The sequence below is a fragment of the Mobula hypostoma genome, chromosome 14 (genome assembly GCF_963921235.1).
Source record: "Mobula hypostoma chromosome 14, sMobHyp1.1, whole genome shotgun sequence".
NCBI classification, from domain to species: Eukaryota; Metazoa; Chordata; class Chondrichthyes; order Myliobatiformes; family Myliobatidae; genus Mobula; species Mobula hypostoma.
The window spans coordinates 56,425,690-56,569,868 of NC_086110.1; the positions used below are offsets into that span (position 1 = coordinate 56,425,690).

General features: G+C 40.4%; 1 protein-coding gene across 4 annotated transcripts; it reads right to left on the reverse strand.

Moving 5' to 3' along the window:
- Positions 1-19,490: 19,490 nt before the first annotated feature.
- LOC134356309 (palmitoyltransferase ZDHHC7-like) lies at positions 19,491-98,084 on the reverse strand. Of its 4 annotated transcripts, none has more exons than XM_063067175.1 (9): positions 97,934-98,084; positions 59,168-59,312; positions 55,234-55,300; positions 47,429-47,750; positions 42,068-42,192; positions 34,058-34,154; positions 27,034-27,115; positions 22,514-22,644; positions 19,491-20,945 (listed from the first exon to the last, which is right to left on the reverse strand). In XM_063067175.1, exons 4-9 carry the CDS (start codon positions 47,732-47,734, stop codon positions 20,769-20,771), a joined length of 918 nt encoding a protein of 305 aa, XP_062923245.1. In that variant the 5' UTR covers positions 47,735-47,750; positions 55,234-55,300; positions 59,168-59,312; positions 97,934-98,084; the 3' UTR covers positions 19,491-20,768. The 4 variants fall into 4 exon arrangements, with proteins under 4 accessions (XP_062923245.1, XP_062923243.1, XP_062923244.1 ...); XM_063067173.1 differs by having other exon boundaries at positions 59,168-59,666; positions 97,934-98,070; XM_063067174.1 differs by having other exon boundaries at positions 59,168-59,563; positions 97,934-98,069.
- Between the last annotated feature and the right edge of the window lie 46,095 nt (positions 98,085-144,179).

The window sequence follows — 144,179 nt, forward strand, 5'->3', positions numbered from 1 at the left end:
GGGTCCACAGACCCCTTACTTAATGGGATTGGTCCATAGCATAAAAAAAGCTTGGGAACCCCTGGGCTAGAGGATAAAATCTCAGTAATTATTTATTTAGTGGATAGTTAACAAGCAAGAGGGCTACTTCTGTATTGCTCCTGGGGAAAGGAATCCATTCCTTAATAACTTTGTGGTAATTATGTCACAATTTTTCTAAAATCAATATTAATAGCACCAAAAGGAAGGCAGAGAATATCTTTTATTAACCAAAACATACCTCCATGCTAGACTGAATGTGAAATCTTGATTGGGTTTTGGACTTCCACTGACTTTGTGCTTGATGTCCTTCTATTTTATCAGCTAAAAACCTGGCAGATTAGTGTCATGTTTTCTCTCCGTAATTCTCCTTTTAAGTTATAGTCGACAATATTCTGCCTCTTCAAATATTACTGTGAAAACAAAATTATAAATTATTCCAGTGGTTGCAAGGGATGGTTTATTTGAGATAAGGTCTTTATCTAGATCGTTACTTACATCTAAATATTCTCATCTACGACACATCAGAAGAAGCATGACATCCTTAGGGTGTTTACATTTGTACTCTTTATAGAAAGCTCCAACCACCAAAACACTGTGAACGTTACTTTAGGATTCACATAGATCAAAGCTTAGATTTAAGTATTGATTTTTAAAACACTCACATATTTAAATCTAATTCGGAACTTTGAATCTTGAACTACCCCTTGATGTGTTAATGAATCTTCAGTTGATATCAACTGACATGTTTGGCTAAAAAAGATCTGTATATTGAAGGCTTTTTTAAAATTTCAAAATCAATGTGATTCTTGTGAAAACAGCCATGAATAATGATTACCTACACTAAAAAAGCTTTCTTTACAAATCCTGTCATCTCAGACTTCAAACTTTGAGAAGCCTGTATTTAAGATTCAATCATGGCATAATCCAAATAACTGTAATTAGAAGCTGCATGTGCTTTTGTAATTATAGCTTAAACAATACATTTAAATAGCTAAACCATCAAAACATAAATTAGAAGTTACAAGTCATCAGCATCACATGAAACTGGGAACAGCTGCACCATTAGTTTTGGCTGATGGTGAGTAAAATGGCCATGGAGTAGGGCGAAGGGGAAAACAAAGTGTCAACAACTGAGGAGGGTTCTATAGTTGAAATGCAATTGCAATGTCTGTAGTTTATCAGCCACAACCTTTAACATGAATTGTGTGGCATTATCAATAAAAATCAAAGTGGAAAATGCATTTTCAATATTTCTGATAAGCCTCGTTCAGGATATAGAACACACTTTTTTTTAAACCAACTCATTAAACAATATTGAGCCATGCCATCCCCCTCTCCCTCTTGAGTCAAGGATGTCTCCTCATGGGTACAGATTCAAGGGGATGGATGAGGGGCCAGTGGTTGTACACATTGGTACCAATGACACAAGTACAAAAAAGAGACTTATGGAGAAGAGGAGTTCGGTGGGTAATAAAATGGACGAGTTCACGGCGCTAGCCAGGCATCAGAGAACATTTCGGGAGTGCAGTGTTATATGTTTCACTGGAACGGGGCTGCACAAGGACATACCCGATCAAAACTTCTCCATGGACGGCTTCCAGACCGTTCGGGCTGACCGGAAATGCACTGAGAGTGGTAAGCGTAAAGGAGTCGGGTGCTTACTGTTCTGGTTAACAACAGATGGTGCAATCCTGGTCATATTACGATCGAGGAACGTGTTTGTAGACCGGATATTGAACTTTTTACTGCTGGACTTTGGCCATATTCCACTGAGATACTACACTGGGCAGCACGGGAGGTCGTTCCTGCCTTTGGCCATCGAACTTTCAGCTCCTCCCATGGAGGGTCAGACACCCTGAGCCAATAGACTGGTCCTGGACTTATTTTCCATCTGGCACAGTTTGCATTTTGTTGTTTGATTGTTTGTGGTTTTTGTATTGCTGTATTTATGCTCTATTCTTGGTTGGTGTGGCTGTAACGAAACCCAATTTCCCTCGGGATCAATAAAGTATATCTATCTATCTATCTATAAAAGGAATGAGGTCATGCAGAATGAATACAAGGGATTAGGCACAAGGTTAAGAAAACGGGCTCTCAAGGGTTTAAACTCTGGATTACTCCTGGTGCCATCTTAGCAGTGAGGGTAAGAACCAAAGGATAGGGCTGGTGAATACATGATGAACAACTGGTGCAGCAGAGAGATTCAGGTAATTGAATTATTGGTGATTCTTCTGAGGGATGGCTTGCACTTGAATGAAGAGGGATCAATATCCTGGTGGAGAGATTTGCCAGAGCTATTCAGGAGGGTTTAAACTAGTCTGGTAGAGGGTGGAACCCAAAGTAATTGAATGACATATGAGAACATTGAGGTAGGTGCAGAAGTTAGAGCAAGTAAGTTTAGTAGGCAGACAGGCAGTGGCAGGGCAGAGAATGAGAAAGATCTGATAGACTAAACTGTATTTACTTTAATGCAAGGATTCTGAAAAACAAGGCAGATGATCTGGGGGCATGAGATTGGGATATTATAACTTTACAGAAACACGGTTGAGGAATGAGCAGGACTGGTAGCTCAATGTTCTGACTTACAGATGCTTTAGGTGTGATAGAGGTGGAGGCGAAAGCAAAAGGGGGAAGCTGTGCTAGTGGAATAGAGAGAATGGCACAAAGGTACTTAGAGAGGATATTCCTGGGGGACCTGCGTTCACTGGCAACTATTATGTGTATTCCCGGGGGACCGTTCAGTGAGGCAATAAGGGATAAAACTTAGAAATAAGAAGGAGATGATCACATTGATGGGATTGTACTATAGGGCCTCTCCTCCTATAATCTGCAGGAACTGGAGGAGCAAATATGTAGGGAAATGACAATTAGCTGTTAAGAATAATAGGTTATTTATAGTATGTGATTTTAACTTCCTTAATTTTCACTGTGACTACTATAGAGCTAAGGGTTTAAATGGGATGGAATTAAAGTATGCTCAAGAATTTTTTCTCAAACAATATGAAGATGGCACTCCTGGAGGGGGCGTGAGGAACATCAATACACGGTTTCCTCTTGGAACATGAAACAGGGCAAGTATCTGAAATCTCAATGGGGGAGTACTTTGAGACCAGTGACCAGAACTTTTATAGTTTTAAAACTAGTTAAGCAAAAAGATAGCAAGGGTCCACAGGTTAAAGTCCTAAACTGGGAAGAGGCTAATTTTGATGGCATTATACCCAAACTTGCAAAGGGTGATTCAGAAAATCTGCTAGCAGGTAAAGGGATGTCTTAGAAATGGAAGACATTTAATAGTGAGGAAGAGAGAGCTCAGGGCCAATGTGTTCTTTTTAACATGAAGGACAAGGCTGGCAGTATTAGGGAACTCTGGTTGTCAAAGGATATTAATACTCTGGTTAGGAAAAAGGAGACATATGTCAGGCGGCGAGGATCAAGCAAATCCTTTAAGTACAAGGTATGCTGCAATACACTAATAATGTAAATTAAGGTGGCAAAAAGACAGGAAATAGTTCTGCAGATAATAATAATTATAGTAATTATAATTTAAAGAATATTATGAACAAAGGAGGAACTTGGGAGAAAATAGGTCCCCTCAAAGATAATGTGTCCACCTATTTGTGAAGCCACAGGAAATGGATGAGGTCTTAAATGAGTATTTGTAACCTGCTTACTGTGGAAAAAATCATGGAAGCTAGGGCAATCAGAAGAGAATAGTGATGATTTAAAATATATTCACTTTATAAAAGAGAAGGTGCTGGCAGACTTAAGTCACATAAAGTTAGATAAGTCCCTGTGATCTGACCAAGAGTATCCTTGGATGTTGTGCGAAACAAAAGGAAAAGAACTGCTCAGGCCTTGGCAGAGATATTTGTACCATTGTGAGCCATAGATGAATGTTGTCTCTTTATTTAAGGGGGCTTCAAAGACAAGCCAAGGACTTACAGGCTGATGAGCCTAATATCATTGATGAGAAAATTATTGGAGGGACATTCCTACGTTTGGTAAGGCAAGGACTGATTAGGGACAGGTCAAGGGGAAACAGTGACTCATACATTTTCGGGGAAGAATCAGCAGTGAGGATTGACATGGGCTGAGAAGTAGAAGGCACAGGTTTAAGATGAGAGGCCAAAAAAACTAAAAGGGTCTTGATGGGCAAGTTTTACCACAAGGTGGGTCGTGAGTATATGGCAAGAAATGCCAGATGAAGTTGTGGAGCAGGGTACAATTTCAACCTTTAAAAGCACTTAGATAGGTACATGGATAGATAAGGTTTAGATAGAAGTGGGGGTAAACAGGCAAATGCAAACATCTCAAGTCTGCGTGGACAAGTTCAGTTATATGAATCTATGTATTAATGTGAATAATGACTCTTCACTTACAGGACTGCATAGATTGTTAAAATCCAAATCTGGCATGGAAATATCTTTTATCCTTTCTAAGTACAAGATGTGAAATCTTAACTCCATTACTGGTAGTCATGGAGCCACAGCACAACCTGGCATTGACAATCCATTTAGTGATAACATTGATATGACTGTAGCAGAGTACTTCCTAATGGAAATGGATTAAATTGTGGTCGACGTTGAATAAATGGAGCTTTACTCTGCTTTGAACTTGGCTTTACCTACCCATGTCTGATCTTGCTGCACTTCCTGCTCCTCTGCCAGAGCCTTATGAGTATGCCTCTTTCTCCATAACGTTTTAACAGTACAACCAAAATATATTTCAGAAAATAGAGCGACATAATCAACATACAATGGACCAGAGCTTGCCAACAGTGAAAACTTGCCTATATGTTCTTCTGCCATAGCAGTAACTACAGACTTATCACTTAATTTAATTACACAGAAATTAGACCCAACTATGAAATAGTTGAAAAAAAGACCTGAAAGGAGGGAAAGTCATGGCAATAAGCTTTCCTGGTTGTGAAAGTTGTCAAGGATTTTGACTTCTTATAAATGCCTTTGATATTCAGCAACATTAGAAAAAATAATTACATAATTATAAGATATTAAATGAAATTGCTTAAACACTTAGAAAACCAAAAACCTTAAACAAACTCTATTGAAGATATTACCTTGCACTTGCCCTTTCTCCCTCTGGCCATTCTTCTCCATTCAAATACATAGGCTTGCTGTTCCTGGTTGAAATTCAGCAGGTATCTTTTTCCTTTTAACTACTCAGGAACTCCAGCATGTTCATGCATTGTTGCACCACTCAGTGTTGTCTCCACCACCAGAAAGCTGCAGGGAAGTTGTTAATGGAGCTTCGCCTGCAAGCAGGGATTCCTGAACTTCTGAACATTAGTGTGGTTGTTCAGCAGTCTCTACAAGTTTTCAGATGGTTGAGTACTTTTCTCTGAAGTGTGGAAGCAGAATGGAAAAATAAAAGCAATTTGAGGTGAGGCTGGTTACACGTACCAATTAGAACCATGTATAATTACTATGGTTATATTAGCTAAGAGCTTAAAGGAACATCCAGAAGTTGCTGCCCAAGTCCTGCTTGGAAAAACTGTTTGCTGTCTTTCCAATTAAGTGTACCGAACAGCAAAAATTATGCTTTCGCAGCAGACATAATGTAAGTGCAGCACCGGAAATACATGCACCCTTCTAATCGAAAAATTGCATAATTACTACTCATCAACCTTTAGTGTTAAAAAAATAAAAAATAAATGCGGAGTCTCATTCCTTTCATAGTGCTGGTGGATCATTTGAAAGTGTTAAAAATTAAAATAAAAATTAATGCCCTTTGTCCTCTGTGTTGTAATTTTGATTTAGCTTCTCTTTCTGTCTCTGATTTTGCTGTGCATTCAGAGTTCCTTCTCATACTCTTAATTTCACAATAATTTAATTTTGTTGGTTCAGCAGATGAAGTTGCTTGATCTATTCTTTCAGGATATGAAAGCCCCATTTCCCTGCCTGCCCCATCATCACTTACCACACAAAGAAAAACTAGGAACAACAAATTAAGGAGCAAACCAAGTATAATCAACAGCAGACTCTGTTAAAGCAGTATCTGACAAATAATATCTTACTATTTCTACAACTCAAATAGGGTTTACCAGCTTTATTTAAAACAATAATTTATAGCCAAGCTTCCCTTGAAGAATGATCTCCATAATGGATAACAGAATGACTTAACTAGAATCTACCGATCCACGTACAGGGATCTACAATAACTGACAATATGTTTCCCAGTGGTAAGAGATAAAGGAAATTTGTTCGAAATAAAGTAATGAGTGGTCTTCTCAGGGTGAATATTCTTCATTCCTTTTCCTTAACCTGTTTTACTAAGGGTAGTTATTGCATATAATTCTCCCTGGCAGAGAGGGTACAAGTGAGGTTCGATTATGATACCCAGATTGTGTGACACAAGAAGAAAAAGTCAACAGCTTCAGTAACTAAGATTAAGTTCAGTAACAACAGATGAACCACAATATTAGAATTACTGCTTTGAAAGTATGATTAAAAAGTTAGCTGAAGCACAGCAAGTAGACAGTAGTGGTTAATGTGCAAAGTGCTGGAGAATTTCAGGTTAATGTATGTTATCCCCATTTTAACAGTATCCATATATTATTGATGAGGACTTTATCATACAGAAATCTAGTTGACCATGTAACAGAGAATGTCCATAACCATGCAGAGATGTCAGATTAAATTCCATCCAGATATAAAAACAAATTTTGAATCACAAATGCTTATGTCAGACATGTAGATTCAGATTCAAACCATTAGAAATTGATAACCTTTCAAAACACATACACAAGAGTATCTAGGTCATATAAATAGGATAAAGTTGTAGGACATTGCCTCAAGATTCAGGGGAGAAGATTTAGGATGGAGATGAGAAGAAACTGTTTTTCCCAGAGTGGTGAATCTGTGGAATTCTCTGCCCAGGGAAGCAGTTGAGGCTTCCTCACTAAATATATTTAAGAAACAGTTAAATAGGTTTTTACATAGTAAGGGAATTAAGGGTTATGGGGAAAAGGCAGGTAGATGGAGCTGAGTTTATGGACAGATCAGCCATGATCTTATTGAATGGTGGGGTAGGCTCAATGGGCCGGATGGCCTACTCCTGCTCCTATTTCGTATGTTCTTATGAAAGCTATTTTAATTATAATGGAGATTATGAAATCTGCCAATGGAATACAAAAGTTACAAGCCTTGGTGAGATAAAATTAATTTTAAAAAATTATTTTTGTGCAGATGACCAGAAGGTATACATTTAGAACACAGAAAACCTGCAGCACAATACAGGCCCTTTGGCCCACAATGCTGTGCCAAACATGTAACTTACTTTCGAAATTATCTAGGGCTACTCATAGGCCCCTATTTTTCTAAGCTCCATGTACCTATCCAGAAGTCTCTTAAAAGACCTTATTGTATCTGCGTCGACCACTGTTTCCAGCAGCCCATTCCATGCATTCACCACATTCTGCATAAAAAACTTACCTAACATCTCCTCTGTACCTTCTTCCAAGCACCTTAAAACTGTGTCCTCTCATGTTAACCATTTCAGCCTTGAGAAAAAGCCTCTGACTATCCACATGATCAATGTCTCTCATCATCTTATACACCTCTATCAGGTCACCTCTCATCATCCACCGCCCCAAGGACAACAGGCCAAGTTCATTCATCCTATTCTCATAAGGCTTGCTCCTCAATCCAGGCAACATCCTTGTAAATTTCCTCTGCACCCTTTCTATAGTTTCCACATCCTTCCTGTAGTGAGGCGACCAGAACTGAGCACAGAATTAGAATCAGAAGCAGGTTTATTATCACCGGCATGTTACGTGAAATTTGTTAACTTAGCAGCAGCAGTTCAATGCAATACATAATCTAGCAGACAGAAAAAAAAATAATGATAATAAATAAAATAAAACATAGTAATAAATAAACAAGGAAATCAATTACATATATTGAATGGATTAAAAAAATGCAAAAACAGAAATACTGTATATTTAAAAAAAGTGAGGTAGTGTCCAAAGCATCGATGTCCATTTAGGAATCGGATGGCAGAGGGGAAGAAGCTGTTCCTGAATCACTGAGTGTGTGCCTTCAGGCTTCTGTACCTCCGACCTAATGGTAACAGTGAGAAAAGGGCATGCCCTGGGTGCTGGAGGTCCTTAGTAATGGACGCTGCCTTTCTGAGACACTGCTCCTTAAAGATGTCCTGGGTACTTTGTAGGCTAGTACCCAAGATGGAGCTGACTATATTTACAACCCCCTGCAGCTTCTTTCTGTCCTGTGCAGTAGCCCCCCCCACCCCACCATGCCAGACAGCGATGCAGCCTGTCAGAATGCTCTCCACAGTACAGCTATAGAAGCTTCTGAGTGTATTTGTTGACATGCCAAATCTCTTCAAACTCCGAATAAAGTATAGCCGCTGTCTGGCCTTCTTTATAACTACATCGATATGTTGGGACCAGGTTAGATCCTCAGAGATCTTGACACCCAGGAACTTGAAGCTGCTCACTCTCTCCACTTCTGATCCCTCTATGAGGATTGGTATGTGTTCCTTCATCTAACCCTTCCTGATGTCCACAATCCCCAGCTCTTTCGTCTTACTGGCATTGAGTGCCAGGTTATAGCTGCGACACCACTCCACTAGTTGGCATATCTCATTCCTGTACGCCCTTTCTTCACTACCTATGATTCTACCAACAATGGTTGTATCGTCAGCAAATTTATAGATGGTATTTGAGCCATGCCTAGCCACACAATCATGTGTATACAGAGGGTACAGCAGTGGGCTAAGCACACACCCCTGAGGTGCACCAGTGTTGATAGTCAGCGAGGAGGATATATTATCAGCAACCTGCACAGACTGTGATCTTCCGGTTAGGAAGTTGAAGATCCAATTGCAGAAGGAGGTACAGAGGCTCAGGTTCTGCAATTTCTCAATCAGGATTGTGGGAATGATGGTATTAAATGTTGAGCTATAGTCAATGAACAGCATCCTGACATAGGTGTTTGTGTTGTCTAGGTGGTCTAAAGCTGTGTGGAGAGCCATTGAGATTGCATTTGCAGTTAACCTATTGTGGCGATAGGCAAATTGCAATGGGTGCAGGTCCTTGCTGAGGCAGGAGTTCAGTCTAGTCATAACCAATCTCTTAAAGCATTTCATCACTGTCGATGTGAGTGCTACTGGGTGATAGTCATTAAGACAGTCCACATTATTCTTCTTAGGCCTTTTTGAAGCAAGTGGGAACTTCTACCCGTAGCAGTGAGAGGTTGAAAATGTACTCTAAGTGGGGTCTGACCAGGGTCCTATATAGCCGTAACATTACCTCTCGGCTCGTAAACTCAATCCCATGGCTGATAAAGGCCAATGCACTGTATGCCTTCTCAACCACACAGTCAACCTGTGCAACAGCTTTGAGTGTCCTATGGGCTCGGACCCCAGATCCCTCTGATCTTCCACACTGCCATGAGTCTTACCATTAATACTATATTCTGCCATCATATTTGACCTACCAAAATGAACCATCTCACACTTATCAGGGTTGAACTTCAACTGCCACTTCTCAGCCCAGTTTTGCATCCTATCGATGTCCTGCTGTAACCTCTGACAGCCCTCCACACTATCCACAACATCGCCAACCACTGTGTCATCAGCAAATTTACTAACCCATCCCTCCACTTCTTCATCCAGGTCATTTATCAAAGTCACAAAGAGAAGGGATTCCTGAGGCACACCACTGGTGACCGACCTCCATGCGGAATCATCTACAACCACTCTTTGCCTTCTGTGAGCAAGCACAAAGATCCCTTGGATCCCATGCCTCCTTACTTTCTCAATAAGCCTTGCACAGGGTATCTTATCAAATGCCTTGCTGAAATCTATATACACTACATCTACTGCTCTACCTTCATCAAAGTGTTTAGTCACATCCTCAAAAAATTCAATCAGGCTTGTAAGGCACCACCTGCCTTTGACAAAGCCATGCTGACTATTCCTAATCATATTATGCCTCTCCAGATGTTCATAAATCCTGTGTCTCAGGATCTTCTCCATCAACTTACCAACCACTGAAGTAAGACTCACTGGTCTATAATTTCATGGGCTATCTCTACTCCCTTTCTTGAATAAGGGAACAACATCTTCAACCCTTCAATCCTCCTGAACCTCACCCATCCCCATTGATGATGCAAAGATCATTGCCAGAGGCTCAACAATCTCCTTCCTCACCTCCCACAGTAGCCTGGGGTACTTCTCATCTGGTCCTAGAGACTTATCCAACTTGATGCTTTCCGAAAGCTCCAGCACATCCTCATTCTTAATCTCTGAATGCTCAAGCTTTTCAATCCACTGTGTCAACCCTACAATTGCTAAAATCCTTTTCTGTAGTGAATACTGAAGCAAAGTACTCATTAAGTACCTCTGCTATCTCCTCCAGTTCCATACACACTTTTCCACTGTCACACTTAATTGGTCCTATTCTTTCACGTCTTATCCTCTTGCTCTTCACGTACTTGTAAGAGTGCCTTGGGGTTTTCCTTAATCCTGTCCACTAAGGCCTTCTCATGGCCCCTTCTGGCTCCCCTAATTTCTTTCTTAAGCTCTTTCCTGCTAGCCTTATAATCATCTAGATCTCAATCATTAACTAGTTTTTTTGAACCTTTTGTAAATTCTTCCTTTCTTCTTTACTAGATTTACAACAGCCTTTGTACACTACAGTTTCTGTATCCTACCATCCTTTTCCTCTCTCATTGGAATGTGCCTATGCAGAACACCACGCAAATATCCCCTGAACACTTGCCACATTTTTGCCGTACATTTCCCTGAGAATATCTGTTCTCAATTTATGCTTCCAACTTCCTGCCTGATAGCTTCATATTTCCCCTTACTCCAATTAAGCACTTTCCTAACTTGTCTGTTCCTATCCCTCTCCAATGCTATGGTAAAGGAGATAGAGTTGTGATCACTATCTCCAAAATGCTCTCCCAATGAGAGACCTGACACCTGACCAGGTTCATTTCCCAATACCAGATCAAGTACAGCCTCTCCTCTTGTTGGCTTATCTGCATATTGTGTCAGGAAACCTTCCTGAACACACCTAACAAACTCCACCCCATATAAACCCCTTGCTCTAGGGAGATGCCAATCAATACTTGGGAAATTAAAATCTCCCACCACAACACCCCTGTTATCATTACACCTTTCCAGAATCTGTCTCCCTATCTGCTTCTTGATGTCCCTGTTAAGATTGGGTGGTCTGTAAAAAACACCCAGTAGTGTTATTGACCCCTTCCTGATTCTAACTTCCACCCAGAGACTCAGTAGACAATCCCTCCATGACTTCCTCCTTTTCTGCAGCCGTGACACTATCTCTGATCAACAGTGCTACGCCCCACCTCTTTTGCCTCTCTCCCTGTCCTTTCTGAAACATCTAAAGCCTGGCGCTCTAAGTAATCATTCCTGCCCCTTAGCCATCCAAGTCTCTGTAATGGCCACAACATCATAGCTCCAAATACTGATCCATGCTGTAAACTCATCCGCTTTGTTCATGATGCTTCTTGCATTAAAATAGACCCATCTCAAACCATCGGTCTGAGCGCATCCCCTCTTTATCACTTGCCTATCCCCCCCTCTCGCACTGTCTCCAAGCTTTCTCTATTTGTGAGCCAACAACCCCTTCCTCCATCTCTTCAGTTCAATTCCCACCCCCCAGCAATTCTAGTTTAAACTCCCAACAGCCTTAGCAAACATCCCCGCCAGGATATTGGTTCCCCTTGGATTCAAGTGCAACCTATCCTTTTTGTACAGGTCACGTCTGCCCCAAAAGATGACCCAATGATCCAGAAATCTGAATCCCTGCCCCCGCTCCAATCCCTCAGCCACACATTTATCCTCCACCTCACTCTATTCCTATACTCACTGTCACGTGGCACAGGCAGTAATCCTGAAATTACAACCTTTGTGATCCTGCTTCTCAACTTCCTTCCTAACTCCCTGTAGTCTGTTTTCAGGACCTCCTCCTTTTTCCTACCTACATCGTTGGTACCAATATGCAGGTTTCCCCCACCATCCGAAGGTAGAGTGTTCCTATGAAATGGTTCGTAAGCCAAAATGTCATAAAGCGAAGAAGCAATTACCATTTACTTATATGGGAAAATTTTGTGAGCGTTCGCAGACCCAAAAATAACCTACCAAATCATGCCAAATAACACATAAAACCTAAAATAACAGTAACATATAGTAAAAGCAGGAATGATATGATTAAAACACAGCCTATATAAAGTAGAAATACTTTTCCACAATCATTACTGCACTGTTCTCCGTAGCGAAAATGTAACGCAAGTGCTCCTGGCAGAAAATCTCACACAAGTGCTCTCCGCAGAAACACGGCGCAAGCGCTCTCCAGTAACCTTTAAGCTATGAAGCTGCCAAATCATACCAAATAACACGTAAAAATACACAGCCAATATAAAGTAGAAATAATGTATGTACAGTGTAGTATCACTTACCGGAATTGGTTCAACGCGGAGCACACTGATGATGGTGTGTTGGACTGAGTCGTCACAGGTTGGGTGGTGCAGTGGCCCCCACCCTCCAGGCCGCCGACTGATACATTGCCGCGAGGCATGCAGGAGTCCAGTGGTAGCCGGGAGGCACACAGCACATATTTAAGAAAAAAGCCGAAATAAATATGCTAATTAATTAGGTGCCGCCCGACACATAATTATTGGCTCAGATCAGTGCCGATTGCATCGCCTCTGATCTGGGCTGACATTTATGTGTGGGGCGGCACCTAATTAATTAGAATGTTTATTTCGGCTTTTTTCTTAAAGATGTGCTGTGTGTCTCCTGGCTACTGCTGCATTCTCTGCGAATTGGTACTGTATCTGTCCGCGGCTTGGGTGTTGGGGTGGTGGGACACTGGGGTGTCATCTCGTCATCTGTTTCCATTAGAGCAGGCGGCTCATCTTCTCCTATGACTGCCCGCCCCGATGTCGAAGGTCGAGGTTCGTTGTCTGCTGTGGCTGATGTGGAAGGCTTGCTTGACTGCTGAGCCTCGAGCATTTTTCTATAATACAGTTCTTTGCAAGGACTGAAACCATCCTGCAAATATCCCCTAAACAGATGTACCCTTTCAAAATTAAAGTCATACTTTATCATTGCAGCGAAAATCTCACGCAGTGGCTTCACGTTCATTTCACTACTGCATTCGGTTTCGATTGTTATCCTTTCCTCTTCCAATTGCATTAGCTCTTCATCTATCAGTTCTTGGTCATGGGATGCCAAAACCTCTTCAACATCATTTTCGTCAGCTTCCACAAGTCAAACTCACTTTGTCCTTACTTCGTTCACCACGATCGGAATGCTTAATTATGTCTAGTTTTACGCTAAATGTAACACCCTTACAAGCTCTTTTCTTTTCCAATACCTCAGAACTCATCTTGCAAACGACTGCTCAATGCAACATGTTAAAGCAATGCTGTTCTGAATCTGGGGACAGAGGCTGCTCAGGGCGCGCACTGATTTTTTTCGTAACAGTGAAAACACCTTCTGAAAGTGAAAACGGGGTACTAATGTAGGCCTTTCGTAACAGTGAAGTTTCATAAAGCGAACGTTTGATAAGCGGGGGACACCTTACCACAACCTCTGGCTTTTCACCTTTCAACTTCAAGAGACGTAGAGTCAGTATGGATAGAACTGAGAAATTCTAAGGGTAGAAAGACCCTAATGGGAGTTATCTACAGGCCCCCAAACAGTAGTCTGGATGTAGGGTGTAAGTTGAATCAAGAGTTAAAATTGGCATGTCGCAAAGGTAATGCTACAGTTGTTATGGGGGACTTCAACATGCAGGTAGACTGGAGGAATCAGGTTGGTACTGGACCCCAAGAAAGGGAGTTTGTGGAGTCCCTCCGAGATGGATTCTTAGAACAGCTTGTACTGGAGCCTACCAGGGAGAACGCAATTCTAGATTTAGTGTTGTGCAATGAACCAGATTTGATCAGGGATCTCGAGGTAAAGGAGCCATTTGGAGGTAGTGACCATAATATGATAGGTTTTAATCTACAATTTGAGAGGGAGAAGGGAAACTCGGAGGTGTCAGTATTGCAGTTGAACAAAGGGAACTATGGTGCTATGAGGGAGGAGCTGGCCAAAGTTCAATGGAACAATACCCTAGCAGGGATGACAGTGGAACAGCAATGGCAAATGTTTCTGGGAATAATGCGGAAGGTGCAGGATCAGTTCGTTCCAAAGAGGAAGAAAGATCCTAAAGGGAGTAAGGGGAGGCCAAGGCTGACAAGGGAAGTAATGGACAGTATAAAAATAAAAGAGAAGTATAACATAGCAAAGATGAGTGGGAAGCCAGAGGATTGGGAAACTTTTAAAGAGCAATAGAAGGTAACTAAAAAGGCAATACGCAGAGAAAAAATGAGGTATGAAGGTAAACTAGCCAAGAATATAAAGGAGGATAGTAAAAGCTTCTTTAGGTATGTGAAAAGGAAAAAAAATAGTTAAGACCAAAATTGGGCCCTTGAAGACAGAAGCCGGTGAATTTATTATGGGGAACAAGGAAATGGCAGACGAGTTGAACAGGTACTTTGGATCTGTCTTCACTAGGGAAGACACAAACAATCTTCCAGATGTAATAGTGGCCAAAGGACCTCGGGTAATGGATGAATTGAAGGAAATTTATATTAGGCAGGAAATGGTGTTGGATAGGCTGTTGGGTCTGAAGGCTGATAAGTCCCCGGGATCTGATGGTCTGCGTACCGGGGTACTTAAGGAGGTATTTTAGAAATCGTGGACGCATTGGTAATCATTTTCCAATGTTCTATAGATTCAGGATCAGTTCCTGTGGATTTCAGGGTGGCTAATGTTGTCCCTCTCTTCAAGAAGGGAGGAAGAGAGAAAACAGGAAATTATAGATCGGTTAGCCTGACGTCGGTGGTGGGAAAGATGCTGGAGTCAATTATAAAAGATGAAATTACGACACATCTGGATAGTAGTAACAGGATTGGTCCGAGTCAGCATGGATTTATGAAGGGGAAATCATGCTTGACTAATCTTCTGGAATTTTTTGAGGATGTAACTATGAAAATGGACAAGGGAGAACCAGTGGATGTAGTGTACCTGGACTTTCAGAAAGCCTTTGATAAAGTCCCACATAGGAGATTAGTGGGCAAAATTAGGGCACATGGTATTGGGGGCAGAGTACTGACATGGATTGAAAATTGGCTGGCTGACAGAAAACAAGCAGTAGCGATTAACGGGTGCCTTTCGGAATGGCATGCGGTGACCAGTGAGGTACCGCAGGGTTTAGTGCTGGGACCGCAGCTGTTTACAATATATATTAATGATTTAGATGAGGGAATTAAAAGTAACATGAGCAAATTTGCCGGTGACACAAAGCTGGGTGGCAGTGTGAAATGTGAAGAGGATATTATGAGAATGCAGGGTGACTTGGACAGGCTGGGTCAGTGGGCAGATGCATGGCAGATGCAGTTTAATGTGGATAAATGTGAGGTTATCCACTTTGGTGGTAAGAACAGGAAGGCAGATTATTATCTAAATGGAGTCAAGTTAGGAAAAGGGGAAGTACAATGAGATCTAGGTGTTCTTGTACATCAGTCACTGAAAGCAAGCATGCAAGTACAGCAGGCAGTGAAGAAAGCTAATGGCATGCTGGCCTTCATAACAAGGGGAATTGAGTATAAGAGCAAAGTGGTCCTTCTGCAGCTGTACAGGGCCCTGGTGAGACCACACCTGGAGTACTGTGTGCAGTTTTGGTCTCCAAATTTGAGGAAGGACACTCTTGCTATTGAGCGAGTGCAGCGTAGGTTCACAAGGTTAATTCCCGGGATGGCGGGACTGTCATATGTCGAAAGGTTGGAGCGACTGGGCTTGTATACTCTGGAATTTAGAAGGCTGAGGGGGGATCTTATTGAAACATATAAGATTATTAAGGGATTGGACTCGCTACAGGCGGGAAGCATTTTCCCGCTGATGGGTGAGTCCAGAACCAGAGACCACAGTTTAAGAATTAGGGGTAGGCCATTTAGAACAGAGTTGAGGAAAAACTTTTCCACCCAGAGAGTGGTGGATATATGGAATGCTCTGCCCCAGAAGGCTGTGGAGGACAAGTCTCTGGATGTTTTCAAAAAAGAGATGGATAGAGCTCTTAAAGATAGCGGAATCAAAGGTTATGGGGATAAGGCAGGAACTGGATACTGATAGTGGATGATCAGCCATGATCACAGTGAATGGCGGTGCTGGCTCGAAGGGCCCAATGGCCTTCTCCTGCACCTATTGTCTATAAGATATCGTGGACGCTATCAGAAATATCCCGGACCCTTGCAACTCGGAAACAAACTACCATCCGTGTTTCTTTCCTACGTCCACAGAATCGCCTGTCTGACCCCCTAACTATAGAGTCTCCTATTCCTGCTGCCTTCTTCCTTTTCCTACCCGTCTGAGCCAGTGGGCCAGACCCTGTGTCGGAGGTGCGCCACTGTTGCTTCCTCCAGGTAGGTCGTCCCCACAACAGTACTCAAAGAGCAGTACTTATTGTTAAGGGGGACAGCAACGGGGGGTACTCTCTAGTATCTGACTCTTACCCTTCCTTCTCTTGTTACCCACTTATCTGTCTCTCGAGGCCCTGGGGTGACTACTTGCCCATAGCTCCTCTCTATCACCGCCTCACTTTCCCTGACCAGACGAAGGTCAGCGAGCTGCATCTCCAGTTCCCTAACACGGTCCCTAAGGAGCTGCAGCTCGACACATTTAAAACCATCCAAATTAAAACCAGGGAGAAAGTACAAATGATAAAACAAAAGGCTAATAGCTTGGAATTCTCTCCCCAAACCAGCGTAAGAACACATTTCATAAATGAGAATTGGATAATTACTTGAAAAATGTGAAGGAGGGGATTAGGTAGCCAGCCAGAAGTAGTGTAATGAATTTGAAAAGTGATATAAGGTGAACAAATATTGTTCCTAAAAGCTAGTTGGCCGCCTTGGCAGATAATTACATAAAAAGGCACTCTTGTTCTTTGAGTAATTATTTCCTTAGAAGTTTCTAAACCAGAGCATCATCTACCTGAGAACCATGCCAAAGTTCAGAGTATATTTACAGAATTATCCATATATACTGTATACAACCTTGGCATTAGTTTTCTTAGCCTCATAACAAAGAAACACATTAGATCCCATTTAAAAAAAATCTCAACAAGAGCCGTCAAACACCCAATGTGCGAAAAAATACATCATGCAAACAATAAAAAAAGTAAACAAATAACACACAGAACATTAACCGCAGAGTCCCTTAAAGTGACCGCAACCACAGAGCCAGTTCCGCACTGAGGCAAGTGAAGCCGGTCCAGGAGCGGGCCAGAGCCACAGAATCTGTTCAGTGCTGAAGCCAGTAAACCTCGCGGGGTAGTGCGCTGAGGAGAGTGAGGAACTGCTCCTGAATCTGGCCTTACAAGACCCAAGACGCCTGCACCTCCTGCCCGTCGGTGGGAGCAAGAGGAAGACCTCTCGAGGGCAGACAGGCTGCGCTGAATACCTGTTCGTCTTAGTTCTAGTCCTCGAAAAGTTTAATCTTGCTTGACGCTTTAACTTTCACAAAGAAATGGAGACGTCCAGGAATTCATCTTCCGCCACTAGGCTGCGGTGCAGCGTCCGCCCCCAGCGACAGCTGCCTCGACTGTACCTGCCCTCTCGAGGGTCTAGTACTCCAAATCCCCAAGAGATCGGAAAAGCCCAAGATCACTTGGTTGGTTCGAAAGAACATCCATAATAGGGAATTTACAGGCTGCAGCGATCACAGTTCATAAGTATATCTGCTAGAGTATCTAGTAGTTTTGTGAGCTGCCTGGAGAACTGTTGGTCGCTGGCCTGTGAAATCCTCATTTGTTTGTTTAAAGACCAATAAAGGCGTGAGAGAAAATTTGAATAAGGGAATTTCAAAAACACGTGATACACCACACCGTACTTCAGTCCTGACGAAGGGTCTCGGCGTGAAACGTCGACTGTACCTCTTCCTAGAGATGCTGCCTGGCCTGCTGCGTTCACCAGCAACTTTGATGTGTGTTGCTTGAATTTCCAGCATCTGCAGAATTCCTCTTGTTACCGTACTTCAGAGCCGTCCAAGCATTTCCAAAGCTTAAGTATGATCCACAGCTGTAGTAACCCTCCAGCATTTACCCAAATGTTATCAATCATGTGTAAGACTTGACAATGAAGATCTTCACAATTATTCAACTGCAATTGAGCATATTCTGCTATTCTGCAGTTTTTCATCCAGCTGTGGGATGTTCCCGGAACATAAAACATAAAACATTAAAACTCCTATTGAAGCTTGAAGTAAATTCAGGGGCAACCAGAGGACAGAAATAGGCCCTGTAAGTATTTGCTGTAACAAACAAATGCCTTTTCTTTCTATTTTGTCAATGATTCTCATCTTTAAAAAGTTCATGGTGCTTTTTTATAAAAGCAAATTCCCACTGAATGGATTCCGTTCAGCATATTTGTACCGTTTGAAGTATCAACAATAGTCCCTATAAATTGTAGCCTAATTCAGAATTGGACTCAACCTCCTGAAAATAGTTTTACTTTCCTTTGTTTCTGCTTGGCGACATCCATCTCCAGAATTACACTTCAAAAGGTTACCGAATGGAAAATTGTAAATGTGAATGCATTCAAGGAGCATTAAAAGAGAACTTTCAGGTCGAGTTTCTCAGTAAATAAAGTAAGGATTGACCAATTGAATAGAGACATCGAAAACTGCAGATGTCAGAATCTGGAGCTACAAACAAGGTGGTGGAAAAACTCGGGAAGCATCTGTGGAAGGAAATGAATAACTGATATTTGAGATTGAGACCTTTCATTTAGACTAAAAAGTAGAGGATTGATAAGACAATAAAAGAGGTGAAGGGAATCCGTAGAGTAGACGTCGGCAAAGTGAATCCATTTAACGAAGGTTGATGGACAATTTGGGGTCGGAAGATTGGAAATAGTGAGTTTGGGAGGTGATAGGTGAAGGCAATAAAGGGCTGCAGCTGATGGAATCTGCTCGGAAAGAGAAATGGAACATGGAATCAAATAAGGGAAATGAAATATGCAGGTGGAAACAGTAGAGGAAAGAAAATAGAAGGGAGTAGTTGAATGCATTTTCAAAGCTAGAGTTAGAGTCTACTTAGTAATAATCTGATCACTGAAACAACTTTTTTTCCCTCAATCCATCTTTCTTGGTAGTTTGCATTATTCTGTCTACTTTTGTTGCTTTTATCATTCTTTCTCTCTTCAACAACCCAAACCCACCACCTTCCCACTACAGAGACGATACCAGCCCCGTTTACCTGAAAGCCGACTCTCAGTTTTGTTATGAAGTCCTAACACACATTCCAGAAACAGCGCCAGCATTATGGAATTGGCTATTATACAGTGTAACAGCTCACTAAGACAAATAAGATGACACGCACACTATTACTGATAAAAAGGACCCTTCAACTCTTAAATCATAAGTTACATTCAATTGACATTTAATGCTCAAACTGTCACTACATTCTGTTAGTGTAATGCTTGCACCTTTGTATACTTGTTCAATACATCATATCATATGGGGAGTAGGTTATATACTAGATGCTTTACCTTAGGAGCAGAAATCAAACATTAACATTTACTTTCTATCAGCTGAGTTCTGATAAGTTTCTTTGAGGGTTGAAGGATTTAAGTCAGCTGAAAAATTAATACAGCCTACTAGTTGACAGGATTATACTTTCTGCTGATCTAGACTGCAGAAAGCATATTTCATCCACCTCATCACAATAAGTCGTATCGAAGTTGAACTGTACATGAACACAAGGTTCTGCAACAATGAAATTACTGTAAATCATTGCATCTATGTTGGTTTCAACCAAATTTTACGTTTCAGATAATTAGAAACAATAGATTTTATTCTATTCCATATACTGAGCAATCATTCTACATTAAACTAATGAGATGATTTGTAATGAAGATAGTTCATTTCAATTTCAGAAGCATCAACAATCTTACACTTACAATTCATCTTTGTATTTTAACAAAGAAATAAATAGAAGTGAAAACGTAGTTACGTTCAAGGTAAACTTTTGAGTTGTAACAGTGCACACCCATACCACAGTCAAAGGGAAAAAGCTTTCATGAAATAAAAAAAAACACAAATATACATGAACTGAAAAAATAAAGTTTCCCCTTCTTTAGAGTTCTTTTTATATACATATAAAAATATAAAACAGATAAAGAAATTATTCAATGCCAACTGATGTTTTATCTCATTTAACAGTTTTAAGTATGGAACCTGAAACGTATTTTCATGAATGCTAAATGGATTGAAAATGATTAAATGGACAAATTTTATGTTAAGAACATTCTTAAGCAATATTACTAAAATGACATCAATTTCATTGTGGTTTACACCCAAATATTTTGTGATTATGTCACAAATAGTACATTGATGCAATATTACAAAATGAGCAACTTTGTACAGTAGATTTAGGATGTCTAACTGTCCATTCAAAGCTACAGTTTGATCTTTCCAATCCATTCGTATGATGGCCGATGGAGCTTTCTGTCAGTTCACTAGTTCCAGACTTCATGAGATTTGCTCAGAATTAGGTTACTATGTGCAATGTTAACAGGCAGCAGTTATTTAATCCATAGTACCTTAAAGGCAGACTGTGGAAAAGAATGAAGTCTTGTTGTGCTAATTTTAATATTAGAAAGACTACTTTCTCAGAAAAGTTTTTCTTAAACAGCAAATTCTGGTCCTCCCTTTATCGGTCTAGGAAGGAGTCGCCTTATTCTAATGCCTGAGAAAGGATTAATCCATAGAAACGAAGGTTGTCCTCCAAAAACATTCTTCATTCCTTCCCATCGTAGCTTCCTTTCCCATGTAGGCTTTTCATTTTTTAACCGTTCAATTTCCTGCATGATAAACACAACACCACATTGATTAAATATGATTATATGGTGGGTAAACATTTAAATATTCACTCCTTTTTCACTAGAAGGATGGGGTGGAGGGGGTTGTTGCTGAATTAATCAATTTACCATGAAGAAGAAATTTTGAGAATTTTTATATTTTTCTTAACTAGCCTTGTTGCCATTGACCTCAGAGTCCAGCAAAAGTTTGAATTTGGAAATTTAAAAAACCTGGGTGAATTAACTTATCTTCAGTTTTTAACATTTGTCTTGTTTAATGGGAATAAAGTTCAGCATGATTTTGCACTTAATCAACCTTTTGCAGAATCAGTATCACTTAAGGAGTTTAGTTTGCTCAGCAACAGAGCTAAGTTGAACAGCTTGCTTAATGCTCCAAAGCAAAGCAATGCAAAAACCTGATAGTTTTTGCAATGTTATTTTTCTGTACAATCCAGGTAGAACAGAGGCATGCATGCTGCAGAATCAGTTGCCTGGACTAATTTTCTCTGCATGTAAACCTAGATGTTAATACATAGTCCATTTAGCAGCCTTGTGCATATACTTTCAACTGGAATTTGGTAGGGCCATGGCCATTGAATGGGTGTAACAATTTTTAACCAACTTCCTACTCTGCCTTTCCAGCTTGAGTTTTCTTCTTCTGTGGTTAGAGGTGGTTGTAAAAGTAGGAAGGGAAAGCAGGGTGGGGTTGATGGCAATGTGATGGGGGGGAAAACAACTCAATCCTAGTTTGTGTTGCAAAGAATCATTTTTCCATTCAACTGCATTTTGCTTTAGGCTCTTATCTGACAGCAGAGTATACGAATTTCACATCTCATGCAGAAGACAATCCCTCTGATGAAACTGAACTTATCCTGTATAGTAAGATAGTTCAGTTGCATTCCATGTTTACTCTCTTTGACAGGGTTCTACCCACAACTTGCATGGAATTCAAAATACTAACAACTGAGTTCACCAACGAAACCAACATTAACACCTACTATGATTTTATGTTATAAAAGTTAAGATGTACAAAAGGTCATTTTAATACACTTTACTACTTTAAAAATCAATCTTTGGCAAAGCATGTATGCAAGTGTTTTCAATACAAGAATTTTTGCCAAGTTTAACTTGTTTCAGCACATTATGCAGATGATGGAAGATGGCATGAGTTGCCAGAGGAAGATCTGCAAGGTGGTACAATTACAGCGTTTAAAAGACATCTTGACAGGCACATGGACTCAAAAGGTTCAGATAACATGGGACAAGTGCAGGCCAATGGGTCTAACTCTTGGTCAGCAAAGATGACTTGGACGAAAGTTCTGTTTCTGTGCTGTATAACGCTATGACTCTAAAAGCGAGCAAGATCTTTCCTAGTCTCAGGGGTTTTGTACTTGCATATCAGAAAACTACCAAAATACTTTTAAAATAATGTTCAGACAAACAAAGCAGAGGATAAAAGGCTCTTATTTGGGATTATTTTTGCATAATGCCATTAGAAACAGTGACAAATTCTCCCTCTAGTAACATTCAATGTGGTTTTTTCAACTAAAAATCATAAAAATAAAACTTACTGTTTCATCATTGCATATTGAATGAAGTTGTGTGCCAAACATTACTGAGGTGAACGTGAGAAACAGAAGTCCCTCAAGGCACAAAAATATGATTAAGATTACAGTTACAGGAGGTGAGAAGCCACTGCATTCTGTGGAGAGAAAAATATATTATTAAAATATTTCTAACATATAATAAATTCTGATTTTCTTTCACCCATTTATAATTACCCTTTTACATCCATTTTAATTTAAAATAACTTACCAAGTAATATGCAATGTAAAAAAATATACTCTCACACACACAGAGCCTTTCAAATAATTGTTCTATTGAGTGATAATATCTTTACTGAAACATTGGCACATAAAAAAAGCTAATGGGATGCTCTTTTGCCACACTGATTGGGATTATCAAGCAGCTATTTCATATACCTACTGTATTGTAGTTAATGTGTCAGAATTTAGTGTCAATGGGACAGTGTTGGTAAAGCCATATCAAAACATGAGCAGATTGAAATTGTCTGCATTGTTTTGGGGAATTTTTGGCTGGCAACCAAATTCAGTGAAACTACATGACAAAAAGGTTAGTTTGTGCACATTTCTACAATACTAAATTGAAATCAACCTTTATTAGCTAATGAGAGAAAAACAAACATTTTGGATGATCATGGTAAAAGAAATCTAAAGTTTCCAAAAGTTAGTTCTTATATTTCTTAAATTTTTTTTTTGGTCTGGCAATCTCCATCCAAAGACTTCTTTTCTTTTCTTTTTTTTTAATTTTATTTTTATTTGGATAAGGAATTCACAATTATCATGTACTTTTTTCACACATATAACCTTTTCCATTTTTTTATATGTATAAAACTACAATTATTTATACATTCTTAAGTACACATTGAGATGATATAAAAGGAAAATAAACATTTAAATAGATAATTATGTACTGTGGTAAATCTAACCTATTAGGCTAAGTAATGAAATTAGTTGTTCTTATCAGCATTGATATATTTCCCCTTCCTTGGAATGGAACATGGTAAAACCTATGCCCAGGTGATCTTGCATCACTTTGCAAATTTGATCAGGCAACTTTATGAGTGATGCTCATCCTCACACATGACCTTTGTTGGTCTAACATAAAATCATGACATTCGCTAAGTGACAAATAAGAGAAAATCGGCAGATGCTGGAAATCCAAGCAACACACACAAAATGCTGGAAGAGCTCAGCAGGCCAGGCAGCATCTGTGATAAAGAGTATAGTCGATGTTTTGGGCCGAGATCCTTCGTTAGGATTTAGAGGAAAAAAAGATGAGAGGTCAGAGTTAGAAGGTGGGGGTAAGGGAGGAAGAAACACTAGGTGAAAAGTGGAGGGGGGGGTTTGGAGTGAAATGAAGAGCTGGGAAGTTGATTGGTGAAAGAGATACAGAGCTAGAGAAGGGGGAATCTGATAGGAGAGGAAAGGCCATTGAAAAAAGGGGGGAGGAGCACCAGAGGGAGGTGATGGGCAGGTGAGGAGATAAGGTGAGATAGGGAAATGGAAATGGAGAATGGTGAGGGTGGGGGGCGGAGGCATTACCGGAAATTTGAGAAATTGATGATCAGGTTGAAGGCTGCCCAGATGGAATATAAAGTGTTGCTCCTCCAACCTGAGGGTGGCCTTGTCGTGACAGTAGAGGAGGCCATGGACTGTCATGTTGGAATGGGTAGTGGAATTAATTGGGAAGTGGAGATCCTGCTTTTTCTGGTGGATAGAGCATAGGTGCTTGATGAAGCAGCCTCTCAATCTAAGGTGGCTCTCACCAATATACAAGAGGATACACCGGGAGTACCGAATACGATGACTCCAACAGACTCACAGGTGAAATGTCGGCTCACCTGGAAGTACTGTTTGGGGCCCTGAATGGTGGTGACAGAGGAGGTGTAGGGGCAGGAGTAGCAATTGTTCCACTTGCAAGGGTAAGGGAGATCAGTGGGGAGGGATGAATGGATGAAGGAAATGCATAAGCAGCAGAAAGGCGGAGGGGGGGGAGCGAAAGATGTGCTTGGTGGTGGGATCCCGTTGGAGATGGCAGAAGTTACAGAGAATTATGTGCTGGATATGGAAGCTAGTGGAGTGGTAGGTGAGGACATGAAGAACATATCCCTGGTGGGGTGGTGGGAATGTGGGGTGAGGGCAGACACGAGCCAATTATTACTTCTTTTGGAGTATTGCAGGGAATGAATTAAATTCCCTGAGGAGCAATATTGCTTGCCATGACGGGGACACCTGGTCTTCCCAATGTAATGATGAACTGAAATTTTTCAGGTAAGATCCTTATTTATCTTTCATTCTTGTGGCTTCACCTGATATTTCACAAACCCACATCCTGGCAGCTTCTGAATATGCAACCACCCCACCTGAAGGCCCAGTTACAGAAACATCTAATTCCCTGTCCCTACAATCCACCACCCATCCAAGGTCACAATCTCCCAACCCAATGGGATACCTCAACCTTCCCCCTTCTGGATATCTCAACCTCTAACCAATTCCTACCATTAAGCCTCATTGCTTACCCTGATCTGAGATCTTGGGGCCTCTTAACTAGTCATTGAAACTGAGAGAATACAAAAGGAAAGACTGTAGGGTGAAGTACAGACATAATAGCTTTAGGAGTTAATGGGTTTACAGTGAACGTTAAACTATGCCTAGCTATTTAAAAAATGTTGAGAAAGATTAGAGAAGAGTTGGAAATGGACCATGGAAAGAAATGGAAGTGGAATTGGTAATTCAATGCTCATGGTGAGAGTAGGATATATAACCGAGGTTGAATTGGAAAGAAGAGGTGAGGGGTGAATGAGTAAAACTGATTATGATTTGAACAGAGAATATTCCTCAAATTCCAAAGAGATGATGAACATGGTTATATGCTACATAAATTCTCAAAGCAACACTTGTTAGCTCAAGAAGGCACTCTCTACGACTTTACTGTTTTTCTAGCTGCAACTGCCTTCACTATGGACGCATTCTGTAACTACAGCTCCAACAGAGTAGCTCTCCACTATTCCTTGAACCAAGGTAAAGCTAATTCTAACCCAGCACTTTCTTGCCCTCACTCACAGAACATGTCACCGCAATGAGTAACTCCTCAGACTTCACTTGGTCCAAATGAAAGCTTTGTGAACAGCACCACTGTGAATCACAGGTGTGATTCAGCACTTCTGATCATCTGGCACTTCATCTCAACTCTAATTAATAAAGCTAAATTGTGTGATTCGGAGAGTAAGGAAATCACTACAAAAGACCACATTCCCTACAGTCAAAAACATTAAGCAACTAGTCATGGTTTAAATCGAACAACAGATAATCTAAAAAAAATCTGTCATTTGTGAACAAACATTTGCATAACTATCCTGTGTTAAGTAGGTGGGGGAACTTGAGTGCACAGTTCAGAGCTCATTGGACTTTTGATCAACTTGTTTCTTCCTTTTATGTTTAACTCAGAAAAAGGAGAAAGCTAATGTTTTACTGTTGAATAAACCAAAACTAGTTTCAGTTAATGGGAGTGTGATAAATAAAGCAAATACCTATAAATAAAGTCTGTCATTTAATATTAAGTGTAGAAATGTAGAGTCATAGAGCATGAAAACAGAACCTATTGCCCAACTCGTCGATGCTGAAGGAGATGCCCATCTAAACTAGTCCCAATTTCCCTGTTTGGACCACTATCTCTCTAACCTATCCATGTACCTGGCCAAATGTTTTTTTTAGATGTTACTATTCAACATTAGACCATAAGACATAGATGCTGAATTTGGCCACTGAGTCTGCTCTGCCATTCCATCGTGGCTTATTTATTATCACTCTCAACCCATTCTCCTGCTTTCTCCCTGTAAATTTTGATGCCCTTAATAATCAACAACCTATCAACATCTGCTTTAAATATACCCAATGACTTGGCCTCCACAGCCATCTGTGGCAATGAATTCCAGTTTCACTACCCACTGGCTAAAGAAATTCCAACTCATTTCTGTTCTGAAGACACATGCTTCTGTACCCCCTGGTCCTAGACTCCTCCAGTATAGGAAACATCCTCTCCACATCCACTCTATCTAGGCCTTTCAATACTTGAACATTCTTCTCTCTGAGGGTAGTAAATTACTGGAATTCTCTGTCCCCAAGGACACTTAGATATATGCAAGATTGAGAAACATAAATATTTGGAAGATTGAGGAATTGAAGGCTGTGGGGTAGTGGGACAAGAGTTAAAGCCAGCACAGGCCATATTTAATATCATGGCAGGCTTTTATACTTGGTGGTTTGCTCCTGCTCCTATTTTCTTGCATTCTCTAAAGTTAAGAATGTAAGATGTTGGGTATCAATTGCTACTTAAAGGAATTGTGTACACAAGCACACAAATCTGATATTTGGTGTAGGACAATGCAAAATCTTGCCAATTTGAAGCCCAAATTTTTGGCCACCTAGCATACATCAAATTGCTGCTTTTTAATCACAAGGTTTGTCACTAAACCACTTCAGCCTATTGAACATATGTAGTTACTCACCACTCCACTGTGCTCTGATACAGAAGAAGAACTGGAAGCCACACAGTATCAGTGCATGGACTGAAATCAGTGCTATGTACATCTGCAAGTGGATGAAGAGGGCCATTACTGCACAACATCTGTCACTATCACTTTCATAATCAAGCATGACAATACAGCATCAGACTGATTCAACACATTTCAAGGTCAACATGTATATATACAAAGCTTCTAATTTATGTCACTAGCCAGTTTGGCAATGATGTACATATATACTTTAATGAATAATAAAATGCTGCTTTGAGTGGGTTACATTAGTCTGTGACAATAAATAAAGGATTTTTTAATTATTGCATAATGAAAGACTGTTGACCATGAGAAAATGTTGTGTTTCACAGGTTAAAAATACTGTATATTATTTCAAACTCACTACCAAGATCATAAACTAGTTAACATTTGATTGCTAACATATCTGCTAATCTGCACATTAAAAATGACAACAGGTCACTGATATTAAATTCACTTGCATTATTCCAAAACCTCAAGAAATCTATTGGATGTTTAATCAACAGCGAAGCTTTAAAGTTTGATTTTGAATGGGGATTACGCAATAAATGTGGGATTATTGTACAAATGTTTTTGTTTAAAAAATTAGAATGGAAGAGTAGGAGAGACAAAAAAATTCTCGAAGTATAATTGAAAATGCATATTCTAGTTTCATCAATACTGGCAAAATGCTTCGCCATCAGATTCCTAACAGTCCATGAACACGATCTCACTATTTTGCACTTAGCACTATTTTTTAATATAGTTCTTATTGTAACTTGGTATTTTTTATATATTGTACTGTACTGCTGCCACAGAACACTAAACGTCATGACAATGTGGTTAACTGGATCAGCAAATTTGCAGATGACTCCAAGATTGGGGTTGTAGTGCATAGTGATGAAGGCTATCATGGCTTGCAGAGGGATCGGTATCAGCTGGAAAAATGAGCTGAAAAATTGCAGATGGAACTTGACGGAGACAAGTGCAAGGTGTTGCATTTTGGTAGGACAAATCAGGGTAGATCTTGCACAGTGAACAGTAGGGCACTGAGGAGTGTGGTAGAACAAAGGGATCTGGGAATACAGATCCATAATTCATTGGAAGTGGTGTCACAGGTAGATAGAGCCGTAGGGAAACCATTTGGCACATTGGCCTTCATAAATCAATGCACTGAGTACAGGAATTGGGATGTTATGCTGAAGTTGTACAAGACGTTGGTACAGCCTGTTTGGAGTATTGTGTGCAGTTTTGGTCACCTATCTACAGAAAAAGGTATAAATAAGAATTTAAGAGTACAGAGAAAATTTACAAGGATGTTGCCAGGTTTGAAGGACTTGAGTTACAAGGAAAGATTGAATAGGCTAGGACTTTATTCCTTAGAATGTAGAAGATGGGAGGATATTTGATAGAGGTACGCAAAATTATGAGGGTTATGGATAGGGTAAATGCAAGCAGGCTTTTTCCACTGAGGTTGGGTGGGACTACAACAGAAATCATGGGTAAAGAGTGAAGAGTGAAAAGTTTACAGGGAACATGAGGGGAACTTCTTCGCTCGGGGGTCGTGAGAGTATGGAATGGGCTGACAGCACAAGTGGTACATGTGAGCTTGATTTTAATGCTTAAGCGAAGTTTGGATAGGTACATGGATAGAAGGGGTATGGAGGGCTATGGTCCTGGTGCAGGTCGATGGGAGTAGGCTGGTTAAATGCTTGGCCGAAGGGCCTGTTTCTGTGCTGTGCTTTTCTATGACTTTGTGTCAGTGATAATAAACCTGATTCTGATGACATCTTTAAGCATATTCTCTTAACTGTAACAAATTTATCATTTAATGTTTCTTTTTACTCTCTCAGATCAAATCAATGCTAATTTCTTTATAAATCACTGTAGAATGTATTTCCACTTTTGACTTCAGGCTCCTCTTTCTTGATTTCTCTGTCTCCATCTCTGGAGACAAACCATTTGCTGATATCTTTTATAAACCTACCCATACCCACAGTTACCCTGAACTATACCTCTTTCCACCCTGTCTCCTGTAAAATGCTATCCCTTTTCTCAGTTCCTTCACCTCCGCCACATCTGTTTCCAGCATGCGGCTTTCCTTTCCAGGACACCAGAGATGTTCTCCTTCTTCAAAGAACGGGGTTGCCATTCCTCCAGTATTGATGCTGCCCTCACCCGTATCTCCTCCATTTCCCAGACATCTGCACTCACCCTATCTTCCTGTCACTCTAACAGTGATAGAGCTCCTCTTGTCCTTACCTACTATCTCTTGAGCATCCGCATCCAACACATTATTCTCTGCAACTTACACTATCACCAAAGGCATCTTATCCCTCTCCCTCTCACCTCTTCCCTCTCTGTTTTCCACAGGGATCACTCCCTTCATGGTTCCCTTGTTCATTTGTCCCTCCCCTCTATTCTCCCTCCTGGTACGTTCCTGCAAGTGGCCAAAGTGCTACACCCCATCCATCTCCTCCCTCACCTCTATTCAGGGTGCCAAACAGTCCTTGCAGGTGAGGCAACACTTCACCTGCGAATCTGCTGGGGTTGTCTATTGTGTCTGGTGCTCCTGATGCAGCTTCCTCCACACTGCTGAGACCGGTTATAAATTGGGAGACCATGTCAAGCACTTCCACTCCATCCGGCAAAAGTGGAACTTCCGGGTGGCCAAACATATTAATTCCCATTCCAACATGTCGGTCCATGGCTTTCCCTTGTGCCATGACAAGGCCAGCCTCAGTCTGGAGCAGTAACTCCTTAAATTCTGCCTGGGTAGCCTCCAACCTGAAGGCCTGGATATTGATTTCTCCTTCCGGTAAAAACAGTCCCTCCCCTTCCCCCCTTCTTCTATTCCCCCCTCTGGTTTCTTACTGCTTCTCACCTGCCTATCATATCCGCCAGGTCTCCTCTTTCTTCCCTTTCTCCAATGGTCCACTCTCCTGTCTCGCCCTTCACTTTGCCTACCACCTGGCTTCATCTATCACTGTCCAGCTATCCTCCTTCCCCTATGCCCACCTTTTTATTCTGGCATCTTGTCTCCTTCCCTTCCAGTCCTGAAAGGTCTTGGCCCAAAATGTCAACTGTTTATTCATGTCCTTAGACGTTGCCTGACCTGCTGAGTTCCTCCAGCATTTTGTGTGTGTACTGCTTTGTATTTCTGTCCTTGCCTTCTCTATATCTGGCAAATGATAGAGAAAGGAGGACAGAAATTTACAGAAAGTCACTGCTAACATTCAGAGAATATTAAGCTTTTGCTAGAACAACTGATACGGTGTTGATTATTATATACTTGTGGCTTTAGTTCATGGAGATGAGCAGATTATTTTGGAGCTTAGTAATGAATTTACAATTGTGAAGTCAATTGAAAGAAAGTTTTCACCTGCTCCGTCACATTAAAAAAAAACTAAGAGTATGATAAATAGCAAGTTCCAAAGACATTTCAGGTTTAATGAAGTTACTTACAAAGTTAACACTTGTGAGTAATAGAGGTGAAAAGTTAATAATATCTATTACTGTATTGATTTTCCAATCATAGAAATATATAGTACAAATTTTAAAAAAAGGTTCAATTTTGCCTGTGAGTGAAATCAAGGATGAATTTAATGGAGCAGGAATTTGTCCTTCTGTTCACCAATTCTCCTGCTTGAAGGTAGCTGCCACAATGTACATTGTTCAGTGAACCTTCAGTGACCCCTTCAAACTAACACAAGCCTGGCAGTGTTCCCTTTGGCGATTCCTGTGCAGTGCTGGTCTCTTTACTGTGCATGAGAGATCCTGAAACTCTCCTTGTGTACTGTTAAAAGGCACATTCCCCATAAGGTAATATTCAACTTCTTCAGACACACGACAAGCTTTCCTTTCCATATAAAATTCATATACATACAATAACAGATGCAGAGACACATTGGTGAAATGGAGAACAACTTGCTTATGGATCACAACTTGCTATTTGTTAGATTTACTCTCTTCAGCCATTCCATGCAGTATGAGAACTTGTGTAATGCACTCTCTGTGTCAATGTTGTCAGTGTTAAAGGCGCACTTCTCAAAAACTATTTATTCAGCTTCAAAGGCAAGGTCTGACTCCCATATTCCCGATGTAAAGAAACACAGCAATAAAAATATACCACAATTTAACTTTAAGTCTAGTATCTTAGAAGCTCATATATTCATGAAAATTAAATGCAACTTCAATTATTGAAAGAGCACCACAATGCTTCTTTCAAAAGTATAAAAATGTCAAATATTATATCTCTGTATACTGCCATTATTGTTGTAGATACTGCATCCGTAAAGCAAACAGCATTATGAAGGACCCCACGCACCCCTCATACAAACTTTCCTCCCTCCTGCCATCTGGCAAAAGGCACCGAAGTATTTGGGCTCTCACGACCAGACTATGTAACAGTTTCTTCCGAGACTCCTCAATACCCAGAGTCTGGACTGACAGCAACCTACTGCCCTCTACTGTGCCTATTGTCTTGTTTATTATTTATTGTAATACCTGCACTGTTTTGTGCACTTTATGCAGACCTGGGTAGGTCTGTAGTCTAGTGCACTTTTGTGTTGTTTTACGTAGTTCAGTGTAGTTTTTGTATTGTTTATGTAGCACCATGGTCCTGTAAAACGTTGTCTCGTTTTTACTGTGTACTGTGCCAGCAGTTATGGTTGAAATGACAATAAAAAGTTACTTGACTTGACTCGACACTCTCTTTTTCTCCAGGTCCAACAAATTAGCCCAAGTTCCAAACATACATATTTTGAAATTTTAATAACTTAATATCACAAATTCACAAACATTACTGGAGTTACAAATATATAATGCACAGATTAAATAACTACTCAAAATAGTGACAACATTATCTTTAGGAATATAAGCAATAAATACAATGTCTGCAAGAGACAATCTTATGGAGACATGGGTTGGCTTATTTTAAAATAATTTATACTTTTTGTTAAAACAGCAGATAGCCAAATGTCATTGTAATGTTGTTAGTAATAATTACTAATTTTACATCCCATTAACTGACAGAGGTCACTTCAATCATACAATGTTTTCTTCATTATGAAATACGTCATCTGCAGAACATGAAGAACCAATCATAATGCAAAATGACGCATTACCATGATCTTGCTTTTGATTAGGCCTTTGTTTTACTTTGGAATAATGTATTGCTTCTGCACATTTTTTCACTGTATGGTATAATTTTATGTATACTTGTTAAAAAATGTATTATATGTATTGTCTGTACCTCTGTGGCTGTGATGTTGCTGTAGGTTCTCCATTGTACTCATGCACATGACAATAAACTCAGCTCAACTGCTGGAACTGCCAAAAATGGCTGTTCCTGAGACAAACTGATAGTGACACAGCCTGGGGAAAGGCCGTGACATCTCAGTGACATTTCTGATGCACAAGTCATGTTGCAGTTTCAATTCAGAATGCCTAGTTAAATGTCTAGAATAAGACCAGAAAATGGTCATTATTTTGCTTCACTCTGGACAAAAATAAATAAATAATTGCCTGTGGCTGGATAAAAAGCATTATGCAAATAAATCTCTAGGCAGAGACTTTTCCAGAATTCTAATTTTGAATTTTTGATGAGTACAAATTACTTTGTACAGCAATTCCAACTGCAACTCTTCAAACAATAAGACAAAAAGCCCATTGTGATATTTTATAGAAATTAAAAAAAACAAGTTCATATAGCACAAAAATCCTGTTTAAAATTTTATAAGGATACCTGACTACACTAAAGGTGGATGAGATCGATTAGCATACCAAGATTTTTGTCATATTGCATGTTGATTAATATAAACATTACATTTTTATTATTTATTTGATTCATTTATTTTTTAAATTAATTAAAATAATTAATTATTAAAGTCAAATTCCAAAAGAGGTGGGAAAAGAATTCAACTATAACGCTGAAGATAACTCCTTCTGTTTCAACACTGATTAAATTTAACCAGAGATGCATTTTAAATGACAATATTCCACCTCTATTCCCTAATCAGAAGTGAATAAAGTTTACTGTTTGTTATATCAACATGGCTTTTTGTCACCATTCAAATTGATCTGCTTGCTAAGACTGCTCGAAAACAAAGCAGATTTCACAGGTTCAATGAATAAGCTCCTCTATCTCTCATCAACAACAATGTACTGAAAATGTAAAATCTATAGTATCTATGATGAAGTATGGGAGAATAGGAATCCCTTGCAGCACTTAGTGAGGTTAACACCGTTTAGCGCAAACATAGTTATACACTATCCATAATAATGGAACAGCGGGAGGAGCCGATAGCAGCGCACCACGCGTGCGCAGCTCTCCAGTGAAAATGATATCGTATCCGTTAAATAGGGGCCGTGGACAATTCTGATTTGATGGAGAGGGACGTGAAAGTGCAGAGGAACATTTGGAAAAATTTCTGAAACACTCGTTCGCTGCTGTCGTTACTGCGCGGTCGGGAATCTTTCGGAGGGAAGGCCTCAAAATCCCCTGGCTTTGCCTGCCGTTGGCGACCCAGATGGAGGTCGAATCATTCAGATAGAGATGGCGCTCAGTACTCGGTGTCGGAGAGCTGATCAGAACTCGAAGTTTTCGGATGACTCAGTCGGACCGTGGTCGGGTATGGCAGGGAGAGCTTTTCTTCCTTCTCCCGTCTGCGTGAGATGTGGGACATTTGAGAGACCTTGAACATTTACTGTGCACATGGACTTCTTCAACGAGTTATGGTATTGTTGCACTGTTGTAACTATATGTTATAATTATGTGGTTTTGTTAGTTTTTTTCAGTCTTGGTCTGTCCTGTGTTTTGTAATATCACACCGGAGGAAATATTGTATCATTTCTTAATGCATGCATTACTAAATGACAATAAAAGAGGACTGCGTGTCTTCATAATCTAATCAACAAAAGCTCAAATGCTAAATTCTCAACTCCTTGAGGTATTACTTTTAATTGCTCAAAACTTGTACTAGAGCATGTTTAAACTTACAGTGAAGAGTACAAAGAACTTTTGATTATTCTCTCCAACGCAGTTGTTCACCCAAGGACAATGGTGGTCCATTTTCCGGATGCATCTTTTACAAATACTAATATGGGGAAGAAATAATAAGTCATTACACAGCAAAAATGATCAGCTAAGAAATTTTCAAGCAAGCAGTAATACATAGATCACTACAGCACAGTAGAGGCCATGTTGTGCCAACCTTTTAACCTACTCTAATATCCATACAACCCTTCCCTCCTACATAGCCCTCCATTTTTCTATCATCCTTGTAACTAACTAAAAGTTCCTTAAATGTCTTTAATGCATCTGCTCTACCAATACCCCTGGTGTTCCATGCACTAACCACTCTCTGAGTAAAGAAATTACCTTTGACATCCGCCCCCTACTTTTCCCCCCAGTCAGCTTAAAAATTATGCCCCCCTGATATTAGCCACTTGACTTTGGGAAAGCCTCTGGCATTCCCCTCGATCTATGTCCTTCATCATTTTGTACATCTCCATCAAGTCACCTCTGTGACGAGAATACACATAAAATTAAGATGTTTGCTGGCCTGGGTTAGCATCAGTGACATCAGCAAGTGGTCTGCCACCTGCCCTCAGGGGAAGGAGAGATAAGGAACAATGGAGCAGCGTCTGGAGATGTGTAATGAAGGGACGTGGGAGAAAGAGAGCTGTCTGGAGCGGCTCCCCCTTTGAACCCTGAACTGTTTGAAGTGATGGACAGGCGATACCCCAGCAGGGGGATAAAAAGGGACAGGTTCGCTAAGACAGACACACACGCCACCCGAGGTAACGAGACCCTGGAAGCGGTGCGCCTCTCACGAGTGGGTGAGAAGTACCAGACAACGACCAGGGTGGAAAGGTACGATCAGCGGGAACCCGGTGTGTGTCCGCCCTTGCCTGGGTGCCGGGTTCACTGCAGAGGATCGACCGCATCTGGAGGAGGGGTCACAGTCGGTGACCTCAGGTGACATCACCAAGGACCCGCCCAAAAGCTGTTTGTGAGCCATCTCGCTGGTCTGTGAGCCATCTCGCTGGTCTGTGAGTGAAGCCGTTCTGAATGATCAGTTGTTCCTGTTCTATCTCTCTCTTCCCCCACGTTGTCCATCGCCATGGCAACGATTACTGCGAACTGAACTTTGAGTCACTTTGAAATTTGGTCATTTACCCCTAGACAACGATAGAGCTTGATTGATGCTGTTATCTTAATTCTGTGCACATGTGTGTCTATCATCGCTGAACTGTTGCATTTATTATCCTTTCGATTACTGTGTTGCTTGTTTCTTTAATAAAACTTTCTTAGTTCTAGTACTCCAGACTCCAACTGAGTGATCCATTTCTGCTGGTTTGGCAACCCAGTTACGGGGTACGTAACACCTCTCATCCTCAACCCTGGCTCGTTCAACCTATCCTCATTAAGACGTGGCTTCTAATCCAGGCAGCATCCTGGTAAATCTCTGCACCTTCTCTAAAGCTTCTACAGTTTCGTATGGGACCCCAAATCCCAAGGACTTTCTACACGGGCATAATTGAGAGCATCCTGACTGGCTGCATCATTGCCTGGTATGGGAACCATACTTTCCTCAATTGTAGGACTCTGCAGAGTAGTGTGGACAGCCCAGCGCATCTGTAGATGTGAACTTCCCACTATTCAGGACATTTACAAAGACAGGTATGTAAAGAGGGCCCTAAGGGTTATTGAGGACCCGAGTCACCCCAACCACAAACTGTTCCAGCTGCTACCAACTGGGAAACGGTACCGCAGCATAAAAGCCAGGACCAATAGGCTCTGGGACAGCTTCTTCCACCAGGCCATAAGACTAATTAATTCATGCTGATACAATTCTATTTCTATGTTATATTGACTGTCCTGTTGTACATACTATTTATTATAAATTATTATAAATTGCACATTGCGCATTTAGATGGTGACGTAATGTAAAGATTTTTACTCCTCATGTATATGAAGGATGCAAGTAGTAAAGTCAATTCAATTCATTTATAAGAGGTGACCAGACCAGGGTGGCATGGTAGCACAGTGGTTCGCACAACGCTTTACAATGCAGGTGATCCAGGCTGAATTCCCACCGTTGCCTGTAAGTTCTCCATATGACCACGTTGGTTTCCTCCGGGTGCTCCCACAGTCCAAAAACCTACCGGTTAGTAGGTCATTGTAAATTGTCCCTTGGTTAGGCTGGGATTAAACTGGGGGATTGCTGGGTGGCATAGCTCAAGGGGCCAGTAGGGCCTACATGTGCTGAATCTTAGTCAATAAAAACTGAACACAATATTCCAAGTCTGGTCTAGCCAGTATTTTATAGAGCTGCAACATTACCTCACCACTCTTGAACTCAATTCCTGATTAATGGGGAACTAATACATCTCATAATACTTCCAGATAATTGTTCAAAGGACAGATTACCTCATATTCAGAAATGAAGCTGCTATCAATCAATACAGGGAAAATAATTATTTTTAAATGTTCTCTTCTAATTTTTACTTCTTGTCCAAATGTAATTGTGCTATTACACAGTGGAGCATAAGCCATTAAGCAGATTAACTTCATATTAAGTCGTACAGTATGTGTGTCCACTTCAGCCCTACAGCACTGAATCAGAAGATTGTGTCTAAGGTTAAGGTAATGAAATACAGGCCAATTAGCCTGACATCGGGAGTGGAGAGGTTATTTGAGGGATTTCTGAGGGACAGTATCTACCAGTATTTGGTTAGTCCAATTAGGATTCATAAGGCTCTGTGCATGGAAAGTCAAGCTTGGCAAATATTTTAGTTTTTTTGTTTTAAGAGGTAAGCAAAAGAAGATGAGGGTAAAGCAGAGGATATTGTCTATTTGGACCTCAGCAAGGTCCCACATAGTTGACTGGTCTCAGACAGGGTAGGTCTCATGGAATAAATACAGAACTAATTAGGTATTTTCAAAATTAGCTTGGATGTAGGAAGCATAGGGTGGGGATTAAAGACTGTTTCTCAAAATGGATGCTGATGCTTAGGACCCTTGCTACTTGTTATTTTTATAAATCATCTGGATGCAAATTCACAAGGCTTTATCAGTAAATTTGTTGATAGTGTTGGTAGTGAAGAAGGTTATCGTAAATTACAAGGGGATCTTGTTTAGTTAAGGAATTGAGCCAAAGATTGACAAAAGGATTTCAATAGTTAAATGTGGGGATTTGCATTTTGGAAAGTCAGACCAGTGCAGGACTTAAACAATGAATAGTAGGGTACTGCTAGGGTATTAGTAACGCAGTGGTAGGGAGTGCAATGGAACAGAGTGACTCAGGGAAACCAATGCATAGTTTGCTGAAAACAGGGGCACAGGTAGACAGGGTGGTAAAAAAGGTGTTCAGCATGCTGGCCTTCTTCAGACATTGAGAACAGGAGATGGGACATAATGTTGCAGTTACATACGTTGTTGGTGAGGCTGCACTTGGACTAATGTGTATAGTCTTACTCACTCTATTGTAAGAAAGACAACTGACAATAGACAATAGGTGCAGGAGTACGCCATCTGGCCCTTTGAGCCAGCACCGTCATTCACTGTGATCATGGCTGATCATCCACAATCAGTACCCTCTTCCTGCCTTCTCCCCATATATCTTCACTCTGCTATCTTTAAGAGCTTTATCTAACTCGTTCATGAAAGAATCCAGAGAATTGGCCTCCACTGCCTTCTGAGGCAAAGCATTCCACAGATCCACAACCCTTTTGTGTGAAAAAGTTTTTCCTCAACTACATTCTAAATGATCTACCCCTTATTCTTAAACTGTGGCCTCTGGTTCTGGACTCACCCAACATCGCGAACATGTTTCCTGCCTCTATTTGTTTCAATCAGATCCCCTCTCATTCTTCTAAATTCCAGTGAATCCAATCTTTCAACGTATGACACTCCCGCCATCCCTGGAATTAACCCAGTGAACCTACGCTGCGCTCCCACCATAGTAAGAATGCTCTTCCTCACATTTGGAGACCAAAACTGCACACAATACTCCAGGTGGGGTCTCACCAGGGCCTTGTACAACTGCTAAAGGACCTCTTTGCTTCTATACTCAGCTCCCCTTGTTATGAAGGCCAACATGCCATTAGCTTTCTTCACTGCCTGCTGTACCTGTATGCTTACTTTCAGTGACTGATGAACAAGGACACCCAGATCTCGTTGTACTTCCCCTTTTCCTAACTTGACACAATTCAGATAGTAATCTGTCTTCCTGATTTTGCCACCAAAGTGGATAACTTCACATTTATCCACATTAAACTGCATCTGCCCACTCACCCAACCTGTTCAAGTCACCCTGCATTCTCATAACATCCTCCTCACATTTCACACTGTCACCCAGCTTTGTGTCATCTGCAAATTTGCTAATGTTACTTTTAATCCCGTCATCTAAATCATTAACGTATATTGTAAATAGCTGCGGTCCCAGCACCGAGCCTTGTGGTACCCCACTAGTCACTGCCTGCCATTCTGAAAAGGACTCATTAATCCCTGCTCTTTCCGTCTGCCAACCAATTTTCTATCCATGTCAGTACCCTACCCTCAATACCATGTGCTCTAGTTTTGCCCACTGATCTCCTATGTGGGACCTTATCAAAGGCTTTCTGAAAGTCAAGGTACACTACATCCACTGGCTTTCCCATGTCCATTTTCACAGTTAATCCTCAAAAAATTCCAGAATATTAGTCAAGCATGATTTCCCCTTTGTAAATCCATGCTGATGTAGTTAAATTGGAGAGAGTGAAGAAAAGATTTACCGGGACTTGAGGGCCTGAGTTATGGGGAGAGGTTGGCTAAGCTAGGTTCTTATTCTTTGCAATGTAGGACAATAAGGGACAGCTTTATGGAAATTGCATTAGATAAGCTGGACAATAACAATCTTTACCCCAGGGTAGGGGGAGTCCAAAACTAGGGGATGTCAATTTAGGGCAAGAGGGAAAGATTTAAAAGGGACTTAAAGGGTAACTTTCTCACATAGGGGTTAATAAGTACATGGTGTGAGTTACTGGAAGAAGTGATTGAACCAGGTCAACTGCATCATTTAAGAAGCCCAAGTGGGTGGGCCTTAAAGAGATATAGGCTTAATGCAGGAAATTGTGACTAGGTGGGTGGGGAGTCTGGTCATCATGGGCTTGATGGGCCAAAGGGTCTTTAACTGTGCTGTATTGCTCTAAGGCTCTATTGTAGATTCATGCCCTGTTCTAGAAACTTGAGCACAAAAATTCAGACTGTCACTTTTGTTGAGTATTTAGGAAACTATCGTTTCCAATGGGGACTTTACAACCAAGATCTCATCTGCCACTTCAGGCACAATTCTGAATAGCAGAGGGTCCCTCGATCAACATCACCAAATAAGATTATCCTACTGCTGTTTGTAGGAGCTTGCAAAGTATATTGGCACCATGGTAGCGTAGTGCAATGCCATTACAGCCTGGAGCACCAGAGTTTGGAGCTTAATTCTGGAGTTATCTGTAAGGAGTTAGTATGTCCACTTTATGGAATGCGCCAGGTACTTTGGTTTCCTCCCACAGTCCAAAGATGTACTGATTAGTAGGTAAATTGATCATTGTATTTGTCCAATGATTAAGCTACGGTTAAACTGGGGGATGCTGGGCTGCACAGCTTGAAGGGCCAGAAGGGCCTATTCCACGATGTATCTCAATGAGTAAATAAATAAAACACATATTTTCTCCAGTTACATTACTACATCATAAGATACAGGAAACAGCTGAATATAATTATGTGTTATCCATTGACAACTTAGAAATCTATTTCAAATTGAAACCTCAATTTTTCATAGCCAACTTTATTCACGTAATTGATTATGAACATTTATACCCCATTGGCCTGCCCGTATTGAGAAGAAGAAGACAAATAGCCCTTAACGTGGCAGTGGAGTTATTGAGACACCGTCATGACGGTGTTTCCGTAGCAAGCTATTCTTGTTTTTACGAGGCCAAGTTGCTAGCTGAACACTCAGCCCAACTTGGATTCGAACTCGGGAACTTTCGCTCCAGAGTCCAGCCCTGATATTATTGCGCCACCAAGCGGGACATCCATATTGAAATCATCAAGCAATTGGAGAGTCAAATCGGCACAGCAAACTGAAATGTTACAAGCCACTTATCAGATTTTCAGACATTCAATTGAGATTACTTGCTTACATGCAGCATCAGTTTTATTTGTAGACAATTTCTCTTCTGTAGTGCTTTATTAATCCCATATTAAAATTCAAAAGTAACAGTCACAAAATGTGGTGACATGAGGGAGATGGAAAAATTTAGCTGAGTGGTGCCACAACAACCTCTTACTCAATGTCAGCAAGACCAAGGAGCTTTTTATTGACTTCAGGAGGAGGAAACCAGAGGTCCATGAACCAGTCCTCATTGAGGGATCAAAGATGGAGAGGATCAGCAACTTTAAATTCCTTGGAGTTATCATTTCACAGGATGTGTCCTGGGCCTAGCATGCAAGTGTAATTATGAAGAAAGCATAGCATGACATCTTAAATTTTAACAAACTTCTATAGATGTGTGGTGAAGAGTACATTGGCTGGTTGCCTCACGACCTGGCAGGGAAACACCAAGGCCCTTGAATGAAAAGTCCTACAAAATGTAGTGGATTGAGCCCTGTCAATCAAGCCCTCCACCACTGAGCACATCTACACAAAGTGCTGTCGCAGGAAAGCAGCATCTGTCATCAAGGAGCCCCATCATCAGGCCATGCTCCCTTCTCAGTATTGCCATCAGAAAGAAGATGCAAGATCCTTGAGACCCACATCACCAGGTTCAGGAGGCTATTATCCCTCAACCATCAGGCTCCTGAACCAGAGGGGATGACTTCACTCCCCTTATTAATGAGCTGTTTTCACAACATATAGACTCACTTTTAAGGACTCTTCATCTCATGCTCTCAATATTTATTGCTTATTTATTATTATTTCTCTTTTGTATTTGCACAGTTTGTCTTTTTGCACATTGGTTGTTCATCCATCCTGTTGCCCAGGTGAGGTTTTCATTGATTCTATTGTGTTTCTAGGAGTTACCGTGTATGTTGCAAGAAAACAAATCTCAGAGTTGTATATGGTGGCATATATGTACTTTGATAATAAATATACATTGAATTTTGAAAATGCAGGAGGAATTTAGTTAGCCAGGCAGCATCTATGGAAAGGAACAAACAGTCAACCTTTCAGACCAAGCCCCTACATTAGCAAATAGCAGAAAGGAATGGGATTAAAGACTGCATAAGGTGGTGAGAGGAGGGAAAGGAGTACAAATTGGGAAGGTGATGGTAAAGGGCTAAAGTAGAAAGAATTTGATAGGAGAAGAAACTGGACCAAAGGAGAAAGGGAAGAGGATGGTCACCAGACAGAGGTGACAGGCAGGTGAGGAAAAGAGGTCAGAGGGGAGGCAGAACAGGGAATCCAAAAAGAGAAAAAAGGGGAGGGGAGAAATTACCAGAAATATGAGAAAACAATACTCATGACTTCAGGTTGGAGGCTATAATGTGTTGCTGCTCCAACCTGAGAGTGGCCTCATCGTGGCAGCAGAGGCAGCCATGGACCGACATGTCTAAATGGGAATGGAACATTGAACACCGAGTAGCTATAAAGCTGAATTCCCCAGCAACTGACATCTAGTTCAAACTTCAAAGGTACATGATAATCAATAGATCAATGAAACATATAAATATTATCAATTTGCAGAAATAATTGTCCTGTTCTCCAATGTAAAATAGTTGAGGTTGTAATCAGTGATGCTGCTGTAAATCAACTCTTCTCACAAGCAAGAGTTATACGTTAATTTTGAATGCAATACCAAGAAAACAATTAAAGGTAAATCGTTATAATCAAACAATGGAACCAAATTTAAGTAATTCAAGAATGATTAAGCTTACAGTCAATAGTACTATCATTATGGAATGACCAGGCACAGAGATCACAATTGCTTTGGAAGCTTTAGTAAAAAGATATCATTTCTATACCTGCAATGGTGAGCTCGCTCTGGCTTAATACTGCAACATTTTGGGCACTTATAGATTACTTCCCCTGGCTTCAGCTGCAGACTCTCCATATACTCTTTTGTGGCATTGCCTTTAGGCACAGCACCCTGTGGAAAGAAACCATCAATGAGTCCACACCAGGTAAATAAATGAACAAGTCAGTCATCAATCATATGAAACTCAAACATAAAGCAAGCTAAAAGAATTAGACTTTTTTTCTCCCACCAACAATTATAAAATTAGGTATATAGTCAGGCATCTTACAGCCCCACAATTTTCACAGCATTCTTCATTACCTCTTCTCTCTGTGTCTGTTGTCACTTTCTAATAATTGTCTTAAATTTTTACCTTGCTGTCTGACTCTCCAGTGACTTCATCAAAATTTAAAATTTTATTAAATATTACCTTAACATTCTCAGTTTCATTAAAATACTTCTGCATTTCAAGTTCCCACTCAAAAATACAGTTTTCCTGATGAGAAGTACCCTGGGTATGAAGACCATTCCTTTAGAAGCAGAAAATTAAACATCACTGTAATTTTGGTTAACCCATATCTTGCATGAAATTATTTAATACATCTTTATCCTTTCATACTATGTCTTTACTTGGAAAAAAAAAGTCAATTTATGCTCTTTTCTCCATTTACAGAGCATTTTCATTTTGGACACCTTGATACTCAAACTCATTCACATGCTTCACTGTCTGAGAATTATGAATAATTATTACTTTTATTTAGAGATACAGCTGTAATTTTATATTAGCAGGTATTATTTAAGTGACATGTACCATATGCCCTTTCTAAATTGTGAGAGGTGTTCAGGGATGTAGCTTAATTTTTTTATATATAAACACAATCGTGCCATTTTATCATGTCTGTGAAGCATCTTGCTTCTTAATCCATCAATGTAGATTTCTCAGTGTACTGCAGACCATTACTCCAATGCAGGGATATGCTTGGTTGTAATGTTGAGTCTGCTGGACAAACAGGCAAGTCTGTGGTCAGCCCAGCCAACAGCAAAATATTTGCTTTGCCAATATCAAAGCCAAAGCCAGTGTGAGACAAGACTGAATAAGTATAGAGGTCATATGATCCAGCCTATTACAGTAAAGGCCTGCTTTTGCAACATCACAATTTAACTAGGGCCTCAATGCTACTTTTCTGAGCTTCCCCTAAACACCTTTGAGTGATTTTTTAGCTTTTCAGCTTTTATGATAAATATCTAAATGCATTGTTAAAATCATCCAGATTCATCTCAGCTATGCAATTTTCTGATCATTCCCAATTCTTAAATTAAATAGATTGTTCCTTATTAATATTGCAGCATTTGATTTGCCAGCTTGGTATTCCTTAAATGTGTCAAACTGTTATTTGATGCCTCATTTTGTAAAACTCTCTTAAATATGTAATTTAATTTACAGCACTCTCAGTCATTGTTTTAAATTTTATTTACAAAGCATGTAACTATAAACATTATATACAACTATCAAGCAAATCCTACAGTTAACTAGTACCATATATCAACTCAATAATTCAAGCACAGTCCAGTACATACAATGTCATGTGAAATTTGTTGAGGTTGATGATCAAAATTAATTTATCATAAGATCATGAAGTTAAATGGAAAACAGAAATTGGGAGGAAATTGGCAGAGGAAAATGGTTATTTTCAATAAAGCTGCCACATATTTTGATAATGGATCAAGTTTGCAAATAGGAGGGATGACATTTCCTTTTTTTTGGAACATTCAGTTCTACAGTGGATGCGATCCCACTGGCTCTTGACTTGGCCTTGGATCACCTGGACAATACTAATACTTACATCAGGCTGCTGTTTACTGACTACAGATCAATGGTCAACACAATCATTCCCACAACTCTGATCAAAAAGCTCCAAAACCTGGGCCTCTGTGTGGATCACAAGTAACATCTCTACCTCAATGATATTTAACACTGATATTTCACCTCAAGGATGTGTGCTTAGCTCAATGCTCTACTTTTTCTACACCCATGACTGTGTGGCTAAGCACAGCTCAAATGTCATCTGTAAATTTGCTGATGACACAACTACTGTCAGCAGAATTGAAGATGGTGAAGAGAAGGCATATAGGTAGATAGATCAGCTGGTTGAGTGGTGTCGCAGCAACAACCTTGCACTCAATATCAGTAAGACCAAAGAACTGACTGTGGACTTTAGAAAGTAAGATGAGGGGACACACACCAGTCCTCACTGAGGGATCAGAAGCGGAAAAGGTGAACAATTTCAAATTCCTTGGAGTCAACAGTCTGAGGATCTATTCTGGGCCTAACATATCGATGTAGTTACAAAGATGGCATGACAGCAGCTACATTTCATTAAGAGTTTGAGGAGATTTGGCATGTCACCAAAACACTCAGCTATTACTACAGGCGAACTGTGGAGAGCATTCTGACTGGCTGCATCACTATCTGGTATGGGGGCGGGGGGGGTGGGGGTGGGGGTGAAGGGGACACTGCACAAGATCGAAATAAGCCATGGAAAATTGTAAACTCAGTCAGCTCCATCATGGACACTAGCCTCCACAGCATCCAAGACATCTTCAAGGAGCGATGCCTCAAAAAAGGGAACATCCATCATTAAGGACCCCCATCATCCAGGACATTCCTTCTTCTCATTGCTAGCATTAAGGAGGAGCTACAGGACCCTGAAGGCATACACTTGATGATTTAGGAATAGCTTCTTTCCCTCTGCCATTAGATTTCTGAACGGACGTTGAACTCATGTACAGTATCTCACTACTTTATTTCCTCTCACTTTGCACTATTTAGTATTGCACTGAACTTTATATATAAAAACATCTGTGTTAGATTGTTTTAACAATATGGGACGAGTGTTCTGAATGGCATGAATACAACAGTAAAAATAATATAATTTCCATATCTGAAAAATACAAACTTAACTTGGTTCATTTCCAATGTATGAATTTTTGACACTAACGTTAACATTAATATTTAATAAACTATCAAAGAACTCCTGTGCATAATAATTACTCAGCTCGGCCTTAATACACCTCACCTTGGCATGGAATCTAAATAATTCAATTGAATAATCCCCATTTCACCTTAAAAGTATATAGAGTTCAAATAGAGAAGTGAATAGCTGCAATATATTAATATATGAATCATGTTAACACAACTGCCAAAAAAATAAGATATTTAAAAATTGTTCTTTTTTATTTTGAGTGGGATACAGTATTCAATTACTTAGTAAATTTTAAAAAAATATATAAAATGCTTCCTAAGCACAAGTTTCAGTTTAGTTTTTAAAATGACAACTATTCTGGTGATCAATTTATTCTGGGAGTATGGCCAGGTAAATGTCAAGTATAACAATAATGTAGATATCTCAAGAAGAATGTTTTCTCTAAGCATTCTCTCTGATGTTGCTCCCACTAGGAACACTGGCTCATGGAATTACTCTTGTTCAAAGTAACAGATAGATTTCAGTCAAATTTTAATAGATTAACAGCCAAAAGCATTTGCTTTATTTCATTTTGACTGCAACACACATGATAGAATGTCTCCACTTTCATTCCTCAGAGCTTTATCTGCCTCCTATTTCAAAAAAACTGTAAAGATTCTTAAGAGAAATATACCAAATATTTGTTTTGAAAGAAATATACCAAAGTTGAAAAAACCTTTATTTCGATCAGGGGTTCCCAACCATTCTGATGCCGTGGATCAATACCATTAAGCAAGGGGTCCATGAACCCCAGGTTGGGTACCCTTGATCCAGATGAAAACAGCAGCGACAAAAATACTCTGCATACCTTTAAGCATCATTCATGAATTCCACCAACTAAGCTTCAACACTTGCAAAATATCATAACTATATACACTATACTACATTGCCATGTAATGAGGTGTCTATTCGCCTTTTAATTGGATGAACCAAAAATGTGCTCCAAATATCGATTTATGCTTTGTGGTAGATAACACGCCATAAAATGAGATTTTTTGTTTTGGCTTACAATTATGGACAATGGGAAAATCTTCTGGAAAAAATATTTCAAGTTGTTCATCAAGTTGTCTAACATCAACACCCTTGGTGGATTTAGATGGGGTGAGGGGGTGGGGGAGGGGAAAGTCACCACTGACTTGAATTAACCACGAGCTTAGTTAGTGTTCCTATGGCAGGTCATTCACTTCCTGATGTCCTCAAGCCTTGCCACTATTTACAAGGCCTAAGTTAGAAATGCCAGGGAACATTTTTTACTTTGCATGCAGCTCCAACACTCAAAAGGCCCAATACCACCCGTCAATGGAGCTCAGCACATTCAATATTCATTCTCTCCACTGTTGGCACACAATGGCTGTGGTACGAACTATTTACAAAATACACTGCAGTACCTCAAACTCATGACAACTCAAGGACAGTCTCTTCAGGTGGAGAGCATCACTAGGTTCAGCTTCTCCTCCAATTCGCACACTTGAAAATATATCACCACTTTTTCATTACTGCGAAGTCTAACTCTTGCTACTCCTTATCCAAAAGTACATTAGCAAAAGGACTGCAGTGGTTCAAGGAGGCAGCTAATAACTGCCTTCTGAAGGGCAGTAAAGGACAGGCAATAATGGTGGTCATGGCAGCAATGCCCAGATCCTTCCAAAAAATTAACAAAGCAAGAATCCATGAACTATAAGAGTAAGTGGGGGGGGGGGGCGGGGGAAGCTTCAGTCAATACAAGAAGCTGGTTTCTGCTTTACATTTTTAGCACATTTCTCCTCATGATATCAGCTACTTTCTCCATAGACAGCTTCTTGGATTTTGGTTACTTCCCCTTCTCCCATGAAATAGGCTGAAAGAGCCACTCCAGATGGATGAATGCAGATAGGCGCAGCAGGCTACTGAATGTTGACAGCCACACAAGTTTCAGCCACTGAATTCTGAAAATAAGTGTGTTACATGGTGTATGGGAGAGCAATAAAACAACGAGTAAATCCAGGCCTGCTTCCCTCTTTGATTGACATTAACCTCCTGCTATTGAATGAACTCAGTGCACACCAGACTCAAAACCTCTGGGTCAGCTCCTCAGCTCACTAAGTGATCAGACGTATAAACTTTTTTCCAATTGAACTGTTTAACTTAGACGCCACTGTCAGAGTTATAGAGCATCCGAGCATGGAAACAAGCCCTTCAGCAACTCTAGTCCATGTCAAACTATTATTCTGCTTAGTCATATCGAGTTGCACCTAGACTGTAGCACTCCATAACCCTCCCCTCCATGATCAAAATTTCTCATAAATGTTGAAATCAAACCTGAAGCCGCAAAAAATATATTTAAAACATATTTGATGCGTACTTACTGGATCTGTTAACATTGTTCTCAGATGGGATGAAAGAGCGAGCACTGCCAGACCGTTAAAAACAATGCCATTTATCAGCGAGTACCAGTAGTCTTTGGGAGGCAGCAGCATTACAAAAGTCACCACAAAGTCAGCATATAAAACCAGAAGCCAAGTTATGACAGCGCAAATCATTCCACATCCATCTCGGATAAACCAGATCCGATCCACCGTCTCCACATTGGCAGGTGAGCATTCAAAGTCATCTTCGGAACTCAGCAAAGGATGATGCTCAACATCCCGGAATCGGTGCCCTGTTGACTGCATGATCTGTCAGTCTCATCTATTGAGAAAGAGATGTGTGAAATAAATGCCAGTACTTACTTACTCAATGTCATACCTTAAAACAAAACTTTAAAAGATATGGATAATTTTAAACAGCATTTAGACTGGATAGCTGAACTCTTGTTTAAATCACAACTTCAGGAAAGATATATAACAGCTGCAAGTGACATCAAAATTTTTAAAAATAATATAGTAGGCAGTAGCTTTCTCTATCACCCTTATATGATTTCCTTATCACACTGCACTTTCACTTTAGTCACTAAACCTAACAAACATAAAAATCTGTGGGAAAAATCTGTAGAAAGAGAAACAGACCCAATACTCCAACCCTCGTGCTAGGGCTGAGGAAGCGCCGCAGGAGCTCTAGGTGCCATCTGCGATCTTGAAGTCAGTCACCCCAACGGTGTCTTCATTCACGTCAACTTAAAACAGTCCTGCCAAAGTTCTAGCAGCATGTCAACTTCACAACCAGTGCAGAGAATATATTAGAGCTGGTTTATACCAACGTTTATGAAGCCTACAAGGCTGCCTCCTGCCCTCACCTTGGATTCTCAGACCACATATCCATTTTGCTAATCCCTGCATAGAGAGCACTGGTTAACCGAGTCAAGCTAGTTTATAGGGAGATGAGGACCTGGTCAGAAGGTGCCACTTCAGCACTGAGGGACTACTTTGAAAGCAAGGAATGGAGCATATTCAAGGAAGCTGCTACTTATGATCATCACATCAACATTGATGAAAATGAAGGATTGTTAACTGGCTACATAGGAAAATGCATTGAGGACGTACTGTGGTTAAGCACTATACTACCAGGACAAACCAGAAACCACGGTTGTCTGAAAGGTTCATGCACTACCCAGGGATGGGTATGCTGTGTTCTGATCAAGGGACTGGATGAATCCAAGGCTGGCAAGAGCTGCGCTCCCCCATGCAATCAGAAAGGCAAAGCACAAGTTCACACATAAAATACACAGTCACCTTTGTGACATCACGGGCACGTAGCGCATGTGGCAAAGTAGACAAACCATAACTGATTACAAGTCCACCTTGCACATCAGCGACAGCAATGCCTGCCTTCCTGACAGGCTGATTCAATGCATGATTTGACGCAATGAATGATGTGAAATTGGGGAACACTCCTCTCCCTTGAGGAACAGGAACCCTGTTTGGCCGCAGCTGAAGTGAGGAGGATCCTAGCCAGGGTAAACCCACACAAAGCTGCGGGGCCGGACAACATACCTAGACAGGTGCTGAGGGACTGTATGATCCAGCCAACAGAGCTATTAGCAAACATCTTCAATATCTCTTTAAAACAGTCCACTACCCCTGCAGGCTTCAAGACAGCCACCATCATTCTAGTGCCCAAGAGAGCTACAATAACTGGCCTAAACACTTACCACCTAGTGGCAATGACTTCAACAAACATGAAGTGCGTTGAGCAGCTGGTAATGGATCATATAAAACCCCACCTTCCAGCTACATTGGACCCTTTTCAGTTTACCTACGACTCAAACCGCACCACTGATGATGCCATAGATTTGGCCTTCCACTCTGCCCTGTCCCACCTAGAAAATGATGCCTCATTTGCAGGGATATTGTTCATTGACTTCAGCTCAACATTTAACACAATCATGCTTCAGAGGCTGGTGGGTAACATGTCCTCACTGGGACTCAATACCCCTCTCTGTAGTTGGATCTTGGACTTCTTGACAGAAAGACCTTCGTCAGTCCAATTTGGCAGCAACATCTCAAGTTCTATTATGCTGAGGACTGGTGACCTCCCCTGCCCCCCCCGCCAACCCCCCCATTCAGGGCTGTGTGCTCAGCCCTCTGCTATTCACACTGCTGACTCAGGAAGGCACAGGTCAACCATGCTCCATTACACATCAATGCCTGCCGTAGAGAGAATGAAGAGCACGGAGTTCCTAAGTGTGCATGTAATAGACAATCTAACCTGGACCCACAACACCTCCTTGACTTATCATTAGTCAAGGAGGCACAGCAATATCTACAGTTTCTGAGGAGATTGAGGCGTGCAAGGGTCCCCATCCCCATTCTAATAACTTTCTACAGGTGCACCATTGAAAGTGTCCTGTCTGACTGCATCATTATGCGGTACGGAAGCTGCAAGCCATTGGACGGCAAAACCCTACAGAGGATAGTAAAAACTGCCGAGAGGAAGATCGAGGTCTTCCTTCCCCCTATTTGTAATATTTCCCTGTAAATGTTGTACATGAAGAGCCCGAAGCACTGTTGAGGATCCCTACCACCAGGTACATAATGTGACCCACTCCATCAGGTAGCAGGAACAGAAGCATTAGGACTAGGACTGTCAGACTGGGTAACAGCGTATTCCCTCAGGCTGAGAGACAAATGCTTACCTTGCCACCACTAAGGTCTCATCACCAGGACAGCAAGCTGTTTACTGTACAGAATATTGTTTACCTGTGCTCTACAGACAATGCATTTTGAATTATAATTTATTAACTTATTTATGGCAATCTTTTATGCGTCGTGTGTGATATATATTTTGTGGGTGTACCTTCGTCTATAGGGAAGTCATTTCATTCGGTTGTATATATGTACAGTCAGATGACAAAAAACTCAACATAAACTTCAGGTTAAAAGATACTCTTTTCAAAATTCTTTCCATAGATACTGCCTTCCCTGCTGAGTATTTCTGCTATTTTTTGCTTTAGCTTCAGAGTTCCAATATCTGCAGTTTTCCAACTTTTATTGGTTCAAGTTTAAGGTACTTCTTAATCAATAGCTCACAAATACTTCATTTCCAAAATAGTGATCTTTGAATAATCCAAGATACTTGCGACTTTGGTGGTGGTGGACTGATAAGATTTCTCTGGACAGGATTATTTTTTTTAATGTATACCTCAGCTCGCTTTCAATTTATATTTTACACGAACACAGTAAGGGAAAAGCGGAACTTCCCAGTGGCCAAACAATTTAACACCAATTCCAATTCTGACATGTCAATCCATGGCCACCTCTAGTGCTGAGATAAAACTAACCTCAGGGTTGGTGGGGGGAGGGGAGCGGGTTGAGCAACATATCTTATATTCCGTCTGGTTAGCCTCCAACCTCATGGCATGAATACTGATTTCCCCTCCCAGTATTTTTTCCCCCTTCCCCTCGTCTTCTTTGATTCCCCACTCAGGCCTTTTACATCTTCACACCTGCCTATCACTTCCCTCTGACTCCTCTCCTCCTTCCCTTTCTTTTATGGTCCAGTCTCCTCTCCTATCTAATTCCACCCTCTCCAGCCCTCGACCTTTCCCACTCACCTGTCTCCACCTATCTCCTTCCTTTAACCCCATCATTTTAATCTGGTGTCTTTCCCCTTCTTTTTCAGTTCTAAAGAAGGGTCTTGGCCTGAAACGTAGACTTTATTCATTTCTATAGATGCTGCCCGACCTGCTGAGTTCCTCCAGCATTTTGTGTGTATTGCATTGGATTTCCAGCATCTGTAGACTTTTTAATAAATGTCCCAGTTAACCAGTCAAGTTGAAAGGAAGAGTGGGAAGAGACGTCACAGCAAATGGATGGGCAACGCATTTGACGCAATGGAAAAGGAAAACCCAGCCTTCTAATAATTTCTCAGGTTCACGTCTAGTGAGTATTAAAACTTACTTAAGAATTATATGTCATTAAAGAGCATTGGTGAAAAAAGGGCATGTATACTCTTACACTCTTATCCTCTTTCTAAATTTGTTTCCATTTGTACTAGACTAAAAACCAAAACCCAACTTTTACTTATAGTTTAAGAATATTAAACTATAAAGAAATGGTAAAAATGAGGATTTTCAAGATGGCGGCGCAGTGAAAGGTCTGCTTGCTGAACTCAGCACCACAACACTAATAATTTCACATATAAACCTATCCGTTCCAACTTGTTTTTAAAATGCCCAAGTGTCCGATTTAATGACATGAACTTTTTTTGAGCTGCTTCAACACCATGCCATCGAAAGGTACTAAAAAAGCGGCCAGGATGGACTGCACAGACCGCTGTCCCGGGACTGTGGAGCTTGCTGCTGCTTGCTATGCTAACATGTTGGACCCTGCTTTTCGTCAAGTAGTTCAGGAAGTTACGGAGAACATATCCAAAATGATGGATATTCCCCAGTAGTCCATCGATGCTCTGGAAAGCCACTAAGGCCTATGTAAGGGGATTAATTATCTCCTCCTCTGCTAGTAAGAAGCGACAAGCTGCGGAACAGCAGTGCCTAGTGGAAGCAAGGCTTGCGGCAGCTGAAAAGGATTATATTAATAAGCCTTCTGCAGCCAAGTTACAGAATATCACAGCCTTACGCTGTACACTAAATTCTTTACTTACACAAGCAGCCAAAAGAAAACTGACATTTGCTAAACAACGATTGTTTGAACATGGTGAAAAACCAGGTAGGTATTTGGCTTATTTAGCTAGACAGAAAAATGACTATTGCTTCAATTAGGGATGGGACAGGAGCCCTCACTAGTAATTCTAAAATAATTAATGTTGTGTTTAAGAATTTTTATTCTAAATTGTATCAATCTGAGCAACGTAATGATGAATTTTTCAGAAATTTAGATCTCCTAGGCATTTCTTCTGAACAAGAGTCCCTTCTCAATGCTCTGTTATCTATACATGAGACAGCTCCAAAGTGGGAAGGCCCCTGGTCCTGATGGACTCACTAGTGAATTCTATAAAGATTCACAGGGTTATTATCAGCGCCTATGCTAAACATGTTCTATCATGCATTGAATTGTGGTCTCCTCCCACCATCATTGAAAGAAGCTAGTATCTCCCTAATTCTTAAGAAAGGATAGAGCCCTGAAGATTGTGCCTCCTACAGTCCTATTTCATTGTTAAATGTTAACTTTAAAATCTTATCTAAAACCTTAGTGTTGCGATTAGAAACTGTTACCTTTTACCATAAAGGAGGATTAAACGGGTTTTGTAAAAGGCCATAGATCATCTAACAATATCAGAAGATTACTTGATGTGATTCAGGCCTGTCAGCAACAGGCAGTGGACGACTTGGTGGTTTCCTTAGATGCAGAAAAGGCCTGTGATCGCGTTGCATGGCCGTATCTTTTTTTCACTTTAGAACGATTTGGTTTGGGCAATAATCTTGTCAAGTGGGTGAAAGGTATTTATAATGACCCTTTGGCTGCGATTCTCACTAATGGCATTAGGTCAGATAATTTTAGTATTCTGAGGGGCAGCCAGCAGGGCTGCCCTTTATCACCACTACTTTTCACACTAGTGATCGAGCCATTGGCTGAGGCTATTTGGCGAGATCCCAAAATATCTGCTCCAGACATAGGACTAAAGTCACATAAAATTACATTGTATGCTGATGATGTTCTAATTTTCTTATCAAATCCTGCTATATCAGTGCATCAATTCATTTAGCACCTTTTCAGGTTATAAAATCAACTTTACTAAATCAGAGGCTATGCCTCTGGGGAATCTGCAGCAGGTACCTGACACTTAGGGTGTTTTCCCCTTTAAATGGTCACAGACAGGTTTCGTTTACTTAAGCATATTTATCACACCTACTAACTTTACACAGTTATTTGACAAAATCAGTCAGGATCTTCAGCGATGGCAATTAAGCACTCTTCCCATTTCTTGGCTTGGCTGAATATCATTGCTCAAAATGAACATTCTTCCTCGTCTGCTCTACCCAATATGAATGATTCCAGTCATTTTTACCCAACAAATACTTAAAAAAAAATAAATGGCTGGTTTGTGAGAACAAAAAAAATACCCTGTATTAAAATGTCTAAGTTACAGCTTCCCAGTAGTCCAGGGGGTCTGGATTTCCCAGACATCAAAAAATATCAATTAAGTTCCTTTTTATCTTATATGATTGTCTGGGTTTGTAGGGGCCCCTCCTCAATTTGGCTAGACATTGAAGCTTCACAAGCAAAATGCCCTCTTATTAATTTGCTTTTCCTCAATAAGATGAAACTAGTTAAGGAATATTGTCGCAATCCAATAACAATTAATACAGTCAGGGCTTGGAGGGCGGTGCAGCGAAAATATCACCCTTCACTCCAGTAACCGGCAGTCTAGATTTTCAGCCTGGCATAATGGATTCTGGATTTAAACTTTGGATTTCTAAGGGTATTTTCCATCTAGGAGATTTGTTTGATGAAGGAACGATGATGTCTTTTAGTCAAATAGTAGTGAAATTTAACATACCCAAAAAGGATCGTTTTCGCTTCTTTCAGGTAAGAGATTATATACAGAAAAAACATCATTGTTAACTGATTTCTATAGTTCTGACATAGAACAGAGGGTGCTTCGTTCCAAGGGTGAAGTCTCCATCAGTACTTTTTACAGCATCCTGGGGGAATGTTCTTGTGGAGAGGCTGAGCAGCTGGGAAGGGTCTGGGAGGAAGAGCTGGGCGTAGAAATTACAGCTGAAGCAGGGGAAGACATCTATGATAATGCAAAGAAAGTTTCAGTTTGTAATAGAACTAAAGCACTGCAACTCAAAATTCTGCATAAGCCCATCTGACTCCAGATCATCTTTCGAAATTTAAGATGGGGGTTTCTCCAATGTGTTCTAAATGTAAAGTAAATACTGTAACTTTTACCCACTGTTTTTGGACTTGTTCCAAGCTTCAGGCATACTGGAGTGATATTTTGGGTGAAATGGAAAAGATTCTAAAGATGGAGCTTGAACTGGACCCAGTGTTTTATCTCTTAGGTTTACCCAGCAGTCGTATTCTTAATGCACATCAGAAAGAACTTTTTAACATCCTGACTTTTTGTGTGAGGAAGAACATTTTACTTTGTTGGATATCCGATAAGGCCCCTGGACTTTTTGGTTGGCGTAAATTAATCATGGAATGCATTCCTTTGGACTTTATGACATATATGGTACACTCAAAACCAAATAGTTTCATAAAACATGGCAACCTTTTCTGCAATATGTAGATGTAAACCTGTCTGCTATATCAATAAGGGCTTTTGTATAGGATGTTGGGGTGATGTCTATATTTTGATGGAAGTGTTCTGATAGCTGATATCTGTGAGGGGAAGAAATGTAAATGTAAATGTATCTGTAAATTGGAAGTTTTGTTATGCTGAGCAAAAAAAAATTTAAAACGATAAAAAAAATGGTAAAAATGACGGTTCAAATCTTCCATTTGGCATACTTAAAGAATAGATTAATCTATTCTAAATCCAGTATTTACATTAGGGACATGTTTGGTGAACATTGCATGCACCATGGTCCTTAACATTATGTGTATCCATGTGTATTTTAATACATCCTAAACTTTATAATGTTGATATATTTGGATAATGTTTCTGATTTAATACTCATGAGTTGTGTGTTGCACAGATATGCTAGTCATGCCTATCCATTAACTGTATTCAATAGTTCTATATTGGAAAAGACTGGTATGTAAATTTAGTCATTAACTTTGTTTCTGCTGTTTGGCAAGTACAACCAGAAATAACAACTTACCTAAAAGTTTCAAGTTTTTCCATTAAGTTGCTTCCAATCAAACTGCTTTATTAAATTAGTCGGAAACCTGCAAAAAACATAAGTGGCGACTGTCATTCAATCATAAACATTCATTCTTTAATGTTGGCTAAAATAGCTGGAGTTTAGAAGAATGAGAGGGGATCTCATTGAAACCTATCGAATATTGAAAGGCCCAGATGGAGTAGATGTGGAGAAATTGTTTCCTATAATGTTGGAAGACCAGGACCAGCCTCAGAACAGAGGGATGTCCCTTTAGATGAGAAAAGAGAAGGACTTTCTTTAGCCACAGGGTGATGAATCTGTGGAATTCATTGCTGCAGATCGCAGTGGAGGCTAATATTCTGTATATTTAAAGTGGAAGTTGACAGGTTCTTGATGAGACAGGGTATAAAAGGTTATGGGGAGAAAGCAGGAGAATGGAGTTGGGACGAATAATAAATCAGCCATGATGGAACTGTAGAGTAGATTCAATGGGCTGAATGGCCTAATTCTGCTTCTATGTCTTATGGTCCAAGTTTTGTACATTTATTCTGCAAAATGGCAAACATGGTGGTAATATTAAATAATATTGTGGGCATCCGATTAAGGGTATAGGAAAAGTGATAATACTGATCAGGAAAAGTAATTGTTGCTTATATTGTTTGAGCAGATAAACATTTATTTAAAAATGACCGCTATAAACAGCAGTTTTAAATGGCAGTTTCCATTTTCAAGTTCCAAGACAAGGGAAGTGTTGGTAGAAAAAACTTAGCCCGAAATGTTATCTCTATTTCTCTCCCACAGATATATTTTCCCCAATTTGACACTGAAGCTGACCACAACATACAGATATTATCAAACCACATCTCATATTTTTTGCCATCAGATTGTTCAGTTTAGTTCTTTCTGTTGACAACATGCAGTGCCTCAACTTAAAACTATAATTTGAGCTCTTGCATCTATGTTAAGCCTGACAGATTATCTTAAATCTCATTTCCTTTCAGTTGACAAAGATTAGCAGTCACTGGTAAAATTTATTTTGTCACAGATAAAACTAGTTGTTTTAATTCTGCTACGAGATAGTTTAAACTGATGCAAACTGCATTCTTTCTCATGGGTTGAAATCAAGTCCTCTGCAGAAGCAGAGGGCAAGGCTCTCAACCTGCCTCAGTTTCCACATATCTGCAAAATCTAACTGAATAAATATCATTGCAGACTTCAGGTTGACAGCCACATGGAGTAGTCGCAGAGAACCAGCGCTCCCTCCTTTTTATTTCCACACTCCTTCTTCCCCCTTTTCTCATACCAAACTGTTGGACTTTTTGCTCTCCCCCCACTCGCGACTATGCTCATTTCAGGATGACCTCAAAGAGTACTAAATCCGGGAAAAAAGATGATTCGGTGGCCTGCGACTATGCTCACTTCACAATGACCTCAAAGAGTACAAAATCTGAGAAAAAAGACGATTCGGCGGCTGGCTTGACAGTTGAGGCTATCTCCACGCTGCTAGACCAACACCATGAGGCGTTAGTGGCCGAATTTAAATCTTTTTTCAGTCTGCTGGAAATGAAACTCGATCAAATCCAATGCAAAGTGGAGGACCATGGCCAACGCCCACCCTCTCTCGTGCTCGCTATGGACGACCTGAGCCAGCGCGTAAGTGAGCTGGAAAACATCTGCTCTAGCTTACGTGAAAACAATATAAAGCTAATGGTTAAAGTTACTGACTTGGAGGGCTGGAGCAGACGGCGGAACCTATGCATCCTGGGCCTGCCGGAATCTATTGAAGGCGGGCGTCCTACTGAATTTTTTTCCAGTCTGCCTTGTGAGATCTTCGGGAAGGAGACGCTCCCATCCCCGATCTTCGGGAAGGAGACGCTCCCATCCCCGTTCACTAGCAGCTAAACCAGTCCCAGGACAGAGACCGCGCCTGGTCATTCTTCACCTGCAGTGCTACCAGATTAAAGATCTCCTGGTTAGAGAGGCCCGGCAGAGAGGAAAGCTAGAATACCACGGCCAGCAGATTCCGGTTGTGGAGGACTACTCTCCCGAAGGTTTGAGCCTGCGAGCCGAGTATAGAGAAGTAATGATGGAGCTATACAACCGAGGGTTCAGGCCTTTCCTACTATACCCTGCACGGCTCCGTATCACACTTCCCAGCAGTGACAAGAGGTGGCTACGCTCGGTAGACGAAGCACGGAAATGCATCAACAGCCTCCCCACTACACCGAATTCTTCATAAAATATTTTTCTCCCATACCCTCTGCCAGGTAACGTTAGCAGTGCTTGGATAGCGAGGTCTGGTCTGGCTTGGCCGGGTTAGGTACTGACTACTACGATGGGGGAATAATATTCATTCAGACTGCTCTGTTGTGAGTATTTCCTTTTACCTTCAATTCAGTGAACCCTACAACCTTCCATGGGAGGAGCACTGGGTAAAGTTGGTTTATTTTATTATTTTTTCTTCAAATATCAGTTTATATTTCTTTTTTATGGTTCATTTTTCAGAGCGATGTTTAATAAACCTTGGGGGAATTGTTTTATCTCTCACTAAGCACAAGGTCAGTTTAGGAGTATGGAATGCTTACTGTTTCCTTTAAATATCAATAACAGAGTTGAAGATGACGCTACGAGTGACAGGAGGTTGTACTGTTGGATGACTATTGTTCTTAAGAGCTTGCTGCTATGCTCTCTGGCAGCTGTCTTGTTGTGGGTTGGAGGGGTGGGGGGAAAGTACTCCAATGCCAGTACTGTTTTAAGAACGCTTAGAAGTCCTTGCTATACAGGATTTATTTCTGCCCTGTTTCTCTGTTTTACATTTTGCCTCAGAGCTGATACCCGAAATCTTGACACCGCTTATTCTTATCAACCTGCATCTCTTTTAAAGGAGAATGGTTAGTCCGTTAAATTTGCAAACTGGAATGTCAAGGGGCTGAATCACCCTGTTAAAAGAAGGAAAGTGTTCTCACATCTCAAACAGTTTAATACAGCAATTCCATTTCTACAAGAAACACACATTCGCAATTCTGACAATTCCCGTCTTATGTCACGATGGGTGGGGCAGCACGTCCACTCCACTTTTCAGGCTAAAGCCCGGGGGGGGGAGGGGGGGGTCTCAATTCTCATAAATCAAAATGTTCCCTTTGAGCTCCACAATACAATATCAGATACAAACGGCCGTTTTGTCATTGTTTCGGGGAAATTATATAATACATTGGCCAACATATATGCTCCTAACTCGGATGATGTGGACTTCTTTGAATGTTTTTTCTCTGCGCTGCCTGATCTGAGTTCATACTCTCTCATACTAGGTGAAGACTTCAACTGTTGGTTAGATCCAGTGCTGGATCGATCGTCTCCTATTCCCAGAGTACTAAGCAAATCTGCCTCATTAATTCAGTCCTTCATGTCCAACTATGGCATCTCCGATGTATGGTGCTTTCTCCACCCAAATAATCATCTCACACATCCATTATGCCTTTTCTAGAATTGATTACTTTCTAGTTGATAACCAGCTAATTCCTGTGTTTATCAGAGTATAGTGATATCAGACCATGCTACTGTTGTCCTGTCTATAATTCTTCCTGGCCTTCCTCAAATAACTAAGCATTGGCGTTTTAATTAGATCTTACTGTCAGATAATCATTTTGTAAAATTTATGGAGGACCAGATACACCCTATCCTCGTTATATGCAAGGGATATGTTCCTTGAAGTTGATGCATAATGTGAATAGTTATTTAAATGGAGAAAATAGGGATGCGTTCCAGAGGGCTTCCTAAATATGTTTTATCTATAATTTATTCACATTTTCATACCAATATGACACAAAAGCAGTACGACAAGACAACATTTGTACTGTATTTAATCAATTTAAAGTAATATTCAATGTAATAAATCATAGAAAGTTAACATCCTCTGGTGTACAGTACTCACCAACAGTGGCAGGTGTGTTCGCTCCGGGAGATGAGTGGTTGTTGTGGTGTCGGGCAGCTTTACACGGATAAGGTGGATGGTTGTGGTCGTCAGGATAATATCAAGCACAGCAAGGGGTGAAGGAAGACTCACAGAACTCTTAGAACTGCCGGCAACAGAAGATTACAGCGATTTGAATAAAGTGGTGAGGGTTGTTTGCTTGGCAGCATTTTGTTTTTCAGCATAAATTTGCTTGTAGGGAAGAAGGGTTGATGGCAGGGAACGACTGAAATGCTGACTCTGTTCTAAACTTGGGTCCATGTCCATCGCCATTTGTGCCAAGTGTTCCGACTTCCACCATTCCCTCACCGTTGGTAAACTCCCGGGATTTTCAAAATCGTCTGTTGCTTGCAGCCTCTGAGAGATAGTTCGCCATAAAAAAAATAGGTACGCCTTGAATGTGGATCACACCAGTCCAGTGGTTGAATCAGCGATGTTGTGTTAGGCAGCAGGAAACGCACTGTTATGTTAGAATTAACATTAGTGTGCAAACTTAAAGCACACGGTATTGGGGGTAAGGTATTGGTGTGGGTGGTGAATTGGTTAGCAGACAGGAAGCAAAGAGTGGGAATAAACGGGACCTTTTCAGAATGGCAGGCGGTGACTAGTGGGGTACCGCAAGGCTCAGTGCTGGGACCCCAGTTGTTTACAATATATATTAATGACTTGGATGAGGGAATTGAATGCAGCATCTCCAAGTTTGTGGATGACACGAAGCTGGGTGGCAGTGTTAGCTGTGAGGAGGATGCTAAGAGGATGCAGGGTGACTTGGATAGGTTGGGTGAGTGGGCAAATTCATGGCAGATGCAATTTAATGTGGATAAATGTGAGGTTATCCACTTTGGTGGCAAAAATAGGAAAACAGATTATTATCTGAATGGTGGCCGATTAGGAAAAGGGGAGGTGCAACGAGACCTGGGTGTCATTATACACCAGTCATTGAAAGTGGGCATGCAGGTACAGCAGGCGGTGAAAAAGGCAAATGGTATGCTGGCATTTATAGCGAGAGGATTCGAGTACAGGAGCAGGGAGGTACTACTGCAGTTGTACAAGGCCTTGGTGAGACCACACCTGGAGTATTGTGTGCAGTTTTGGTCCCCTAATCTGAGGAAAGACATCCTTGCCATAGAGGGAGTACAAAGAAGGTTCACCAGATTGATTCCTGGGATGGCAGGACTTTCATATGAAGAAAGACTGGATGAACTGGGCTTGTACTCGTTGGAATTTAGAAGATTGAGGGGGGATCTGATTGAAACGTATAAAATCCTAAAGGGATTGGACAGGCTAGATGCAGGAAGATTGTTCCTGATGTTGGGGAAGTCCAGAACGAGGGGCCACAGTTTGAGGATAGAGGGGAAGCCTTTTAGGACCGAGATTAGGAAAAACTTTCACACAGAGAGTGGTGAATCTGTGGAATTCTCTGCCACAGGAAACAGTTGAGGCCAGTTCATTGGCTATATTTAAGAGGGAGTTAGATATGGCCCTTATGGCTACGGGGGTCAGGGGGTATGGAGGGAAGGCTGGGGTGCGGTTCTGAGTTGGATGATCAGCCATGATCATAATAAATGGCAGTGCAGGCTCGAAGGGCCGAATGGCCTACTCCTGCACCTATTTTCTATGTTTCTATGTTTCTATGAATGCTGTCCAAATGTTTAGGATGGGCTGGTGCATTGTCAAGCAACAAAAGAACTTTAAAGGCAAGATTCTGTTCCTGGCAGTAGTGTCCCAGAGCTGTGTTACCATCAGCTGATGCCGCGCTGTTTAAAATTTCGAACTGTTTTTCAACTATTAAAGCGGTTCTCTGCTGCTTGGCTGACGGCCCAAGACATGACATCGGATGCTTAGGAGACATAGTTAAATATTTCAAGCACAAAATCACTGCACCGTAGGTAAAACCAACAAAAGTTTAAGATCGCGCATCCACACCTTGCCAAAACCAATGCGAGAGTGGCGGGAGTGAAACTGAGGCGCGTGCACCTGACTTGTATTGGCGGCAAAGCGATGCTTCTCATCCCAACAGTGAGACTGAGGTGTGCGCACGTGACTTGTATTGGCGGGAAGGCAGTGCTCCTCGCATAACTGTGAATTTTGGACACATATAACGAGGCGTTGGTAGAAATAGGTTCATTGCATAACTGTGAATCTGCATAATCTGAAGACGCATATAACGAGGATAGGGTGCAACCGTTTTCCTTAATACCAATATGTCACTCCTCAAGCCTGGTTGTTTGGGACGCTTTGAAAGCATACCTCAGGGGTCAAATAATTTCCTATACTGCGAATGTGAAAAGAAAGACCCATAAAGAACGACTAGATCTGGCCAATCAAATTAAAGAAATAGACCAACAAAATGCTCAAATTAAAAATCTGAAGCTGTACAAAAAACGAGTGGAACTCCAAACTAAATTTGATCTTATTTCCACTCACCCAATTGAACGCCTACTATTGAAGAGCAAGAGCTGGTTCAATATCCATAGTGACAAATCTGGTAAATTTTTAGCCAACCAATTAAGGTGCCTCAAAGCCAAACAACACATTACAAAAATTCGAATGGAAAATGGAAGCATCAGCTCGAATCATTCTGAATTTAATGACACATTCAGGAATTTTTACTCCCGACTTTACACTTCTGAATCCCCAAATGATAACATTTCGGTCGAGAATTTTTTAAACAGCTTAAATATCCCCACACTTTCTCCTGATCTCAAAATGAGACCGAATGAATGAGCCAATATCATTAGAGGAGATATCCTCAGCCATCTCGTTGCAGCAGATTAGTAAATCTCCAGGACCCGATGGGTTCCTTGTAGAATTCTTTAAATCATTTTCGTCACTGCTCTTACCTCAACTAACCTTGGTTCTATCAAGGTAAACTGCCAGCATCATTTAATGAGGCATGCATCATTCTTCTAGCGAAGAGAGGCAAAGATCCAACAGAGTGCTCCTCACACAGGCCAATCTTTCTGTTAAATGTCGATGTCAAAATCTTAGCTAAAGTTTTGGCCCATAGACTGGAGAACATCCTACCCTCAATTATTTCTAAAGACCAAATCCGTTTTGTCAAAAACCACCTCCCCTTTTTTTTAAAACATATGCTGTCTATTAAATATTTTATATTCACCTTCAGTTGGGATCCCTGAATGTGTCATCTCCTATGACGCAGAGAAAGCATTTGACCGCGTAGAATGGAATTACCTCTTTGCTGTTTTAGAAAAAATTGATTTTGGACCAAGTTTTATCAAGTGGATTAAGCTGTTATATTCGCATCCCACCGCCTCTGTTTTAACCAACTCTCAGCAATCCCAAACTTTCATCCTCAAACGTGGAACCCGCCAAGGATGCCCTTTAAGCCCTTTACTTTTCGATCTGGCCATAGAGTCACTGGCCATTGCGTTCCGCAGTTGTACAGATCTGATGGGGATTTGGAGGGAGTTGAGCACAAAGTCTCCCTTTATGCTGATGATCTCTTACTTTTTATATCAAACCCGATCACCTCCTTACTCCCCATGTTCTCACTCATTAACAAATTTAGCCAGTTTTCAGGATACAATCTTAATTTACATAAGAATGAAGTTCTTCCAATAAATGGAGAAGCATAAGCATCAGAGTTCCACAACCTCCCTTTTGACGCAGTGAATAACCAATTTACTTACCTTGGCGTCACAGTAACAAGGAAACATAAGCGGCTTTTTGGAGAAAATTTCATTAATTTGTTAAATCATACAAAACAGAGCCTAGCACAGTGGTCACCCCTGTCTATGTCCCTAATGGGCCAAATTAATGTTGTCAAAATGAACATCCTTCCTAAATTCTTACACCTTTTTCAATCTATACCAATTTTCATTCCTGAAGCCTTCTTTGACTCACTAGACTCAGTCATATCGTCCTGCTTAAGGAAGGGCAAGCGTCCCCGACTGAATAAAGTCCATCTTCAAAAATCTAAAAGTGCTGTGGGCATGGCTTTGCACAATTTCTGCTTATATTACTGGGCAGCTAACATACGCTGTCTGATCTTTTGGTCCCATTTTTACAACCAAGCTCACTGCCCAATATGGGTGGCAATGGAGCTGAACTCTTATTAAGAATTTCTCCATCTCCGCACTTCTTGGATCCAAACTCCCTTTTCTTATGCCTAAACCAATTGTTAATCCTGTTGTGAGGCACACCCTGAGAGTATGGGCTCAGTTCAGAAAGCATAGTAGTCTCCATGGCTTCTCTCTTTCAGATGATTTCAGATATATAATCATCTCTTCCAGCCTTCTATACATGATCCAACATTTCAAGACTGGTACAGAAAGGGCATCAGGTGCTTTAAAGATCTTTTTATAGACAACTGCTTTGCATCATTTGAACAACCATCTGCAAAGTTTAACCTACCCAACACTCAATTGTTCAAATATTTGCAAATTAGACATTTTATCAGCCCTTTGATATCAAACTTCCCTGAGGCACCTGACACAAACATCAGTGATACGTTTCTCTGCATGAATCCATTGCACAAAGGTCTAATATCTACTATTTGCAACAAGCTAGCCATCCTGAGGCCAGACCGCTCCCCCCCCCACCGACAAAACTAAAACTGCCTGGGAGCAAGATTTAAATTTCTCACTGTCAGAAGATGTATGGGATTCAGTTCTTAAGTTAGTTAACTCAACCTCTACATGTGCCTGCTACTGCTTGCTACAGTTCAAGGTTGTACATAGCTAAAGCTAAATTATCTCACATTTACCCAGATGTTAATCCCTGCTGCGACAAATGCAAAAGGTGTACTGAACATGTACTGAACATGCCCTAGCTTAGAAAAATACTGGAAAGTTGTTTTCCAAACTCTATCCCAAATACTTAATTATAATTTGGAACCTAACCCTTTGATTGCTCTTTTCGGCACCTCTGGAGAGGGGGACATGCACCTAGGTCCGACCAAACGTCGCACACTGTCTTTAGCCTCTCTTTTGGCCAGGCGCGCAGTCTTGCTCAGGTGGGGGGATGCCGCCCCACCCATCCACGCTCAGTGGCTCAGGGACATCATGTCCAGTCTACACCTTGAGAAGATCCATTATTCAATTCTCAATTCGGACATAAAGTTCCAAAAGGTATAGGGACCCTTCCTTGAAGATTTTCAGAATTCCCAGCCAAACTAAAGGTCCATCCTTTCTTCCTTTTCCTCTGCACATAAATCCATGACTTCCAGCATTTCCCGGTAAAATTCTACGGACCCAGACTTGTAAACATACAACAGTCTATGTATTAGGAAAATACACCTTCTCTATACCAATGCAGCTCTGTGGGGACAAAGGTTCTGTTTAACCCTTTTTGCTAATGCAACAATGGCTTGGAGTTGGGGATTGGGAGGGGTGGGTCGGGGCAGGGAGGCAACCAAAGCATGATTGTACTATGGGTGCATCTCTTTCATAGATGTGAATTGTACATTTGATACATTTGTTATGAACTGCGCAAACCTCCTTTATACTATGCTCTCTTTATTTGAAAAAAAACAATAAAAATATTTGAAATAAAAAAATAAACATCATTGCAATGAAAATATCAATAATGATACAATTGTGAAATCACTGATCATGCAAAGTCATTCTGATTTTAATTATCTACTGATAAAAAGACTTGCAATTAGATTTTAGGTCCCATGAAAATATATCTTGTAGAAAATTCAGTATTGTGCTTTGTATTAACTAGAAAACACTCCCTAATGGCTACCTCCATAAAATGAACAAAACATTTAACTTCAGTTCACCATTAATAGTCATTTCTTTCACGGTGAGTGTTGCTGTCTGCTCTTTAGCTCATCTCTGGTGGAAGGATCGCCTATCCACTTATTATCCCTTGATTCGACTATTCTCAAGTACCACTGACTGACCCTCCAAACTCTATTGTGTGTCCAAACATGCACCATTTATCCACCTAGTCTGTGCATAGTGATCTGCATATATTAATCTTAAAATGTCCTCCTTGTTCTCAAATTCTCCACACTGTCGTCCTTTTCTAATCTTGGAAACACTTCAGGCCCTAGAAACCTGCACAAGATGGCCTCTTGACTAGTACAAAATAGGAATTTCACTCCCTAAATGTCTCTTCTTGACCGAGCTTTAGCCATCTGTCATATTATTTCCTTAAATCACCCATTGCCAAATTTTGGTTTGATAACAGTTCTGCAAAGTGGCTCAGGCCATTTTACTTAATTAATGGCACAAAATAAATACTTACCATAGTTCAGTTTTATACTCTTGTTAAAAGTGCCTATGAATACATTAGAAAACATTGAAAATGCTAACTCAAACTGCTTTTTTATTCCTGTTAAATTTCAGTAAGTTGCATGAAATCTAAATATTCAGGCAATGGAAAAAAATTGTAAATGATTAATTATCCATTCAGAGCAGAAAGTATTATTGACTTTCCTTTTCTTTGTGGTTTGAGTGCATACACCAACCCCGATCCAATCTATCATTTCCCTCATTTAAAGAAATCAGTAATGTTCTTTAATCTCATTACACTAAGGTTTCAGGATGACAAAGATGAAAGCTGTATCTCTTATATTTCTTTCTTTACCCGTACATAACAATATTTGTAATACAACTGAAATATTGCCTGGAATAAAAATAACTACTCATGAACAATAAACAACAGGAATTCTGCAGATGCTGGAAATTGACTCATGGACAATATTCAGTTTAAATACAATACATATTGATGGTCTATTCAGACTGAATTGCATCTTGTATAGCATTAATACCCAATACTAAAACCTTTTAATATTATAAAACTAATGTTTTTGGCCCTTCAGCCAACAAAACAAGAGATATGCCGCTGTGTCTATGTAATTAGGAACACATCCACGATAATAGTTAAATTTTTAATTTGAGAAAACAGCTGATGGAACAGTTGGCTCCAAGTCAAGTGTTGAGATTAGAAAATAAAATGCAAATGTTGGTTGCCTCGAGTCTTTTTAGAGTTTAAAGTTACACTGAAGCCAGGAAAAAAGATGACTGGATGCAAAGCAGCCTCTTAGGATCAAAGAAGCACTACTTTCTTTGTATGTCCAGTCCAAATGAAGGTCTTGACCAGAAACATCAACTGCCCATTTCTCTCCATTAATGCTGCCTAACACACTGACTTCCTCCAGCAATTTTTGTATTGTTCCAGATTCCAGCTGCAGCAGTCTTTTGTGTCTCCATGGTTTCTACAGCATCTTATCTGACAGTAGTTGCAGCAAAGGCTAGATAAAATAAGTTATTATAGGTGCTCAAATGTGGGTGGAGTTAGGGTAAATGAGGTGTTCGAATTAACTGCCTCTTTGTCCCTAATGCACACATACTTCTTCGCTCTATGTGAAATATTGGGTGAATAGACTGGAAATAACCTTTATGGTGTGTACGTCAAACATGTGCCCTGACTGTTAGTGTTACGAATCCTCGGAATTTTCTCCATCCAGCACAGAATTCTTGCTGGACTTCTCGATTCAGCTGTCTGTAGGATGGCTACTCTTTCCCCAATCCAATCGCCAAATGACTCACATTTGTAGTTGATTAATTCCTTAGATTCTTGGTTATTCTCATCCAACTAGTCTTGGTTCCCTTTGGTGGAGAGACAAAGAGTCCCTTCACAGGAGACAAATATGGATTTCAAGCTATGGACACCGGCTGAAAGTCAACAGGCTGATTGCCTGAGAAGCGTTGCCTTTATAAAGTCCTTGAGAACTTTGATCTTCCTGCAACAATGTTTTGTTAAAGCTGATGTTCTGGGGTCAGGAAAGTGGATGTGAAGGCATGGATTAGGTAGAAGTTGGTCGAGTCAGAGGTGTTTATTATGGCACGGAGCTGGCATAAAGCTGAAGAGCCAAATAAGAAAGAGTATCTGATTCCTTAGTTCAATATCATCCCTGGACTCTCAGCAGAATCCAGCTGCAGAGCAGGTGGTCAGATGTGGTAGCATTCAACCTCTTAACTTACCCCCAACTTCAGGAAATCTGTGAAACGGGTAAACTGCAAGGTATACAACGCAGACAATTCTCCATTAAACTATGGACAAAAGGCTAATACATTTTAGACTACTTTTAAGAAAATCCTTCAGGGAAGTAAATCTACCATCATTAACTAATTTGGCTTGAATCTGATGGATCTGTCCATTAATGAGGTTAACTTTCATTGCGCCTTGACACTTTGATGTTCCTAAAGCAAAACACGCCACTAGTCAGATGCCATGCATCAATCTGTCTGTTCTGCAACTGGATTCATCAGGGTCTGGTGACAGAGCAGTGACTTACTTAAGGAAGTCCAGATATACATTTCAGCTTTATGCCAGGAAGATTTGGCATATGAACAGCCACCATGTCTTTCGAAAAGGGTAATTATATGTTGGTACTTTAATGTTTGAATATATAGCTCATTAATAATTTAGCAAGCTTTTTCCAATTGCACTTGACTACAATATATCTAACTACACCAAACATTTAAAAATTGTTGAGAATAAAGCATCAACTTTAATTAGCATATACACTGACATGTATTATGAATTTGCTGTGGTGTACTGGTCACAGCGAAGCATGCAACAAAAAAAGATATTCAACAGTTATAAAGAATAAAGATTAAATAAAAAGTAAAGTTAGAGCTTAAAGGATGGATGTAGAATAAAATGTGCACAAACACAAGTACCAGCATGTACTTACAATGTAAACAGCATTATAAAAAGTGGTTTAAAGTGTCTACAGTGCACTGTCGTGACAGGGAAACTTTTATGATTAGATCAACTGCCTAGGGGAAGAAACCTTCAAGATGGTGTAATGTTTTTGCTTTAATAGCCCTATAGTGCTTTCCAGAAGGGAGCTTTAAAAAGTCTATGAGGAGAGATGAGCAGGGGATACCAGCCAAAGCTCACTCACTACTTGGATTCTGCTCCACCTTGTTGTTATCAGTGTGGCATGCTCAACTAGCTTTGAGAAGAGCAATGCCATAGTTGATTCATTTTAGGAAAGTCCAAATTTGTTTATTCCATCATTCCACTCTCAATTATTCCATTTTATTGTAGGTGAAAACAGTCTTGCTTCACTTTCCTACCTTCGCTGAAAAGCTTAACATTTAAAATGTGCCTTCCAATTCTTTTTAAGTCACACCTTGACAAAACTTTTCTGGATTTATTTTCCATACTGCTGGAAAACAAAATGCTCACCACTCCACCCTCACCTGCTATATTCTAGAGCAAAAATCCTCAATTTCATTTCATTATAATACTGCTGCCAGATTGACAGATCAACCTCAGAACCATCCTCAAGCTACATTCTAATAACACTGGACAACAAAGATTTTGCTTCCTGAATACTTTTAGGTGTATCTTATGAATTTTGGGCTACTGATCATGAAAATCACCATGAAAGTTCCCTATCACGTACCATTTTTTGAAATCACTCATGCTTATTATTTCAATTCATAATTCAAATCAATTAAAATGTTGACTACAATGTAAGCTGGAACGTTTCCTATCTTGTCCAGGTATGCTTGGGTATGCTTAGGCGGCGCAGCTGCTGCGTGGCAGGACATGTTTTAGTAATAATTATTGGGTTCAGGACTGTAAGGATGCAATTTACTATCACCAGGCACAAAAATTTCTATGAAGGATTTTGATATTTGAGACAGAATAACTGATGCCAAGATTAAGGAAAGCATTTTTGTTGGTCCACAAATCAAACAGGTCATCAATGACAGGCAATTTGAAGAATTTCTGGTGGGACTGGAGAAAATCACATGGAAGGCATTTGAAGGAAATCGTTGAGATTTTTCTTGGCATCTACAGAGCACCAAATTACATGCAGCTGGTTGAAAGCATGCTTCAAGCATATAAAACCATGAAATAAAATATGTCACTAAAGATTCATTTTCTGCATTCCCATTTAGACTACTTCCCTGCAAATCTTGGTGCTGTTAGTGACAAGCATGGTGAAAGGTTTCACCAGGACATTGCGGTCATGGAGAAAAGATCAATGCTGGCGAATTATTGTTGGACACTTAAGCGAGATGCCTCAGACACTGAGTACAAATGAATATCATTAACAAAATATTTTTAACTTAGTTGAACTATTGCAAAGCATCAGTACCATTATGTAATTAAACACATTATATTCAATAAAAGTTAATTTGTTGTTTCTCCAAATTCCTACGTGATACATGTAACGTTCCGTTATATTGGCTCGTGTATGTCTAGGGGAAATCCCGCCCTGCACCTGCTTCAACACTCCCCTCAGGGTCAGTCGCCGCCCGAATCAATCACAAACATCAATCATCAGCCAGCACACCCAGTAATATTTTAACAAATACACTTTATAGTGTTACGTACCCCGTAACTGGGTTGCCAAACCAGCAGAAATGGATCACTCAGTTGGAGTCTGGATTACTAGAACTAAGAAAGTTTTATTAAAGAAACAAGCAACACAGTAATCGAAAGGATAATAAATGCAATAGTTCAGCAATGATAAACACACATGTGCACAGAATTAAGATAACAGCATCAATCAAGCTCTATCATTGTCTAGGGGTAAATGACCAATTTCAAAGTGACACAAAAGTCCAGCTCGATTTAATAGTTCAGTTCGCAGTAATCGTTGCCATGGCGATGGACAACGTGGGGGGAGGGAGAGAGAGAACGACTGATCATTCAGAAACGGCTTCCACTCATAGACCGGCGATATTGCTCACAAGCAGCTTTCTGGGCGGGTCCTTTGTGATGTCACCTGAGGTCATTGACTGTGACCCCTCCTCCAGATGCAGTCGATCCTCTGCAGTGAACCCGGCACCCAAGCGAGGGTGGACACACACCGGGTTCCCGCTGATCGTACCTTTCCACCCTGTGCGTTTAAGGTCCGGTACTTCCCACTGACTCGTGAGAGGCGCACCGCTTCCAGGGTCTTGTTATCTTGGGTGTCGTGTGTGTGCTGCCTTAACGAACCTGTCCCTTTTTATCCCCCTGCTGGGGTATCGCCTGTCCATCACTTCAAACAGTTCAGGGTTCAAAGGGGGAGCCGCTCCAGACAGCTCTCTCTCCCGTCCCTTCATTACACATCTTCAGATCGCCTGTCCATCACTTCAAACAGTTCAGGGTTCAAAGGGGGAGCCGATCTTGGCAATACCCAGACTGATGGCTCCTTCATTAACATCTCCACATGCTGCTTCATTGTTCCTTATCTCTCTTTCCCCTGAGGACAGGTGGCAGACCAACTGCTGATGCCACTGATGCTAACCCAGGCCAGCAAACATCTTAATTTTATGTGTATTCTCGTCACAATAGATATTACTAATTCTATGCCATTAATATGCATTTGATACAGAGAGGAAAGTAATGGAAAAAAAAGGCGCCAACACTTATCAAAGTCCAAGTTCTTCGCGCGCTACCGTTGGAGCTCAATTCGACGTCAGACAACCACCCGAATTCCGTCGACTCACGGCTCGGGACCACCCTGAGTGATCGACCAGAGCCTCTCCGCACGTCCGCGGTCTTCCTCGTCTCTCCTCCGACTCCCCGCCAAAACCCAGTCCACAATCATATCATACAGCATGGCATCCGAAAACAAAACGATACATAACCACCCATTGGCTAATAGAACCTTGTTATCATCATTTTAAAGTAAAACAAACTGTTAACGCAAACTCTCTGCAGCGTTAAAACACAACAAAGCCGCATTCCCCAGATTAAGATAACAAAATCGCCATTTTAAATGTAACAAAAGAAAGACCCCGTACATACAAGTAGTCTGAAATGATATTTGTGTTCATCTTCAAGCAGTCTATCATAAACAGAAAAAAAATCTGAGGAAGCTACACTTCTGAAAAAATTTGTTGTCCAGTGCAAAGTTCAAAGTAAATTTATTATCAAAGTACATACATGCCACCATATACTACCCTGACATTAATTTTCTTGTGAACATTCTCAGTAAATGCTAAAGAACACATTAGAATCAATGAAAATCTCTCTGCAATTGGATCCTCGACTTCCCAACTGGTAGACCACAGTCTGTGCGGATTGGTGATAACATATCCTCCTCGCTGATGATCAACACTGGCGCACCTCAGGGGTGGGTGCTTAGCCCACTGCTCTACTCTCTATATACACACGACTGTGTCGCTAGGCGTAGCTCAAATACCATCTATAAATTTGCTTCTGATACAACCATTGTTGGTAGAATCTCAGGTGGTGACGAGAGGGCGTACAGGAGTGAGATATGCCAACTAGTGGAGTGGTGCCACAGCAACCTGGCACTCAACGTCAATACGACAAAAGAGCTGATTGTTGGCTTCAGGAAGGGTAAGACGAAGGAACTCATACGAATCCTCATAGAGGGATCAGAAGTGGAGAGAGTGAGCAGTTTCAAGTTCCTGGGTGTCAAGGTGTCTGAGGATCTAACCATATCTACAACATATCGATGTAGTTACAAAGAAAGCAAGATAGCAGGTATACTTTATTAAGAGTTTGAAGAGATTTGGCATGTCAACAAATACACTCAGAAACTTCTATAGTTGTACCGTGGAGATCATTCTGACAGGCTGCATCACTGTCTGGTACGGAGGGGCTACTGCACAGGACTGAAAGCAGCTGCAGAAGGTTGTAAATCTAGTCAGCTCCATCTTGGGCACTAGCCTACAAAGTACCTAGTTAATTAATTTAATTTGCAACAAGTGTTAAATTAATTTTTCTACTACAGAGAAGTTGCATTTGATTAAGCCAACCAAGTACAACTACTCAGTGAACAAAAGTCCACTGTCAGTTCAATTATTAAATTTGGAGTATTCTGACTGGATACAATTCTATATGCAGCAAATGGTCATGATTTAAGGTCATGATATTTATCTTCTTTAGCGCTTTTGAAATTTATGATCAAGTATTGGAGGAGGCACTACAAGTATGATCTCAAAGTTCACAGTACATTTATTATTCAAGTATGTATACTATATACAACCTTGAGATTGGTCTCCTTACAGACAGCCACAAAACAAATAAACCCAATAGAACCCACTAAAAGACCGTCAAACACACAGTGTGTAAAAAAAGAACAAATCATGCAACATTAAATTGTAAGCAAATAACATTCAGAACTAAAGTTCATGAAAGTGAGTTCACAGTCACAAAGCCAGTCATCACTGCAGCTGGTTGAGGAGCCTGTTAGTTGCAGGCCACAGCCTCAATTCACCGCAGAGACAAGTAAACCTTGCCAAGCAGCAAGCTCAACATCAGCTTATCCCTTGCCTGCGGCTCTGACATCCTGACCTTTTCAATTTGGCCTGGTGCTTAAATCGTCCAAACATCAGCTCATTCCTCACACCCAGACCCGGGCCCTGCCCCTTCAAAACACTCTCGGGCCGCTCTCAGGATCCATTCTTTAGTAAGCTGCTTTCAAATGATATCATAAATTGAGAATTGCCCACAGCTATTCCCATTCATGACATCGCTGAAAGATAAGAACTCCTGGACAAATTCTCTTTAACAGTAGATGAAAAAGTGAACAAAATAACAGAACTATCCCCATGACAGGGTGGGTTTCCTCCCACATTCCAAAGTCGGACTGGTCGGTAGGTTAATTGGTCATTGTAAATTGTTCTGTCATTAGGCCAAGGTTAAAATGGGGGTTGCTGGGCAGCCAGGCTCAAAGGGCCTACTCTATGCAATGTGCCTCCTACTGTACTGCATTGCTTGACACTCTAAATTGCTATATCATACAGTAAATTAATAAGCTTTGAAAAACTATACTACATTCTTTGATCATCTAAAGGACATCAACTTTGGTGAATGTCAGGAATTAAATATTGGAAGGATACATAGTACAAATTCTATCAAGACTTGGGACTAAATAGGGAGGACAAGTTATATTAACTTGACTAATATATTATTATGAATAGTACAACATACAAAATAATAGTGAAATCTAATACTTGTTTCTCCAAAACTTGTCAAATTAAACTATAAGTGTTAAAACAAAGAGGTTTTTTGATATACATTTTATAGGAAGATAAACAAGAGTTGATAGATGTATCAACAAAGATCTAAGAAAACAGCAGAAAATGCTTAAAAGGACAAAATAGCCTGTTTCTATTAATAAATTAATAATAAATTTAAGCTAAAAATTTCACCAGCCCTACACCTTTTTCGAAGATTACGCATTAACCCAGGTATGCAGGCATCATACTTAATATTAGTTGAATCTGAAATTCTATGGCTTTTTGTTTGGATCTCTAACCCATTACAATAAAAGTTCAACCAAAAAACAAACTAAATTAGTTGAAAACACTTACCGAATCAGAAAACCCAATCAAACATTGCATCCATATCAGTATCATTAAATTGAAGTAATATCAGACACTTTCTTATTTGAGATGGACCTAGCACTACCTATACAGAGATTCATAAAAAATAACAAAAACATTTTTATAAAAATATAAAAATATATTCATAAAAATACAACCTGAAAAAGTTATGTTTTCAGGTTGTCTAATTATTTCATGTGCAGAGATCCAGAATATAATTAGACAACTCAGTAAATGACAGAAAAGCAGGATGCCCCATGGCAAGTCCCTGGTGTTTTTTTCTACAGCATCTTGAATACCAGTGCGCATCCTGTTGCAACAGCATTCCCCATCTCAATCTCCAAACGTTGAAACATGATGGAATTGCTCCATCAAGTGAATTAACATCCTCAAAGTATCTCATCGTGAACAGCTGATAAAAGAAATGTCTCTTACTCCCTTCAAGTTCCTAGGTGTCAATATCTTGGAGGATTTATCCTGGACCGAGTGCCAAGATGCAACCATGAAGAAATCATGTTGGTATCTCTACTTCCTTAGAGGTTTAAGAAGATTGAAAGGGTTTGACAAACTTCTATAAACGTATAGTAGAAAATATTCTGATTGGCTGGATCACAGTCGGATATGGAAACTGTAATGCACAGGAAGCCAAGAGGTTACAGAGTGATGCACTCCATCAGTTTCCTCATGGGGTACAGCTCTCCCTATCATTGCGGACAATTGCAAGCGGCAATGTCTTAGAAAAGTAACATCTATCACTAAGGACACCTACCTTCTGGGTTACACCTTCTTCTCAGTGCTGCCATGAGGCAGAAGGCGCAGAAGCCTGAAGACCCACACCTTAGGGTTCAACAACAACTTCCCCCACTGCCATTAGGTTCCTGAATGACCTGAAAAATCCTAGTACTACCCTACAGTATATTTCCCTCAACTAGCACTAATGACATTATGTTTACTTTATTTGGCTGTGGCGTTATGAATAATTTACAGTAAAATATGTTTATGCCAATTTGTTTTTTTTTCACATTTGTAATGCACTGTACTGCTGCAGCAAAAAGCTCATTTTCATGGCATTTATACCTTGGATACGCATGCCCATGACAATAAATTAGAATCTGATTGACATAGCACATAATGATAATGATGAATATTGATTAGTCCATTCAAGGTGAACATCAAAGAAACATATTTCTTCACTCGTTAGACATATTCCTGTTCATAACTTGGATTAATACCATTAGAAAATTGTATGCAGTAGCTAAAAACTGTTCTAAATATTTTACAAAGAAAGCTAAGCCGATTTTATGCAGTTGGATGATTTCCAAACACAAGGTCAAAGCCAGATGGAAAGAATAAGACAGTGATTTTTAGTCCTAAATTACTTTTTTTTGTCATATAAAAAAAAATTGACAGAAAATGGTTGATTCAATCAAATTCACTTGCAATTTATTGACAATGAGAAGGCCAAAAGATCAAAGTCTACTTTTTTTGCCGGCAGGACAACCTAATCATGCCACTGGCTAACTAAAAACTACAACTTGTAGTACATTGTGTCATTGTAATGGAGTTCCTATTTGCAAGACAAGCATCTTGCAATCGATGGTGTTGAGCTGCAGATATCTGCTGGGTTCATGAGTCAAACTTTTTTTTGGAGTGGTAGGGATGGTTTTTGGGGACATGGATGAGGGGACTGAGGGGTCAGGGACATTAATGGAGAGCCAGAGAAGGGAGCTGGGGGTTGGAGTTCAGGGCAGAGCACTCCTAGGCCAGAGGCCAGCGATTCCCCGAGGACAAAGATCCAAGATCTCAGGCATTTTTGGTGAGTCGTGAGATCAAACCCCAGAGGTGAGCAAGTACAGAAGCGAAGCCCGAGGTCAGTGAGACCGAGAAAGCTCCTAGGTCGGTAAATCCGGAAGCTCGGCAGCAGTGTGTCCTGCGGTTGGATGTGTGCGTGGCGGACAGAAAAGAGCTAGTTTTTCTGCTGCTGTTTATAATTTTGCTGGCATTTATGTTGGCTTGTGAGCATGCAATGTTGGCAAAGGACTGTGAAGCCACACTTGCAGGCTGCCCATCCACATCCTCAGCTTGGGATGGTTGTTCACGCAAACAATGCATTTCTTTGTACATTTTGATACACAGGAGATAAATACATCTCATCATTTATATAGCTGAAAATACCCAAAATGAAATTTAAAAGCTCTTATTTACACACTACATAATCAGCCTATTTCAAAACAGTCCATTTCATGTTGCCCAGTGAATAAACTGTACTGCTTGCAAATCCACGGCACAAGATTGAAAACAATGTTCAGTAGCACAGCATTTTTGAACAATCTTGCTCACTACATATTTATTATCTGCTTTCGTTCCTTTCCTTGCAATCAGTAAACTGACCGGAGAATGAACCAATCTATTTTTTAAAAGCAAGTTCACACCTGAAAGGTGATGAAGGAAAATTGATCAAAAACATACAAAAAAAGGATGAATATTCAAAATAAAAACAAGTGTATGAGGGGAAAAACTGCGAAGAGGGACAAAAATACACACAGTGGTACCTCCTGTACCTAATAAGGGGGCCACAGAATGTACGTTTGTTGCAGTAGCCCTTCTACTTCAAGGTTCAACATGTTTATTCAGAGATGTTCTGCTGCACATCATTGTCGTAACACGTGTTTATTTGAGTTACTGACACCTTCTTGTCAGCTTGAACCAGCCTGGCCATTCTCCTCTGACCTATTTCATTATCAAGCCATTTTGCTCACAGAACTGTCACTCACTGGATGTGTTTTTTATTTCTCGACCAATTTTCTGTAAACTCCAGAGACTGCTGTGTGTGAAAATCCCAGGTGACCAGCAGTTTTTGAGATACAGTCGGCCCTCCTTATCCACGAGTTCCGCATGCGTGAATTCAACCAACTGCGAATTGAGAAAACCCGGAAGTGCTCCTCCAGCACTTGCTGTTCGAGCATGTACAGACTTTCTTGTCTTGTCATTATTCCCTAAACAATACAGTATAACTATTTTACATAGCATTTACATTGTATTAGGTATTATAAGTAATCTAGAGATGATTTAAAGTATATGGGAGGATGTGCGTGGGTTATCGTGGATCAGAATTGAAAAAAAAAACGGAAGTTCGCTTACTAAGCAAGTTGGAACAGGTACATCCAGTATTATTTAGTGTCAGTTAGTCAAACGTTTGTCTTAGTATATAGTATATATTTTACCTTTCTATGCATATAAAATACTTAAGAAACGTATGTTTCAGCGCCGGGCTCGGGAATGGAAGTTCCCGAGTTCGTTTCAGTGTCAGATCGCTCCAGAGCGCGCTGTCCATCCCTGCCAGGTTGATGTGGAAGATCAAAAACCCAAAACCCCAAAACCCAATAATTAAACCACTGCGTTGCTTAGTAATAACTGCAGCTTTAATCGGGCAGGGCCTTTCTCATTTTATCCTTTTAAATTGTTCTGATCGTTGACCGACTGTTGCCTAATGCTTTTCCAATGACCGATGGTGTTTCACCTCTTTCTGATTGCTTTATTATTTCCATTTTATTTTAAATTGCGATTGTGATTATTTTCGTGAACAGAATCACTGCGGATTCAGAACTCTGCCGCCGGGTCCTAATGCCCACCACACTGAGACGAGTTAAATAAGGTCCGGGGTTCCGCTGGGTCCTAAGGTCCACCGCATTCAGACAGGTTGAATAACGGACTTGAACATCCGCGTTTTTTGGTATCCGCGAAGGGTCCCAGAGCCAATCCCTCGCGGATAAGGAGGGCCGACTGTACTTAAATTACCTCACCTGGCACCAACAATCATTCTGAGGTCAAAGTCACATAGATCACATTTCTTCCCTATTCTAATGTTTGGTCTGAACAATGAACCCCTTAACCATGTCTGCATGCTTTCATGCATTGAGTTGCTGCCACGAGATTGCTGCATTGACAATCAGGTGTACAAGTGTACATAATAAAATGGCCACTGAGTGTATATGCCTGTGTTGGCTCATAGTCACCTTACTGGCCTCTTCCTGCACTGCTTAATTCAAATGGTCTCTATAGTGGAACTTGAACCAACACACCCCTGTCACCCTATTGAGGGTGACAACCTTTGGAGGGCAGAGTTGACAAGTTGAGAAGTTATGCATGGGCTGCTTCTCTCGAGTTTCTAGCTTTACAGCATCCCAATCTTGCATAGTACTTTATATCTTCTGCCACAAATCATGTACTTTATCAACTTGCACATCTACAGAATATTTTCTATTAATATTATTGTGTTAACATTTTATGTGCTGTACGTGATGTGTGTATTTTGTTTTGCACCTTAGTCCTTGAGGAATATTGTTTCATTTTGCTGTATATATGTGTACAGTTGAATGAAAATAAACTTGAACATGAAAATCCACAAGCAGGACTACCCTAGAGTTTGGTTGTACTGATTCAGCGCAACCAAACTACAATTGCAAGAAAAAGTTTGTGAACTCTTTACACGTACACGTTTACTACATTAATTACTCATAAAATGTGGTCTGAACTTCATCCAGGTCTCAACAATAGACAAACAAAATCTTCCTAAACAACTGTACTACTTCTCATCAATCCTGAGTACACCATTTACACAATCACAGTCCAGGTTCAAAAAAGTATGTGAACCTCTAGGATAATGCCTTCTACAAAAGCTTTTTGGAGTCAGGTGTTGCAATCAATGAGATGATACTTGAGGTGTGGGTTGCAGAGGTGCCCTATTCTATATAAAAAAAAGACACACAGTCAGGTTACTGACAGAGCCTGCTCTTCTTAAGAAACATCTGTTTATGTGCACCATGACTCAATCAAAACAACTGTCAGAGAACCTTAGAAGCAGAATTGTAGAGCCACATGAAGCTGGAAAAGACTACGAAAGCATTTCTAAAGACTCGAGTGTTCATTAGTGCACAGTAAGAGAAACTGTCCACTAATGGGGGAAATTCAGTACTGCTGCTACTCTCCCTAGGAGTGGGCATCCTGTAAAGATCACACCGAGAGCACAACTTGCGATGCTGAAGGAGGTGAAAAAGAACGCAAGGGTGACAGCAAAAGACCTGCAGAAATCCCCAGAACTTGCTCAAGTCGCTGTTCATGAGTCCACTATTGGAACAAACACCGTACAAGAATGGTGTTCATTGAAGGACACCACTGAGCTTGCAAAACAAAACATTGCTGCATGTCTTAAGTTTGCAAAAGACCACATGGGTGTTCCACAGTGCTTCTGTGACAGGGGGAAGAAGGGGGACGATACATTGGGATGGAAGGGGATCATTGCCATGCTGCTGCTTGTATGTTGGTGAGGGGGGAGCTTTGGGGTTCTAACATTTTAACTCATTCATTCTTCAGGGCACTTCTCTGTTTTCATGGATGTTTGCGAAGAAAAAGAATTTCAGGATGTATATTGTTTACATTTTTCTGATATTAAATGTACCTATTGAATTGCAGAGAGTTTACAAACTTCTTCTTGCAACTGTATTTTCTTCCTAACTTGACTCCATCCTTTCTCCCCGATCAAGTCCCCACTTAGATCAATAACACCTGTGTCAGTTTGATCCCAACAAATTCTTCTTCACATGGTTATAATTATTACTGGAATTGGATTATAGAAAACAATCTAAAAGCTTGATAGTCATTACAAGTAAATTACAAAAATATTACATGGAAAAATCATGCCAAACATTATATAGTACAAATAAGAAGATGTAAAATCTTTTGTAATACACACAAAATGCTGCAGGAACTCAGCAAGTCAGGCAATATCTATGAAAAGGAGTAGACAGTAGAACTTTTGGGCCGAGGACTTTCATCCGTCATGATGCAGGGTCTCAGCCTGAAACATCTACTGTTTATTCCCCTCCACTGCATGCTCCCTGACTTGCTGAGTTCCTCCAGCATTTTCTATGTGCTGCTGAAGATTTCCAGCATCAGCATTTCTTGCGTGATAATAGCTATACTACACAAACAACAGTTTCCCAGCTGTTTGTGTAACATAGATACTGTTATCATTTAACTGAGTGATGACTAAAAATATATCACCCTTACGCTGTGCTTTAAAAGTCGTACATCATGCTGATATGATAGTCTAAACTCATCTGTTATATAGCTTCAATGAATCTCAACAGAAAATTTAAATTCTTAAAAGCAATCATTTATGATTGTACTGCAAATAGTTATCACTATTCTGCGTCCAAAATTATGTTGTGATAGGACTTTAATGTAAAAGAACAATTAGAGCATCAAGCCATGGGTGTTTTATAAATGCCACCTACAGAGAATTACAACCTACACAGAAATTACTTTACAAAAGAGTCACTCTGCCCAAAGTTTAAAGTTCAGAGTATATTTATTATAAAAGAACATATGTGACACCATTTACAACCCTGAAATTCATTTTATTGTGGGCATACTCAATAAATCCAATAACCATAAGAGAATCAATGAACGGTTACATCAACAGGGTGGACAACCAGTGTGAAAAGACAACAAACTGTGCAAATACAAAAGAAAGAAAAAGAAGAAAAAAAGTTGAACCAGCTTCTCACGATGGGTATCCTCCACATGGTCAACTTGTCTAATCCTAGGTGCTCATGATTTTCTGATACACCTTTACCTTCTTTACTTTCAACTATCCAGCTGCGTTACCAGTTCTGCAATGTTGAAACAGTTTTGCCTGCAATCTCCAGCACTAGTGATAAACCACAGCATCAGAAGCATATTGGTTCGTCTTTGGCTCTATCACTGATATTCTTACACCTATATCTCTCTATTCTAAATATGTCAGTTATTTAACAAAACTTATAGAACTGTGCTCTATGTTGTTACTTTAATGTTCATTAATAAATAAAAGGTGTCTTTATCTTTTTCTACACATTTCAAGTTCTGCATTCAGTATCCCAGTGAAATTTTCAAAATCATATGGCAATATTTTAACTCTGGAGTATATGCTAATGTTTTGTTTTAACCATAACATGTCAAGCCATTCTAGATCAGTATTTCACTCAGGTCTGAATTAACACTTGTGTTCTGGTCTTGTCACTTGGTATTTCTCCCTCAAACAGATCAATAACAGGTTTAAGACGGCTACATTTACAATGATGATTGGGTAAGGACGGTAATAAAAAACAGTCCATCATGAAATCGGACAGGATTATGAGGAACATAAAAAGGACAGAACTTTAAATGTCCTTGGTGAGCAAAGTTGAAGGAAAACTCAAGGACAAAGAGAGGGAATTTATGCCTGGAGCCAGAGGAAGTGACTAAACTACAAAAGGAGTGCTAACCATCAGTATTCATCATGGAAAAGGACATGGAGTATAGTGAGACTAGGGAGAAGCATGCTGATATTGTAGACCATGTTGAAATCATTGAGGGCATGTTATTGGGACTTGTGAAGAGCATTAAAATAGCTAAGTATGCTGAGCTGGATAGGATCTTTTCAGTTTATTGAGAGGCAAGAAATGAGATTGCAGGATCCTTAACAAAGATCTGTGTATCATTAGCCACTGACAAGGTTGGAGAGGATTACAGATTAGCAAATGCTGTTCCTTAAAGACAAGTCAGGAAGTTATAAACCGATCTGCCTCATTTCAGTGGTATGGAAAATGTATATACTGTATATGCAGTCGGGTGAAGTTTGGGTTGTTTGAGGGGGTGACAAGGTTAATGAAGGTAGAGCAGTTACATGTTCTATATATGTTGTTCCTTTTCGCACCTTGTGGTGCATCAGGCAGCGTTTTTTTTCCCTGTTTCTGTAGCATTTTACTGCTTTGTACAAGGACGCGCTGCTAGCTCAATGCTCAACCAAACACGGATGGAAGGTGAGCGAGCAGATTCAAACTCAGGATCATTTGCCTCGAAGTCTGTTGCTGATGCCACCACACCACTGGCTGGCTAGTTAGTTGCTGTATATATGGACTTTAGTAAAGTGTTCAGCAAGGTTCCTCGTGGTAGGCTGATCCAGAACTTTACGGCACATGAGATAGTCATACTTTATTGATCCCGGGGGAAATTGGTTGATCCACAGTGATTTGGTAGATTGGGCGAGCAAGTTTTGAATTCAGAAGGTAGTAGTGGAAAGGTGTTACTCTGCCTGTAACTGTGATTTTCCTCGAGGATGAGAGGATGAATCCTCTGTTGTAACATTTGGATGAAAACAAAGGTAAGCTGATTGTTAAGTTTGCAGATGACATGAAAATTGACAGTTTTGGATAATGAAGAAAGTTGTCAAAGGATTCAGTGGGTTATACACCAGCTGGCAATGTGAGCAAAGAAATGATAGCTGGAATTCAATCTGAACAAGTGTGAGGTATTACACTTTGGGAAGTTCAGTGAGATTTACAGGAAGGTGTTTCCCGCTTGGAATTGCTGCCTGCCACTCCTCCTACAATGTCTTTAGGTCAGCTGCAAGGTCATCAGCCAGAGACCACCATTCATTGATGTCTCGCTGCCTTAGCGCTGGTACATCTCCTGGTGACCCAGCAATGACAGGGACATCTCCCTGCCACCCCCTGCAACTTTCAATGGGGGTTAGTCAATCCTCCAATTACTGTACTTCCTCTTCAGCCACAGCCAAAATCTGCCTTTTACTCCCTCCTCAGCCATCTCTCTGGTGGCCTTCCTGAGCGTCGCTCCAGTTACTGCCATTTCATGGAGTAATCTTGTCAATGAAGTGTCAGCATCCTACCTCCACAGGGTCGATAATGGTCCTCCAGCCAACTTCCTTACACTCAAGCTGACAGGTCTGAGCAGTTTAGCCTCTTAAGCTCGTGGGCAGCTTCCACTCCTTCCTCCCATCAAGTGGAAAATATACAGGAAGTGGCATTAGAAGCACAGACGCTCAGAGAGATGCAATGCCCATAGTCCCCTGAAAGTGGCGGCACAAGTAGTTAGGGTAACAAGGATGGCATTGAACATAATTCAGCATCAGTTGGGGATTGAGTATAAAGATCAGGAAGTCATGTTGCAGCTATATAAAACTTTCATTTGCCCACAATTAGAATATTTTGAATAGTTCTGGTTACCACTATTGGATCCAACTGTTTAATTCTTAGACTGTTTAATTGATATTTTCTTTGCAGTTTAACAATTGTTTGCTTGTATTTTACATAATTGTTTATATAACTGCTTAGTATGCTTCCTAGTGGTCATAATATGTATATGCAAATTCAGTGTGCTTCTCTGGTTACTGTACAAAGTATGATTCTGGAAGTTTCTTGATACTGCATTGTTTGAATAATTATCTCATTGGTTAACTCATATGTAAAAATTGGACGGAATTTTCTTTATCTGTGGGCACAAAAGCACTGTACCACAAGGTGTTTTTGATCCAAACCATAAAAATAGCGATACTTACGAACTCCACTATCCAAAATGAAGAAAACAGGCAACCAGCTATAATTTAACTCTAATTACCATTTAAGACAGATAACAACTATTACTTCAACCTACAAATAATAATCTTTCAAGCCTTGAGACTCCAAGAACACCGATAGCTTCTATCCACTTCCAAGGCTTTTGACAAGGTCCCACACAGGAGATTAGTGTGCAAACTTAAAGCACACGGTATTGGGGGTAAGGTATTGGTGTGGGTGGAGAATTGGTTAGCAGACAGGAAGCAAAGAGTGGGAATAAACGGGACCTTTTCAGAATGGCAGGCGGTGACTAGTGGGGTACCGCAAGGCTCAGTGCTGGGACCCCAGTTATTTACAATATATATTAATGATTTACAGGAGGGAATTAAATGCAGCATCTCCAAGTTTGCGGATGACACGAAGCTGGGCGGCAGTGTTAGCAGTGAGGAGGATGCTAAGAGAATGCAGGGTGACTTGGATAGGTTGGGTGAGTGGGCAAATTCATGGCAGATGCAATTTAATGTGGATAAATGTGAAGTTATCCACTTTGGTGGCAAAAATAGGAAAACAGATTATTATCTGAATGGTGGCCGATTAGGAAAAGGGGAGGTGCAACGAGACCTGGGTGTCATTATACACCAGTCATTGAAAGTGGGCATGCAGGTACAGCAGGCGGTGAAAAAGGCAAATGGTATGCTGGCATTTATAGCGAGAGGATTCGAGTACAGGAGCAGGGAGGTACTACTGCAGTTGTACAAGGCCTTGGTGAGACCACACCTGGAGTATTGTGTGCAGTTTTGGTCCCCTAATCTGAGGAAAGACATTCTTGCCATAGAGGGAGTACAAAGAAGGTTCACCAGATTGATTCCTGGGATGGCAGGACTTTCATATGAAGAAAGACTGGATGAACTGGGCTTGTACTTGTTGGAATTTAGAAGATTGAGGGGGGATCTGATTGAAACGTATAAAATCCTAAAGGGATTAGACAGGCTAGATGCAGGAAGATTGTTCCTGATGTTGGGGAAGTCCAGAACGAGGGGCCACCGTTTGAGGATAGAGGGGAGCCTTTTAGGACCGAGATTAGGAAAAACTTCTTCACACAGAGAGTGGTAAATCTGTGGAATTCTCTGCCACAGGAAACTGTTGAGGCCAGTTCATTGGCTATATTTAAGAGGGAGTTAGATATGACCCTTGTGGCTACGGGGGTCAGGGGGTATGGAGGGAAGGCTGGGGTGGGGTTCTGAGTTGGATGATCAGCCATGATCATAATAAATGGCGGTGCAGGCTCGAAGGGCCGAATGGCCTACTCCTGCACCTATTTTCTATGTTTCTATGTACATTACAATTTGCTTTGTTTTTGTTAGGCAACAGATAACACACACAATTTGCTCTTTACCTTTTCTATAATTTTAGCAATCACTGAGAAGGCAAATTGGATAGCAATTTCAAACTGACAAATTATTCAGATAAATATAGTCAAGTTACTGGAAAATATATTAGTAACCAAGTATTGTCAGGAATAACTGAATTTGACATGAACATAAAATTCTGGAATTCTATGAGAATTGTGCCACAAAGGATCAGCCCAACTGAAATAAAATTCATAGCTCTACATCCTCTTTTGAAGATCATCTGGACAAATGCAAAGGCACTTTAATATCTTACAAACAAGATTGGTTTCTTTTGGATACTCAGCTGCCAACACTATATATTTAAATTAAATAAGCAAATTTTCATCATATTTAATGTATGTTAACAGGGAGAAGGTAACTTCTTTTAGATCAACACAGGTAGATGGGGTTACTTACAACCAAAAGCAAAATATTGTAGGTAAAAACTGACCTGAACCTAATTTAACAAAGAGTTTGCTCGCAGTAACTTTATAAACCTGCAATGACTTAAACACTGACAATAAACTGTGGGTGTGGTTACAGAAATATTTATTAACTTGGAGTTGAGTCAAAGTAGGTGATAAGCATATCTTCTGATATTTTTCTCATTTATTATTTCCATTCTTTCACATATTAATACATCTTGCTTATGACATACTAAACAGTTTGTCTTTGGGATGAAAGAAAACTGTGGTACCAGGGAAAACCGCCATTAAGAGTCACAGAGGTACCATGCAAACACATTCTATACAGGGAACTTCAGAACTGAACCTACGTTTTTGGAACTGTGAAGCACAAGCAACATCTGCTGTCCTACAGTACTGTCAAATCTTAAATGCGTTAAATAATTATCTTAAACTTACAGCTTCTTAAATCAGTTTACCATCACTACAAACATATGGTGAGAAAAAAAATTATTAAGTACTTATGACCTCAGAGCATCTAAACAGAACTTAGCAGTTCATGCAGTACTTGTAAAATACTGTCAGAATAAGGAAGCACAGGAGCCAACATGCACTCTGCATGGTTTCAGAACAGCAAGTAGAGACCAATATCGAACTACTCATCTGAAAGATAGCATCTCCATCCGGCTTGATAGAACAGCAAGGTTCCAAGGCATTTGTGTGGAGTGGGCCTTGACCCTGTGATTTTCCGACTCACAGGGAGCATTCAGTAAGCCAAGAATGATTTTGAGCCAACACATGGCAGCTCTACAACCATGTTCATAAAGTCTTCACAAAATGAAATTAGCCTATGCAAGACCAACATTAAATGTCTTCTTCAACCTGGCCATACAACAATCATCTAAGAATTACTGAATAGAAAGGTCCTTTTACATAAATTTATCATTCTGTTGAAGGGAGAATTCCCACAACAGCAGAGATTCTCATGATTAAAAGACATCACAACATGAAGATCCCAGAAACCTTTATCAAGATAGGAACATGTTCCATAAAATTACTTCCTGTTTTAGATTTGAATGTATGTAGTTCCAGTGGTTTAATTCTGAATATATCACAAGTTACCTTTACTGACATAGAAACCTTTTGGTCCTGCATGAACGAACCAACTGCAAATGTGTTCTTCTAAATTTCAAAAATCACAAAGAGTATAGTGTGTTTCTGTCCTTGCTGAGTTCATCAAAAATCAATTATGATTCATGAAATCAATGTTATTTCTCTTCCTCTTTTCCTGCTTCATTGTTCCTTGGCTGTGGACTTCTAAAGTACACGAATGACCACTCAGTGCCACATCAAATTACTCAACAGGAACAGGATTTTAAGTGCCTTGTTAGCAACTGGTAAAATGAAATGAAGAAACTGAATTCAAAATACTGTGGCACCATTTTGGAATAAAAGCAATTTCCTTATTTTTGTTTTAATCTCACTATCAGGGGAGGCATCCATTCACACCACGTCGCCACTTTCATATTGAGATGCCTATGTATCCTGACCTGAGAGGAATGTGTGCAGCACTGACAATATGAAGTTTCATATTTCTACTTTGATAATCACATTATTGATGAAAAGCAGCAATCCAGTGGAATTTCTGTCAATGGGGTCTTGGGTGCACTGTGCATATGGCTCTTAAGACTGAAAGAAGCAAAGTCCCAAGTGGGAAAGACCAGATTCCTTCAAGCAGCTGGTCACATTGATCAGCTGTTGTAAACCAATAAAAGTGGTATACCCTTTTAGAAACATTCTTTCCTGCTCAGACAAAATGGCTGGCCAAGTATTACCTTCCTGTGATTTAATAACTTGGCACCAGGAGTGCCATTGACCACACGCACAGAAGTAGCCATCACAAACCAAGTTGTACTGTCTCATTATTGAGCCAAATTAATGGACTTGCATGTATTTATTTATTCATTGAGATACAGCACAGAATAGACTCTTCTGACCCTTCGAGCCATACCACACAGCAATCCCCCGATTTAACCCTAGCCTAATTATGGGACAATTTACAATGACCAATTAACCTACTAACTGGTACATCTTTGGACTGTGGAAGAAAACAGAGCACCCGGAGAAAACCCAGGCATTCCACAGGGAGGATATAAAGACTCCTTACAGATGACGCTGGAATTGAACTCTGAACTCTGATGCCCTGAGCTGAAATAGCGTCACACTAGCTGTTATGCTACCTGGAAGATAACTAAATGGTATATAGTTGAAAAACGATGCGAAACGAATAAGCTTTTTCGAGGACAAATTCTGAACCCTATATCACTTATCCTGTGGTAGGTTACAGATGACTTTGAAACCCAAAGAGGCTTTTTATACCTTCATTAACAGGTTTAAAAACATAACCATGAAATAACATAAAATCTTTCAAATAAAACACACGAATAATAAACAGGGGTAACACACATGAAATGGTGGAGGAACTCAGGTCAGGAACATCTATGGAAATGAATGAACAATCAATGTTTCGGGCCAAGGCACTCTATCAGTACTGGGAAGAAGGGGGAAGATGGCAAAATAAACTGACAGTGGGAGGGAAGGAGGACAAGCAGGCCCCTTGCTTTATGATATTGGTCCCGACGTAAAAAAGGTTGGGAACCTCTGAGCTAGAAGGTGATAGGTGAAGCCAGGTGGTTTGGGGGGGGGAGGGGGAAGAGGAGGAATGAAGCAAAAGGCTCGTAGGTGATATGTGGAAAATGCAAAGGGCTGGAGCTGGAAGTCGAGTAGAACGAGATGGTGTCAAAGACAAGTTCCCAGGAAGGATTCGTGGCTATAGGAGGGAGTCTGGGTGAGCACACGGTTGAAGAGTCAGAAGGCAATGAGCAGTGAGAGAGGTTCTCAATTAACTCCTGGAGATTACTTTCTTTTATTTGGCTTGGGTCTAACGCAACCTTTGAAAACATAACACATTCATTTTTTTCTAGCAACGTGTGTTGGGAACTTGGCCAAGTAGTTAAGGCATTTGTCTAGTAATCTGAAAGTCGCTAGTTCAAGCCTCAGCTGCGGCAGCGTGTTTGTCTCCTTGAGCAAGGCACTTAACCACACATTGCTCTAGTGTCTGTGTGAGGAGTGGCGTACCACAGACTTCCAATCTGCGCCTTGTAAGGCATGAAAATGCCCGACGCAGGCCTCTCATGGTCTGAATCGACGTTCCCTCCCTCCCTCCCTTTCTAACACTGGAAGTGATGCATATTGTACACCAAATATATTTATTTCAATCAAGTTTAACAGAGGATGATCACAAAATAGTTGAAAGAATCGAAGAGATCATATCAAGGCTTGCCATTATCAAACCACTTTTTACCTTCCAATATTATATCATCATCATCATCATCATCATGTGCCATGTCCAGTTTGAGCTTTGTCTGCCGTGGCCCACACACTCGTGTTTTGGGTGAGGTGGATCAATTCGTTGGTATTCATTTCCAGTTCTCTTGCTGCTGTCTCCATTATCATTTGTCTTTGTCTTCCTCTTGCTTTCTTCCCTTCAATCTTTCCCATAATTACGGTGCATTCTAACTGCTCTTTCCTAGTCACGTCCAGTGAAGTTACGTTGCCTTTTCATGATCTCATATATTTCTCTTTTTGTGTTGGCTCTGTTCATGACATCCTCAGTAGATATTCGTTTCGTCCATGATATTCTTTGCATCCTCCTCAAAAACCACATCCCTGCTGCTTCAATTCGTTTCCTCATGTTACTAGATATTGTCCAACATTCTGAGCCATATAACATAACTGGATAAACATAACATTTCAGTACTCTGAGGTGGGTTGTCATGCCGAGTTTAGTATTGGTCAGTATACTCTTCATTCTCATAAAGGTGTCTTTTGCCATCCCTATTCTTCTTTTGATGTCCATGTCGCACCTGCCATCTGATGTCACCCAGCTTCCTAAGTAGCAAAAGTTCTGTACTTGTTTTATGTCTTCCCCATTTATTCTTAGCCTGCAGATAGGATTCTCTTTCTTTTTGGATATCACCATATATTCTGTCTTTTTGCAATTGATAGATAGACCCATTTTTGCACTTTCTTCAACAATTATATCAATTAAGTTTTGTACTTCTTCCTCCGTACTTGCAATTAACACAGTGTCATCTGCATATCTGAAATTATTGATGTTTTCACCGCCAACTTTGATTCCCAAGATGTCTCTTATTTTTTGTAATACTGTTTCACTGTACACATTAAATAAATCAGGGGAGAAAACACACTCTTGTCTAACGCCTCTCTTGATTTTCGTAAACTGACAAATATGTCCAACTTAAACTGTTTATTTTTGACCACTACATAAATTATTAAGTTTACTGACATAGAGGAAGGTAATTTTGGTTGTAAAGTCTGGTCATGCAAAGCAAATCTGAAGTTGCAAGCCCCTCTCTTATTTCCCTGTGAACTCACAATTTATTTTCACATGCCTACAAATGCTCCCTTTGCCCTTTGTTCTGGCCAGTAAAAGATAGTTTACCTAGCCAGTTATTCTGTTAGAGGCAAAAGATTAAGATTCTAATTTCTTACAGGATCACCATTCATTAGCTTGGTAATTATAACCTAAAGCCCAGTTTCCTTTGTAATGTCACTGTACCTCAAGAGAGATGAAACCCATGGTAAGCTGAACAATATATCAACAACCAAAATGGAACAAAATAAAAATTCTTGTATGAAGCTGAAGGTGTAAATTCTATAGAGCAAATATCTCTCTTAAATTTATTTCTCAGGATATAGACTTTCCAGTTGAGAAAGAGATTTTGTGCCCATCGAGAAGGTTGTGGCGAGTCACCTGCTTGAGCCATTTTATTCCTTCCCACACAAGTATTCCCACTTAGGGAGCAACAGGATTTAAATGCCATTCTGAAAGAACAAATGGTGACCCCAGGACATTAATAGTGAAAAAAACAGCAATGGTAACATCACTGCATTCAAAGTTGAATGGTCAGAAACCCTTTTCAGATATGATCTTTGTCTTGCTGGTTTATCTTGCAGATATTATTTGCCATATAAATGCCCATGCCCGAGTGTTGTTTGCTTTACCACAGATGTTGTTTAGTTCATTTTCTGAGGAATGGCAAATGGAATTGAAGATTGTGCATTAATCAATGAACATCATTACTTCAGTGACAAAACAGCAGTGTATAAGATACACACCTATGGATCTCTGCATTGACATCCAGGGGCTGGTATGATTCACCTCCAAGAACTAAACTAATCTTCTTTTGGGCAATACATGGCTTTAACCAATTGAGCAGTTGTCCCCAAGGACATCAATTTTGCCAAGGCTCCTTGATGTCAAATGCTCCACTGAAGTCATTCTTAAGCATCGCTAGAATTCAGATGTTTGGTCCAAGTCCTTGTCAATTAAGATCTAGAGGCAAGTGGTCGTAGTAATGCCCAAACTAGGCATTGGTGGTCAAATACAGCTTAAGTGTTACTGACATCTTCCATTAGCTTGCTGATGATTGGGAGAGGACAGATAGTGAAGCAATGAATGGATTTGAATTACCATGTTTTTGGTGAACTGCAAACATCAGAGGAGTTTAACACATTGTCTAGTTCTTACCCAAGAATGTAATTACACTGGAACAGCTGAGCTACAGGTCTGGGTACTACTGGAGTGCAAGTACTATAGCCAGGATGGCTCATCTAACAGCCTGTGCTACATTCAATTTCTCAATTGTTTCTAGATATCAGAGACAGCAAATCAAATTGACTGATGACAAGATTATGTCTTTGGTGAACACTGCAGAAGGATGCAGAGATGGATTATTCATGGTACTCATGGATGAATATGATTGCAAAGTTCTTTAGTACTTAGAAACTGGGCCAAAACATCACTGAAGAAGAGGATGCTCCTGAAGCATCCTCAACTTGTAAATGGTTACATTGAGACATAGCTGTGGAGCACTGATGTACTACATTGGTTGTGGCATCACTAAGCTCAGATACATTAAGCATGTGTGTAACCATTTGATATGTCATCATGCTGTTTATTCCCCTTCATGGATACTGCCTGACCTGCTGAACTCCTCCAGCTTGTAACATCATTTTGCTTATTAATTGCTGCAGATGGTTTTCCCAGACTGAATTCAATCAGTGATGATGCTAGCAAGCCATTCCAAATGGGCATTGCCCCATCCTGAAGTCATAGAATCAGCCAAACATATCCACGTTGACTAAGATAGCTACCAAACTAGTCTCATTTGCTTGCACGTGGCTTATAATATTCTAAATCTAAATGTTGTGCCTGCTTCCAGAATGTCCTCTGGCAACTCATTCCATTTACTCACCATCCTTTGTGTGAAAAAGTTTCCCCTTGGGTTCCTTTAAGTCTTTCCCTCTCACTTTAAATTTATGTCCACCACTTTTAGACTCTCAGACCTTGGGAAAAAGATTGTAACCCATCCATCTTATATACACTCCTCAAGAATATATACATCTCCTCCTATATATCCTTTTAACTCAAGCCCTATAGTCCCAGTAACATCCTTTCTGGCTTAACAACTTCCTTACTATAACAAGGTTATCAGAACTGGAAGCAACACATACACAATGGTGGAGGAACTCAGCAGGCTAGGCAGCATCTATGGAAAAGAGTTGATTGGTGAGGTCTTTATCAGATTCCCCCTTCTCCAGCCCTGTATCTGATTCACCAATCAACTTCCAAGCTCTTTACTTCACTCCTCCCCACCTCCTGGTTTCACCTATCACCTTGCATTTTTTCCTCCCTTCCCTCCACCTTCTTACTCCGACTCCTCATCTTTTTTTTTGCCAGTTCTGACAAAGGGTCTTGGCCCATGTTTTTCCATAGATGCTGCCTGGCCTGTTGAGTTCCTTCAGCATTTTGCATATGTCGCTTGGATTCCCAGCATCTGCAGATTTTCTCTTGTTTGGTGTCACAACTGGACACAGATTGCATACATTTGTTCCTTCAAGATCTTGTTAGGATAAGCACATTCATTAGCTGGGTAAAGAAAATAAGTGCTAATCAGGAAAACATATTCCTCCACATGTTTGATTTTCATTATGAAAATTCATTAGGTTGGGTTTAATGTTAGGCTCCAAAGGTTATCTCCTCTAATATGCATGTCACAGCATTGCTATCTCTGGTGGTGGATCTCGTCTGCTAAGGACAGGACATAGGCAAAAAGTCTGTCACATTCCCACAGAACTATATGTTAATTTCTGGCTACTGCTTGACTAGTTTGAGGCACAGCACTTAAAATTTAGACTCCAGTTCCCTGATATTCATGGAGGATTCTGCAGGTTGTGTCAAGTATGAGTGACTTTATCACATTCAAGTTCAGTGCCTAGATCAATGGCAAGTAATGTCTCTGGTTTAATCCTTGAATGGGGAATGATTATAGTTGGCTACACATATCAATCACAGCTCTGAAGCTTGTTTAGTTTACACCAAATGTTTAGAACAAGACTGATTTTTAGAACTTCTTTGCTAACTTCAATAGCTTTGCCAGTATAGAACTATTGAGGGGTTAGACACCAACAATATAGGCAAATTACACAGATGGAATCAAGAAAAAAAACAATTGACAGATTTTGAAACAACGTGAATTAAAGGTGATCTATAAAAATATTCAATTAGTCTTATTCAAGGGTTATTTTATAATACAGTAACAATTAATGTGCCATTTTAATTTGAGGTTGATATGCAGGTGCTAAAAGAGTGGGGCGAGCATCTGTTAGAGCTTAAATACATTATTCAAACCCTATCGTTAGATCATAATGACATCACCATGATCAAATTTGTTGAGTAACTTTGACACTAAAAATAATACCATGTCCTTCCTTTTCTTAACAACCTGACTAGAGACCAACATTGCAAAACTACCTTGAAATAAAAGTGGACTTGTTACTGAAAGATGTACATCACTAATTCAGACATACCATATCCGTTTGACCACTGCAAGAATCCAACTGAGCACTGCCTTTTCCTAGCATCAAACTTCAGGTAGATAGATAATTTATTGATTCCAAAGGAAATTACAGTGTCATAGTAGCATTACAAGTGTAGATACACAATTAGAAGAGAAGTAAGAAAGAATAAAAAATAAGTTACCTCAAACAGTCAAACGGCAGGGGGGGAGGGGTCATCACTTCCTCGCTATAGGTTGACTCATTATAGAACCTAATAGCAGAGGGTAAGATGACTGCATATAGTGCTCTTTGGAGCAGTGCAGTTGTCTTAGCCTATCACTAAAAGTGCTCCTCTGTTCAGCCAAGGTGGCATGAAGAGGGTGAGAAACATTGTCCAAAATTGCCAGGATTTTCTTTAGGGTCCTTTGTTCTATCACAACCTCCAATGTGTCCAATTTAACTCCTATAACAGAGCCAGCCTTTCTAATTGGTTTATAGAGTCTGTTGGCATCATCTGTGTTGATGTATTTGCCCCAGCACACCATCACAGAGATGATTGTATTGGTGATAACAGGCTGGTGGAACATGTGAAGGAGAGGCCTGTGTACTCCAAAGGACATCAGTCTCCTCAGGAAGTACAGGTGACTCTGGCCCTTCCTGTACACAGCCTCCGTGTTGGTGCTTCACTCAAGGTGCACTCCCAGGTACTTGTAGGTCCTCACCATCAAAAGTAACAGGGAGCAGTGCAGGCTTAGTCTTCCTAAAGTTCATCACCATCTCCTTTGCCTGACTGATGTTGAGCTGCAGATGTTTCAGCTTGCACCATTTGACAACGTCCTCCACCAGGGCCCTGTATTCATCCCCTCATCCTCCCTTCATACACTGACCTATTGCTGAGTCATCAGAGAATTTCTGCAGGTGACATGACTCAGTGTTTTATCTAGATTCCGAGGTATACAGGGTAAACAGGAAAGGGAGCTAATACAGTCACTGCGGGGCTCCAGTGCTGCTTCTAGCCACGTCTGACCCACAGCTCTGAAGCCACATAAACTGTGGCCTGCCTGTCAGGTAGTCCATTATCCAGTCTACAGTGGAAGTGCTGATCTGCATTGAATGGAGCTTTCCCCCCAGCAATGAGGGCCGTACGGTATTCAAGGCACTTGAGAAATCAAAAAACATGATCCTCACAGGCAAACCTGCTTATCTAAATGGGAGTAGGCTCTGTAAGGGAGTGTTCCTGTGTGACAGGTTCAGTAAAGCAAGCTTCAACATATTTGTCTTTGTCTTTACAGGTTCACAAGGCAATAGAAACTAACCAATTAAATACTGCACCTCCTAAAACAGGCTTAGACAGTCAATACCATTATAAATATAATTCAACACACACAAAATGCTAGAGGAACTCAGCATGACAGGCAGAAGGGTCTCAGCCTGAAACGTCGACCATCTATTCATTTCCATTGATGCTGCCTGACCTGCTGGGTTCCTCCAGCATTTTGTGAGTGTTGCTTTGGAAATCCAGCATCTGTAGACTTTCTTATGTTTATAATTACAATTCTGTGTACAACACTCCGTTCAGAAGTTCTCACTATTCAGATATTACACATAATTCAGCAGATTTCAATTTCAAGACATTTTATCTTAAACAAGTGTTTAAAATATATTTTTGAAAAGCAACTGCCTTTCCCTTTGGAAACAAAAGTTCAATTAAAACTGTGTAAAATAAATTAAATGAGAAGGCGATCCTAGAGGATGCTTACATGACAAGTGCATAATAGCACACTCCACTTCTGAAATTCAGTTCCATTTCTATAATCCCTGATTGAAGTAGTCATACTGAAAATTTTTGTACTTTGTTTTAAGTAAACCATAAAGGATGTATCAAAATATAAAAGTAAGCTTTAGGAATTAAAAACACACGAATAAATGCCTTATTAAATGTTTTCAAAGAGTAATTTAACAATGCACTAAGAAAACAGCCATCAACGCTTAGCTTAAGAAAAAGTTTACTAAACAAAGATCTTAACTTTTAATTACTTAAGGTAGAGCCACTCCTAGAAGATTAATTGAAACTGATTTACATGGCTCTTTACAAAACTCTTTGTACCTTAGCATGGCACCCCTGGCTTCCCACTGCCCAAATGCCAGGAATAGTAATGTTTACACCTAAATGGTGTGTTTCTGCTGGGATTTTCAACCATATTGATTTAAATCACAACTGACACTGACCTCATATAAAATAGCTGTTATTAATTAATGCTAAAACTGAGCATTACTGAAAGAGTACTCAAGCATACCTCTTCAAGTCATAAGCAGAGTGCAAAACAACTCTACAGAGTGTTGTCAAAGAAATCCGAGTGCAATAAATATACTAGCGAATTCTTGTAATTCATCGCCACAACCATATCTCACCAAAAACACATTTTGAGTATTAATATTATCATTGTTGTCAATTGGGCAAATTAAAAATGGCAAAGATATGAGGGTGCAGAAAGTTATCACACTAAAAATGTCCACTTAGTGACCAGTTGGTGTCGGCAGATTGTGCCTCCAAAATTTAGTGGAAAGAATGCCAGAAAGAAAAAAATTGTAAAAAGGTTTTGCCGAGCAAACAAACACAAGCACCGGCAGTACTTTCAAAGTTTGGCTCACCCTCACTGTCAGGAATTTTGCTTTTCATTGCTGCTTGCTGCTGAAACTTGCTTTTTGATCTAAATAAAGCTTTTGCGTTCAGACACAGAAGGGACATTTAACTACAATGCAAGCATTCACTCATGCCCTCAGACATCTTCATACATGTTACCTTTTGCACAAGACTGCCTCCTTTTTGCATGTGTTTTTCAGAAACCAATGTTAGATCCACAGACTTCCTTCCCACCACCACGCCCATCTGAGCAAGACTCTACAACCAAACTTCCATCTTGTAGCATGAATTCATTGCTTGCCAACAATCCTTAGTAAATTTTATAATATTGTTATATAATGGTATAACCCTTTAAGGGCTACATGCTCTGAGGAAAAGTTCAATAGTACAAGTACTACCACTAACACCCCATTTTCTTAAAATAGAATGACATTACACAGGAGAGTCCACAAAACCATTTTTGAAGCTGACTCTACAAAGTCATGTTGTGTTTTTCTTAAATTTATGAGTAAGGTTGTTAACACTGGAAAAATAGATAGATTTCTGGACCTACCTACCATAACCCCCAACCACCTATTACTTCTATTGCAATTACCTTAAATTTATATGATTTCACTATTGAGAAGTTCAATGGGGAATTTCATACACATACATCCCAATATTTTTCATCATTCTAATCAATCAGCCTAGATTATTACTCTTCCTGCAGAACAGAACATGTGCTACCTAGCTTAAGCACCAACAAAATTATAGCACAACAGCAAAAAAAGATGCTGTAACAACTGAAAGCAGCATCTGTGGAGGACAATGACCAAAAAGACCACAAGACATAGGTGCAGAATTAGGCCATTCAGCCCATTGAGTCTGGTCCACCATTCAATTATGACTGATTTATTTTCCCTCTCAACCCCATTCTCCTACTTTCTCCCTATAACCTTTGATGTCATTTACTATTCAAGAATCTATCAACCCCCATTTTAAATACACCTAATGACTTGAACTCCCCAGCTACCTGTGGCAATGAATTCCACAGATTCTCCACACACTGGTTAGAGAAATTCCTCTTCATCTCTGTTCTAAAGGGACATCCATTCTGAGGCTGTGCCCTCTGATCCTAGACTCTCCCAACGTTGAAAACATCCAAATGGACAGCAGACCTCCAGATGAAAGGTCTTGACCCAAAACATTAACTGTCCATTTCCCTCCACAGATACTGCCTGAACCACTATGTGCCTCCAGCATCTATTGTTCCAGATTCCACACGTACAATCTTACGTTTTTATCAACATTACGTATCTTACATATGGCCATTTGGTGATGATCATGTGCTGGACCCTCATTATTTCCACTGCCCCAACTATTCCCCATGATCATGCAGTGGGTTTCTAACCTAAAAGACCAAATCATTTCATCTTTAAAAATACAATCCTGGATGACTAGAAGTGCCATATTGTAAAAACTGATGATTGCCAAGAGATGTTGAGGTATATAAAAAGTCACTCAATGAATTTCAGAGGAAAATAAGGGGTACCAGACCAGAATTTAATTTTGAAGCAGTGACAAACAATATTATTTCACTTACTCAATATTTAAATACTTTAAATGGTATACAGTAGGGTGCAAAGTCAAGAAAACAGAACAATATACCAAGAGGTTTGGAAAATATAAATTGTTCCACACTTGTGCAGTAAAAGTCACTGTTCAATTCCATTCACTGGTTCAATTACCTTTACTATAATGTCTACCTATGTTAATTTTAAAATCAGTTTATTAAAGCTGCATTCTCTTAGAATACATTGTCTGAAATAATACAACCTTTTCGAGTGTCACCAACATTGTGCATCACAGCAGTCAAATAAGGTTGATCTACCGATGCTAAATGATAATAATAAATTACTTCTACTTTGCCAGGTAATGTGAAAAAAGTTAGCAATGCCTGACAAATAATCCATGTCCATTATTCCAGTAAATCCAACGAATTAGTTTTATGCAGATTGATACCGCATGTAGTTGATTACAGAAATAAACTGTACAGGTTTATGTTTGAATGTGATCAAAGAATGTAATCAATATGTGACCTAAAATCTAGATTTTTCACAATTATACACTCAGTTAAAGATTAATGACATATCTGACATCCATGTCAGATAAGAGTAAATAAAGCAGAATATCCTGAATTCATAAAAAGTTTACGTTGGAATCACTGTGTCTGCCAATACAAACACTGTAAATTACATGGTATTATTTCTTAGGTGTAAACACCTGAAAATATTACAATCTGGTGCTGAATTCAAAGATGCAGCCAGTCAGCTCTTCTGAAAAGATCTGTGAATTCTGACGAAGCCACACATTCAGTACTGGAGACGAAAGAGCCAACTGTTCCCTTTTAGGAAATAAAGAAGGGGGAAATACAAGCAAGAATTGCTGCAATGAGGTTGGGACACATACTGGAAGAGATCATCATATTATAATAAAACCAATAATAAATTATAATTGCACATAAGACTTTGCTTAATTCCACAACGCATGCTAATATACTAACAGAGATTTAAAGAAAGATTATAATTAAACTTTGTTTATTTTAAACGGGACAGTGGCCTAAACCGGATTGAGATTAAGTGAGGCCGGACAGGGCAACGATAATTAAAACGGATCTTTCTTAAATCAAACAATACAAAAGATTATACATACCTGTCAGCTTGAAATGCCGCAGCAGGAAATGAGTTGAAATAGAAGCAACGTTAAAACAAACACAGCCGCTTTCGACAAGAGTTTCCCATTTTTTTTAATCTTCCCCCCTCCTCCCTGTGCTAGGAAACTCCTCTCCGCCACAGCGACCGAGCCCCGAACACGCGCCGGAGCGCCGCACTTCCGCAACGGCTTCGGGAGCCTTCGGGCGCACTCGGAGAAGCTCGTGTGGACTCGGGGAAGAAGCCAAAGAAAGGCGGGGAATTGGTCGGGGAAGTCGGGCGGATTCGGAAAACATGGAGCGAGCGCCGGCTGAGCTCTAACACACGGGGTGTGGTCGGGTTCGTGAGAAGAAGCTGGGAGCACTGTGCAGCATTTGTGACAAATAAGTTTCCATAGTATATGGAAAGTTTAATGTAAGAACAAAAAGCAGTTAGGTATAAATCTTGAGATGTTGCCTCTAAGAATGTGAATCCGCTAAGTGTGTTAACAGATAATTACATCCATCTTTGGCACAGAAGGTGTTGGTGAATTTCACCATTAGTGTCTGCCTTGCTTGACCATTGGTTCTTGAAATACGGGAAGGAGGCTCATGTTTTCCATGTCTTATTGTGGAACTTCATATATAGACGCTGGTGTTGTAGAACAAGGACTGGTTGGTAGTGGAGTTTACGTTTGCAGATGTTACATATAAGGCCCATTTCTTTCTTGTGCTATGGTAGTTAACAGTTTGGTTTTGTGTGTGCAAATACTGTCGATGCACTGCAATTTAAGTTGCAGCGTATTTGGTTTTGAAAAGAAAGTGAGGTAGGTTGAACAGCTAACAACAGAAATTCTGCAGATGCTGGAAATTCAAGCAACATACATCAAAGTTGCTGGTGAACGCAGCAGGCCAGGCAGCATCTATAGGAAGAGGTGCAGTCGACGTTTCAGGCCGAGACCCTTCGTCAGGACTAACTGAAGGAAGAGTGAGTAAGGGATTTGAAAGCTGGAGGGGGAGGGGGAGATCCAAAATGATAGAAGAAGACAGGAGGGGGAGGGATGGAGCCAAGAGCTGGACAGTTGATTGGCAAAAGGGATATGAGAGGATCATGGGACAGGAGGTCCGGGAAGAAAGACAAGGAGCGGGGAGGTGACCCAGAGGATGGGCAAGAGGTATATTCAGAGGGACAGAGGGAGAAAAAGGAGAGTGAGAGAAAGAATGTGTGCATAAAAAGGAGTAACAGATGGGGTACGAGGGGGAGGTGGGGCCTTAGCGGAAGTTAGAGAAGTCGATGTTCATGCCATCAGGTTGGAGGCTACCCAGACGGAATATAAGGTGTTGTTCCTCCAACCTGAGTGTGGCTTCATCTTTACAGTAAAGGAGGCCGTGGATAGACATGTCAGAATGGGAATGGGATGTGGAATTAAAATGTGTGGCCAGTGGGAGATCCTGCTTTCTCTGGCGGACAGAGCGTAGATGTTCAGCAAAGCGGTCTCCCAGTCTGCGTCGGGTCTCACCAATATATAAAAGGCCACATCGGGAGCACCGGACGCAGTATATCACCCCAGTCGACTCACAGGTGAAGTGATGCCTCACCTGGAAGGACTGTTTGGGGTCCTGAATGGTGGTAAGGGAGGAAGTGTAAGGGCATGTGTAGCACTTGTTCCGCTTACACGGATAAGTGCCAGGAGGGAGATCAGTGGGGAGGGATGGGGGGGACGAATGGACAAGGGAGTTGTGTAGGGAGCGATCCCTGTGGAATGCAGAGGGTGGGGGAGGGAAAGATGTGCTTAGTGGTGGGATCCCGTTGGAGGTGGCGGAAGTTACGGAGAATAATATGTTGGACCCGGAGGCTGGTGGGGTGGTAGGTGAGGACCAGGGGAACCCTATTCCTAGTGGGGTGGTGGGAGGATGTAGTGAGAGCAGATGTACGTGAAATGGGGGAGATGCGTTTAAGAGCAGAGTTGATAGTGGAGGAAGGGAAGCCCCTTTCTTAAATTTCACCATGGATGTCCAGTCCTTATATACTTCCATCCCCCATCAGGAAGGTCTCAAAGCTCTACGCTTCTTTTTGGATTCCAGACCTAATCAGTTCCCCTCTACCACCAGTCTGCTCCGTCTAGCGGAATTAGTCCTTACTCTTAATAATTTCTCCTTTGGCTCCTCCCATTTCCTCCAAACTAAAGGTTTAGCTATGGGCACCCGTATGGGTCCTAGCTATGCCTGCCTTTTTGTTGGGTTTGTGGAACAATCTATGTTCCGTGCCTATTCTGGTATCTGTCCCCCACTTTTCTTTCGCTACATCGACGACTGCATTGGCGCTGCTTCCTGCACGCATGCAGAACTCGTTGACTTTATTAACTTTGCCTCCAACTTTCACCCTGCCCTCAAGTTTACCTGGTCCATTTCGGACACCTCCCTCCCCTTTCTGGATCTTTCTGTCTCTGTCTCTGGAGACAGCTTATCCACTGATGTCTACTATAAGCCTACTGACTCTCACAGCTATCTGGACTATTCCTCTTCTCACCCTGTCTCTTGCAAAAACGCCATCCCCTTCTCGCAATTCCTCCATCTCAGCCGCATCTGCTCTCAGGATGAGGCTTTTCATTCTAGGACGAGGGAGATTTCTTCCTTTTTTAAAGAAAGGGGCTTCCTTTCCTCCACTATCAACTCTGCTCTTAAATGCATCTCCCCCATTTCACGTACATCTGCTCTCACTCCATCCTCCCACCACCCCACTAGGAATAGGGTTCCCCTGGTCCTCACCTACCACCCCACCAGCCTCCGGGTCCAACATATTATTCTCCGTAACTTCCGCCACCTCCAACGGGATCCCACCACTAAGCACATCTTTCCCTCCCCCCCCCCGCATTCCGCAGGGATCGCTCCCTACACAACTCCCTTGTCCATTCGTCCCCCCCATCCCTCCCCACTGATCTCCCTCCTGGCACTTATCCATGTAAGCGGAACAAGTGCTACACATGCCCTTACACTTCCTCCCTTACCACCATTCAGGACCCCAAACAGTCCTTCCAGGTGAGGCATCACTTCACCTGTGAGTCGACTGGGGTGATATACTGCGTCCGGTGCTCCCGATGTGGCCTTTTATATATTGGTGAGACCCGACGCAGACTGGGAGACCGCTTTGCTGAACATCTACGCTCTGTCCGCCAGAGAAAGCAGGATCTCCCACTGGCCACACATTTTAATTCCACATCCCATTCCCATTCTGACATGTCTATCCACGGCCTCCTCTACTGTAAAGATGAAGCCACACTCAGGTTGGAGGAACAACACCTTATATTCCGTCTGGGTAGCCTCCAACCTGATGGCATGAACATCAACTTCTCTAACTTCCGCTAAGGCCCCACCTCCCCCTCGTACCCCATCTGTTACTCCTTGTTATGCACACATTTTTTCTCTCACTCTCCTTTTTCTCCCTCTGTCCTTCTGAATATACCTCTTGCCCATCCTCTGGGTCACCCCCCCCCTTGTCTTTCTTCCCGGACCTCCTGTCCCATGATCCTCTCGTATCCCCTTTTGCCTATCACCTGTCCAGCTCTTGGCTCTATCCCTCCCCCTCCTGTCTTCTCCTATCATTTTGGATCTCCCCCTCCCCCTCCCACTTTCAAATCTCTTACTCACTCTTCCTTCAGTTAGTCCTGACGAAGAGTCTCGGCCTGAAACGTCGACTGCACCTCTTCCTATAGATGCTGCTTGGCCTGCTGCATTCACCAGCAACTTTGATGTATGTAGGTTGAACAGCTTCCAGTTTGGATTAATTTATTGTCATATATGTGCGAAGATGCAATGAAATTCCTTGCTTCCATAAAGGGCATAGAGTAAACTGTAAATTTGGTCATAATAAATACAATGAAAGATAAAATGATGAGCCCCAAGCTACAGAATGAAGTTGTTTTGTGTTTCTCAAAGATTGCAGTGCAAAATGAAATGCCAAAGTGACAATAACAAAATAGCTTGTACAAAAAATGTGAAAGCACTGCCCAGGATAGTTCAAAGTAAATGTATTATCAAAGTACATGTATGTCACCATTTATTACCCTGTGATTCACCTTATTGTGGGCATTTGTAGTAAATTGGAAGTAGTATCATGGAATCAATGAAAAACCACACATGACAGATAGAGAAGCAACCAACATGCAGCAAGAAGACAGCATGGCCTGGGTGGTGAAGAGTCCCTGATGATGAATGATGCTTACCTGTGACAGCACTCCTTGTAAATGGCTGTATCTAATGGGTATGAAAGAGGTGACTGGATTAGGAGATTAGCTGCACTTCATTGGAAAGCTTGATAGAAATGAGGTGCAACACTGGAAGAAGATTGGAAAAAGTTTTAACGAGTCAACACAACCTTGTCAAACATCATTCTGTACTGAAATTGGGACTATTGTTAAACCTCGGGTTGAAATTATAGTTTATTCCCTGGCATAAAGATGATGTAAAGTGGAGACGAAATCCTGTGGGAAGCCAAATTTGAGAAAAAAGCTGATTGGAATCCAAGGTGTACTGTTAGGCCATATAACGAACACCATGTATAATGGTTGATTTTTTTTTCCTACACCTTTAGAGTTGAGGCATGGTGGAAATCATGTACATTGTGCCTGCAGACGGATAGAATCTATAGCCCCTTTGTCACTGGAAGGAAGAGGGTGGTGAGAAAGCAATGATTATAACTGTGGCAGACTGTATGGAGAGCCTATCTAATAATCATATTTGCCTCCTTTCTTGAGGATAGTTACAGTTATGAGAACTTTTGTGTTCTTGACATATCCTTCTCTTCCCAGATGTGGAAGGTGAGTTTATGATTTTGTGCCTGACATTCCATTAGGTTTATTTTACCTTGTTTCTCAGTTGGTACGATCTTAGTCTGGGGCGGTGGTAGTAGTGCGCAGGACGGTTTACTGTGCAACAGAACTATGGTTGATTTATTTAAAGTCTTACAGCAGATACTGATAAGTTTTCCTTGGCTTTCAGAATGGGCAGGCCCATGGAGAAGTTGGGCAATGGGTGGTATGGACAACATTAAACATTCCACTCACAATGGTAATCAGTGAGTTGCTGGGCCTTGCATTCTTCCACCTGCCATCATCTTTGAGTCATGATTTTTCTGCCATACCTTAGCCTCTGGGTACTTCAGAGAGTATTCTTTCACCTAAGGTTGTGGATGATAAAATTTTGAATCCGAGGACAGTTTGCATTTGCAGTGATTTGGAAGTGCGCATATGCCGGTCGTGCATGCAGCCTGGTACAGCCGTTCCGATCTATTCTTACTTTCTTCTTCTTACTTTTTAATTTACGTTACTTTTTTGTATTTTTTTTTCTCACGGTAACGTGTCGAAGCTGCACCCTCTCTAACATGCTGGTAGAGAGTTTTATTTGGGTTTTCTTTAGCGCTGGAAATGGTTTTATCCCGACACGCGGGACAGAAGCAAGGTCGCATTGTGTATTCCATAGACCAACAAAGACCGGCCGGCTTAGCAAACAGAGCGGTGGACACCCCTGCTGAAATCCGGAGGAAAACACACAGGGGGATCACAAAGCCGAGGAAAGAGGACCGGGTCGAGACAACAGAGACTTTTGGAGAAGAGGAGTTCGGTGGGTAATACCTTTCCGGCTGACCGGAAGTGCACTGAGAGTGGTAAGCGTAAAGGAATTGGGTGCTTACTGTTCTGGCTAACAACGGAGGGTGCAATCCGGGGTATATTACGATCGAGGAACATGTTTGCAGACTGGATACTGAACTTTTTACTGTTGGACTTCGGCCACATTCCACCATGATACAACACTTGGCAGCACGGGTGGTCATTCCTGCCTGTGGCCATCAAACGTGCAGCTCCTCCCGTGGAGGGTCTGACACCCTGAGCCAATAGACTGGTCCTGGACTTATTTTCCTTCTGGCATAGTTTGTATTTTGGTGTTTGATTGTTGGGGTTTTTTGTATTGCTATATTTACGCTCTATTCTTGGTTGGTGCGGGTGTAACGAAACCAAATTTCCCTCGGGATTAATAAAGTATATCTATCTATCTATCTATCAGAATCAGGTTTAATATCACCAGCATATGTCATGAAATTTGTTAACTTTTTGGCAGTAGTACAATGAAATACATGATAAATATAGAGGAAAAAAATCTGAATTATGTTAAGTATGTTAAAATATGTGGTGCAAAAAACAGAAGTAAAAAGAAAAATGAAGTAGTGTTCATGGGTTCAATGTCCATTTAGAAATCAGATGGCAGAGGGGAAGAAGCTGTTCTTGAATCGCTGAGTGTGTGCCTTTAGGCTTCTGTACCTCCTTCCTGATGTTAACAATGGGAAGAGGGCATGTCCTGGGTGATGGGGGTCATTGATGATGGAAGCCATTTTACTGAGGCACCGCCACACCTTGTTTTGGATAATATGGAGGCTAGTACCCATGTTGGAGCTGATTAATTTTACAACTCTAAATATTTAACTCCCAAATCTGACCATATTCATTAAACTAATCCTGGTATCATGTAGTGGAGAAGCCAGAAGTTATTCACAGGTTCTAATTATAGTGGACTTCAGAGCTGTCCACCTCCCTTTAATCACCAGGTTGTCTTTGATGCACAGTCTGAGGAAGACAACAAGGAGTCTTTCCAGTCTCCTTGAGATCTTCATCGTTGATTTTCTTACAACAATATTTCAAAATTGAGTTTATTATCAGAACCACAATTACATATATGCACTTGTGCAATGAAAAACTTAATTGTGGCAGTCAGCGTCACAGACACACAGCATCATATAAGGAGCATTCACAAGAAAAACATAAATATAAATTGTTCACAATTTTTACAAGGAAGCAGAACTAGAACTTTTTAAAAAACCTGCATTTTAGTGCAATGTGGTTGCAGTGTTACTACACTGTAGTTATTTGAGTTTTGCCCTTTGGTTCAAGATCAGTGGCTGAGGGAAAGTAGCTGTTCTCGAGGCAGATGGGGTGGGTCTTCCTAGGACAGAAGCCAGCCCTGGCCCCTTTCAGCCAATTAATCATTTTTATTTGGTGCTACTTCCTATACCAGTGGAGTTTAATGCTCTGAGAAACCATATACTGCAGAGAATCAAACCACAAATGGAACTTGAAACCAGAAGTTGGAAAAAGAAACTAGAGTGATTCTTAAGGTAAATTTTATTAGCTATCAAAGAAAGGAAATAGAGCCAACTGATGTTTGGATATCTAAGAAGTAGTTTTGGAGTGTTCTTATTATTGCCTTGCTGCTGAGTAAAGGGTTACAGATTCAGTGTTTATCTACTATGCGCTGTGGTTTCACTGTAGTCCTTTCCAGCTGTACTTCCAATGCAGCAGCCGGGCTGAGTTTGATCCCAGCAAGTACGTTGACATGTATAGTAGTTGCTGTTGGAACCACTGGGAGTCAAATGTATTTTGTTGTTCTTGCCTCAGTAGTTGGTAAGTCAATGGTAAAGAATCCATTTCAATTCCTCCCAAGTTCACATTTCCTCTTAATTTCGAACACTTGCAACTGAAGAGGACATAATTCAAACTTACAAAAATCTTCACCTGAAATACTTTGCTTTATATTTCGGTATAAAAGAACGCCAAATCCTCCGTGCACGTGGGCGTCTATATCGGCTTATTGATTGATTGGGATGTGGCTGTCACTGGCAAGGTTAGAAATTTTGTCCAGATCTTGTTACATTAGGCATGGACTGCTTCACTTTTTTTTTGAGAAGGAATGCAGTAAAAAAAAGAATGCTGGTTTGCAGCAGATCAAGTGAAGAGAAGTCAAGTCACTTTTTATTGTCATTTCGACCATAACTGTTGGTACAGTACACAGTGAAAACGAGACAACGTTTTTCAGGACCATGGTGCTACATGAACAATACAAAACCTACACTGAACTACGTAAAACAACACAAAACTACACTAGACTACAGACTTACCCAGGACTGCATAAAGTGCACAAAACAGTGCAGGCTTTACAATAAATAATAAGACAATATGCACAGTAAAATATGCACTTGTGCCACTGTGTCTTTGGATTAATGCAAGCAGTATCACTTCTTCAAATAAATGTAAGTTTAATGCTAGTGGAAATGAAAACATATGTATATTGCCACACTCCCTACCAATGCTGGTGGTCTAAAATGATGCAAGATTAAAAGTCAATATGTAAAAGTGGAATTGGTGTGCTGAGTTCATGAATCAATCAACTCCCCAGCAGTTAGAGTCAAATATTTTCTGATTTTGTGTTTAGATTCATTTCCAGCATTCCAGATTCAAAGATGAACCTTAGATTCTCCTGTACCTCTTTACAGGTTGGTGGGATGGGGTTCCACAGTGAAGGAGTGGGAGGTAACTGACAACAGAAGCAAATGTGAAAGCCATTGTGATGACAAGAACAAGTCAAAGGCTACAAGTGGTAAGAAAAACAAACTGATGGAAGAACTCAGTGGGTCTGGCAGCAGGATCCTGCATGACCCACTGAGTTCATCCAGCTGCTGTTTTCTTTTTGCTCCAGGTTCCAGCATTTGCATTCTTTTGCCTCTCAAAGACAGAGAGTGTCCTATGATGAGTGGAATCTACTGATGCCCACAGGGAAAGAGTCAGGGAATTGATGAAATCTATCTACCTGGATGAGTGCAGCTCTAATAATCATCAAAATTCTACTATTTTAAATATCCATTCATTATTGTGACTGTGTTCAGCCCGTCTACAAAGTTAAACGCAGTCACTTTATTCTCATGATTGTGTAGCTAAGAACAGCTCCCAGTGCCATATTTAAGTTTGCTGCTGATGCCACTATTGTTGGTCAAATCAAAGCTGATAAGGAATTGGCATATAGGAGAGAGATTGAAAACCTGGTTGAGTGGTGCCACAGCAACTCAACATCAGCAAAACCAAAGAGCTGATTATCAACTACGAGAGGAAGAAACTGGAGGTCTATAAGCCAGTCCTCATTAGAGGAATGGAGGTGGAAGAGGATCAGTAGCTCTAAATTCCTTGGTGTTAACATCAGAAGTTCTGTCCAATTCAGAAATGTCATCTCAAGGAAAGCATGATGATTCCATTTTCTTAGAAGTTTGTGTATATTTGGCATGTCACCAAAAACTTTTCAAAATATTCAGGATTGTTTAATATCATTTCCAGTACACAAGTGTAAAAGAGAATAAAATAATTGTCATTCTGGATCTGATGCAGAACAAAAAAAAACAGATAACCCTATCTTTGAAACATTGCTACAACCTAAGTACGTACTTTCAAAGAGTCTCCATCTCGTGTTCTCAATATTTATTGTTCATTATTATTATTATTTATTTTTGTATCTACACAGCTTGTTGTCTTTTGCAGACTGGTTGAACACCCAAGTTGGTGAGGCCTTTTGTTGATTATATTATGTTTATTATTTATTATGTGTTTATTGGATATGCCCACAAGAAAATAAATCTCAGGGTTGTTTATGGCGATATATATGTACTCAGATACTAAATTTACTTTGAACTTTAAACTTTAAGGGAGGGATTTCTAGAGTCATGGCCCATGGTATGTCATCTAAAACACTGACAAATTTCTATAGATGCACACTGAAGTGTGTTCTGACTGGATGCATCATGGCCTGGTATGAAAATACCAATGCCCGAGAAACGCCTACAAAAAGTGGTGGATACAGCCCAGTACATCAAAGGAAAAGCCCTCCATACCATTGAGCATACCGTCAAGGAATGTTGCCATAAGAAAGCAGCATCCGTCATCAAGGGCCATCAACATCCAGTCCATGCTCTCGTTGGTGCTGTTATCAGAAGAAGGTCTCCTACCACTAGGCTGAGTAACAGTTATTACCCTTAAATCATTAGGTTCCTGAACTGGTGTGGATAACTTCACTCACCTCAACACTGAATTGATTCCACCACCTACGGACTCACTTCTAAGAACTCAACAGCTCATGTTCTCAGCAACACAAAATGCTGGAGGGACTCAGCAGGTCAAGCAGCATCTATGAAAAAGAGTAAACAGTCGATGTTTCAGGCAGAGACCCTTCTTCAGGACTGCATCTTAAAAATAATTACAGATACAATGTAAATTGTAAACGTTGGAGATGAGGATTACATGGACGTCAAATATATTTAAAATACACCCAATTCTGAATTATTTAATTTGTATTTTACAAAAGTTAATGCTCAAAAATTGAAAAATTCCAATACTGGAAGATTGGAAAAAGTAAACTGCAACTTTTACAGAAGGAAATTCAAGAAAAACAGATGGAATGATGAACACATGGAGATGCTTCTTTGAGGTAGTTTTAAATATTTCCCTTAATCAGCTTCAATCATTTCAAAGCATTTGTATTAGTGCAGTAGCAGCTAGGTTATGCACAAGAAAATATTGTTAAAATAGTTAAATTAGGACTAAATAGCCTTTTTTGAGTTATCTTGTAAATAAATGTAGAGAAGGAGACTGAAGAGATCTCCTCTATTCTTCGGATCATACAATAGAGTCCTTTTATGTCCATTTGAGGGGTAAAAGGGAATAGGTTTATCATTATGGATGCTGTCCAAGTTGCATGCCATCTTGGACAATGTGTCCCATCCACTACATAATGTACTGGTTGGGCACAGGAGTACATTCAGCCAGAGACTCATTCCACCAAGTTGCAACACAGAGCATCATAGGAAGTCATTCCTGTCTGTGGCCATCAAACTTTACAACTCCTCCCTTGGAGGGTCAGACACCCTGAGCCAATAGGCTGGTCCTGGTCTTATTTCCTGGCATAATTTACATATTACTATTTAACTATTTATGGTTTTATTACTATTTAATTATTTATTTATTGTGCAACTGTATCGAAAACCAATTTCCCCCGGGATCAATAAAGTATGACTACTATCATCCAAAAAATGACACATCTGACAGATTAGCTGAAGTATCAGACTAAATATTTGCACAAGTCTCTGGAATATTGTGATTTTTTTTTTTGAAACTTGTATTTCCAAGCGAATGAGGAGGCTCATATGAATCTATCATTCATCATTGTACCATGTAAGCCAGGTAATTTTGGATATATTTACTGCTTTCATTCTGATTACAATGTGTGGCCCACTTCTGTATTCTTAGGAGGAATTCATTGTAGGCGTGAAAAGGTTCCAGTGCAAATGTTCCCTACCATTTCACAAACGTGCAGTGGAGCTTATTGCTTTGACCTTCAGTTGATTATTCAACAACAGGGTACTTTTGCCAGAGCTAGCAACGTGATCTATGATACCTTCAGATTACATAGAATGTGGAGATGTTATACATGCCAACAAGCCTAAGGAGTCCTGTTCCAAGGTATGACAAGGGTTGGATGAAGCCAAAAGGTAGTTTATGGCAGAATTAGAAAATTGAGAACATGAAAACCCTTATGGGAATATAGGTAATGCAGTGGGATATTTAGAAAGGTAATTAGCAATTGCAAAGGAAATACATATAAAGTAACAATAGCAGGCAAGACTAAGGAAAATTCCTAATTATATGTATACAGTATAAAGCTGTAGAGAGTAAGCAGAAAAAGAGCAGGATCCGTTAGGGAACAAAGTGTCAATCTGTGACAGTGATATTTTAAATAAATAGTTCTTATCTATTCACTATGGGGAAGAAGATATTTTAGTTGGGGAACTCTGGAAGTGGGAGGTGAAATTCTCAGGCAAATTACCATTTTAAAAAAGGAGATATTAGCTGTATTAGGCTAAAAGGTGGATGACAAGCTATATGCTAGGTTGGTGATAGAAGGCAGAGGGTGATAGTCAAGAGTTGTTTTTGTGATAGAAAGCTTATGACCAGCAATGTATCAAATTAATTGCTACTGATATCCATGGCTGTTTGTTATATGCAGTAATTCTCTGGATGTGAATACGGTAGCTATTAATAAGTGTACAATAGACACCAAAATTAGTGAGGTTATCTACGGTGAGAACATTAGTCTTTACCTGCAGCAAGATATTGATGAGTGGGTAAAGTGGGCAAGAAATGGCAAATAGAACTTAAAATTGAAAAATGTGAGGTGATGTGATTTGGGAGAACAAATTAGTCTAGACCATACACAATAAAAAGAGGGCTGTAGGAGGTACTGAGGAACAGAAGTACGGTGTATTGCTATACATGACCAAGGATACTGGAAGTTAACAGACTAGGTATATAAGCTGATTAAGAGAAAATATGGGATAATTGCCTTTATTAGCTGGGGCACAGAATAAAAGAACCAGGAAAGTGTGCTTCAGTTACAGAGAACGTAAGTTAGGTCACAGCTAGAGTAGTCTTTGCAGTCTGGTCACCAAAGTATAGAAATTATGTAATAACACTGGAGAGAGTGCAAGGAGTTCCCAAGAATGGGATTTTTAGCTATGAGAAGAGATTAGATAGGTTGGGTTTGTTTCCTCTCTGTATAGGAAGCTGAGGGGTGTGGATCTGACAGGTATATAAAATTGAGGGGCTTGTAGATGGGGTCGACAGTTCCTATACGGACGTCGAAAGCGAGAGGACCTGTGTGGGTAGATAATGAAAAGGTTATGCCTTGAAGAAGTGTCCATCATTGATTGCAGAGGTTTACAGTAAAATGTGAGAGATTTAGAAGGGATTGGAGGAAGGATGATTTCTCAAGATGGTTGAAATCTGGAATGCATCTCCTGTTGAGCAGGGGAATCAAATATTTTTGCAATGACTACTTAGGTGGACATTCTTGAAACAAATGTATTCTAGATACTGGAGCTAAACCCACAGACTGAAAACTATATGTATTGTATCCCTATTTCAAATATTAGCTTTCCTGAAGATCTGATCACTGAAAATTTTATGAGGCGGGCATTTGAAACAATGTGAGTTCATGGAATCCTTCCACTATTTGAAGACAATTTATATGGAAAACCTGTTCTCGTGTTGGAGGCCCAATGTCTGCGAGTCTGGGGCCGAGAACTGGAGGCCCAGAGGAAGCCAGTCTTGGGGTTGGATGCTTGTCGGTGGGTAGGGTTTTGTTGTTGTTGTTGCTGCTGCCTGTGTTGTTTTGCTGCACGTTGTCAGCATCCAAATGTGTGGTAACACTTGTCTCCGGCGCGTCACTGGGAGTATTTGTTGTATGTTTCAGTGCTCTGTACATGTGATGAATAAACCTGAATCAATAAAAATAAAGTTGGGAAGCGATTTTATGTGAGGGAGGGAGAATGAGAGAGTTAGGAAATTGACAGAAATGAGAATATGATTTAGGTCGATCACGAATGATACAGACTTTCACTTAACTAGGTGTACATGTCAAGAAATTCTATCAAATAGACTGGAATTTCCAGATGGCAAATTTTAATGGAGAGGTAATGAAAGATTGCTTACAAGACTTTCCGCTGGGTTGGGCAGGCTAGGAGAGGGGTGCGGAATTGCTCCCTTGAAGAAAATATCCATTATGGTTACCAGTAATGGATGATTTGTGAAATAGTATTGATTAATTGGGCTCACTTGTTTCTTTTTCCAACAAAGAAATTATGAAGGATTAAGGTTAATTTATAGTTACGCAAGGTTGGTCGAAGGATCTCAAAAGACTGAATAATAATTGAGGCTTGGTTTATCTACTTTAGGAGTACCTGGCTCTAGTGTAGCCTTTGAGTCAGAAGTTTGTGGGTTCAAGTCCCATTTCAGAAGTTGAGGATTACAAAAGATCTCTGCTACAGTTCTAATGAAGAGCATTATTCTAGGTAGCCGTAGGCTAAGATTTATCCCTTAACCAGCATCCGATAAAATAAAAGTATTTCTACTTTTGGCAACCCATGCTGTGCATTTTGGCTGCTGCATTTCACACATTTCAATGATTGCACTTCCAAAGTGTGATCTACTAAATATACTATAAAGCTCATTGGGACATACTATGGTTGTGAAAAATGTTATATAAATGCAGATATTCCTTTGAGGACATGTTGTCTGGGAACCGCTTATCCTGAGTTCTTTCTAGCAAGTCTTGAGCATGCAGCACCATTCCTGATTTTTCTATGCATTAAGATAAATGGAAGAAAATTACATTGCAATGACATGGTTTATTGAAAGGCGGTGCCTGTGACTTCGATTTTTGTTTTTGCTGGCAATGCTGGATTATGGAATCAGCTCTTATGACAAAATGATGTTGGAATATAAGGCACTATTTATAGCTACTGATTTGAGGCTGGAAGAATGCCAAGAAGCCTGCTGGACTCTGTTTAACTGAGGTATAACCACTTTAAAGAAATGCAAATTCTCGTCTATTTTCTTATAACATTAGTTAATACTTCATTAGAGTCAGAACTCTTAATTGTAAAAAGCTTGTTTATGATTATATAAAATTCTTTGTCCAATGTTTCTGTCGTCTCTCTGAGGTTGCTGTTTACAATAAAATGGTGTCCCACTGTACTGACTATAGTTTTCTGTAATACTTTGAGAACCACAGAGAAAAGTTGTCCAATTAGATTACTGAGTGATTTGAATAATGGCCAAATTGTAGTTAACAGCAAATCCATTGGATGCCTAATTAAATGAATAGAGTCATAGAAAAGGAATTGATGAGATTAGTGTGCTGAGCTCATTGTGAAATGGTAATACTTATGTCAGCAAAATTGGAGGTGGAGTACTGCAGTGATTATAGAACTAGATTAGCAACACAGCAGCCCTGGGATCGAGTTCATTTATGGTTCATTATAAAACTGAATTCAATACATGAGGTCAATTGTGGATTAGCACCAGATCAAAATTATTATAAAAATTGTAATTGCTCGAAACAGAAACAATGATGCCTTACTTGGTTGCCTCAAATAGCAACATAGAAGCTACAGATGAGTGATAAATATCCAGGTTGCACAAAACAAAAGCAGTAGGGTGACCTATCATATAGCTGCACCATGTGACTTCTCAAACATAGCAATGTGAAATCTGAATATACCCCCAGTTCAAATTTAAAAAGTAAGTTCAGTTCGTCTTCCTTGGATGTTTGTCAAGTTGTAAAGAACTAAAGTGTATTAATGACCTTGAGGTGCAGATACACCAAGCCTTACTAGAAGGTGGGAAGGAATTTAGAGCTTAAATGGCTTACATCTATTTTCTATATTATGATTCGATAATTATAGGCAAAGATCAGTACTACAGAGTTGTAGAGAATTACAATATTGGAACAGGCCCCTCAACCTACCAGGTCTGCACTGGCCATAAACCCACTCCTGTATTTACATCAATCCCACTTTTAAAATTCTTCACGCTTTTTCATTAGCTACCCGCTCAGATGTTACCAGTCATCTATTAGGGACAATTTACAGCAGCCAGTTCGCCTACCAGTCTGTACAACTTTGGAATGTGGGAGGAAACCGGTGCATGCAGAGGAAACACATGCAGTTGTGGGGAGAATGTGCAGACTCCACACAGACAACACCTGATATCATATTTGAACCCAGATCTTTAGCTCTGTGAGACAGCGCTCTTTCAAAATGGGCGTGAGGTGAATTTTCTCTCAGAAGTTTGTCTCTGGGATTCTCTGTCTAAAATAGGATCGAAGCAGAATCTTGGAATATTTATAAAACCTTGTTAGATTTTTGCTAGACTAGCGGTTGAAAGGTTACCTCAGGAAGATAGGGAAGGTAGAGTAGAGGTTACAGGTAGCTCAGCTGTGGTCTTACTAAATTTGTAGAGAATGCTTGAGGGGCAGAGTGCTTCTGACCATACATCACTCCGTGCAATGTTATGATGAGGTTGTATAAGGCATTGGTGAGGCCGAATCTGGAGTATTGTGTTCAGTTTTAGTCACCAAATTACAGGAAGGATATAAATAAAGTTGAAAGAGTGCAGAAAAGGTTTACAAGGATGTTGCCGGGACTTGAGAAACTCAGTTACAAAGAAAGGTTGAATAGGTTAGGACTTTATTCCCTGGAGCGTAGAAGAATGAGGGGAGATTTGATAGAGGTATATAAAATTATGATGGGTATAGATAGACTGAATGCAAGCAGGCTTTTTCCACTGAGGCAAGGGGAGAAAAAAACCAGAGGACATGGGTTAAGGGTGAGGGGGGAGAAGTTTAAAGGGAACATTAGGAGGGGCTTCTTCACACAGAGAAGTGGTGGGAGTATGGAATGAGCTGCCAGACGAGGTGGTAAATGCGGGTTCTTTTTTAACATTTAAGAATAAATTGGACAGATACATGGATGGGAGGTGTATGGAGGGATATGGTCCGTGTGCAGGTCAGTGGGACTAGGCAGAAAATGGTTCGGCACAGCCAAGAAGGGCCAAAAGGCCTGTTTCTGTGCTGTAGTTTTTCTATGGTTCTATGCAGTAAATGAATAGTGTATATCCAACTCCTCCAGTTCAATTTCTTATGTATGATAACCATTGTGAGAATTAGTAGTTGAATTTTCTCGATAGAAATTTCAACTCGTGGAAAATGAGCTACAAATGTGATATAAGGGTTGAAGGGTTGATAAAAGGGGGAGAAGCTGACAGCAATGCAGGTGGATGCTTTCCTGGTGTCATGGATTCTTGATTACCTGACTGGCAGACCACAGTACGTGTGCTTGCAACAGTGTGTGTCCGACAGAGTGATCAGTAGCACTGGGGCTCCACAGGGGACTGTCTTGTCTCCCTTCCTCTTCACCATTTACACCTCGGACTTCAACTACTGCACAGAGTCTTGTCATCTTCAGAAGTTTTCTGATGACTCTGCCATAGTTGGATGCATCAGCAAGGGAGATGAGGCTGAGTACAGGGCTACGGTAGGAAACTTTGTCACATGGTGTGAGCAGAATTATCTACAGGTTAATGTGATAAAGGCTAAGGAGCTGGTGGTAGACCTGAGGAGAGCTAAGGTACCGGTGACCCCTGTTTCTATCCGGGTGGGGGGGTCAGTGTGGACATGGTGGAGGATTACAAATACCTGGGGATATGAATTGACAATAAACTGGACTGGTCAAAGAACACTGAGGCTGTCTTCAAGAAGGGTCAGAGCCATCTCTATTTCCTGAGGAGACTGAGGTCCTTTAACATCTGCCGGATGATGCTGAGGATGTTCTATGAGTCTGTGGTGGCCAGTGCGATCATGTTTGCTGTTGTGTGCTGGGGCAGCAGGCTGAGGATAGCAGACACCAACAGAATCAACAAACTCATTCGTAAGGCCAGTGATGTTGTGGGGATGGAACTGGAATCTCTGACAGTGGTGTCTGAAAAGAGGATGCTGTCCAAGTTGCATGCCATCTTGGTCAACGTCTCCCATCCACTGCATAATATACTGGTTGGGCACAGTAGTACATTCAGCCAGAGACTCATTCCACGGAGATGCAACACAGAGCGTCATGGGAAGTCATTCCTGCCTGTGGCCAACAAACTTTACAACTCCTCCCTTGGAGGGTCAGACACCCTGAGCCAATAGGCTGGTCCTGGTCTTATTTCCTGGCATAATTTACATATTACTAGTTAATTATTTATGGTTTTATTACTATTTATTATTTATGGTGCAACTGTAATGAAAACCAATTTCCTCCGGGATCAATAAAGTATGACTATGAATAGTTCAGGAACAGTTATTACCTTTCAAGCATCAGGCTTCTGAACCAATGTAGATAACTTCATTCTCCTCAACTCTGAACTGATTCTACAACCAATGGACTCACTTTCAAGGACTCTACAGCTCATGTTCTCAGTATTATTTATATTTGGGCAGTTTTTTGAACTTGTGTTTAGCAGGCTTTGTGTGTAGTTTTTCATCGATTCTATTATATTTCTTTGTTCTGTGAATGCCTGGAAGAAAATGAATCTCAGTATACATACTTTGATAAATTTATTTTAAACTTTTGAACTTTGAAGCGCCTAGGGTGAATCCCAGCGTCTGGTATACTTCATTGTCTTAAGATGTATAGTACTAATGGAACTGAACACAGCACATTTATTGAGTGGGAAGGTGTGGGGAAACCTTTTTAGTCTTCTGATTAATGAGCATTCTTTGATGAGGAAGCAGTTGTCCTAAAATGCTTCTCTGAAGATCTGCAATTATTCACTGACAATTTAGTGATTAATTGTAGTTGTTAAGAGCTATTTTCTTTGTGCTTTGTTTGAATTTGCCTTATGGCAACATTACCTTTAATTCTGTTTGCTCCAGGCAAAAGTTGCTGCTTTACATTGACCAATAAACTCATCAAAGCACACATTGCTATAAAGATACCATGAATATTAATCTTTTTATACTGCATTAGAATTATATAGGCCTGAGGTAAACATAGTTAAGAAATAGAAAATATTCAATATATTGGAGGTGAAAGTAGGTTACTGCTGAGAAAGTATATGTATTTTTGAAAAAATTTTAACGAATACCATTTTAATTTGATTGCTGTTAAACTTGTCTATGTAGTACAGGTATTTATGATTTTTTTTTAGAGTGACAGAAGAGTTAAATCTCTAAGAGTTCACATTAATCTCCTCTGAATTAATAACTGATCTGGAGACAGAAAGGATTTTATGAATTCATCAAGGGTAATTAGTTTATATATCCAGTAGTTCTTTTACTAGTATCAATTCAGTCACTATTTTATACTTTATGCCTTCCAAAATGCTGTGTAGGAGTCATGTGAAAACAGATTACACACACAAGCAATTCATTTCAATTCTAGCCCTGTTTATTTGCAGAAAAATGTACAGAAAATGAACCAGAGATCATTGCTGAAGTCATGTAATTGGAGTAGTGCTTGTGCATTTAACCCACTCGTGTTTCTCTTATGATAGGCACAGTTAAATATATGCTGCCCATCTCGGGCATCCCAGACTTTGGTCAGGTTCTCCTTGGAACAGAACCAGAATCGGGTTTAATATCGTCTACATATGCCATGAAATTTGTTAACGCAAGCAGTACAATGCATTACATGATAACAGAGAGAAAAGAAATATGAATTACAGTAAATATATAGTTAAATTTTATAAGTAGTCCAATAAAATTGGAAATTTAAAAAAGTAGTGAGGCAGTTTTTTCTGGGTTCAGTGCCCATTCAGAAATTGGTTGGCAAAGGAGAAGAAGCTGTTCCTGAATCCGTAAGTGTGCCTTCAGGCTTCTGCACTTCCTGCAGTGAGAAGAGGGTATGACCTGGGTGGCCGAATTTCTTACTTATGGACTCCGCCTTCCTGAGATACTACTTCTTGAAGATGACCTGGATACTCTGGGGGCTAGTGCCCATCATGGTGCTGATTAACTTTGCAGCTCTAATTTTCTTTTCCCTAACACTTCCATAATTCCCTTTTTAGGAAGTTGTTAATAAACTTGCTTTCACCACGCTTTCATCTGAAATAATCCAGATCACAAACTAATGGCTAGGTAAAATAGTACTGTCCTTACCTGTGCATTGATTCTTTTTTTCAAAATCATCACTGTCATCATGTGCTGTGTAGTATGACATAAGCGATCATAGTCTATCCATGATCATTGTTCTTGGCAAATTTTTCTACAGCAGCAGTTTACCATTGCCTTCCTCTAAGCAATGTCTTTACAAGACAAGTGACCCCAGCCATTATCAGTACCCTTCAGAGATTGTCTGCCTGGCGTCAATGGTCGCATAACCAGGACTTGTGATATGCTGCTGATACGACCATCCACCACCTGCTTCATGGCTTCACATGACCCTGATCCGTAGGGGGTTGTCTAAACGCCTTGCCCAAGGGTGACCTGCAGGCTAGCGGAGGGAAGAAGCACTTTATACCTTTACACCTCATTTGGTAGAGACATCTCTCCACCCAGCACCTATTTTTCAGAATAAACTGAGTAACTAGATTCTGACTGAAATTGTTGGCATCTGACTGGAATAAATTCATGGCTTCTGGACACATTCAGTACTTCCTGATACTCCAGATTTCACCACAAATCCTTTTTCTGCTTAAGCATCATAATGTCACCTAAGAAAGCGGGGGGGAAGCATTTATTTTCAAAATGCTGTTGAGAATTACAATGTTTTACGTATGGATATGATCTTTTATTTTTCAAAGCTTGCGTAGAAATGACATTAGGAACAGGATTCAATTTATGCTTTGATTTTCATGCTTGAAACACTACGTAAATGAAGCAAATTAGTTTTAAATTTTAATCTATTCTAAAACTGTAATGAAAACTGAAAATGCTGGAAATACTCAGCTGGTTAGGGGGCAGATGCACCAAAAGAAACAGAATAGATTGAAAGTGAATGATCAGTCTACTGACCTGAAATAATGAGTATTTTTGGGATTTTCAGTTTTTATTTTGTTTTTCTAATATCTGCAATATTATGCTCTACCTCAATGATTATTTCATTTTTAATACAGTTCTGAATAACTAACCTCAAGGCTTTTCACTTTTTTAAGTGCCTGTGTATCTTTTTTGGGAGATGGTCACCAAACCTGTGCACTTGAATCACTTGGGCATGAAAGGCTATGGGCCAAGTGCTGAAAGATTGGATTGATATGGATGGATGCCTGTTAGTTGGAGTAGATGCTGTGGGCTGAGTTATTTGCTTTCATGCTATATGATAAAATAGTTAAACCATTTGAGAAGATTCAAGATTGTTTCCAGTATCATTTCCAGTACATAAGTGTGAAAGAAACCAAAGTAATTGTCACTCTGGAACCTGTGCAGCATATAAAAAAAGACACTAAGATAACACAATAATAAAAAATACAATAAATACATAAAATGGCTTATATACATTGATTATATGTACACGCAGTGACACTAGGTACAGAGCTGTCTGCACATAAGGTGACTGACAGGAAATGATAAAGTAATGGTGGTGGAGGGATAGGTTAGTGGGTGGAGGTGTTGATCAGCCTTGCTGCTTGGGGAAAGTAACTTTTTGAGTCTGGTGGTCCTGGTGTGGATGCTACATACTTCTGATGGGACTGGGACAAAACAGTCCACGAGCAGAGTAAGTTTCCCTATACGTGTGCAAAGAAATTAATGATTAAGAAAAGCCTCAGCTTGAAAGTCTGCAGTAACAGTATGAAACCCAGCAGCTACGTACAGTGCTGATAACTCAGAGATGTACATGAAGCCAACTGCATGTCTGTGCCCCAATTAAAGCCATTTAATTTGCGTCTTCTGGCTGAGTAGTTGTGGCTCTACTTGTTTTATCAGGAGTTAAAAACAAAGGTTTGACTTTGCCATTTCTTGGCAACTTACGTTGAATGATGCCAAAAAAGTATTAACACCTGAAAGTTGCGATTTCACTTGGAATGGATGCTATTGTGTTAAACCAGGCACTAAAATGAGTTAAGCGTAGTAAAAATAGGTTGTATCACCTCCAACCACCAGGTGTCAGTCTTCATACTTTGGGTCCTGCATCAGAGACTTGCTAGTAAATCAATGTTTAGAAATGCGAAGAGCACACCTGATCTTAACAGACTTCTGCATTTGCACAGCACATAGTATTTGCTGCTACAGCAGTTATGAAAAGTAATTACAGTAATTAGTTGTAAAAAAAAACGTTAATATGTGAGAGGCAACTGGTCCCAGTCAGTGACAGTATTGAGGACTTAAGTAACATGCAGTATCCCTGGAGAAGATTGTAGAACGTGTGATTTGCTAAATATTCTATATAATAGATCACATTTGTTCTACTTTGTTGGTACAAGTGGTCCGTTGTTTACATATGTGATATCATTCATCCCATGATTAGTCCTTGGATGAGTAGGAAATGGGGACTCCTGATTATGTCTGTCCTTGTTGTACTTAAATATCCTTTTTATGTTGTCAGCCTCCATAAAGAATTTTGTCTAAACACGTTATTCACTTTGCATTTCAATAACTCACTGTCATACCTGTGATGCAAATAATTTTAGACATTTTTACCTGTGGTTCTTTCCAATCCAAGTGTTTGGTTTCCTGGATCAAATTGTACATTTTTGTTCCAAGAAACATGAATAGACATTTCAAAGCTTAAATAGTAAAGGCAAATGCGATGAGCTAATTTACCATGATAGAATTGAAATGGCTTCTACCTTCAGTCACTCATGAAACATAGAAACATAGAAAATAGGTGCAGGAGTAGGCCTTTCGGCCCTTTGAGCCTGCACCACCATTCATTACGATCATGGCTGATCATCCAACCGTGAAGGACCGTGATCCTGTTGGAAGCAAAATTATTTATATTTTTACACTTAATATGTAACTTGAGCTATGAATCCTGTGATTACAAATTTATGTATGTAGAACTTGGATATGTCCATGAGCATAGGACAGGAGGTTTGAAAGCAGCAAAGGAAAATGTTACTTCACCTTCACATTTTAAACACCTCCAATAAAGTTCAGAGTTCTAAGTAAACTTTATTATTTATGTGCATTATGTCACCATGTACAGCCCTGAGATTCATTTTCTTGTGGGTGGCATACTCAACAAATCAACAGATAATAACTATAACAGAATCAATAAAAGACTGTCCAACTAGGGTGTTCAACCAGAATGGAGAAGGCAACAAACTGTGCAAGAGCAAAAAGAAACAATAATATAAATAAACAATAAGCATCTAGGATATGACATGAAGAGTTCTTGAAAGTGAATCCATTGGTTGTGAGAGCATTTCAATGTAGGGGCAAGAAAGGTTGAGTGAAATTAGCCCTTTTTTGTTCAAGAGTCTGATGGCTGTAGAATAGTAACTGTTTCTGAACCTGATGATGCAAGTACTGAAGCTCTTGTACTTTCTTCCTGAAGGCAGCAGTGAGAAGAGAACGTGTCCTGGATGGCGGGGGTCCCTGATGATGGATGCTGCTTTCCTGCATCTACTCTTACATTCGGCACACTCTTGGCCTTCTCTTTTGCAGTTGAGTAGTTTGTATTATCGTTCACAATTTGATTTTGTAGACAGATTCTTGGTAAGTCCACACAGGGTACATTTTGTAGATTTAACATTCTGTTTTCCAATTGGTACACTGAATGGAACAGGAAGTAAATAAGAGAGGCAGCATCTGTGGAGGGAAATAAACAGTCATCATTTCTGGTAACGGTCTTTCATCAGTATTCATTCTTGACGAAAAGTTTTGGCTTAACGTTGATTTTTTTATTTTTCTCCATTGACGCTGCCTGACTTGCTGAGTGCTTCCAGTGTTTTGTGTGTGTGTTTCTCTGGATTTCCAGCATCTGCAGAATCCTAAACCCAACCAATTCTGGTTTTACTAGAGTTGGGGCAAGTAATGGAGTTTATAAAATGGTTAAAATACATGAAGAAAGCTTACAAAATTTTGACAAAGTATTATACATTTTGCTACTATGAATTGAATAGTATATAACCAGCCTTTAATATTTGACCATTTGTTGACCCATGAATAGATCTTCCAGACCCTGAAGCCTATTTTGTCATATAGTGAATTCGTGGATTATCTGTAATTGAATGCCTTATGCCTGTTTTTCTTATCACTCAGTGGCACTTGGTTATTGAAAGTAAGTCAATCTGTGGCTTAAACTTAACACATTGTCTAACCAATTATCATTTCTATTTTTGTCGTCCTTCCATTTGAAACATGTAATTAAACTGGAAAGAGTACAGGAAAGGGGCAGCCCTCTGATGTTATAGATGTGTATAGAATCATGAGGGGGCATATAATCGGGTAAATGCTCTCATTCATTTTCCCTGAGCCAAGTGCAGGCAAGTGGATGGACATACTAGCCAGCCTGTTTCAATATGGTATAATTCAATTCCCTCTATGTCATTCCACTAGTACATCCCTGTAACCTATTCTCTTATTTACACTATTTAAAAAAAAATCAGTAATCTTTAAAAGTAATTCATAAGTGCTTAAAGCAGTTAAAACTCATTTGAAACATCTAAATATGATAACACTTGGTCCCCTCGTGCAATTATTCAGTGTGAGAAAACTTTGCAATCAGCAGAGGTTTTTTGAATGAATTCCCCAATGAACAGTTCAGGACTTAGATTTTCACATGTGTGAGCACAGTTATCCTGAACTTGCTGACATTTAAGTAGGGAATTGCAAGAGGATGTAGAGGGTTGTAGACTTATCAGCTCCATTGTGGGAGGTGGTGCCTCGAAGGCGGCATTAAGGATGCTCACCAGTTAGGACATGTCCTCTTCTCATTCCTACCATCAAGGAGGAGACGGAGAAGCTGGAAGACCATACTTAAAGGTTTACAAATAAAACACCCCAGTTTCCTTGGCTGTGTAAGTCTAGGGAAGACAACCTCCAGTCCTGCCAAACTTATGAGATTGAGGCGTGTATGATCCCACCCCAAACCTCGGTTTGTGTGGATTCTGTGTCATTTGCTACCCCGTTACAAATTAATGCAATGAAACAACAGACAGTACACTGCATATGATTAATGGAATTATATTTCTGAATCTCAACTGAAGGATTAGTAAAGAATAACGAAAAGAGAAGGGCCCATTCGAATTAAACAGTCAAATGTACACAAGTTGGAGCTCATCTTGAACTTTGTCACTCACAAGCTGGGCCCTCAGTCCACGTGAAAGCACACACCAACTTCTGAATGTTGCTTGCAATCCATCTTGAATAAGCGGGTCCTCCACTGATCGGATCCTATGACCGGTTCTCCCCAGCATCTTCTGTCTTCAAACCAAAAGAAAAACCTCAAGCCCAACCTTATTGTCCCTTGCCAAGAAAACCTGCCGCTAATTCAATGGCACACATTCCACATCATCACTTATCTTCAACCATAACCCAAACAGTCTGAATGAAAGCAGAACAGCAGCTCTTATGGAGCTGCTAAATGAAATACCTACAGCATAACAGTAAAGATGTGAACCAGGGTATGACACAAACGTCTTTGTCCTTTCCATCATCAGATTCATGATTCATGAACTATACCTCACTATTTTGCTTTTTTTGCACTTTCAAAGGTACATTTAATGTCAGAGAAATGTATACAATGTACATCCTGAAATACTTTTTCTTCACAACCATCCATGAAAACAGAGGAGTGCCCCAAAGAATGAATGACGGTTAAATGTTAGAACCCCAAAGCACCCCCCCCCCAGCTCCCACCTCCCACATGTAAGCAGCAGCAAAGCAACGAACCCCCTCCCCCACCAGCAAAAAAAACATTGGCGCTTCCCCTACCGAGCACTCAAGCATGCAGCAAATTTGCATATATTTATTTTGTATGTAATTCAAGTAATTTTATGTCTTTACACTCTACTGCTGCCAGAAAAACAACAAATTTCATGTCATGTAAGACTATGATAATAAACCTAGATTTTGAATTTCAGCACTTTCATTCAAAATCCCTGCCAGTATTTCATGGCAGACCTCCAAGTTATAGACTGCAGCATCCATGATTGAGCTGGGGTGAAAACCTGAACTTTTTTTTCTTGCACAGCATGATGTTGATGACTGATATCCCAAATTCTTCCTGATTTTAATATTGTTGCATCTTCATTTGAGTAGAGAGGATTGCGAATCACTGACATAAAATTAAGTATAGCAGGCAGAACAGATGCAAGGAGAGAAACGGGAAAGAAGCTCTAGGATGTCTTGCCGTTTGCTGATTGAAGCAAGGACCATTCAGGAATAGGCTAGATAACGAGGGGGGGTGGGGAACGGTGGAGCGGGAAGGAAAATCTGCTCCCCTCCCCCCCGAAAAGAGCCAACTGAGCCAAAGTATTTGGGTACTTTAGGGCTTGATATTTACCACAACTACTTCATATATTAGCAAACTTCAAGTTCTCACTACTCTTTGAATGAAAAAATTCCTTCTGAATTTGAACCATTAGTGACTAGCTGACAGTTAGTGGCTAAATGCTTTAGTTTAGTTGATAATAACCAAAGAAGTGTCTCAAACACCTAGTTAAAGGTACGGTTTTTAAAATGCTTAAGTATTGTTTTGGCATTTAAGTTTTTCTCGGACCTCAAATTGCAGCTATTGTATAAGCTTTCTGAATAATCACATTTGTTTGCAGACTTAAAATATCTGAACCAGGAAAAAAAGAGATCGTAGTATCTTTCTTTATTTAATATATTGCTGAAAGCTCAGAGAGAAAAGTTGAGAAATAGTCAAAAGGCAACAGGTAGCTTTTGCATGTGCAGGTATTATATGTTACTAATGTTGTATATCACTGTTGAAACTGAAAGTACTTGCTTTCGTTTTATAAAAACTTAAAATATCCAATTTTGCTTTAAAATGTTGATAACATATTTGTACACCTCCCTGCCATCACTATCACCAGCAACTGATCCAAAATGAAAGGGAAAAACTGAAAAATCTGAGCTTTACTTATATCTATTGGCAAACTTCAACTCATTCAGAATGCAGCAGTCAGACTTTTAACTAAAAGCAGGATGAGAGAGCATATCACTTCCATCTTAGCTACTCTGCATTGGCTACCTGTATTATTTAGAACTGATTTTAAAGTCCTCTGATTTATATTTAAAGCTCTTAATGTTCTGGGACTGTAGTGCATCGTAGAATTGTTATTGTTTTTGTTTTCTAATCCTGCTCAAGCTCGCTGTTCTTCAGCCTATCTCTTAAATTTAAGCAGTCTCCCCTAAAAGATAAAAGGAGGAATTGATCAGCGCTTGGGGAAAATAACTCGTTTTGAGTCTTGTGGTCCTGGTGTGGATACTACATAGCTTCCTTCCTGATGGAGTGGGACAAGCGGTTCATGAGCAGGGTGTGTGGGATACATCATTATGTTACTGGCTTTTTTACAGCACATTTTTGTATATGTATCCTTAATGGGCACATGGCCAAGTGGTTAAGGCATTCGACTCGCGATCTGAGGGTCAAGAGTTTGAGCCCCAGCCTAGGTAGCATGTTGTTTCCTTGAGCAAGGCACTTCACCACACAGTGCTCTGCGACGACACTGGTGCCAAGCTGTATCGGCCCTAGTGCCCTTCCCTTGGACAATATTGGTGTCGTGGAGAGGGGGAACTTGCAGCATGGGCAACAAGTGGTCTTCCATACAACCTTGCCCGGGCCTGTGCCCTGGAGAGTGAAGACTTTCCAGGCGCAGATCCATGATCTTGCAAGACTAATGGATGCCTATTATTATCCTTAATGAGTTGTTCCGGTGCCAGTGATGTGCTGGGCAGCTTCGACTACCCATTATAGAGCCATTCTGTTCACTGCTGTTCAGTTTCCATACTATACAGTGATGCAGCTTGTCAGGATGCTGTCTGTTGTGCATCTGTAGAGTAACATGAGTATGGATATGCCTAGTCCAGTTCTGTTCAGCCTCAGAAAGTAGAGGTGTCGGTGAGCTTTCCTGATTGTGTAGGATGTGTTCTGGGACCATGAGAGGTTGTGTGGGGTGCGCACTCCCAGGTGTTTGAAACTGTTTGCAGTTTCCACTGCTGTGCTACTGATGTAAAGAGGGGATGTGAGTGGTGCGAGTTCTCCTGACATCAATTACAATGTCCTTTGACTTGTTGACATTGAGGAAGGGGTCATTTGTCTAGCCCCAGGCCTCGAGCTCTTCCACCTCCTCTTGGTAGGATGATAAGAGATAACATTATTTTATGTTCTGAGATAACATTATTTTAATATCACAAACGAGAGAATCTACAGATGCTGGCAATCTAAACAAAACACACAAAAAGCTGAAGGAACTCATCAGGCCAGGCATCATCTATGGAAGAAAGAAATAGTTGACGTTTCAGGCCGAGACCTTTCATCATTTAAACATGCTTACTGAGGTTTTTCAGCTTAGCTTTTCAATTACAATATTATTTTATACTCAGAGATACAATATCATCATAAAGAAAGGTTTGAATACAAGATGCATAAAGTGTCATTCTACAACCTGTGAAAGTTAACAATTCTGTGTATTTGTGATTAGAATTCAGATACTGGGGCTTGATAATAATCCTTTTCTGGGTTTTTGCTGCAATTCCAGTGTTTTCCCACAAGAGGGATAAAATTGCAGCTCCAGTAAAGTCTACAAAATTGTTCTAAACATGAGAGATTCTGCAGATGCTGGAAATCCAGAAGTAATACATGCAAAATGCTGGAGGAACTCAGCAGGTCAGATTCATCTATGGAAAGGAATAAACAATTTATTAAACAATGTCGTTTCTGGCACTGGGGCGAATGCTTCACTCCTAGACAAGCTCAGCGCCATTTATATTCGCTTTGAAAAGGAGAATAAAACTAAAACTATGCAGATCCATGCAGCACCCAATGACCCTGTGACCTCTGTCTCAGAGGCCAACATCAGGCTGTTTTAAGGCAACAGGCCCCAATAGAGTACCTGGCAGGGCTCTGAAAACCTGCGCCAATAAACATTTTCAGTCTCTCATTGCTACAGTCAGAATTTCCCACCTGCTTCAAAATGGCAACAAGCACACCAATACTCAAGTAGAGTACTATCATCCAGTAACACTCCCATCTACTGAGATGAAGTGCTTTGGAGAAGTTGGTTATGGCTAGAATTAAGTCCTGTCTCAGCAAGGTCCTGGAGCCACTGCAATTTGCCTATCGCCACAATAGGTCTGTGGCGGATGCAATCTCATTGGCTCTTCATGTGGCCTTGGATCACCTGAACCATACAAATGCCAATGTCAGGACGTTGTTTATTGACTACAGCTCAACATCTAACACAACCATTCCTACAGTTCTGATGGAAAAGCTCCAGAACCTGGGCCTCTGTACCTCCCTCCTTAACTGGATCCTCAGCTTCCTAACCGGTAGACCACAATCTGTGTGGATGGGAAACAAAATCTCCACCTTGCTGACAATCAAAACTGGCACACTGCTCTATCCTCTCTACGTCCATGACTGTGTGGGTCGGCACAGCTCAAATGCCATCTAAAAATTCGCTGACAATACAACCATTGTTGACCAAATTTCAGGGGTTGATGAGAAGGTGTACAGGAGCGAGATATATCAGCTCGTTGAGTGGTGTTGCTGCAACACCTTTGCACTCAACAGCAGAGAACTGGTTGTGGTCTTCAGAAAGGGTAAGATGAGAGAACACACACCATTCATCATGGAGAGGGATCAGAAGTGGAGAGAGTGAGTAACTCCTGGGTGTCAATATGTCTTGAGGATCTAACCTGGACCCAACACGTCGATGCAGCTACAAAGGAGGCACGACAGTGGCTATATTTTCGGAGTTTGAGAAAATTTGATATGTCACCAAAATAACTCAAATTTCTACAGCTCTACCACAGTGAGCATTCTAGGTAGTATCACCACTGTTTGGTATGGGGCGGGGGACTACTGGATGGAATCAAAGTAAACTTCAAGGAGTTGTAAACTTCGCTGCATCATGACCACTAGCCTCCGTAGTATCCAGAGCATCTTCAAGGAGCAATACCTCAAAAAGGTGACATCCATCATTAAGGACCCCCATCACCCAGGTCATGCGTTTGTTTTTATTGCTCCCATCAGGAAAGAGATACAGAAATGTGAAGGCACACACTCAATGACTCAGCAACAGTTTCTTTCACTCTGCCATCCGATTTCTGAATGGACATTGAACCCATGAACACTACCTCAGCTGAGACCCTTAATCACTTTTTTTGCTAAAGATATTCCTGTAGTGCTGTTGGCCAGGGAATTCCTGGGAGATGACATGGACCGGATACTGTAAGTGGGTGGAATGCCACCCTGGTATATCAAAGTATGAAAATATATCAGCCATTCTTGAAGATTTGTTAAAATAGCTACCTAATCTCCATTCAGTCCATGCTCATTCAGTCCGATGGAGACGGAGACAGAGTTAAGATGGCACTAAACGGTGACTCCTTTGCTTGCATCTTCGGAAACAGCTCTGTTTCCATCTTTAATATCTTTATTTTTCCCTTTCAGGGTTCTTTTGAAGACCCTGACCTGGAGTTGCACGCTGACTTCGGCTCTTTGCGGGAATGGGACCCATTTTCAAGGTTTCGGGACCGGCCGATGTTTGGCACGCCAAGGGTTAGGCCTGAGAGGTGGCCTAGTGTTTGGAAGCCTAAGATCTCGGGGCTCTGGAGACAGGCGGATCGAGGGTTGGTGTCACGGCAGGAGACTCGTGTGTTGTTGGGGAGGCCGGAAAATCTTTCACTGTGGACCCGAAGACCCGAGATCTTTGTGATCTTCAGACACAGCTCGTTAAAAAAAAAAGCGACGAAATGGACTTTTTAACATCGTGAATCAGCAGGTTATTGTTACGTCTCCCGCTCACTGTGAAAATGGGGGACACCTCCTTCACCCTTGTTAGGGAGAGGGAGAACCTGTGGATTGCCGAATGCTGGATGGGGTAACTGTGGTCTGTGTCTTTCCTATCGCTTAGCTCGCACTTGTGCTCGGTAGTGGGTGTGCTTTTTGTTTTACCGGTGGGGGGAGGAAAATTGTTGCTCACCACCGCTTACGCATGGGAGGGGGGAGCTGGGGGGGGTAATCTTTGGGGCGCTTCTCTGTTTTTGTGGATGTTTTGCGAAGAAAAAGCATTTCAGGATGTATATTTACATTTCTCTGACATTAAATTGAACCTTTGAACTTTTATACTTTATACTTTGTCACCAAACAATTAATACTAGAACATACAGTCATCACAGCGATATTTGATTCTATGCTTCCCGCTCCCTGGATTACAAATATTAAGTATTAAAAGTATTAAAAATAGTAAAAATTAGTAAATATTAAAAATTTAAATTGTAAATCATAAATAGAAAATAGAAAAATGGGAAGTAAGGTAGTGCAAAAAAATGAGAGGCAGGTCCGGATATTTGGAGGGTACGGCCCAGATCTGGGTCAGGATCCGTTCAGCAGTCTTATCACAGTTGGAAAGAAGCTGTTCCCAAATCTGGCCGTACGAGTCTTCAAGCTCCTGAGCCTTCTCCCGGAGGGAAGAGGGATGAAAAGTGTGTTGGCTGGGTGGGTCGTGTCCTTGATTATCCTGGCAGCACTGCTCCGACAGCGTGCGGTGTAAAGTGATTCCAAGGATGGAAGTTTGGTTTGTGTGATGTGCTGCGCCGTGTTCTCGATCTTCTGCAGCTTCTTTCAGTCTTGGACAGGACAACTTCCATACCAGGTTGTGATGCACCCTAGAAGAATGATTTCTATGGTGCATCTATAAAAATTAGTGAGGGTTTTAGGGGACAGGCCACATTTCTTTAGTTTTCTCAGGAAGTAAAGGTGCTGTAGGCCTTCTTGGCAGTGAACTCTGCTTGGTTGGACCAAGTCAGGTCATTTTTGATATTGACCCCGAGGAACTTAAAGCTTTTGACCTGTTCCACTTGCGCACCACCGATGTAAATTGGGTCGTGCGGTCCGCTACTCCTTCTGAAGTCAACAACCAATTCCTTCGTCTTGCTGACATTGAGGGATAGGTTATTGTCTTCACACCATGCCACCAGGTTCTTAATTTCCTCTCTGTACTCAAACTCATCATTACCCGAGATATGGCCTACAATTGTTGTGTCATCAGCAAACTTATATATTGAGTTTGATGGAAACTTGGCTACACAATCATGGGTGTACAGTGAGTACAGCAGGGGGCTGAGTACACAGCCTTGTGGGGCACCAGTGCTCAGAGTGATTGTAGAGGAGAGCTTGTCCCCTATTTTTACAGCCTGGGTCCTGTCTGTGAGGAAGTTGAAGATCCAGCTCCAGATCTGAGTGCTACGGCCCAGATTCTGGAACTTTAGGAATCTGTTTATTTGGAATGATGGTATTAAAGGCAGAGCTGTAGTCAATGAAAAGGAGCCTTACATATGCACCTTTATTCTCCAGGTGTTCTAAGGAGGAATGTAGGGCCAGAGAGATGGCATCTGCCATTGACCTGTTGCTCCGCTATGTGAATTGCAAAGCGTCGAGGTTGACTGGTAGGCTGTGGTTGATGTGTGCCATAATCAATCTCTCGAAGCACTTCATAGCGATTGATGTCAGAGCCACAGGTCGATAGTCATTCAGGCATACCACTTTGCTCTTCTTCAGCACTGGGATTATCATTGCCTTCTTAAAACATGAGGGGATCTTAGCCTGAAGCAAGGAGCAGTTGAAGATGTCAGCAAACACTCCAGCTCGCTTTCACAGGCCTGGAGAACCCATCCTGGGACGCCATCTGGGCCCGTCGCCTTCCTTGGATTTATCTTCAGGAAGGCCCTTCTAATGTCCTCCTCGGTGACGATCAATCTCATTCTCATTTTAAAATCTTTATTATTAATTATTATTGAAAATCAACAACAAAGAAAAATACATCAAAATAATCAAGATAACATATCCATATGTAGAATAAGAGTTAAACTATCAACCAAACTGAACAGTATATCAATAATAATAAAAAAAAACAAAATGTTAAAGCTATTTTTTTTGGCAAAAAGAAAGAAAGAACAAAGAACCCCTACTAACCAAAACAAAAAAAACCCTAATAACAAAAAAAAGGGAAAAAACCCAGTTGGAGTACAAACCCGGAGCTATAAGCCATACAAGCTTCCATAAAAAAAAGACATCAATCCGCCAACCAAATCCATATACCCAAGCATCAGAAAAGGACCATCTTTATTAACTCAAATCAATTTATAATAACAGGCAAAAGAATCCCACCTTTTCTCGAAGTCAAATCTAGGATCAAAAGTTTGACTTCTAATTTTTTCCCAACTAAGACATAACATCACCTGAGAGAACCATTGTATCAAAGTGGGAGTAGAGGCATCTTTCCACTTTAATAAAACAGCCTTTCTAGCCAATAATGTGACAAGTGCAATTACGTGTTGGTCTGATATAGAAATACCGTGAATATATTGAGGAATTATACCAAACAAAACTGTCAATTTATTAGGTTTTATATTGATTTTTTAAGGCTTTAGAAATTGTAGAAAAAATAATTTCCAAAACTGTTTCAATACAGAACATGACCAAAACATATGTGTCAATGTAGCTATCTCAGTTTTACATCTATCACACTGACTATTCACATTAGGAAATATTTTGGACAATCTCTCCTTTGTCAAATAATAATGATGTACAATTTTAAATTGAATTAGAGAATGACTGGCACAAATCGCAGAAGGGTTAACCAGCTTCAAAATTCGCAACCAATCCCCTGTTATCAAGGTCATATTAAGCTCTCTTTCCCAAACTTGCTTAATCTTAAGTAAAGAATAGTTATCCTGTTGTAATAGTAAGTTATAAATTTTCCCAATGAAACCTTTCACTAAAGGGTTCATTTCTAAAATAATGTCTAACAGGTCAGAGTCTTGTATATATGGAAAATTACTTAAATATTCTTGTAAGAAATGTCTGACCTGAAGATATTGCAAATATGTGAATATGAGAATATTTAGTTACTAATTTCTCAAAGGACATCAATCAGCCTTCTTGAAACAAATCCATAAAGGAACAAATTCCTTTATTCCTCCAAAGAGAAAAGGTAGGATCATTAAGTGAAGGTTTAAATAAATAGTTTCGATAAATTAAACTAAGAAGGTTAAATTTTTTAAGATTAAAAAACTTACGAAACTGGTACCAGATTTGTAATGACAGCTTATTCATAGGATTTATATTTAAAATAGAAATTTGGCTAATTGTACAGGTAAAGGAGCTCCTAATAACGAAGTTAAATGAAATTATTTCGCAATTTTCAATTCCAGATCAACCCATGGTGGTTGTTCCTTTTTATCGGTCCAATATAACCAAGAACACACATAACGTATATTAACCGCCCAGTAATACATTCTTAAATTAGGCAAAGTAAGACCTCCATCCTTTTTTAATTTTTGTAAATGACATTTTCCAATTCTTGGTCTTTTATTATTCCAAACAAAAGATGAAATTATAGAGTCAACCTGATCAAAAAAACTTCTTAGTTAGAAAAATAGGAATATTTTGAAATACATATAAAAATTTTGGTAAAATCATCATTTTAACTGCATGAATTCGACTGGCTAATGAAAGTGTAAGTGGATTACATCTAGAAAAAAATTGCTTTATAAAATCCACTAAGGGAACTAAATTAGCTCTATAAAGGTCTCCATAATTTTTAGTGATGATAATACCTAAATATTTAAAAGAATCTGTAACTTTTAAAGGAATGTCATCATATATAGAAGCAGAATCATTTAAAGGAAATAAATCACTTTTATGCAGGTTTAATTTATATCCTGAAAACAATCCAAATTCATTTAATAACTTCAATAAACTAGGAATAGATTCTTTGGGATTCGAAACATAAACCAAAAGATCATCCACATAAAGGGAGATCTTATGAATAGTCCCATTTATAGAAATTCCTTGAATATTTTTTAGCTTCACGAAGTGCAATAGCCAAAGGTTCCAACATCAAATTAAATAACAAAGGACTTAACGGACATCCTTGTCTCGTACCCCGCGAAAGTCGGAAAAAGGGGATCTACAGTTATTAGTAATAACAGTGGCAATAGGGCTTTTATATATCAATCTAATCCATTTATTAAAATTAGTACCAAAGCTAAATTTCTCTAAAACTTTAAATGGGTATTTCCATTTAACTCTATCAAATGCCTTTGCAGCATCTAGTGAAACAACACATTGGGGAGCCTAGAGAGGGATGAGTATACAATATTTAACAATCTCCGAGTGTTAGAAAAAGAATAATGGCCTTTTATAAAACCTGTTTGATCCTGAGAAATAATTTTATCTAGTGTATTCTCCATCCAATTAACCATGATTTTTTAAAGAATTTTAGCATACACATTTAATAATAAAATAGGTCTATATGAAGCACAATCAGTAGGGTCTTTATCTTTCTTAAGAATTAAAGAAATAGAAGCGTCGTAAAATGTGGAAGGTAACTCTCCTAGCAGAAAAGAATCTTTAAGCATTTCCAACATATAAGGAGTAAGCAGATCTTCAAATTTTTTTATAAAATCCTACAGAAAAAACATCCAATCCAGGAGCTTTACCAGATTGCATTGAAAGAATAGCTTTCTGAATTTCTCTTTCAGTAAAAGGAGCATCAAGAATTTGCTGATCTTCAACAGATTTTCTAGGAAAATCAATCTTTTGTAAAAAGGCATACATATTAGAAGGGTCAGCTGGAAACTGAGATTTATAGAGTTCACTGTAATAGTCTTGAAAAATTTTATTAATATCTTCATAATTACAAGCTAAGCTACCATCTCCCTTATGAATTTTTAAAATTTGTCTTTTAGCTCTCTCTGCTTTAAGTTGAGATGCTAACAGCTTATTACATTTATCTCCAAACACATAAAATTGACTTTTTAATTTAAGCAAATTTCTTTCAATAGGATAAGTTAATAGTAAATTATATTGTGATTGAAGTTCAACCTTTTGTTTAAGTAAATCAACATTAGGAGAAACTGCACAAGTGTTATCCAGGTCTTTAATTAGTTTTGAAATTCTATCTAACTCTATTTTTGTCTGTCTCTTGAGTTTAGCCAAATAGGATATTATCTGACCTCGCAAATATGCTTTAAGTGTATCCCATATAATCAATTTCGAGACACCTCCTGTATTATTAAGAAGAAAGAAATCTTTTATCTGATTCTCTATAAATTTAACAAAGTCCGAACTTTGTAATAAATTTTCTGGAAAGTGCCAAGGCAAGTTTACATTACTAACATCATTTATCTCAAAAGTTAAGCTTAAAGGCGCATGATCCGAGACAGCAATAACATCGTATTCACATTTCTGCACTTTGGACAAATATTGGAAATCAGCTATAAAATAATCAATTCTCGAATATTTATTATGAACATGTGAATAAAAAGAGTAATCTCTATCATTTGGATGTAAATTTCTCTAGATTTCTATCAAACCATAATCAATTAAAAATGAATTAATAAGTGTTGCCGTACGACTCGGAAGCTGCTGATTGGTTGAACTCTTGTCAATCAAAGGGTTTAAACAACAGTTGAAGTCACTTCCTATCAGCAGCGTATATTTATCTTAGTCTGGTAATAAACCAAATACATTTTTAAAAAATGGATAATCTACATTAGGTCTGTATGGATTAACCAGGACAATTTTTCTATTATAAATTGTTCCTTTAATAATTAGAAATCTACCATTATTATCTGAGACAATGTCTTCTTGAATAAATAGAATATTAGATTTAATAAAAATAGATACTCCCTTTGTTTTATTTTGACAAGTAGCATGGTATTGAAGGCCCTTCCATGTTTTAAAAAATCTATTTTGATCGCCTGTTCTGATATGCGTTTCTTGAGCAAAAATTATATCGGGCTGGAATCGATTATTAATTTTAAAAGTCTTCCTTTGCTTAACAGGGTGATTCCAGCCATGTACATTCCAACTAATAACGTTTATCTGTTTAAGTACTATTGTATATTATTCTTAAGCACGACAGTACACGCATACCATCGCGGGCTAATCAAAGATGGCGGTGATGAGTATAACCAAATAGAAAACACGCATACTCCGGAACTCCATAATGAGAAAAAATACAGGAAATGTGTGTGAAAAAAATAAAATCCTACAATAAACCCCCAAAAGCAAAAATATCCCCAAACCATAGAAATCTGGCAAAAGAGAAAAAAGGTGGGAACGTATCCCCAAGAAGAAAAGCAAAAGGACAGAACTCGCGTGCCGCTCAATTTAAATAATGATTGAAAAGTTTTTACTCTCAATTTCCCCCTCCCCCTTACAAAGAAAATGCGTAACCTTAAGATAAGAAAGCCTAGCAAAGAAGAAAAAAATGTTTATACTTAATCATTGAAAATAAGCTAGGGAATGCAAAAAACAAGTCTCCAAAGACGCTAAAGCAATGCTATTAGCCCATACAGTTTAAAGGGAGAAAAGCAGCGCCACTATTCTTTAACTTACTACCCTATTTAACAAAAGAACTGAAGCTAATTATCTAGTACTAAACACTCCATAATATAAGAAAAAAAGTGTATAAACTGTAAGCAAACTATCACTTAATTAATAAAGAAAAAGGAAGATAGAAACAGATAACCAAACCAGTTAACAATCTACCGGCTGTATTAATTCACTCCGTATACTAAACAGACTTCAAAAAAAAGTCATTCTTTAGTCAAACCAAGAAGATTACCTCTTCTTTAAGTAATCTATCGATCAAAGGATATCTTCAGCATACCAAAATCTTCAAAGCCTGTTTTCTTGCAGAAAATTTTTCAGCAACTCTAATATCCTTCATACATCAGCCGATTCCACAATAGAGTTGACAAAATCCGATGCCACTTGGGGATCCAAGAAGACACGAGGAGTAGAATCTTTAGGAAATAATTTTAATCTTGCTGGATCTCTCAGAGATGGAAAAAGTCTTTTTTCATGTGCGATCTTCATGACATATGAATTTGATCCTTTGTTCCATAACTTCCCGTGGATAATCTTCATAAAAACCGATCTTGGAGCCATTAGATTTAAAAACTTCCTGTTTTCTTGCACATTTTTGATTTGGTCTTTAACTTTAAAGCGAAGAAAGTTGACTAAAATTGGTCGAGCTTTACCTGACGAAGTGAAAATTCTGTGAGCTCTTTCAATATCGGGAGGCTGAGATAGAATATCCGGAAACAGAGATTGAAACAAATGGCAAAATAATCCAATAAACTCCCATTCTCAGAGCCTTCTCTAAGACCCACAATTCGAATGTTATTTCTATGCAATTTTGTTTCTAAATCGACGATTTTGCATTGAGCCTGTTCCAAGCAGGTTGAAATATCCACAATCTGACCTTTCGATTCTTTAAACTCAGTATTCAAGGAAACAGTATTTTCCTCAATAGTCTGTAAACTCTGTCGGAACGACTTCATCTCAGAAGTGTTATTGTCCATTTTGTTGTCGAGACCCATCAACGCACGTTCCAAACGCTCACCCCAGACAGGCATATCTTCTGATTTTTCTTTAGAAGTTTTTTCCTTTCCATTGCTGGGTTCAAAAAGCTGTTTTCCACTTCTTAAAGGATACGACATAATGACCACTATTTCCCTCCAAGATACAAAAAACAAAAGTTAAACAATTCAAAGTTTGGACTGGGGAAAAGGAGGAATTAAAGGCAGCCACAAAATTTATGTATTACTCCATTGAGCTGCAGGCAGAAGTTCCCGATGAATCTCGATGCCACCAGGTCCGGTTCATCCGGAGGGAGCGGGACGCTCCTCTTCTGTTCGAATCTTGCGTAGAATACGTTAAGTTCATCAGGAAGAGAAGCACCACAGTTACTGATATTCCCAGTCTTTTTTCTGCGCCCAGTGATCTCATTTAGACCCTGCCATAGTCTACTGGCATCCCTCTGGTTAGCCTGGGCTTCCAAATTTGAAATTTACCTTATGATAAATTTCAGAGTATTGAGGGACTGAACAGGAATTCAATAGCATTCCTGCAAAGGGAGTGTGGAATACTCTACAGACTCCGTTGAACTAGCTGGTCAGATCTGGAATTGTTTCCCGTGGTCCACCTAAGCCCACTATCTGCACAGGATGCAGAGAGCCTATTTCACTGACCCTCCACACTAAATACAAGTATGATTATCGCCTTGAATCCTGAACCAAGAGCACACCGCATCAACGGTGCATACTCGCTCTATTGAAAGGCCTGAAATATCATCGACACTTGCAAACCTGGGATGGGGCTTCGCTTTGAAAGCTCTCATTGATGTCGGTGACATTCAAAATTATTAAAATTGAAGGAAATGAAAGGAATATTTAAGCGAAGCAAAATAAAGCTTAAGGTTCAAACACATATATAATCAAAACATTAAACTATAACGAAATATATTTTTTAAATGTAATGCACCCTCCACATTTCATCCTAAATCTTTGACTATAGTCCCCAATTAACTCAATGGACATCTCAGATCCTGGACAAAGTCTGATAAAAGATTGGATGCTCATTTCTGGACTTCATGTGAAATCCTGCAATGCAGAGAACTGACCACCCTTCCAAATCTGCAAAGGGATTCAGTTTTGCCCTCTTTTCACAAAAGTCCAAAATATGCTTGAACTTTGATGGCTGAACGACAATGGTTCAAACCAGAATTACAGTAATTCACTGCCACTACATAATTTCAATTGACTGTTCTATATGGGTCACAGAACCTTTTCTCAGTTACATTCAGAACAAAGGATGATCTAAAATATAATCGGTTAGGATAGAAATAGTTGCTAGATGGTCAGTCTGGGACATAGGTCCTGGTTCTATGCACTTTCTCTCTATTACTCAGTGATTCTATGTGTTTGTATTCAATTTCAACTCTCCTTGACTATCATTTCCTTTTTACATTATACCGACAGAAGGATATATTTTTTCTATATATAGATCAGTTCAGCTCAGTGTAAGTTCTGCGCATGATGTTATGGCGAACCTCTACCCTATTTCCTCACACATAGCCCTCCATTTTTCTATCATCAATGTGCTCTACTACCACACACCTGCCTCTCTCTGTTAAAAAAAATCTACCACTGACATCCCCCCTATTCTTCCCCCAAATACCTTAAAGTTATGCCCCCTTATATTACAGTAGCCAGTTCTGCTCTGGGGAAAAAGTCTCTGGCTGTCTTGAAGAAAGGGATAAAAGTACAGAAGTCAAGTACTCAGCTCGTCACACTAGCACTGGCAAGAAGTACGTATTAAGTTCTATTTCCTTGTCCAATCTCCAAAAGATTCTAAATGTTCCTTGTGTTTTATCCACTTTTCAAAACCAATTGCAAAGGTGATCTATGCTACAGTGTGGCAGCTTGCATTGTACTTCACGTCTAAAATTCAGTTCTATTTGATTAAGGGGATACAAATCTTGAAAGTGGTTTACATTGTAATTGGTCAGGTGCTGAATTTCAATGTATCTATAACTTAGTGAACGAGAAATCTAATTTCTCACTTCATTTGAAAATCTGTTTATTTTATCCAAACTAATGATGAATTTGAATGTGCCTGTTAAATTTAAAGGCAGTCCTTTAAATTCCTTTAAGTTCCTTTAGCTGAAGTGAGCATTCTGTTGCAAGGCGATGGGTTCAATTTCCTTTCCAGAAGCTCGAGTGCAAGAATCCATGCTGATGTTCCCCTGCTGTTCTGAGCGTGGCACTATAGTGATGGAGGTGCTGGCTTTAGAATTAGAATTCAAACCAGAATCAGGTTTGTCATCACTGACACATGTCATGAAATTTGTTGAATGACATGTTAAACCAAATGTCCCATCTGCCCCAACATTTGGAAGAATAGAGGAGTAATCCCTGATGTACTGGCCGATAATCATAAAAACACAAAAGGTTAAAAAGAAAGGGGGTACTCCTTCCCTACATCTTATTCTGATTTCTTACCCCTTCCTCTCCAGTCCTGATGAAGCATCTGGGTCTGAAACATCAACTGTTTTTTTTTTCTCTTCATAGATGCTGAGTTCCTCCAGCACTTTGGATGTGTTCCTTAAGATTTCCAGCATCTGTAGAATCTCTTGTGCTTACAAATGGCTTAAAGCTTGCCCTTAGACATATGTATAAATCTTATATATAATTGTGAACATTCATTTCTGAACTTGGTTTCAATCAAATGTATACCTCATTATACTGCTGTTTGTGGGATTTCCTGATGTGCTTATTGGCTTTGGCGTTTACTACAATGACCACAACTCACAAAGCAGTGGTCAGGTTACTGGACGAGCACAAGCATGACGACTGGGGAATTTGTATTCAAGTGATTAACTAAAATAATCTGGAGTTTGTTTGTCTTTGAAGCTATTGAACTGTTTCAAAAAGACTGTCTGGTTTATTAAGTACTTTTCTATGGCATTCTCATTTGGCTGTGGCCCATATGTGACTCCAGATAAATCAGTGTAGCTTCACATAAGAAAACAAATTTTTAGACCAAGATCCTGAGTGACAAGTCATGCAAATTGATGGTTCCTGGCAGTCCAGCCTGTAATTCCATTGATCCACCACTGGAGGAAAGCATCAATGGGAGAGGTGCTTTCTCTGAGCCCAGTTGCCATGCTATGGCGCAAGACTAAGGACTGAGGCCTAGTCCTAACTACAACAGAGGCGACATTGTTGCCTTGCTGCCTGTCTTACCACCAAACAAGGGAAGGAGGCATGTGGCAATCAAGAGAAAATCTGCAGATGCTGGAAATCTAAGCATCACACACAAAATGATGTTGGAGGAACTCAGCAGGCCAGGCAGCATTATGGAAAAGAGTACAGTCGATGTTTCGGGCCGAGACCTCGTACCAGAAGATGGGGCCATAAATAGCTTTGGTACATTGGCCTTCATTAATCAAGGTACTGAGTACATGAGTTGGGAGGTTATATTGAAGCTGTATACATAAGACACTGGTGAGGCATAATTTGGAGTATTATGTGCAAGCTCTGGTCACCTACAACTGGAAAGATATCAACGTTTGGAAAAAATGCAGAGAAAATTTACAAGGATGTTGCCATAACTTGAGGACGTAAATTATAGGGAAAGTTTGAATAGGTTAGGGTTTTATTCCCTAGAGTGCAGTAAAATGAGAGATTTGATAGAGGGGTGCAAAAGTACGTGGTAAATTGGATCAGCAGGTTTGCCGATGACACTGAGATTGGAGGCATTGTGGACAGCGAGGAAGGCTTTCAAAGCTTGCAGAGGGATCTAGATCAACTGGAAAAATGGGCCAGAAAATGGCAGATGGAATTTAATGCAGACAAGTGTGTGGTGTTGCATTTTGGAAGAACAAATCAAGGTAGGGCATACACAGTAAATGGTAGGGCACTGAGGAGTGTGGAGGAACAAAGAGATCTGTGAGTTCAGATACATAATTCCCTGAAAGTGGCATCACAGGTAGACAGGGTTGTACAGAAGGCCTTTGGCATCCTGGCATTCATAAATCAAAGTATTGAGTATAGGAGTTGGGATGTTATGGGGAGGTTGTATAAGACATTGGTGAGGCCAAATTTGGAGTATTGTGTACAGTTCTGGTCACCTAACTATAGGAAGGCTATCAGTAAGATTGAAATGGTGAAGGGAAGATTTACTAGGATGTTGCCGGGTCTTCAGGAGTTGAGTTACAGGGGAACATTGAACAGGTTAGGACTTTATTCCTTGGAGTGTAGAAGAATGAGGGGAGATCTGATAAAGGTTTACAAAATTATGAGGGGTATAGACAGAGTAAATGTGAATGGGCTCTTTCCACTTAGATTAGGAGAGATAAGTACAAGAGGACATTGCTTTAGGGTGAAAGGGGAAAGGTTTAGGGGGAACATTAGGGAGAACTTCACTCAAAGGTTGGTGGGAGTGTAGAACAAGCTGCCATCTGATGTAAATGCGGGCTCTCTCTTAAGTTTCAAGAATAAATTGGATAGGTACATGGATGGGGGAGGTCTGGAGGGTTATGGACTGGATGCAGGTCAATGTGACTGGCGGAATAATGTTTCGGCACAGACTAGAAGGGCCAAATTGCCTGTTTTCTGTGCTGTAGTGTTCTATGGTTCTATGGATATAGATAGGGTAAGTACTAACAGGTTTTTTCCACTAAGGCTAGGTGTGACTCGAGCTAGAGGTCATGGGTTCAAAGTTCGAAGTAAATTTATTGTCGTAGTACTTATATGTCACTGTATGCAATCCTGAGATTCATTTTCTTGTGGGCATACTCAATAAATTTATAATAGAATGTAACCTTCAGGTTCGGCCATCAAGCATTTGTCTAGGGGAAGACTGCCTCTGGCCCAGCCAAACTGAGAAATCTCTCGAAAAAGAGTGAAATCCCTGCTCCCAGCCCCTCAAGAAAGAACAGCATCCCTGTCACTGGATAGTGCACATTCCAAAGCGTCCGTTTTCTCTAGTCATAACCCAAATATTGCTGCTGCAGAGAAACCATTACCTTAGCAGTGAAACATTACAGAGAGGCCATTATATTAGCAGTGAAACCTTACAGCGCGTTACACTGTCCCCCCACCAAATTTAATCATGTCCTCATGATGTTGAGATAATTTGCCAACCCTTCCTGCCAAGCACAAAGTCCAACTCAGGTGTAAAAGGCAGTGACCTAGTTCTCCAAAACGGTAGGGGTCACACACTGTTCCCCCAGTGCTATGTAGGCCAGCCTGTCTGGTGGTCTAATTCTCTGAGACCTCCGTACCCCCTCACCTAACTCTTCAGGTTCAGACACTACTGGAGATACTTCCAGTCTACCTGGTGATGCCTCCCCCCGACCTATCACTCGTGCCCACTTGCAACTCGGACCCCTCTGTCCCGTGGCCAAGCACCGCTTCATCCCTTGCAGTGTCCCGCTGCAATCCAGACTGTCCCCCCACTTCACCTGACTCACAGGAGAAGGACTGGGTCTCTTCCTCAAACAATGGGGAGTTAGCAAAAGGCAGCACATACCACAGATCCAGGACCTCATCCTCTGAATCAGTATCCTTCTCAGGGGTGTGGGCCTGCCTAACCTCTCCTGCTGTGGGCCCTGCAGTCGCCTCGCGTTTCCGCAGAGTCCTCCTACTAGGTGTAGGCTCCAAGTCAGGTTCTGGGTTTACCTGCACCTTTTGTCCCAGGGGCAGCAGGTGGTTCCAAGGGAGAATCTTGACAGGTCCATTCTCATCCTCTGAAATCAATCGAAAAACTAGTAGGTTTGGCATCTGACTCTCTACGATATAGGGCTTAGCCATCCAGCGGTCAGCCAACTTGTGCTTTCCAGGTAGCTGCAAATTCCTTATGTGGATCCAGTCTCCCAGCAGGAGTTGGTAGAATCTCACCTTTTGATCATACTTCCTATTATTTCCTTGATTCTGTTTGGCAGCTGCGACCCCAGATAATTCATAAGCCCTTTTCGGCTCTCTTCTCATGTCAGGCACATACTTCAGGTAAGTCTTTGGTGATAAGTCACCCTCGTCAGTCCCAAAACAAAGGTCAATAGGCAACCTTACCTTGTGCCCAAACATCAGATAATATGGTGAGTACCCAGTAGCATCATTTTGAGTACAGTTGTAACTATGAACCACATGTCCAATATGTTGACTCCACCTGCTCTTCTTGATGTCCTACAGGGTCCTGAGCATGTATAGCAAGGTCCAATTAAACTTCTTGGGCAGGGGATCACCCTACGGGTATAGGGTGTGGTCTTTGACTTCTCGGCCCCAAGCATGCCCAGTAACTCATGGATGAGTCTGCTCTTGAAATCCCATCCCTGATCACTATGTATCCACCTGGGAAGGCCATCATAAATGAAGTAATTCTCCTGTAACACTTTGGCCACCATCGACGCCCTCTGGTCTTTGGTAGAAAACCCTGCGCATATCTGGTGTAGTGGTCCGTGATAACTAAGACATTCGCCGAGTTGCTGGTATCGGGTTCTATTGACAGGAAATCCATACACACCAGGTCCAGAGGCCCTGCACTCTCCAAGTGGGATAAGGGAGCTGCCCACGTAGGCAGTGTCTTCTGCTGTATGCATCGAATGAACGACTTGCACTATTCTTTGACCACTGATTTCATCCAGGGCCAGTAAAACTGGTCTCTGAGCAATCCATAGGTATTTTCCACCTCAAACGTCCAGAATGATCATAAAATGACTTCAACGCAATCCTCCAATGCTTCTCCAGCAGAACCAGCTGGCAATGCCGAGGTTGGTCAGGGGTGACGTGACCCGGTATAAGATCTGGTTCCGCAACTCCAACCGAGACCATTCTGTCAGTAATGGAGGCATCGATGTGTGTTTCGTCTTCTCTGCCTGAGCCATCTCTCCCTTTTTGACCACTGACCAAATGGTACCGGTGCTTGCATCATCTCGCTGAGCAGCTGCCACTTCCCCAGAACTCAATTCTGGCAGCTGATTTGTCTTCAGAGCAGTCAGGTTACAGTAAACCTGGGGGATAGCGTCATCAGAAGCTCCTAGTTGATCCACCACTCGATTCTGCCACCTTTCTGCCCTCATGGAGATGGCAAACTGACACATGATCTTCACCCCTGGGGCAGGAATGTTCTCCCACTCTTGGCCCTTATCCAGTCCTTCATGCACCCGTCAGGATAAAGCATCAGCGTCAATGCTCCATCTTCCCAGTTGGTACTTCAGGCTGAAATTCTAGGCAGACAATGCTACAAACCACCGATGGCCTGTGGCATCCAGTTTCCTGAGGTCAGGATATAAGCTAGGGGGCTGTTGTCCATCTTCACCTCAAACTTGGCCCCGTAGAGGTGGTCACTCAGCTTATCCACCACTGCCCATTTCAACGCCAGAAATTCCAACTTGTGCGTGGGATAGTTTTTCTCGGAGGGCGACAAACACCGGCTGTCAAGTGTAATGGGTCTCGACCCGGTTCCCTGATCCTGATATAGGACGCCCCCTAAGCCCTTTCAGCCGGCATCCGTGTGCAGTACATATGGAAATTGGGGGTCTGCAAAAGCCAGCACCCGTGCCTGGGTCAGTAGTTTCTTCAATGACCTAAAGGCCTCTTCACATTTTGCATCCCACCTTGGTCCAAAGGACTCTGAAGGGCTAAGATACTCTCCACCCTCCTGTCCTTCATTCTCCTCCCTTTCTTCCCCAAGGGAGGGTAATTGCACAGAAGCTGATTCAATGGGTGACTCACTTTTGCGTAGCCCTCCACGAACCTCCGATAATAACCACAGAATCTGAGGAATGAGTAAAGAGCGCTCACAGTTTGGGGTCGTCACCAAGTGGTCACCGCTTCTATCTTAGTCTCAAGGAATGGAGTAGCTACAGATCCAGCTTTGTGCCCAACATAGCTAACATATTTTTACAGAACTGGCACTCGTCCAGGGAAAGTTTTAACCCTTCAGCTTTCAAGCGACCGTGCATCTCAGTAGCTTCACTTCATGTTCCTGCAAGGTGGATGCAAACACTATGAGGCATTCAGATACGCCAATACCTCAAACAAGTTCATATCCCCCCGCTGTCTTCTTCATGACCTGCTGGAAGGTTGCAGGGCCTCCCGATATGCCCTGGGGCATCCTTTCGAACTGGAAGAATCCCAGGGGACACATAAATGCTGTCTTCTCTTTGTCGATCTCACTCTTCGGGATCTGGTGATATCCACTCCTCAAGTCCAGCACACTGAACCACTTTGTACCACTCAGGCAGGCCAGCGCGTTTTCAATCCTGAGGACCATATACTGGTCAGGGACGGTTCCCCTGTTCAGAGTCATATGGTCCATGCACGTCCATATCTTTCGACTCTTCTTTCGGGCCACTACTGTTGGGGACGTGCAGGGGCTTCGTGACTCAGTGAGGATCCCAGCTTCCTTCAACTTACACAAATGCTGCTGAATGTCTTCCACCTCTGCAGGGGCCATTCTCCGCGACCTCTTTCTAAATGGGGTATCCCTCAGCCAGCCAGATAGTATGACGAGTGCTCTCAGAACAACCCACATCAAACACGTCAGTGGAAAAGACATCTTCCAGTTTCAACGTCTTCTCTACCAACTTCCTCTTCCAACCTGCAGGA

What these genes read in the sequence shown, in the direction of transcription:
- LOC134356309 (XM_063067175.1), bottom strand. Translation starts at nt 47,734, where the DNA reads ATGCAGTCAACAGGGCACCGATTCCGGGATGTTGAGCATCATCCTTTG. An exon ending in GAGCGAGCTCACCATTGCAG is followed by an intron (nt 34,155 to 42,067) that starts GTATAGAAATGA and finishes TCCCCATATTAG; the next exon opens with TATTTGTAAAAGATGCATCC. An exon ending in AGTTCTTTGTACTCTTCACT is followed by an intron (nt 27,116 to 34,057) that starts GTAAGTTTAAAC and finishes ATCCACTTGCAG; the next exon opens with ATGTACATAGCACTGATTTC.